This window comes from Platichthys flesus, chromosome 5 (genome assembly GCF_949316205.1).
Source record: "Platichthys flesus chromosome 5, fPlaFle2.1, whole genome shotgun sequence".
Taxonomy (NCBI): domain Eukaryota; kingdom Metazoa; phylum Chordata; class Actinopteri; order Pleuronectiformes; family Pleuronectidae; genus Platichthys; species Platichthys flesus.
Window position 1 is genome coordinate 20,898,949 of NC_084949.1, and position 144,179 is coordinate 21,043,127.

At 43.0% G+C, this 144,179-nt stretch overlaps 4 protein-coding genes across 6 annotated transcripts; 3 read left to right on the forward strand and 1 right to left on the reverse strand.

Moving 5' to 3' along the window:
* Positions 1-5,365: 5,365 nt before the first annotated feature.
* smad1 (SMAD family member 1) lies at positions 5,366-21,411 on the forward strand. Of its 2 annotated transcripts, none has more exons than XM_062388046.1 (7): positions 5,366-5,512; positions 12,708-13,296; positions 15,583-15,846; positions 15,947-16,063; positions 18,573-18,794; positions 18,945-19,201; positions 19,815-21,411. In XM_062388046.1, the coding sequence occupies exons 2-7, from the start codon at positions 12,897-12,899 to the stop codon at positions 19,956-19,958; spliced, it is 1,404 nt and encodes a 467-aa protein (XP_062244030.1). In that variant the 5' UTR covers positions 5,366-5,512; positions 12,708-12,896; the 3' UTR covers positions 19,959-21,411. The 2 variants fall into 2 exon arrangements, with proteins under 2 accessions (XP_062244030.1, XP_062244029.1); XM_062388045.1 differs by having other exon boundaries at positions 12,712-13,296.
* A 1,387-nt stretch (positions 21,412-22,798) lies between these two features.
* mmaa (metabolism of cobalamin associated A) lies at positions 22,799-29,454 on the forward strand. The gene is made up of 7 exons (XM_062387012.1): positions 22,799-22,865; positions 23,363-23,783; positions 24,270-24,392; positions 24,475-24,645; positions 25,022-25,107; positions 26,205-26,354; positions 28,267-29,454. The coding sequence occupies exons 2-7, from the start codon at positions 23,372-23,374 to the stop codon at positions 28,561-28,563; spliced, it is 1,239 nt and encodes a 412-aa protein (XP_062242996.1). The 5' UTR covers positions 22,799-22,865; positions 23,363-23,371; the 3' UTR covers positions 28,564-29,454.
* Positions 29,455-41,446: 11,992 nt separating this feature from the next.
* znf827 (zinc finger protein 827) lies at positions 41,447-107,202 on the reverse strand. Its single transcript, XM_062387014.1, has 14 exons — positions 106,678-107,202; positions 84,716-85,993; positions 82,212-82,384; positions 81,465-81,960; positions 73,986-74,264; positions 63,794-64,036; positions 60,255-60,309; positions 60,022-60,122; positions 55,529-55,666; positions 53,719-53,890; positions 52,522-52,688; positions 49,790-49,999; positions 48,952-49,129; positions 41,447-45,843 (listed from the first exon to the last, which is right to left on the reverse strand). Exons 1-14 carry the CDS (start codon positions 106,718-106,720, stop codon positions 44,826-44,828), a joined length of 4,551 nt encoding a protein of 1,516 aa, XP_062242998.1. The 5' UTR covers positions 106,721-107,202; the 3' UTR covers positions 41,447-44,825.
* Positions 107,203-120,179: 12,977 nt separating this feature from the next.
* lsm6 (LSM6 homolog, U6 small nuclear RNA and mRNA degradation associated) lies at positions 120,180-123,039 on the forward strand. Of its 2 annotated transcripts, none has more exons than XM_062387015.1 (4): positions 120,180-120,272; positions 120,700-120,806; positions 120,897-121,010; positions 122,858-123,039. In XM_062387015.1, exons 2-4 carry the CDS (start codon positions 120,713-120,715, stop codon positions 122,890-122,892), a joined length of 243 nt encoding a protein of 80 aa, XP_062242999.1. In that variant the 5' UTR covers positions 120,180-120,272; positions 120,700-120,712; the 3' UTR covers positions 122,893-123,039. The 2 variants fall into 2 exon arrangements, with proteins under 2 accessions (XP_062242999.1, XP_062243000.1); XM_062387016.1 differs by lacking the exon at positions 120,180-120,272 and adding an exon at positions 120,286-120,396.
* Positions 123,040-144,179: the final 21,140 nt, after the last annotated feature.

The window sequence follows — 144,179 nt, forward strand, 5'->3', positions numbered from 1 at the left end:
GTGGGTCCACTTCTAAAGATTCCCTCATGTCGCACCTCCATGTTTCTACAGTAGGGCAGAACAGACAAATCAAAGGCTCTTGAGAGGGTCTTCTGCATTTTTACCTAACCCCAAGGCCTCTGCAGATTCCCCTGCATGCTTGGACAGGGAGTGTTAGAGTATTCAGTTGGTTGCACTTTCATAGATGCCACTAAACCCTACACACTGAACCGCAGAAAAATGCAACCGCTCGCTTATCAGGTACCAGTGAGCCTTCGCTCAGCAGCTGAGCTCAGAGGAATCTTCAAACGTGCAACATGTCAAGCGCAGAATCATCAATCAAAGGGGAGTGGAGGCCAACCCTTTGCGAGGCGAGGCGGAATACTCTCGGGCAGTTCTGTTTCAGACTTCACTTGACTTACACGTCTTTGTGAAATGAGCGGGAACTCACAGAAACGCAGGTGGTACCTTCAAACAAAGTATGCGGCTGTAACTCAGGAGGTAGAGCTGGTTGTCTGCATGCCGAAGTGTCCTTGGGCCAGACACTGAACCCCACATTGCCCCTGATGGCTGTGCTGACTGTGTGTGAATTGTGAGAGATAAAGTGCAGCATATAGGAGCGCTGTATGAATGTGAGATGTACTATAAAGTCAGTGAAATGCTGTAAGAATACCGTCCCTTTAGCCTTTAGGGTACAAATACAGCCAATTTGGTGAATGTATGACAAAGCCTTTAACTGTCCACCTGTATACAGAGGAACAGGTGGCTGAGGTACAGGTGCAGCGCCATGTGTCCGCTCAGAGACGAGCGTCCGCAGTTGGTTGAAGTTCAGACCCGCATGCTTTGACTGACAGCTGTGCCGTTCAGGGTTAAATGTCTCGTCCAACAAGTGACTGTGACAGCTGCCTTCAGACAAGTCCCCTCTCCAACACTGGAAGACCCTCTACTCACTAAAACATGGGAGGGGGGGGAGCCAGGCAGACACTCTTTGCTGTGGGGGGTCAGAGTTGTGTTTGTGGAGGATGGGGCAATCAATCAAAAGTGTCAGATAAGGCTTGTGTCTGCAGAGTAACTTATGAATTTGCCGTCACTGCATGAACATAGATGTATAAAACGACAAAGCAGTGCGCTGTCAGGAGCTTCCGTAGCGGCTTCCTCTGATTGGTACATCCCCTGTCTCCGTGCGGTGGAGGTAGACGAGGTAGACCAACAAGCCCCCTGGAGACAGTATTCAAATATTACCACCCTGACATTATTTCTAGAAGAACTTGCTGAAAGCCGTGCCAAAAGAGCCGCCCGTTTGAAATGTGAGCCGCCACGGTGCACTGCCGCCGCGCCTCACATTGCTGCAAAAAACTTGATGGCCCTGCCAAGAGCCCTCGCCACGCAAAAGGCGAACTGCATGCGTGAAGGAGTGTCGCCTAAACACGCGTGTCAGTCATCGTCGGGTATTTCAACCCCGTGCTAATTCATGGAAGTCTCGTGGTGCTAATGTTGTAATCAATCCTAACCCACGAGTCCGCTCGGCCACAATCTGGTTAGAGACAGGCAACGCGCCAAGGTTTCTGAATGGCTCTGGCTCAGCGTTAGCCCTCATATCTGACTCTAATACTCGCTCATACCTGTATCTGTGTGCTCGGCGTGGCTCGGTGTCAGGCTCGGCCCAAACGTAGCAAACTCCGCTCACTGTGCCAGCATCTCTTTGGACTGAGCCAGTCCAGCAACCACCCCCCCCCCCCCCTTTTTCAATCTGTCTGTTGAGCTAAGCTGAGATAGGAATTCTTCCAAAATGTCAAACTATTTGTTCAGCACTATATTTGTTTGTACTGTATTACCTCCACTTACCTATGTTTACCTTTGTTATTACCTTTGTGTTTGTCGTTTGTCTGTGAGTTTGCGGGACGATGCAAAAACTACTGGACAAATTAGCACAAAACTTTGTGGAAGGATGCGGTATGGGTCAGAGAAGAACCCCTTATATTTAGCTGCAGAACCAGATTAGGTGTGTGTGTGTGTGTGTGTGTGGGTGGGGGGGGGGGGATAAAGGATCATTATCTTCTTGTTTGTTTGCCTCATTTGTATCATGTGTGCAGACTGCAGCAGAACCACACTGCACCTGGACGCCCCTCTGTTTGGATGAGTTGAATGAAAGCTAAAGTCTCACACATCCATATAATGCTTTTAGCTTTATTTTATACTGAACTACCGATATAGCAATATCAGAGGATTGTGATATCCATTACACCTCTCCATATCTTTTTATGGCTTTTGATCCACACTAACCTCCTTCAGCTTTCTTTCTTGTGAAGTAACTGTGTAATACTGATATACTGATAGTGAGTGTTGGGAAGGAGCTGACCCTCTGTCGGCCTTTTCTCTTCCCCATCAGTGGTCGGTGTCTTGCTGTGTGATGGCTCAACAATGGGGGGGGGGGGGGGGTTTCATCTGAGTGCATACACTTTCAGATCTTACTATCACAGAACAAAACTGATCTAAGGATGGGAAACAAAATAAACCTCTGATTCTGTCTGAGCAGAAAATATGTAATTTCTTACCAGGAAGTCATTATTCCATATGAGAGATATAGCCAGTATCAGTGTTTACTTTCTGTTTTCATTTCACTCTCATTTTCATTTTGATCAGATTATTTAGACTCAATATATTTGGAGCAAACTGGGACTTTTGTGTCTGCTGAGTGTCCAGGGCCGCTGGGCAGTTGTTTACTTCCTGCTCGGCTGGTGATCATAGATCAAATTTTAAAAACGATAATGTCAATGTGAATATTGATTGATTGATTGACTGATTTCACTTTTATGATGAGATATGATGCCATAAAGCCTGAGGAGCTCCTTCTCCACGGCAATACTGTTGTACTGTAAATGTTTGTGGTCTAATGAATGTGCAGCTGCCTATTATGTGCATGTGTGTGGGTGTGTCTGTGTCTGTGTATGTGTGTGTGTGTGTGTGTGAGTGTCAGAGAGGGGGGGGATCCTTACAACTAAAAAAATGTTGATCACCATCATCATCATCTTCACCCTCTCTCTCTCCCCCCCTCTCTCTTTCTTGCTCTCTCTCTTTCTCCTCGCTCTGTTTTGTCAGATTTATTCACGTGCAGCGCGCTCCCGCTTTGCTCAGACATTCTGTCGCCAGCGGCGTGACGTCACCTGCGCCGGGAGCCTCCTCCGCTCTGAACGGTTTCCCTCCGCCGGTCCTCAGGATAATCTAGTCCCCCTGCTCCGCGGCGACCCTGAACTTGACAGACGAACTTAAACACTGAAAACTCTTATTGTTAAATATGTAGGAATACTTCGGGTCAATAATTCTATAATTTGTCATCATATTTCTTTGATTAATTAGAGTATGGCTGAGGTAATGAACACTACTACTACTACTTCTACTACTACTATAACTACTACTACTACTACTACTACTACTAATAATAATATGATGATAATATTAATAATAATAATAATGCATGCCGTATAATAACGTTTTTGGTGCATGTCATTTTTTTTTTTTTATGCCTCGACAGGCAATTATGTGGCCGCTATTTTGATTTTGCAAAATAAAACAATTTCCGATCTCTTTTTCAAGGCATTATGGGGAAATAAATGCTTTTATGTCCTCTGAAATGTGAGGATATGATGTTTTTCTCTGTCCTACATTATAGTAAAGTAAACATATTTAGGTTTTGGACAGTTGACCGAAAAATAACCCTGATGATTGTCTAAACTCGTCCCAGTGGATTGTGGATCGGGATTGTGGGGTGAAAACAGGCATTTTTCATTATTTTTTTTTAAATAATTCATTGGTTGATTGATTGATCAGTAAAATAATAGGCTGATTACCTTTAAAGAAAATTATCATTAGTTGCAACCATGTTGCTTTTTTTTCTGCATCATCTTTTATTCTTGAAATCAGTTTGACTTTGACTCGATGCTCTGTGATCACGGTTTCTGTGACAGGGAATCCACCTCTTCATTCCTGCTCTGATCAGATATCACAAACTGTTCTGAACTCTTCCAACATGGACTGATTCAACTCACTTCTAAGGGAAACGACACTTCATGTCCTCTGCTGCCGCTGCACCGCCTCACTGCTATTTTCATGCGCTTTCATGCAATATTAATGAGATGATCTGAAGACCTGTTGGAAGTTGCACTCTTGACATTGCAAAAAATTAAACATCCACCAGATGAAAGCGCTGCATCAGTCCCCGTACTTCTACCTTGTTCTTGCAAATGTTTGTTCTCCTGACATAACATAAATAATTGTGCTTATCGTGTTACAATCAAAGCAGAGGGGGAACTGAGAGGCGGCAGTTCAGGCCTTCACTTCAGATAAACCTCCATCAGTTTAATTTACTGCAGAGCTACTGGCTTGCAGGTTGGAAGAGGAAGAGAGGATACATTTTGTGAGAACAGAGAGAGTAAGAATAAATTCATTTCTCTACAAGGGCCGATTTGTAGTTTATAGATAGGACTGCTTTCTAGTAATTTATGCTCCGTCCCCTTTAAAGGTGATTTTATTGTATTTGAAGAGGTCCTTGGTCTGAGCGAGTTTAATCAGATTATACAAAATATGAGATGTAGCATGTATCAACTGTTTGATGCATTTTGGTCACATATACCAGATCAAACTAGATTACTGAGCACTAATCATTTTGTATTCATTCAATTTCAATTTAATTTCCATATATGTACAACTCTGTTACTGGGCATATTAGTTTACATTGCTCATATTTAAAAAATATTGAATTTTAAGAAGTTTAAAAATTAGATTAGGAAAAACAACTGATACCTTATCTTATCTTATCGTGTATTAACTTATCGAATCTTATCTTGTTTTACTAAAGTTGACTTTAGTTGTATTTGATCAGGTACTATATGAGTGTCAGTTTAAAAACAGAAAAGAAACCTCTGATATCGTATGTTTATCGTACCTTCTTGTCTTATTTTGCCTCATATTTTCTTATTAAACTATAATTTCATAATTTGCCTTTGTGTTGTGTGGGAGCCTCTGAGGTGAATTTCTCTCTCTCTCTCTCTCTCTCTCTCTCTCTCTCTCTCTCTCGCTCTCTCTCTCTCTCTCTCAAATGAGCCCATTTTCACCCCCACTTCAATGAACAAGTTTGCAGCAACAAATTAAGACAGGAGAAAAACACTCTTTCCAAACTAACGAGATGTAAATAAAGAGCTGGCATCGTCCCCTCGCTTACATAAACCCCTCGCACAGGCTGGGTGAGGAAGATGCTGCATGTGTGAAAAGTAGGTCTTGTTATTGTCGGGGGAGGGCTGGCTGCAGCCCCCGCGGCGTGATACTGGCGCTCGGGCGTAGGGTGAGGCGGCTCCGCGACTCACTGACGCCAGGGAGCGAGAGACAGAGAGAGAGAGAGAAAGAGAGAGAGACGAAGGGAGAGCATAGAGGAGGACGGGTTCAGAGAGAGAGAGAGAGAAAGAGGGAGGGAGAGAGCTGCAGTGAAAGAAAGAAAAGAAAGAAGGAAGAAAGAAAGAAAGAAAGAAAGAAAGAAAAGGTACGTTAAACTTCTGTCTTTTAAATGTGCTAAATTTAAAGTTTCGCCGTGTGTGATTCCGCCAAGGGGGATACGCGTTTTGTACAGAAAAGTAGACCCCCCCCCCCCCCCCCAAACGTCTCCACAGCTTCAAACTTTTTCCTTTCTCTCCTTCTTTCCTCACGATGTCAAACTGTGGCTGTAACGTGTCAAACACATGTCTCTACAAGATGTGAACCAACTTGCGGAAACAACAGAGCTTTAAATCCAGAGCTGCCTTTACAATAACGCATGCTAGGTCACTGTAAATGTAGAATAAACTGCATCCACTGTTCTGGGATCAGCCCAAACCTCATTCAAATACAAGCTTTGTTGAGTTTCTTTGCAGGAAATACACATTCATCTGCTGTTTTTAAAGCCACAGTGTGAAGCTACAGGGTTGTACAGTGATTTCATTTGTGTTTATTGATGATTCAATGGTGATCAGATGTGAAAATAGCACAGCACAACCTCCTATGGCTCAATATGATGTATTCATGTGTTAAAATCAAAGAATATAGAATTGACAATGATGAAAGCAGCAAATCCTCTCGTTTCAGATGCAAGAAACACTATGTGTGATGCATTCCTGCTTGAACATGACTTAAATGCTTAAAGAAGTCATCTAATCTGTCAGTGATTAATCAATTAATCGACTTACCCTTTAATTTATTCACTTTATAAGATAGTAATAGTGGTAAACACATGGTTTTAGGTTGTAGCTTCAGGATACGGATGGGTGGGCTGTTTGTAACATACACTTTAAAATTATTTATTATTTCATACCACTAAATGAACTTACTGAATAACGAGGAGTATGTGTAGTGTAATACCCCATTAGCCCCCCCACATGCCATGCTTTCATATCTCCTTGTCCTCCTCACTTCTTCCTCTGGCGGCTGCACACTGGCAGCGCTTCAGACGACATGTGTCCCATGTGTGTTTTTAGTTATGTCAATGTGTTTATGAATGTGTGTGTCTAGCTGTGTGTAAGTGTTTATGTGTGAGAGGCTAGAAAGAGAGAAGGAGAGAGAGTGAGAGAGAGAGAGGGAGAGAGAGATCTCCTGACGTTATTGAAGATGACATATCAGATTACCCAAAGGACAGGAATTTGTCCTTGTCCGTGATTTACTTCCAATTGTTTTATCGTCCTGCATTTTCTCAAGGTATGCAGCTTCAAACCTGGTTAGGAAAAATGAGACAAATTGTGTTTTTATAGGTTTGAAATCCGGGGTGAAGGCTTTTAAATAAATGGAAAATGCAGATATATGACAGGCTTTATGAGCTTTGTTTTCTTTTTTTTTTAAACACACAAAACATTGCACGACAATTGTATATGGGTCATCTATCTATCTATCTGTCTGTCTATCTATCTATCTATCTATCTATCTATCTATCTATCTATCTATCTATCTATCTATCTATCTATCTATCTATCTATCTATCTATCTATCTATCTATCTATCTATCTATCTATCTATCTATCTATCTCTAACTCATCAGGCAACAAAAAACAACCGCTCGACTACAAGGTGTAAATATAGGTTAGCAGCATTCCTATGTCCTTAGAGTCAGTCACAACAGTAGTGAACAATGTCCTCCTGTGTGTCTGTGCCGTCACGACAACACAGCCGGCCATGTGTCGGGGTGAGGTGTCCACCCTAACACAACACTAACCCAACACTGAGTGCCGAGCGTGGTTGAGATAGCTGCTTGAGACCCCATGTGTTTGCTAGTTATGTCTACAGTCATGTGTGGACGAGTGTGACTGGTGCATGGAGAATCTGATCCCAGTTCAGCCCCCCCTACCCCCACCCCTCTCTCCATGTCTTTACCATACTGACCACTGAGTTTGTACCCACCTATGTGATAATGTCATTTTTTACCAGGGCCAGAGATGTGTATGTGTTTGTGAAGATGAGGGATTACAGTCAGTTTAAGGTCGGTGTCGTGTGTAGTCACTAATAGTAGCAACGTCTCATAACTGAGGTTATTTCAAGCTTTGCTCAGACAAAAGGGCAAAGGTCAACTTTATTTGACATCATAATCCTCACTTTTCTGACCATCCCTCAACAAGGCAAGACAGGGCAAAATAGTAATAAGTTCCATTTTACTATGAAGACACTTAATACCATTGGTTGGCGGAGACGTGATTATGCAAGTTGGTCATTTAGTTCAAATTAAAGTACAGTATTGCACTATAGTATAAATTGCTGACAGTTGTGACCTGTAGTCCAAACAATGTTTTGTCAAATTAGTCAAACTAAGGGGCTGGACAAATATTTCAGACCTTTTAACTCTCACTTCTGCCTCGTTAGTCATTTTTTTTTAACGGGTACAGTTTCCTGTACAGTAGCTGCTTGTGTCTGGACGCTTCAATAAGGCCTTGTCATGATTTGTATTTGTGAAAAAGCACACATTGCATCCTTGTAGTGTCACTATTCACTCGGTAATGACCCTTGAAGGCACTTACTCCAGAAGTGCTCAGTGAAGAGAGCAGATATATGAGTCTCTCTCCAAAACACTCTCCCTGTCTTAGATCTCAGGCTTTGCCGTCATTGCCCCCCCCCCCCCCCTCTCTCTCTCTCTGCACCATGCCCCCTTTCCTTCCCTCTCTTTCTCTCTCTTTATCTATCACTCTCCCTCTCTTCCTGCACTCCTCTGTTTATAGCCGGTGACTCCATTGAGCGGAGGCTAATGGAGGCCCGATCCAGGACCCTGCTGATAAATAATGTAGCTTCTTTATAATGCCCCGTCCCCAGGGAGGGTCCAGAGAGCATCATTACTGCCTCCTCATCCTACACAGCCCAGACCTAAATTGATTAACAGACACTGGAGCGGTGCAAAATGATCCATGGGGCTGGTGTAGTGGCTAACAGCTCGCACCAGGTGGGCCAAAGCCTCCGCCTGTCAGTGTCGCATGATCCCACTCTGTGCTACCATTAGCCCCAGTCTCTGCCTGATGGGCGAAACTGATGGCCATAACAAGCTACCACTAACGCAATAGAGACTCGGCTGAAGGGAATGTCAGAGGGTTTTATGGAGCTCTCGTGTAAATGATGGTGTGTGCAGGCATCTGTGTAACTGCCCGGGTTAGACGCAGGTGATTAGACACAACAACTGATGATTACATACAGATATTCAATATCCCCCCCCCCCCCCCCCCCACACCAAAAAAAACATGCTGATTGTATCTACAACATCTTATAATAAGTGAAGGGAATTTTGTACAAAATCTGCAGAAAATAAAACAATCATTTGGATAATTGACTAAAACTGAGTATCGTTGCTTTTGGACTGTCAGTTGAACTTTCCTTTTATGTAAAGCTCTTCGTAACATGCTTAAGTAAAGTGTTATATAAATCAGATTTATTATTATATTATTATAAAAGAACACATTTGAAAAGGCCAACAAAGCAAACAGTTTTTCACCTTGGGCTCTGGGAAGTTGTAAGGGGATTTTTGTTGGTTAGAAATTTATCCCCAAAAAAATTTTCTAGATTAATTTAGTTAAGTTTTTTAGTTGAGACTAAGTCACTAACCAAATCTTTCATTTTGGAGGGATTCACATCTGCAAATCAAAGCTTTGTTTATGGGATTGAGGACGAGGATTTCAAAGATCAAGTGCCAGAAAATACCTTCAGTCATAAATAATAGCACAAAAAAAATATGGCAACAGGAATGGATCAGCACAGGTGCAGTTGAAAGTCAGTTCACAGAAATAACTTTCAATTCCGTGAATTTTTCCTCGACGAATGTGGTGCATGCATGATTTTTTTTTTCAGAGAAATGAGCTAACATTGACTCAATATACCACAGGAAATCAGAAGTGAGAAAAATGTGTAAAGTGTAAAAGTGTGAGTCAGAATGTTTAATGATGAGCTTTTGTTTGATTGAATCTATTCAGCCTTACTTTTGACCGACAAGCATCAAAACAACGTCCATGGGAATCGTTTAGAAAGCTGGTCCCAAAACCCTGTTCATGTCTGACCAACATCCCATTCTATACACAGGTATAGGAACAGGGACGCACATTTTGACTGCCTCAACTCTAAACTAGCATTGTCCAAGGACGCAGCACAAAGCCACATCAGACCCTTTAAATAAGCATGTGGTCAGGACACCAGTCAGATAGCACTGACTGTCAGTATCCAAGTAATATGGTCTCCAGCTGCAGCTGAACGACAGGAGAGTACCGTGAACCCAACTTTCTGGAATCTTACATCTGAAACGGATTAAAGCGTCTTTGTGCGGCGAGGCCTGAACTCGTGCTGATAGTGCCGACTGTCAGTGAGAGGCCATCAAAGCCGCTCCGTGGCTGAGAGTGGATCAGAACGACTCCCTCAGTATGTGGGTGGTGACCCTGGAACAAATCTGGTGTTTTATTGTGATGCTCGGCATTCAGCTCTGAAGTACATGTTTTGCTTTGTGTGAGGTTGTGTTGAGTCACTTTTGCATCAGTTTATAGCGACGCCACTGTGTGGAAATGTTTCTCACTGGGTAATAAAGTCCGGACGACACTTGTGTTACTGTTTACACTGGGCCTATTACATGGAAAGATGTGCAGGCCCAATATCTGTACTGTGTTTTTATTCACTAGATGTTTGACATTAGACTTGATTGTTGGCAGCCTCACTCTATTGGTGTGTTTGTAGGCGTGTGTGTGTGTGTGTGTGTGTGTAGATTAAAAGTGTTACTTCCAGATGCTGCCACCTTCATCAGACATAGTTTGCAGTTTGTCTCGCTAGTCGTTTATCAAATCCACTTTTGGATCAATTCTGGAATATTTCTGACAAGGAGCTTTTGCTTTTGACACCAAATCCTCCACCCTGCACCTGATCTGATGTGACTCTGCTTTTCGGCTGCACAAAGCAGACCCTGTCAGTTTTAAAATAAAAATAAAAAGGAAAGCTTCAGTTTACATTATTGACTAGCTATTAACAAGTTGAACATACAAACCGTGACATTTATCCCCAATATGAAGTCATCACATCACGCAAGGAGCTAAAAGCTACCTTTGCCTTTGCTATGATGTCCTCCTGAGAGATGGTGATGAAGATGACTTATAAGTGTTGCCTTTATAACCATCCTTAATAAAGGATGAGTCTGAATGAAGGTTCAAGAAACATCACAGATGTTCAGACACTTCAATGACGGAACATTTCTGACCCATTCTCTTCCACAATGAAATGAATAATTTTCTGACTCACCCCACACCTGAGAAACTGCTACGCACAGCAAGAGGAAGTGATGTCACTGGAGATGACTGTTATGAATAAGTTACGTAGCCTGTTTCCTGTCTTTATATGTATTATGCTTGCACTTAATTTCAAGCACACAAACACACACACACACACACACACACACACACAAGCTGCTTTCAGACATGCACTGGACTTCCTGGAATATCTGCAGCAGAGTTAATACGTCACTTCCTGTCTCTGTCTGCTGCACCCAGCTGCTCCACCTCTCTCCTGAATAACGCAGAGGATGTGATGCTGCTGGGAACGCGTGTGTGCAGTAAACCTCCCTCCGTGTTGTGCATGTGTAAAAGGCAAAGTACAGGTAAACTCCTTAGCGAATTCTCCAGATTCTGCCCAGAGGTCATGTCTGAAAACGGCTGTAGACCCACCCTGTTCCACTCATATGTCACCTGAGCTCATATAGTAGTTCCGTAACAGTAGATCAGCTTCTCTTCTGATGAGCCAGTATGATTTGAGTGTCTAAGCTAAGTATAGTTGTAACTTGCAGCTTCCAGTCAGTGGGGTTGGGCGGTTGTAAGTGTCCACACACTCTTTGTATGCAGCACCTGTGCTCATCAAACTTCCCTGTGTGTCAGTATGATACACTCTACTGATACAGTCGCTGACAAAGATAGAAATCGCCATTCATCCCGTAATCTGAAAGGGCCAAGAATAACTGCAGAGCAGTCTTAATGATGTATTTGTTCCTGCTCATTGGAAATCCAATATACTGCAGGCTTTACTGTCAGAGAGTGATGCATCCTCACCCGTGAGTCATTACGGATAAAAGGTGGTGGATCTCTGACAAGCTGTTTATTCGATTCTGGGACTACATCTGGACATTTATGTGCGGCCAAACCTCAGCCATAACTTTGTTTTGTCTCCCTAATTGAATTAAGAAAAAAAAAACTTGAAAAGATGGTGGAACTGGAAGAGTTCCTGTTTAAAAGCTGGACTGCACCTCCTGGCTGCTGAATTGCTCCCGTGGGACCCAAGTGAATGGGCACATTTATCCTGGGCTCTATGTGCACTTCCGTTTTATCGTCCCACACTTTGCCAGATTCCTGCTCATTACCAGTGTTTGTTGGTTGGTGATGTTAAAGCTTCAGAGAACATCTGAAATCTGAAAGACCTTTTCTTATCTCATGTAAGCTTTGACTTACAGTCGGCATATCAAGTCAAACTTGATTTAATTCCTTAATCATTGTATAGAAAGTTTTATATCACAGCATTGAAGTGTATCTATTAAATAATTAAATAATAATAATAATAAAGAATTTGGGGTTCCACATATGATTGACATTTTTAAGAAGAAATATCAATGATTTGTATCTCAAATGCAATAATTTGGAAGATGTTAATTTGGACTCTCTCTTTTCTGACTTCATTAATCGAGGAAGGAAACAGAAGATTAATTGATAAAGAAATAGCAGCAGCAGCAGCAATGTAAAATTTCTTCAGCTGCTGGTTGATTTGAGCTTCCATTTATTTATTTGAACCCTCCAGCGAGTGAATCAGGCGTTAAACCTGCAGGTCTCCTAAGTTATGTCGGCTGCAGACTGGATGTGAAACCTCTTTGGTGTAAATGACCTATTGAGTGGTGGTAATGTGACAAGCCATATGGACAGGAAGCTATCTGCAGAATGTCTGCTTGGGACTGATGTTCACAGGAGGGCGTCTGTTGTGACTCCTCTGCCATTTTCCCAGAAGCCAGTGACTGACGTGGCCGTACCAGCTATAACCGCCTCATCACAGGCTTTTCCGGTGAGACATCAGAGCCGGTGGGGTAAAAGGAGAAGGGGTCGGTGTTCGCCACAGCTGCAGGGACTTTGTGAGAGAAAGGATGCAGCCAGTTGAGATGGTCTGCAGAGTTTCGAAGGAGATGTTTGCTCATAGACGTTAACTTACCTCTCCTTTTTCTTTTTTTTTTACAGAAAGTGGCTGTGAAGAGGATCTGATCGACGCCTTGGAAGTTGAGGATTATCTGAAACTGCACAAAAACAAAAGACTCAATTAAAGTAATATATCGTCCCTTGTCTTCTGAGACTGGACTGTCCCCCTTCACTGCTCACACTTCCTTTTGGACTGAAGGGAGGGAGGAGGAGGAGGGCGGCTTGTCCATCATGAATGTCACCTCGCTCTTCTCCTTCACTGGCCCAGCGGTCAAACAGCTGCTGGGTTGGAAGCAGGGAGACGAGGAAGAGAAGTGGGCAGAGAAGGCGGTGGAAGCACTGGTCAAGAAGCTGAAAAAGAAGAAAGGAGCCATGGAGGAGCTGGAGAGGGCCCTCAGCAGCCCCGGTCAGCCCAGTAACTGTGTGACAATCCCCCGCTCCCTGGACGGACGGCTGCAGGTTTCCCACAGGAAAGGTCTGCCGCATGTCATCTACTGCCGGGTGTGGCGCTGGCCCGACCTGCAGTCCCACCATGAGCTGAAGGCCCTGGAGTGCTGCGAGTACCCCTTCGGCTCCAAACAGAAAGACGTGTGCATCAACCCCTACCACTACAAACGAGTGGACAGTCCAGGTGACTTCTACATTACTGAAAAAAGAAGGGTTAAGCAGATCAGCCATGACAGAACGGATACATCTCAAATACAGATTCTATGACAATGTTAGTGTGATAATAGTTTATGCATGACCTCATGCTACCCTACATGAAAATAAGTACACATTAAGATATTCTCATTTTAAATGAGGTAATAAAGAGACTATTAAATCACAAATGTGTACCAGATGATTGAGGAATCAGATTCAGTATCAGGACAGTTGCAGGAGTTCAAGGATCATTCCATTGATAATCCAGATTTTCTTAAAAACGAGGCAGCAAATGAAAGGCAACCCACAAAAGTCCATTTTAAATTCTAATAAAAATAAATAACCGAGAGAAATCAATTCTGAAGAAAACCTCCAAAAGAGATTCAGAAAAAGATACTGACCCTTTCTGCCTTATTTCATTGCACAGCCTTTAATGCAAAGATGGTGGATCCTACAATTTGGGAGAAAGTGAGGATGAGCTGACGAGATAGAAACTGCTGATCAGAAGTGTGTAAAGGAACATATGTGTGTGTGTGTGTTCGTTCATCTGTGTGTGTGAAGCAGGAAATTCCATCTGGGGCAGAATGAGGGCTTTGTTTTGCCCCCCCCCCTTTTCACTTTTAGGCACACATGTACAGACACACACAGGCACACACACTCTCATACTTGCACCATATTACTAGAACAAGGACACACACACGCACACACATTCACACGCGGCTGCATGCACCGTTTCTCTCAGGATGGCTGGAACAGGAAGCCGGCCACCCACACACAATGGGAGGAAAAAGTCGCTGCCTGCCTCGCACACTTTTTGTTTTAGCAGCGGGTGGAAGACAGGGGGGGGGCTAAGGTGATTCAACCCAGAAGCACCTGTCTGTCCACGCTCCCCCTCTTCCCCTTCCCTTTCTTTCTTAATGCCACCCGCCGACGCACACCCACCCACACACACACACATCCTGTCAATCTCCTATCACCAGACACCACAGCTGTCCGCCTGCTCCACATATAACCTTTGCAATAAACTGCTTGGTTGATGCACGGGTCCCTTGCTGCACACATGGTCTACCTGCAGCAGAACTGACAGCGAGCGCGGGCCCCCCCCCAGTCTAACATTTCTGCACCAGCTTTATTTATCTGCGCAGGTATTTATAGAAACAAGTGGAGCGTATCTCTGTGGTTTGTACTGCACCTGAACAGACCTCACATCAGCCAGGATACTTAACCTGAGTGATGAATTCCTCGCCTCACAATTTATTTTCTGAGCAGAAACCGGAGCGTCTGGGCCAAATACTGCTGGCTCCAACTAACAGGCCGGAAGCTGACTTAAAAAAAAAAAAATGCAGGGACATCTGCGCTCAGAATGTCGAGTCATAAAAGTGTCAGAAATTTGTTTATGACGTTGGATTCGAATAACTAAAATCTTAATGAATTTTTTATGTGAAGGCTTTGCATTTGTCTGATTGTGCACAATTTCTAGTTTTTTTCCAGTGGGTCGTTATAGTAAAAGATTTGTATATTAATTTCTTCGGATTGATAATCAATTTAGGCAAAGCTAAAGATGTTAATCCACATAAAAAAGGTCTTTATACAACTAAGACATGGAGATTTTCCTTTAAAACAACATTATACAGCTTCAACATTAATTTGATCCACTAACTTGGAATAGGGAGACTTGTACTGCTTCCATTCCAGCTTCTCACCCTGAATGTGTGTTCTTTCTCTGTGTTGTAGTTTTAAATGTCAGAACCAGGCCCAGCAAGTTCAAGAATAGTGCTGAACTGCAAATCAGTCGAAAAGACTTTAAGAGAGGAGACGTTTAAAATATGAAGACTTCTTGGTGTATTTGTTACAGCGGCTGCTGTTCTGGTTCAGGAGGCTGAGGATCATGGGTAATATCTACTGTTAGAGATGTGTTTCAGTCAGGGGATTGGGACTTCACAGTCAGAGCAGCTCAACAGTTAGTGGACAACATAGCCTGCGGTGACCTCACATGCCCTGTGTGGTCAGAGAGACAGCTGGTTTACACAGCATGATGACTGACAAATTTAGATTCAGTATATAAACTGTGTATCACCCACATTAATCAGTCTCCTACAGGTTTATTTAGGTACTAGAACAGCTTTAAAAGCCCTCTGTGTCACATGGGTGTTTTGTTTACTTATGAGTCGATACATTTGTAAAGGATTTCTGAATGTAACCCTCCTACACACTGGAAATCATATTTCATATATCTTTTTTAAAATATTTTGTTTACGTCTGCCCTTCTCCTCAGTGCTGCCGCCTGTGTTGGTCCCGAGGAACAGCGAGTTCAACGCCAAGCATACGATGCTGCCACGCTTCCGCAATCCTCTCCAGCAGAATGAGCCGCACATGCCCCAGAATGCAACCTTCCCGGAGTCCTTTGTTCAGGCCAACACGATGACTTTCCCGCAATCGCCGGCTAACAGCTACCCAAACTCCCCGGGAAGCGGCAGCAGCAACACCTTCCCCCATTCACCATCCAGCTCCGACCCCGGCAGTCCGTTCCAGATGCCAGGTTAGATACAGCTGAAGATTATCCACTCATCTTCCTCGTCCTCTGTAGTGAAGCTCAACAGAAGCTAATTGTACTTTGTTCTGCCCTCTTCTCGATGCAGAGACTCCGCCTCCGGCCTACATGCCCCCAGAGGAGCAGATGACTCAGGACTGTCCCCAGCCTATGGACACCAACCTCTTGGCTCCGACCTTGCCTGTAGAGAGTAACAACCGGCCAGGTAACTATGGGAGTTACTATCTCTCTCTTGCTCTCTGACTCTCTCTCTCAATCTCACACTAACACAAACACATACCCATCCTTGTGTTCACACATCCCAGACATAAAACTGTCTGCACCTGCTTGCCTTGATCTGCAGGTGCAAATATTTCTGGGAAGTCTGGTTGTTTAAAAAAGAATAATCATATGAGGTCAGACTCCAAATACAAAAAAAAAAGAGAGAGAACCCTTCTGTGGGTTGTTAGGGCCACATTCTGATTAGACCTGAACATCGTGTGGAAAAGGATCTGTTTCGTTTACAGTGAGGCTTTGTCTGCGGGTGGAAAGCTCAAAGATTCAGCCAATGAAGCTCGGCCTCAGAGCGGTTTTATGAGACCCATAAAAAGCCAGAGCTTATGTCACCTCTGCTGGTGGTAATGACTCGAAACTCGTTAACGATTAAGAGTCACTAATTACCTCCAACTTCCAGATCTGAAATGTGGTGCAATAATTGCAGCTATCACGACTTTGTGGTTTTACCTTTATGGCATTGGGCAGACACATCTGAGCACTGTGTTCATGAATTTGTAATAGACCATGCTATGCACATGTAATGGGATCCAGACTTTTGATTTGAGGGGAAATTCTGTTGTTTTATAGTTTTGGTCCTAATTTCTATTGGTAACAATAAGAACATACCGCCTTACTTTTATTGCTGAGTCCTGGGAAATTGTGATGGGGGAAGACAAGAGTAGACAGGTTCTAGATAAATCCCCAGGTCGGACAAACAAAGGCAAATGGGAAAAGTAGAACTATGGAATGTAAACATCCATCATACACCAACATTTTGTATTTTTTTCTGTTGTACCATACTTAGTGTACATTGCAGAGACAATCGTCCTTTCCGTAGAGGGAATGTTGCTGAAATTCCGAGTGCCTTCACTTTTGCTTTTACTCAAAGACTGTATGTAAAGATTGCTGCCATTTTGTCCCGAAGACATAGTTTGGAGCCAGAATCTGCGCAGTAGCGATCAGGAAAAGGAGCTGTTGTAGCGAGGTCTCACACTCAACCAATCACGAGTCAGTCCGAGCTGTCAATCAGGACGTTTCACTTCTTTTTAATAGTATTAAATAACTAATTAAAACCAAACTCACTGTGAAAAACATGACCGTGGACATACATCATTTTCATCAAGAGCTACATAAATAGAAAAATGTATTTGACGTGTACTTTGACTTACGAGTTTGGTCCATGTCCCATTCACGAACATAGAGGAGGCAACTAGCCACAAGGGGGCGATCAAGACGCTTTGGCTTCACTTCTTGGGAGCTGTCACAGGGTCTATGTCATGTTTTATGACAGTCTTCAGTTTTACCTTGATTTAGTTCAGTGGTTCCCACTTTCTGTTTGTTCTGCATTCCAATGCATGTGAATCAACAAAGTGATTGCAGTGCAACTTTAATTTTGTTTTTAAGCCTGGAAAGGTAAATATACACTGTTTTAATGTTGTGTTTAATTTTGTGTTACATTTATATTTATACTGTGGTAATTATTTTGGGACCTCTTGTTTGGATCCTTCATGTTGGAACCATCTGACTGAAATACTCAGGCTTTGTTGTTGACTTGTTTACAATATGTCTGATCGTACTGTCTCATGTTTGTTGCGTTGTCAGGCCGTGTGGCAGCAGTGTCCCCGAGCACAATATTATAGTACATAAAAACAAAACAAAAAAAGACAACGGACAAAAGGCAAATAAAAGTATAACTTTTAATTGCGGAAGTTGATTTGAAAGCCGGACATTTGCCTGAACCTTTGTATTCCACACCTGACATACAAAGTGTACTCTCTTTTTATCCTAATGCTCTGGAGGCCCAGAGTTTCAGCACATGGTGACAACAGTAGCGGGAAGAGCTGTTGAAAGGTTTGCTCGAAGTGGGAGTACGTGGAGTTTTTAAGTTCTTTTCCACAAGCTGCATCCTGTACAGAGGAGTTCTAACGCAGTCCAGTGCTGGGAAGAGAATAGACAAAACACACCTGCTCGCCAGTACCGAGCCTCAGAGGAAGTTTGGGAGCAGTATGTGCTTAGATAAACATGATTTATCCCCCTTCTCTGTCAGAGAGGGTGAGGCCAGCTGGCACTGGCTCACCCCGAGATACCAGGCACAGAGAGCATGGCCAGGCCCGTTCTATCGACTGTCAGCCTGCTCAATAAAAGCTGGCATTCACACCACAGACAGTCTGCATGCTTTAGGATGCATCTGCATTGATTTTGGTCAGCGTAAATGTACGCCAGTGTAGCCAGTGAGTTCTATCCGTTTATTCAAATTATTGTTACGGGCTACAGGGGATGATTTGGAGGAAACAACAATATGTAAGATTTACAGCCGAGCCTCTACTGGGATCAGAGGATCCTGGCGGCTCGTCTGCACAGAGGAGTCTTAAAAGCACATTAAATGTGTCTGCATGTGTCTCTGCATGTACAATGTACTCAGCTCATTCTTTTGACCTGTCAATGTGTTTCCTGTGCAGATGTGCAGCCCGTGGCCTACGAGGAGCCCAAGCACTGGTGCTCCATTGTTTACTACGAGCTCAACAATCGCGTCGGGGAGGCGTTCCAGGCTTCCTCCACCAGCGTGCTGGTCGACGGCTTCACAGATCCCTCCAACAACTGCAACCGATTCTGTCTCGGCTTGCTGTCCAACGTCAACCGCAACTCCACCATCGAGAACACCCGGCGGCACATCGGCAAAGGTGCAGTATGCAAACCCCAGCAATGACGAGACATTACCGACGAGACAAACAGTGTATTGATTTCTAGAATGAACACAATGGTGTTTAGGAGACTTTGAATTTGTAGATGACAGCAACACCAACGCGTTGTCCTCTCCTGCTTCCTCTCAGGTGTCCATCTATATTACGTCGGTGGGGAGGTGTACGCAGAATGTCTGAGCGACAGCAGTATCTTCGTCCAGAGTCGTAACTGTAATTTCCACCACGGCTTCCATCCCACGACCGTGTGTAAGATCCCCAGCGGCTGTAGCCTGAAGATTTTCAATAACCAGGAGTTTGCCGAGCTGCTGGCCCAGTCCGTCAACCACGGCTTCGAGGCCGTTTATGAGCTCACGAAGATGTGCACCATTCGCATGAGCTTCGTGAAGGTAAGCGGCTCAGACAAGGAGAGAAAGTATCAAATGTTTATGTCAATATTCAGTTTAATATATAGTGCTAATTATCAATTGAGATTTATAGTTGTGCAGATTTTTATAGTCAGAAGTATTTGCTTGAGGTGTCAATTCTTTATGAAACAAAAGATTCCTTGAGTTTTTTTCCTAGTTTATTTGACTTATTAAACACAGAGGAAAAGATTAAATTCAATACATTAACATAAAAGTAGTTTTATTATAAGTAGCATTCATGGTGCAAACAATAATAATTAACTTTTACTCTCCTGCTGTAAAATGTGTTTTCTCCTCATTACTTTCTTTTGAATAAAAATGTATAACACAGTTAAGTGTAGTGAGCAGTCTATTATAAAAACTTAATATTCAATGCACACGTGCAACTTCTTCATTTTTTTTCCAAGTGGAAGATTGTGTGTCACCAGCAAAAGAGGAAAAACTGTTTCAAATAATCCGATCTTTTATTTTGGTGTTATCATCCCCACATTCACACTTGAAAGTCCAAATAATGTGAAATGGGAGTTTATTTAAAACATGAGAATGAGTTGTGTCCCCCCCCCCATCCTAAACATTGTGTCTCCATGATTTCCAGGGCTGGGGAGCAGAGTACCACCGGCAGGACGTGACCAGCACCCCCTGCTGGATTGAGATTCACCTGCACGGCCCCCTGCAGTGGTTGGACAAGGTTCTAACCCAGATGGGCTCCCCCCACAACGACATATCCTCCGTCTCCTAGGCCCCACTGTCCTCGGCCCTGTGGCTGTCTGCACCCCAGCATTTTTGTCAAAGTAGCAAGAAAAGGGGCTAGCTGGTCCCAGACTGGTTTGTTTTTCAGTCATCAAGCGATAGAGACTGAAACACAGGCTGATCTGGGACCTGCCAAGTTGGACGGGTTGTTAAATGGGTTGGTTTGTTCTCTACTTGAAGGACGTCTGAATTGGGCACATTTACAGACTGGGAGAGTAAAGTGAGCGCGATGCAACTGGAAGATACTTGATCTTTGTGACCAACTGTAATAATTAGACCATCACACTCATCATGGCGCAGGTATCGTCCCCGATTCTTGCTCCCAATCGCTCTTTTTGATTGCTCTATTATTCTGAATCATAACTAGTCTGCATCTAAATATTCCCCTCGGAGAAATAAAACTAAAAACAGATACATGTGTGTAGTTTAAATATATATGGGACATTCCAGGTCACCAAAATTTGCAGTGGGCTGTTATTTCCTGTCTGACTGCAACGAGGATGACGGGAAATGTACTCACTACATGTAAAAAGTTTGCAGGGACTTGGAGGACGAGCAGTATGACAAACAAATTTAAATCATCTCCAGAAACAAGAATGCTGTTTCCTAAAAGTCTCCTCACATAAAACAAATGAAATCCCGAATCACAAACCATGTAAAATAGTAGGAGGGCAAATTTTAAAGGGAGCTTGAGAGTTCAGGGTGGGGTTTAGTGTGGGGCGTGGCACTCAAAGGGCATTTCAGACCTAAATGGCTCACGTTTAAATGTTGCTCATCTTGTGTTATACTCGTGTTTCAAATGAATTCTAAGGAATAAAAAGAAAAGTGTTTAGATATATTCACTATTAGAATATGTGCCGTGCAGTCTGGTTTGGCAAAGCATAGTTTGGTTAGTGCAGTGTTACACATTTAAGGCTGGTAGCTGAACATCACACGAGGCAGAGGTTAGTTTGTCCTTTGCTGTTCGCTCTGCAGCAAATTCACGATGTGTCAAAAATGGAGTCACATTGAGGACATAAATATTTCAGTGGCCGTGCTTCATTCTCTTATTACATTGACTGAGCAGAACTTGTTTAATGACTGTTATGGGAAAATGTTGAGCATTCAAATTTTTATTGTTGGCCGAGAGGAGGGTTGTTGGTTACTGATGTCCCAATATCATTTTGTTTTTTTTATATATAGAAATGGCAGATTTTTGCCATTCAATTCTTTTGTGCTTTCCGCAAAATCCTCTTTGCTATTCAACTGTTATACTCTTAACATTCTTTTTGTATTTTTGAACATGTCTCCTGTTGTTTTTGTGTGTGCACTTTTTTTGTTTTGATTTGTTTTGTTTTTCCTCTTTATGTGTTTGCTCAGTAAAGCTCCCAGAAAAGCAGTTTTATTCCATGAATATCAAGTCTCTACTGGAAGAATCAATAAATTTGTTTCTCTATTTGCAACACATGTGTGTCTCTTGTATGAACACTTTGTCGGGGCATTTCTTTCTGTCTCTTATATCACAGGCCACACATGCTTAGGAAATGCACCATGGTATTGTCAGGAAAACATCCACCACTGTGTGTGTGTGTGTGTGTGTGTATGGGAGATGAGCTTAAATTAGGGATGCACAACAATTACAAGTGCATCTGAAAACCAACTGTAGTCTCGTTAAGCATGATTGCATTTCCAGTCAATTTCATGAAAGCGGATTCTGACAGGACTGGAACATCTAGAGCAATCCTCCAGGAAGCTTCCCTAGAAATCACTGACTGAAAGTATGCGTGTGTGTGTGTGTGTTCCTGCTGGAGCTTCATTCGACTGTACATGTGGGTGGTATGGTTGCATGGTGGTTAGCGCTGCTGCCTCCCAAGAGTTTGCATGTTTCTCCCAAATTCCACAGACAAACAAGTCAGATGGAGAATGTGAAAGTCTATGTGTGTCAGTCTGACCTGCACGTCTGAGGCCTGTGATTCATCCAGGGTGTCTCCTTATAACCAGTCTGTTGTAGGATAGGATTATCTAACCTGTTAACAATCACCAGATTGAGAAATAAATACAAATTATTACTACTGCGTTTAATAACATGGAAATGTCTTATTCCAAACTCAAAGTTAAATGTGTTGATCATTGTCTAAACTTTAAAACACTCTTATGAGGGGATAAAATCGGGCTCACAAGTAAATTTATTAATGTATGTTTTAAGACCTACACATATTTGTTTTATAGAATTGTTGAAACACATATATCATGTTAAAATCTAGGATAATTTGTTTATATTAAAAACAGTCTGAAAGTTGAAGCTTTTATGCAAATTCCTTGATTCTGGTATTTGTCCTGTTCTACAGGTTTGCCCACTGATTTATAACCTGTCCAGTATTATTCTACGGGCTCATAAACATTATATTCTAAATAATTAAAACCTTTCAGATTATCATGAGCCTTAGTTCTATTATTATTGAGATAGTGGGACTGAAATGTTTCCCCGTACTGTTTTAGAAAGTTTAGCCGAGTTAGTTATTTATCAGTAATATAGACAATATAAACAATAATATAGACAAGTTATATAAACACTGAAGCACTAATAAACGGCAGTTTTTATAAAATAAACTTTATTATTATATTTGGCTCAGGTCAAAGAATCTTTCAGATGAACCTCTGCTGCCCCCTGCTGGTTCAACCTGTCAACTGTCACCTTTAGATTCTCGTTTGATTCAATTAGTACTTTTAACAAAATCTCTTTTACACTTTCACTTCTGCCAAATTTTATTTGACACATTTAAACTTGATTAACATCGTTAAGATACATTTGTGATTCAAATGGAGCGGAACTATTTGTCGGGGGGCTGTGTCGTACGTCAGCGGAACCGGAAGAGAATGAATGGAACACCCGCTGCTGTGGTGCAACTGATTCGAGGTCAGCGTGAATTCCTGTTATGTGTCGTTTGTTTGTTGTTTAAATCTTTTATAACTTTTTATATTTTCACTCTAACTGTATTTATATTTACTCTATGAGCCCATGTTGCGTTCACGTGTCGTCAAAATGACGCTTAGTGGAAAATAAGCGTTTTGTAATAAACAGCTCAGACTTTAATTTGAGGTTAGAAGGTTACTTAAGAGTCTAAATCATTCTGTTCAGGTTTAATTCTCAGTCTTCACCGTAGGTCGTTTATCTGAGCTTCAAGACATCGAAGCTTATCTTACAAATAATGATGACAACCTTTGTTTACATTTGAAAACACAGTTCCAAGCTGCTGCACAAGTTAAACATGAAGAATTGACTGCAACACAACATACAGCATTAGACAACATTGGAGCAAGATAATAACAGAGTTAAGAAAATGATTAAAAACATTATAAAATTATGAGAATAGTCTGTATGGCTCATTTCTGATCTCCCTCTGTTCCTCCTAGTCCCCCCACATGTTCCACAAAATGGAGCGGTCTGGTCTCTCCCTCCTCCGCCATATCCTCTCCTCCTCCTCCTCCACCTCCTCCACCAGGACGTGCTGCCTCCACCAGAGGGTCCTCACAGCCTCCCTCCCCTGTCACCGCAGCCCCGTCTCGGTTCCCAGCTCCCAGCACCGCAGGCACGCGAGCACCGCCCTCAGCCAGCACATACAGGAGCTGAGCGGCCCCGAGCAGAGACTGCTGACCAAACTATATGAGGGACTGATCGGAGGACAGCGGGCGTCTCTGGCCGAGTGCATCACTCTGGTGGAGACGCGGCATCCCAGGAAGAGAGAGCTGGCGCAGGTGCTGCTTCAGAGGGTGCTGGCCTACAGGACGCAGCAGGAGGCTGGGAACGGAGGGAAGCCTGTGGCCTTCAGAGTAGGTGTGTGTGTGTAGCCCGGGTTTTCTGCACAAGGATTTCAAGTGAAGACAAGATTAAAGGACAGTGTTTCATTCTGATGAGACGCTGGTCGGTGGACTGACATCCTGTCCTGTTAGTCCACAAAAGATGCACACTTTCCCTTTTCTCTTTGCTGAGCCATTGCTGGATAACATAAAACACAGAATTGCCATTTACTTGAAAGTGGCTCCAGTTTGCTGCATTTTAAAATCATCAGGAAGTTGGCCTGGTTATTAAGCTTTAACATGTGTGGTTTCAAATAGAAGTTCTTACTCCTCTAAGGGACATTTTAGGTTTATAGTCTTCAAGCATATCAGAGACGTGTTTTAACCCTTTTTGAACAGCCACATATATGTGCCAAATGAGAGCAGTTTTACTCGTATTCTTTGGAAAACCAAACATTGTCTTTTCATTTGTGGTTAAACTTGTCTTGACCACAGCATGTTTGTCTCTATCCTGATGTCTCAGGTCTGTCGGGTCCTCCTGGGGCGGGGAAGTCCTCCTTCATCGAGGTGGTGGGGAAGATGTTGACAGAACGTGGACACAAAGTATCAGTGCTGGCGGTGGACCCGTCCTCCTGCACTACAGGAGGTATCCTCCCACACACACACACACACACACATCATGATCATATGATTCAGAGGAAAAGTTGCCTGAGTGCCTCTTGTTGCAGGGTCTCTGTTGGGGGACAAGACTCGTATGACTGAACTGTCCAGAGACATGAACGCCTTCATCAGGCCGTCCCCGACCTCGGGAACACTGGGTGGAGTCACCAGAACCACCAACGAGGCCGTGGTTCTGTGTGAAGGAGCAGGATATGACCTCGTCCTGGTGGAGACAGTAGGTAAGACGCTGGGTTTATCTGGTGTATCTCAAAGTCGAGTCAAGCTGAAAATTAGATGTCTCTTACAAACATCAACCTTGTATCTGAGTCTTCCAGTCAAAATCAGGGACCTAATTAGCTGCTTAAAGAATGTGGACAAGTTTTGGAATCAGGAAATATGAGTGAAGTAAAGTATTTATAGTAAGTCTGGGATTTGTTGCAGCTCTCAGTTGTTTCCCATCTTGGTGCCACAGAGACAGTTTGGTGGTTACTAAGTGTTGAGGTCTGCTGTGCAGTCGTTGATCCGTTATCTTGTGTGATTTTATTTCTGTCGATATCAGCTTTACGTTTTGTTGTGATGCTGTCCACAGTTAGAATTCCCGGTGTGTGTTTCCAGGTGTGGGCCAGTCAGAGTTTGCAGTGGCCGACATGGTCGACATGTTTGTGCTGCTGATTCCACCAGCAGGGGGCGACGAACTCCAGGTGAGTGAACAACATCCACAGCAGCCACTTCATCGTCTGCGGCCGATCATGAAGTCAAAGAGGTTTTGTGTGGTTTTGGTTGAATGATGTTCACTGTGTATCAAGTTTTACAAGCGACATCATTTGTCACAGTTTTATGAAAATTTGCTCCGTACTATTATTGGTCTGCAGTATGTTGAGGCTCTGATCATGTGACTATAACATTAGAGTCATGGATTATCTCTTCATTCTTATTCCACAGATTCAACGAAATTAATGATAAATATGATTAATTACAAGTACAAGATTAATTGTGTGAATATTAATGTAAATAGATGATCTAATCTACATATTTAATCACCGTGCTGCATTGATACATTCTCACATTTAAGTTATTAAGGAGAAACTGGTAACTGTTTCCATGTTTAATGTAAAGATAAGCATGTTGACGACAACTATATGCTAATCAATTTATTAATTAGATAAATGAATTGCTCAATTAGCCTCAGCCATTAGGATTAATATTATGGTGATTAAGCTCCTCGAGTGGCATTTGTTTTAATTAGTGTAATTATATCTAACATGAATCTAAAAACAATGTTATGCGAATGGTAAGTAGAATATTTTCACATATCCTGCAGAAGATTAAGACTCTGTGACTCAGACGTTCAGTTTCATTGAGGTACAGTGTGACGTGTGTCAGTGAGATAATGACATGTCCTCTAAAGCTTGATACAGAAACCTGAGCTAAACAGGTGGAAACATCAGTGAGGGATGAACAGAGAGAGACACAATGACTTCTTATTGGCTTCTTCTACTAACCCTGCAGCAATAACACAAACAAACAAGCAGAACTCCATCCATCACGTTGTGCAGAGATCCCTCCGTGGATGAAGTATCCCGACATCAGATTTATTATTTATTAAAGATGCTTTCAGACATGCACTGACCTCCGGATAATCTCCTGAAAATTAGAGGGGCTGTAGAATGTAAATCAGAGTCAGAGGCTCCAGACACTATGTGTTCTTCTGGATTTCATGTCTGTGTGTTTTTTTGCGTTGATGTTTAGTGTTGATAATTTGATTACTGCCCTCGCTGACGTCAAAGTCTCTTTCCAGGGCATCAAGAGGGGCATCATCGAGAGGGCCGACTTGGTGGTGGTGACGAAGTCGGATGGAGACCTGGTGGTGCCGGCCAGGAGGATCCAGACTGAATACACCAGCGCTCTCAAGCTGCTCAGGAGGCAGTCCAGATCCTGGAACCCAAAGGTTAGTGTGGAAGAGAATGGCTGTGTGTCTGTCTGTGTGTGTGTCTGTCTGTGTGTCTGTAACTGACAGTGTAGTGAGGGAGAAGGCCGCCGGCAGAATGATAAGGCCTAAAGAAGAAAAAAGAGATAACTGGCAAGTGTTCAACACTGAACCCACTGTGCAGCCACAGCTGCCGTGTGAACCCAACAAGCCGTCCCACTGAGAGGTCAGCTGACCCGAGAGAGGGTGGGGGGGGATGATGATGATGGTCATGATGTCATAGCATCATGGCTGCAGTGTCTCCCTCCTCCCTGTGTGTCTCAGTTCACCTGCCCACCCTCGTCCCATTGTTTTCCCAGCCCGATGCAGCATCTGCCCCCTGAGCAGGCTGTTCACGCCTCACCCCCACCCTCCCTCACCCCCACCCCTGACCACTGCTGCTCTGAATACTCGGCTGCTGTGTCAGGACAATAGCTCATTTTAAACCTGCACGTTCATATACAAGCTGAGAAGCTGCTCTCACAGCCTCTGTCGCTCTTTACTCTTTCCTTCCTTCCTTCCCCTTGATTCAGTCTCTTGATTTTTTTCACCTTCAGCAGTTCTGCTTTTGTTAGGGTTAGGGTTAGTCATACACTGTCACACTGCATGAAGACATGTTTGATCATATCTATAAAAACTACTAACAGTTAGGACTGCAACTAATATTTCATATTATCGATAACTTGTTGAACACAGTCTGAATTGATTGATTTATTACATTAATTAATAGATTCATAAAATGTCTGAAACCTGGGGAAGAAACCTGTTTTCTGTGACATTTTACTCGATTCAAATCAGATCTCAAGACTTTTTCTTGTTCTTCAACAATATTTGCTCCTTTATTCTTGTCGTCTTCTCTGTAACTCTAACACATTTGTAGCTTGTTGACGTGACTTTACACTTGTTTTTCTGTAGCGACTACTGGTTTGGATCCTTTAGGGAGTTTAGCAAAGTGTCAGAGTCGATGCTTTAGAGCTTGACCTCTGTCTTAGAAGTCCCCCACTGTAATGAAAGTGTAGTACTAGGTTATATTTCCAGATGACCAAAAACATATATATTTTTTACTATTGTTTCTGTAAAACCATAAAATTATAATGCACCACAAACAAAATTCTCAACACGCATCTTCAATCCACAACAGATAAAACCAGAACTATGAGCATGACTGGACAACAGTAGGTTTATTTCTTTAATTCAAGCCATTACAGAGGATAAATGGTGAACATAACATTTTGTTGGTCTCACATTGGATTTCCTGTTCTTCCATCAGACTCCGATCCAGTTCTTGTAAAATGATTAACTTGATGATGTAATTAGAAGACTCCTAATTGGCTGTTGATCACAGACCTCTGATATGTACCAGCCTGTCACTTTCAGCTTTTCAAATTGCCAGTTGATGTCAAATTATCTCCTGATGATTCATGTAATGTCATTACACAGTCTGAAGAGAATCTGTGAGGTTTGTCTGACGTTAACACTAAAGTCTCATTTTGTTTATATTCTCTAACACGAGGGTCATTTTGATAGAAGACGTTTAGCGGGTCCTTGTTTCTGCATCACTTCTGTGTCAGCTTTCTTATTATAACATTAAAAGCAATAACTTAAATTTAAATACATTTTTAGCAGTACATTTGTCCAAAATTTCACACTTTTAACCAAAACACAAACGTTTTGCAAATTATTTTTTTGTGTAAGTTGTTTTTCAATGTTGTGTTTCTATGCGACACGTTGCTGAAAATCCAAGACGGATAGAAAGACGAGTCGCTGTTTCTTTGGCGACCTCCTCAGGCTGAGCAGTTGATGAGTGAGAATTACAGCCTGGTTGTTCGAAAAGAAAACGATTTAAATTCACATATGAATCCAACACCCTTCCTTCCCCCCACCCCCTCCTCAGGTGGTGCGCGCCTCCTCTTACACCGGTGAGGGCATCCCGGAGCTGTGGGCCACGATAGAGTCGTACAGGGACGCCATGTTAGCCGGCGGTGAGCTGCAGGGCCGAAGGAAGGCCCAGCAGAAGGTTTGGATGTGGAGTCTGATCCAGGAGAACGTCCTCTGCCATTTCCGAAACCACCCCAGTGTCAGGGAGGCTCTGCCCCACCTGGAGGCGGAGGTCACCAAAGGAGCCATCTCTCCAGGCCTGGCTGCTGACCTGCTCCTGAAAGCCTTCTCCTCTTCTTCATCTTCATCGTAAACACTGGGACTGGATGGACGTCATGGTTCATCAGGGTCACACAGTTCCAAAAAGAAACCACCAGGACAAAAAGGAATATGTGACCTTGACCATAATACCTGAAAATACCTGAGGCAGAAGTCACCTGTTCCACAGACTCAGTTTCAGCTCGCCTTAATCCAAATCAGCAGAGGCCGGGCTGAGCAGACACTTGTCATGCCTCACCTCCAGCTTCAAGACATTTGGAGATCGGAGAGAACCATTCAAAATTGCATATGTGAGAGACAATTTAAAGAAATACTCCGACTGTCTTCTTGGATAAGAACATTACAACCTTCAAGAAGAGGTTAAATATGTACACACACTTGGAGGATTCTAGAGGAAAACTTGGAAAACAATGCACAATACTGATCACTTGTAAGAACAGTGTCTTTAGAGGGAGGAGATGTGTCGCGAGAGAATGATCTGTGATAAGTTATTGACACACTTTCCCACAGATTGATTATTATTACACAGGTTTTAAAACTCAAAAACACAAGTGCTTATGAGAGGACACGGTTCAGAACAGTGGGATTTGTACAATCACTTCTCTCTCTTGTTGAAATGCTGTGGAAATGGTTCTAATAATGAAGATGTTTTCTTATTCACTATATTTGGAGTATTGGAGTGGAATTCTATATTAAAGAGAGTGATGTGAATCTTACAGAAGTGAATAAGATGGAACCTGAGCTCTGATTTCTTTCTCCATGTATTTTTTCTTGATATGAAAAAGAAGGGACTGAATAATGCCGCCTCTTCGAATATTACTCCAGCAGTTTGTCCGAGGTGTAAACACGTTGTCTGTGCTCTGGAGCACCAATGTCGGTGCTTGGTTTCCCTGAATGAATCTGCTGCTCACTTGCTTCTAATTCAGGCAGGACACACTTTCATATTTTTTTGAATTTCCCTCATAAAGCACTGCACTGCTCAACTCCACCAGAGGATAAAAGAGAAGTCACACACTCATAACTTCACTTCAGCTCCTTTTATTAGTTTTAAACAGACACACAGCTTTATTCAGGCTGAAGAGATGGACCTGGGTAGTAGCATTGACTTGTATCATCTATTTAACAGGTATTGTCCACACAAACTTCAACATAACAAGTTCTTAATGTCAGGATCAATACCCCTGTAAAAAAACAATTTCTTCTAAAACCAATTTTAAATTAAACAAAGCCTCTTTTTGTACCATGCTGTAAACAGGTTTAATTCTGCTCTAAAGTCGGCCTTTTTAACATGGGAGTCAATGGGACTTTCTGTTTCTTGGAGCCACCCAGTGAACTGCAGCTTTTTACACTTCCGTATCGCCCTCATTGCTCAGCCCAGGATGTTGCCCCTTGGGAAGGATGCTGCTGCTGCGCCAGCTCAAGCTCCCACTGCTCCCACTGCGGGCTGCACTGGGGAGCGGGGGCTCTTGCAGCCAGGCTTTGGCCCACCTGACCCTGGTTCAAAACTACATGGTTGCAAGATTGTATCTTCGTCTCCAGTAGCCATATTTCTACAGAGGTAATGGATAGCTAAAAATCTGGGTGAAGGAGGGAGGAGGGGTGAAGGGGGCACTCACACAGGTCAATCTGAGGAGGGCTGTTTTAGACATGGTAAAAAGGTGCTGTTTTAAATGATCCTTGTGGTATTTCGGCCAAAATATGTTACAGACATTTCATTAAGAACCCAAGGAACCATATCAACTGTGGTAGAATGGGCATAATATGTCCCCTTTAAGTCAATTTATCTCAAATATTTACATTAATTTAACTCTAATATTTAGGTAAATTTGACTCAATTTTTCAAATTAGTTATTACAGCGTTATTACAACATCGTCTCCTTTGTCGATGAATGAACCTTCGCCATTTACATGGTTTGAGGAAATGTCCCAATTCTGAGAGAGAGAGAGAGAGAGAGACGTCACCTTTGAGAGACATAAAGATTCCTTTTTATACACAAAAAAAATCAGATTGGTTCAGCTCTGGTTAAAAAGGTGGTTTTAAGCCAACATTTAAGAAGTGAGTCTGCTTAGTTAAAATTAAGTGAATATCGGAAAAAATCCCAAACAACAGTTTAATGTGTTAAAAGTTATCAACAGACAATGTTGTGCCATTTTATAAATTGCAGAATATAGAGTTAGTTAAAATTGAATGTAGTAAGTGTCTAAAACTCAAAATATACATGTTTTCATTTTGCTCTAACTTTCTTTAGCCACTAGAGGTCTCCCTAATTCCACTCAGCCCTGGTTTCAATATCCTAATGACTGGGCCCTCAGTGCCAATCAGTCTCCCCCTCCGTACTGCCCCCCCCCCCCGCCTCCTGCCCTCCATCCATTCTTCATTGAGGTTGCCCTGGGTGCCAGGTCAGTTGGAGGTGAGGAGATCAGTGGCTGCCTCTCTCCTGGAGCTCAGGCTGTACTGTAGTGCTCCTCGCCCTCGGTGCCAAACCCTGCTCCTCGCCTAATTCTCAGTCGTCGCTGAAAAGCACAAAGGAGTGAATCTACAGTACAGTACAGGACGTGTGTGTGTGTGTGGGGGGGGGGGGGGGGGGGGCGGGCTGATTGTGTGGCTCTATGGCTTTCAGCCTCTTAAAAACAGCCAATATTCAAGCGAGGGGGGGGGAGAAATGAATGTGAATTTAAAACTAATCCACGTTTATCCTCGCTCTGTCTGCTTAGGAAAAACTTAGCCTAAGCCCCCCCCCCTCAAAACTGCTGGACGGGCTCCCAGGTCGCCGCTCGTTTGCTCCTGCCTGCGAACAAGAGGAAGAATGCCCCTTGAATGCAGATGGATTCATTAGGTCTGAGTAACACCCGTCTCCTCCATCATGCTGACACCAACGCATACACACTGTAACTGCCCGGGCTTTGCAGACTGGAACAGTGAGTTTTGCAGCTCTGGACGCTCTCCACACACACACACATATGCATTTATACACACACACACACACACGCATATACACACACGCATATACATACACACAGTCGTCTCCAGTGTAAACAACACCATGCGGTTTTCACTAAGGAAGATTAACTCGGATGCCGCTGGATCGTGTTCGGCCATTTTAGCCCAAACACTGAGCCCGTCCACATGTGTTTGGCATTTCGCTGGATCTGTCGAATGTAAGCAGAGGACAGAGACTGGCTCTTTGATGAGGTTTATTTTATGTTCAATGGAGGAGCCTGCACTGACAGTCATTCTTTGTGTCAGCAGTCTGAATGCTTTCCTGGCTCAGGACAAAGAGAAACCGGTGCCCTCACGCTGGTGTAATTGCCGTCTCAAGAAACTCAGCTTCCCCAACCCCCCCCCCCCCCCACACACCTCCTTCAAAAACCTCAGAAGTCAACGCTGAACAATGGAGCCGCTATAAAAGTCGGTAAACAAAACCGACGTATCGTGGCCCCGGCTCTGCTTCTCGTTCTGTCTGGGCTGGAGTTGGGTTTGTCTTCTGGTCAGATCAGAGTGTGAGGGAAGGCTGACACACGGAGGGAAATGTCAGACGGGCCCTCCCACCAGGCGGCCGGGGGGGCTTTGTGTGTACTGCATGTGTTGCAGTGTGACAACCGGTCATGGGCTGCTGAGCCACAAAGCCTCACCAACCCCCCCCCCGTCCCCGTCCCTGCCATGTGTGCTCTGCTCCTCACATACCAACACACTCACATACATTAACAGGACTCCTGTTCTTCTTACACATCTTGTACACACACACACACACACACAGACACACACAAGCACAGCGCCTGCCTTGTTGCCCGCCCAGCCGCTCCCCCTCGGCTGGCTGCACTGCTGTCTCTCTGTAGTGACAGATGAGTGTGTGTGAGGAGCGTTTCCTCCAGGCTCACTTTCAAGACGCCTGCAAACGACACAAGGAGCCACACACTAATGGGGTTGGAGAGCGGCAGCAAAGAGTGTGTGTCTGTGTGTGAATGCTGCATGTAACACCCCCCCACTCATTACGCTGCTCTGATGGGTCACCGTGCAGCCTCTCTATGGAAGACCCTTATGGCGACATGTCTTATTATATCAGCGGCTGGAGATGGATGTTATCACCGGGCTGCAGTGTGCGTGCTCTCTCGCCGGTCGAGCGACGAGTCGTGGTTGGTATTCGACGTGCGTCTCATGGCGTGGGTTAATTCTATTTAACCTGGTGAAGTCTGCTGGATGGTACGGTCAGGACGCCCCAGGGGACCAGTATGTACCTCTGCTTTATTACCCACCTGAGGAGACTCGCTCTCCCGCACAGGCACACACCACTATGTTTGCTGTGTGTAATGTACTGGGCAGCCTGTGGGCCAGGCCTCCATCTGCAGGAAAGCGCGAATAGAGCCTTGGCGCCAGTAATTGGACTTTAGAACTGATTGGGCAACGTGATTGACCTCCAGTAATGGATTTGAGTGAATAATTATTTGTAGTTATGGTTGGAAGATGATATCAGGGAGAGAGAGACCAATCCCACCAGTGTGACTCACCCCTGCCGCCAGAGCAGAGCGCTGCCAGCACTCAATTAATGAAATCCAGCTGCTCAGACTCCCCACGTGTAGTGGCTGATCAGAAACACACACAGGGGTCTGGTCAGAAGAAGGGTTATCTTCATCCAACCTTTCCCTTTTGCCCAACTGGCAGCCGGTGGCCCATCACAATAGTGATTATAAAATCTTCTCCACTCCAGGTACAGGACATTAAGGTTGATAATGTCTCCATTATTTTTTAACTGCCTGTGGCACTGCTCGCCACAGCCCACGGCCGCCATGTTAATGAGACCTCTCAAGATGGCAGGCAGCGCCTCCTCAGGACACAAAATGCAATCACTCTTAATCCGGCACTTTAATTGCTGGCCAAGCTCGCCTAAGTGAATTCAGCTGTTCCATCTCTGCAGGCGAGCGGCTGCACCTCGAGGACGCTCCAGTGTTCCACTCGCTGGGAGAAGCTCCACTTCAGAACAAAGGGGAGATGATGCCAGTTGGTGTGTGCTGTGCAAACTGAGGCGTCATTTCTCTGGTTTGAGGTTTTTCTGACAGATGCTGAGGGAAACACGAGCCAGATTTCCTCTTCTCATCCTCCGCTGCCTTTTACGCATAATTCCGAGCTCTCTTCAAGGACTTAATATGCAGAGAGTTCAGCAGCCACCTTCCCCACTTTGCTCTCTTTTATCTCCCTCTCTTTGCTCCTTGATTGACCCACTTGCTCCCACATCATTATCCTCACAGCTCTCCTCAATTTCTCTTTCCTCTCTTCTTCTCCTCACTCTCCTGCTTTCATCCTCCCACCAGTCCTCCTGTCACATGTCCCTGTCCCCCTCCCCTCCGCCTCCGTGTGACCCCTCATTGCCCTGTTGCCAGTCTCTATTATTTCCTGCTGCCCAGTGGCCTGGTCAAGCTGGTGCTCTGGGGCTCCAGGCAGCCCGAGTTATGACAGGTAACACTGGGCCACACACTCTCTATGGTAACATGTGGAGGTCAGCTTGTCATACCTGTCCACGGCTCCGCTGTGCACACACACGTGCGCGCACACACAAATGCCATGATTTGCAGTGTATGGATAAGTGCCAGGCGGCCCCCACCATAACCTCGGCTTCAGAAAAAGTGAGTGATGAGGCGCAGTGGAGTAGAACCACACCTTTCCCCATTCTGCTCCTTTGTGCACACAAAACAATGACTTTTTTTCCAGAGGTCTTTCATGATGTGTTGCCTTCACAGCTTTGGCAACCGGGAGAAATGCTGTAGCTGTTCCTGTTTAGCACCGAGAAGCAGGATTTAAGTGGATAGTGGCTGTTAACTACAGCTAGTCCCCTCTCTCTCCTGGCATGGCCTGCTCCCTGTGTTAATGACCACTCACAGTTGCTGCCCTGAGGGGACTGTGGGACAGAGTCAGCCAGCATCAGACCCTCAGCACCTCCAAGACCATCTGCTCACTCAAGAGAAAATATGTTCCGCATGTTATTTCTCTTTCGCGTCCATTGTTTTTGGCTCGTGAGAGGAGAGGAAGTTAGTTTCTCTTTCATAATTTTTTAATGGGATGGGATTGCTTGGGCCCTGGATCCAACCGTGGTTCCCACATGCATCTCCTGCTTGTGATGTCTCTTTCCTATCCAGCCGCCCTCTATCAACTAACCAATAGCCACGTTGAGTAAGGTTCAGAGGCAGTAATGAGAACAGTGGTCCTCTACCTGACCGAACAAGCTCTACCCACCCTGGACAAGATGGTGGCGCCCCAGCAGTCGATCAGCAGTTTTTGTTACCGTGGCATGTTCCTGGCTCCTCGTCTGTTCCAGGGCGATGCCCCACATTACCGGGCCTGTGAGGGCCAAGGGGCCGGCATGGGTTTGTCACGCCAGGTTGACATTTCGGGGAACCTTGCCAGGACACCACGGCACATTTCGTCCTCCCGGACAAGTGGTGTGGGAGCGAACGTGTCAACTCGGGCAGATGGGCAGACGTCAGTGCCAACCTCACTGGACCGTACCGGACCGCTGGCCTGGCGACTGTCTGCCGGCCAGCCAGACATAGCACTATCTGGCACGTGGTGGAGGGGCATGTGTCTCCCTCTAGCAGCCGGTTTCAGGAACATGTGTGTCTTTCAAATACGTTTTTTGTAACATAAGAATCTAAGAACTGATTTGATAGTGTGGACAAGCATAAAAAGAAGTAATTTAAACAGACGTGCAAATGTAAAACAGACTTGAGCTTGAACCAAACCACTGTCAGTTTATTTTGAAGCAACTTGTTTGCACTGAGATCTTTTAATAAACAATTCTTTAGACAGAAAATAATTTTACAGGAATATTCTACTGGTGAGATAAGTTTACCAACACAGTTTAACACAAAACATCACAAATAATAGTGTATATTGTAGAACAGTGTGTAGAAAATAAATATAAAATACAACTTAATTGACCCTGAAGGCAAAAGACAAAAACAAGATACAGACAGGCACTGACAAATATCCACAGAACAGTAAAAGGCTGTTTAGTCCTCATCAGTTATAATCTAAAAAACTTTACTTCAATAATACGCACAACATCCGTGGATTTGCAAATACAAGGCAGACGTTGCCTAAATTCCATCTTTTAATCAAGTATTTGATTTGATTCAAGTTTAGGCTTCAGTGAACTGATTTTTTTTCTTATTTTGGCAGGAATTCACTGTTTTCAAACATTAAGAATAAAATCTAAAAGTTACATTTGCTTGTACATCATAAAGCGACACTTCAGCTTGATTACATGAGAGTGTGTGTTTGCTCTATTTCCCTGTGTCTGCTGTAATCATCTGTAAAGCTGATGTACGACTGGGACAATTTAATCTCTCACTTCAGGAGTAACTAGGAAGCAAAACAAGCACAAAAGAACAGGCTACAGTTTCAGTCAAATTAAACATGCTCAGGGATGATTTGCGAGTTTATTTATAAACATGTTTGTACGTGTGCATATATTTCATGCAATTCCATTATCTGCAGCAGCATCCACCTGCGCTGGTGCAGGGATGCAGGGCCCGGGTTTCACTGCAGAGCTCAGCCGGGCCTGCTACCAGGGAGGGCCATTAATCTTCGCTAAATCAAATAAATCAAGTGCACTTTAGAAAAGAGCTGTCAGTGTAATTGTTGTGATAGCCATTCCCCTGCTACTCCAGGGGGAGCGCTATTGAAAATCGTGCCAGGGAATGCACGCTCACCGGCCGTCCAAAAGGAAAAAAAAAACACAAGGGCTTTGAGGAAGGATGTAGCGGAGGAGGCCGTCCTCTGAATGAGGGATGAGATTGAAGTTTTCGGCCATTTTTTTTTGCCATTTTGAGTCCATCACAGCGAGACGCTCGGACAAGGCCTCTGCAGCCCAGTGGGCTTCTTCTCTCTGTTTGATCTAATCCGATGTTCAATGTGACCAGAACAGCCCCGACGCTGTGCTCTGTGGCCGCCGCTGCCGTTTAAATGATTTTGCCAAAGAGAGAGAGAGAGCCACGGTGGTGCTGGAGCATCAGAACCTAATCTCCAGCTCCACCCTGTGCAGACAGAGCACAGTTTGGTATTTACATTTAAAAGAATGCGGAGCCCTTTCAAGGAAACCATATTGGTGGCGAGCGGGGATGAGACAGAGGAGATAATGGGGATGGAAAGAGCAGCATGTGAAAAGGCTGCGCTGCCCTCGGCTTCCCTTTCAACCAATGAGGGTTAAATGACTATCTGGGCACCTTGGCAACCATTCCTGTGCTGCTGCTTCCTTCTCTAATTCGACTGTGAACCGGCTGAACAGGGCTGCCTTCATCCGTCAGACATGCCTTTGGTTTTCTGTCAAAAACAACCAATCTGCTCCCACGGACCCTTGAAGTGTGTGTGTGTGTGTGTGTGTGTGTTGATCTCACTGGAGCAATTTGCAGTTCTCCTGTTTCGGGCAGAGTCATTTTTTATTCCACACTTTGTCACAAATATCCTCTGCTACAACTTTATTACAAATATTTCTCTCACGTGTCTGTAAAGGTTCCAGCAGATGGTGCCAAACTGTGTGTGTTTGTGTACATAAGTGGGCGTTGGTGTCTTTAAGTGCTCGTGCCCCCCCCCCCCGTCACTCACCTTAGCATCCGCCATCGAGAAGGACAAAAGGGTTCCAGATAAAAGACGACACTGTATCTAGAGGAGGTCTCAGCAGTGCACAGCGGTTGTTTGTGCAGCTGAAAGGTCAGGGTGGTAGGAGACCTGCATCCTTCCTATTTATAATAATAGTTAAAAATCTAAATTCAACCACAACCTGTTTCTGTCGAGGACACGGCGTACAAAGAGAAACCATCCGACGCAAACAAACCAGGAAGGAGGAGAGGAACCGAAGTAACAGGAAAAGGTTGTGAGAGAAAGAGGAGAAGGACGTGGATGGATGCGATCTCTGTTAATTTGTTTGACCCACTCTCTTGACAAATGAGAATGGATGGCGGGATTCCTGCTGCCCCTGATTGGAAGATGGATGAGTGTGCAGCTATGGCTTTAATTGATTGAAGACAGGAATTCAGTTAGGGATAATTGAATCATGGAAATCATTAAAAGCTCAAGTGCACGAGATAATTAAGGGGAGCTAACCAGGTTGTAATCAACCCTCGGCACAAATCATCTTTAGGATACAGAGTAAAAGGAGCTTATTATCCTGCAGGACTTAAGGTGTCGGGACAGGCGCTGTGGAACTCCCTCACATTTAGTGAAGCTCCTTTTTCATTTCTTTTTTGTGAGTGACTCACATGTTTATTAATAAATGGCGGCTCCGTCTGAATAATTCTGTTTAATAATTGGTTTCCAGGTCAGTTTTCCCTGCCGCGGATCCACAGGGTCGGCTGGGGGTCACTGTTCTACTCCATTACTCCGTCCACGGGAAGGAGGAGGCTGATTAGTTTGGACTTGACCTTGGAGGAAATCTCCTCACTTCAAACCTCTGCAGATCCCGACACACAGAAATCCTTGTTGTGTGTTGTCACGTCGGACTGATCGCCAGAGATTTCACGCGTGAGACGCTCGGCGATGTCTCGAGGTCTGTAACCCGTGTCTGTCCCCGAGAGCCATGGTAACAGGGGAGTCTTACTGGCTGGCTTGTGTCCGATCTATTTCAAAGACACCATCGTCCTTAAGTCGAGCCGCTCTTCCTCTGAACCGCTACCCTCCCCCTCCTCTCGTCCATAATGTGTTTGTCATCCAGTTTGGAGTGGCCAAGCTCTGGCTTTATATTTGCGGGTGCAGCCAGCAGGGGGGTATGATCTGTCCCCCCCCCTGCTGATTCAGACGGCCCTAAGTCTGCATATGCCGGGCACAGAGACTTGTGGGTAATCCCCCCCCCCCCCCCCCCACTTCCCTTCCCCAAAAAACACCCCCCACGGTGCTTCCTGAATCAGATTGCTGCTGACCCCCACCGAGTGATGTCTCACCCTAGAGAACGGGGAAGTGGCACAGCGGGGGGGCGGGCAGGCAGTGATGCTATGCCCCCCGGGCCTGGCACCAAACATGCATGTAAATACATGTCCCGCCATGCGTGTCCAGCCCAACTTGGAGTGGCGAGTGACACGCCACACGGGCCCGTGGAACTGCTGTTCCCCGAGGCGCACCTCAGCCCTGACGTCTTTGTTTCTGCCTCGTGCTTTGCCTCTGCTGACCTCTACAGCTTTTGGGGGCTGAATAAACATGAAATCTCACAGTTACCGATCCATTTCGGGGCCTTTTTTAGTTTTTTTCCGAGGATGAAAAGATTTAGAAATCAGCCAGCAGCCCTCAGCGGAGTGTAATTCTCCATTTTAGCCCGGGCCTCATCCCGTCCCAAATCGATTCCAGAGGTGATTCTCTTCCTTCATTTTCTCCCTCCTGTGAACCACTGGTCCTGCTCCACAGCCCGTACCCAACGGCCGTCTATGGCAGGACTCTGTGTGTTTGTGTTCTCTGTTGGAGCAAATAAATAGGAGATCTGTCTCCACTTAACCGAGGCTGGGCTCCCTCACAGGCTAAAAACCTTGAAGGTGCAGGGGCGGAGGGGCGTTGGGGCGGCAAGAGGAGCAGGAGGAGGAGGAGGAGTCCTGGAAGTACCAATGCTGAGTGAAGTGAGTGAAGGGGAAAATGACGAGGCAGAGAAGAATGAGGAGGTAAAGAGGAGATGATGAAAGAGGAGCAGAGAGCGAGGGTGAGACTCTGTGTGATGGAGAGATGAACATGGAGCTGGACAGGGAAGAGATCCAGAGCGAGGTGGATGTAGTGAGCAGCACAGAGAGAAGCAGAGAGGAGGAGAGAGGGAGGCCAGGCAGCTGGGAGCTCCCACAGACACGCACTTCTGTCTAAGCAGCTTTCCTCTCAGGGCAGGGTCACGGCAGGTCACGGTGGGATTACACTTTTGGCAAACAAGAGGGAGCTCCTCTCTCACAAAGCCGTGCACGACTCCCCCATGACTCTCAGCAGCTGTAATAAAGCCAAGGCAGCCTGAACCTACAAACAAAAAGCTAACACGCTATCGATCGACAGCGGCCAACTTTGGTGAGGTGGTGTCGAAAGGTCGACATTGTGCAGACAGCTCGGGCCGGGGTGAAGGGCTATTATTGGGATGAGGGAAAACTCCGGCGTTTGGTCTTATCACAGAAATTCCCTCACTCAGTCGACGATATCACCAAACCACCGAGCTGTTATTGTTCTGCTCGGCTAACGAAGAAAAACAGCCCTGTACAGTGTGATATTCCAATCACAAAATCCAAATGAGCTTTTTTCTATCCTTTCAATCAATAGCCGTCCCCTGCAGTGCCTGCATGTCTCCTCACTTCCTAATCAACACTTCCACTCGCAGGGAGGTCAGCTGAGCCGGCGCGCTGGGCCCCGAGCGCTGCTTTGAACTTAATTAAGCAGCTTTAAACACAGCCGAAAAGATTCATTAATACACAGGCGAGATGAGCAGCGAGATGAAAACACACACGGCCCCTCAACAGGAGCGATCGGGCTTGGGATGGCTGCTGAACCCGCCCGGGTCAACCTGGAGGTCCTGCAACTTCTGCCAAATCCTTTACATTTCATAAGGCTCCTTTGAAACTGCCTTTTTATTTGTTTTCCTGCTCTAACCCAGACAAACCCTGCAAATGAGACGCCGTGTGCGAGGCGATGTAAAACCGGAAAAATAACTCGTGAGAACAATGCAAAAAAAAAAAGAAAACGAGTGAAATAGAAAGAGAGGTAAAGATGGAGGCGCTGATGCTGCTGGAAGGCTGCGGCGAGCCACCTGGGTGCTGTGAGGCAGGGCCTGTTAAAGGAGAGCTCCAGACCAAGGTGTTCTATAGCTCGGGGGCTAACGGTGATAAATGAGTCCCTTAATGTCAGCAAACACTTTATCTCTGCTTCATCTGTTTTCATTAGGCAGAGCAAACCTTTGGCTGGGCGAGAACGTGCTGTAACTTTCATTACTACGACCCAGAGAGGAGAGCGAGAGAGAGAGACCTCCCATAAAAACACCAGCTAGACGCCATGACAGATCCTGTTCCTTATTATTATGATGGCTCGCCAGCGCTATGAATTAGACGCTGCCACGTCCCTCAAAGCTGATCAGTGCTTCTGTTTAACTCGTGTCACCGTCTCCCTGCTGAACGACGTCTGCTCTCAAACTGATTTTCTCCGCCGTTATTTTTATGTCTTCTCTCGTTATCGACTTGTTTTTGACTTTTCGTTCCCTTTGAGTGTTTTTTTTACGAGATGTTTATGGAGGAATTCAGGTTTGTTTTATTGTCGTCTTCTCTGTCATGTCCTTTTTCAGCAGATGGAGTATTCAATGATTTGCAGAACATTTTTCTTTTCTTCTGAGCCCTTTAATGACTTTTCACTGTTTCTTATAACCATAAAACTGTTGTTCACTACGTGTTACATCAAAAACCTTCCTGTCTGAAACAAAATTAAGCAAAATTTATAGTATCCAATAATGAACCTTTAGTAGATTGTTTTATCCAACTACTCTTCTCCAATAATTAAGTTGGGGCTGCCAAATTCATTTCTCTCTTAATATCGTATTAGGAAACTCTGCTTAAGAATGAATTGTGTGATAACTGGGCTGTTTCTCTCCGTTAGAGCTACAACTGATTTTCTTCCCAACACTGAATTAAATCTGTGAAATGTAAAAAGTCTTGTCCGGACAATCCAAAGGACATTTAACTGATATAAAATAATATAGAAGAGCTCTGTCCTGTGTAGCAGCAGAAAGGAAACATGTTCATACTTGAGTGGCTGGAATTTTGTGGTGTTCTTCAATTTTCTAATATTTAATCAACAAATTGGTTAATTTATTGGGTTATTTTTGAATGAGGCATTGAGCATCTTACAATAATGACACTTACATATCTAACACAGTGAAGCTGTGACACAGTTTGAACCAAAATAACAAAGAGAAAGGAGACAACAGACATGAAATCTGATGTAAGCTTTACTTTCAAATCCTGTTACATTTAGATCTGGCAAGTTGAACATAAAATAATGCCAAACATAAAAAAACAAAACAAATACAAAACAAAAAAAAAGTACAAATGTTCTATTTACCAGTTATCGTCACAACCCTGTACAGCCTTAACAATGGAGTAATAAAAAAAAGCTTTATACAGCACATACACATCTTTACCGAGTGCCAAAAGAAAAGAGAGTTGAGCCTTTTCTAATCATAAAACACAGCCGACATAAAAGCTAACTGATTGTAGGACAGTGCAGGCTGATGCTAACTAAATGCAACCGAGGGAGTTAGTTTTAAACACAGTTAAGTGCTGAAGAACAAGAGCGAGGGCAATGTCATGCATACTCTGAAGTGCCGAAAAGGTAGTCAAGCTTCGAAAACAAAAAGTCTCTGTGCTGCACACGATCGGGCAAAATAAACAGAATAAGTGCTTAAAAGAATACTGTTATTTTTTTTTTTATTTAAACGGATAAGAGCCGTGTTACCTTTTTAAACATTACACTCGAACCCGGGGGACATAAAGAAGTGCAGCCATTCATGATTATATTAAAAGGCAGACATTTTTAAAAAGGTGTCAAGAGTGGAACACATTCTCGTTTTTTCTCTTCAGCTTCTTTCTTCTCGTGGACCCTGACAATTAGTTTGACTTATTCTCAGAAGTCTCAGGTGGTTTCCTTCCACCAAGTGGCACTAGAGTATAAAAGATAACATAGATAGTACAAGGAGAGAGTGTGTGTTTGTGTGTGTGTGTGTGTTGGAGGGATGCTCCTTTCACTCCAGAGACAGCATGCCAGGCATTGACTGAGCAAAAAGGGACAATCAAACAGTGTAAAGAGGGAGACAATCGAAGACATCGCTCCGGAGCAGGACGTGACGGATTCAATCCTAACATCACATCCTGCAGCGACTTACATTTTGGTCTTGACAAGTCATGTTTTCTGTCCAATCAACATTTTTCTGACAAGATTTAAGTAGAAAAATAAAAATAAAAGCAACAATGAGTCATTGTAACAAAACACATGAGCAAAACAGACCCAAAAAGAGAGAGGAAATGACAGAGAAAAGAAACAATCCCTTTACAATAAGGGATTTTGGCTTGAAGACAACTTGGAACAGAAGCACGATTGATGACGGGTAAAGCTTTTCAAAAAAATAAAACGCTTGTACTACGCTGCCCCACCTCACAAAACACACTCTTCTTGTTGAGCATTAAATGGATAAATACATATTCTCATAATCAAAAAGTGCAGCACTGTGCAAAATTGGCGATCACAATTTAGCCTGGGACTTTTGAGTTCCCAGGGAGAGCTTAACCTCCACTGTCTAATTCATGCAATTTGTATTAATTTACTTTCTCCGGTTTTCACGGAGGCTATGGAGCCCCCCCCCCCTCACACTCCTCAGGGTCAGCTGAGAAAAAGATAAAAACCAGCTTTGCAAACGACATCTTTCTGCTGAGACTCAGAATATAGAATAAAATGTATCCTTAAATCAAGATAAATTGGACTTTGTTGATGGAAGCGACTGTGTAAAATGCTCAATTCCTTATTCTCCGAAGTAAGAAGTCATTTACAGATTAAAATGTTTTTTCCTCGGCTGACTTTAAGGGAGGGGGGGCTCTGTACGGAGGCAGAGAAATGTCTACATGTGAAACTAAGGGATGTTTTGATTGAGTCATTTCCAGCGATGACTGTCTACTTCACATTATGGTGACGTGGTGGATCTAAGTTTGCACTTAAAAAAGAAAAAAAAAAGGAAAATAAAAGATTTAAGTGCTTTTGGCTTGAAGTGTAGCTACAGTAAGTGCAATAAAAACTCAAAAGGTCGACAGGAGGGAGGGTATCGAGCAGTACCGTGTCAGCCAGACTAACGGAAGCCGTCTAATGCGGCACTTGTGAACGGCTTCGCTTCAGCGTCGCACCTGCAGGAGCTTCTTCTTTCTCTCATCCCGATAGGTGCACTATGGATGTTAGTAGAAAACGTTTTATTATGATGTAAAAGGCTCAGTAAAAAAATGTAAAAATGACAAAAACCAAAGAAAAGGACACAGAAGGCCACCAAACACACCGACACCCCCGCCTTGACCCGCACAGAGGACGTCCCTGCTCACACTTCTGCGTCGCTTCTTTATCCATGTACATAAACCAAAATACATTCATTCAAGTCATTTTGGAACAGATTTTTTTTCTATTTTTTTGTACACAAAAAATTACAAAAAGCTCAAAAAAGCACCATTGAATCGGCCTGTGGTGACCGTGGCTGTGGGCAGCTCGCTGACCCATGCCGGCCACCACCACAAAACAGTTATCTCATATATCTCTTCTAAGTACAGGTGCGTGAGACACAGTTCTGCATAAGAACCTGCGCTGAAATCCACTCGGTCTCAGAAGAACATTATGGTGTATTCATCGTCTGAGGGATTTAACATTTATATTAAGTCAAATTTTTAGAAATAAAAATGTTTCTTTGCGCTGTTGGGTCATTTTGAATATATTCATTAACAGATTTGAATACTAACATAATCACAGCTTATTTTCTGTTCTATTAGCTTAGACCAAAAAAATGATTAAATGAGCTTGTAACCATTGAAAATAAGAAATGTTCTGAGACAGAAGTGATATCAGGCAGCAGCTATGCATAATATGGTTTCACCATTATACAAAAGACCAACAGAAATCAAATAGATGGGAGGGGCTACAAAACTTTGTACAAGATTGATAAATAAGGTAAGTGCGTGGTTTGAGGCGTTGCTTTGGAAACGTGCCTTTTCCAATGCGAGCATGCCGTTTCATTGGTTCGGTCGCACCGCTAACACTTCAGGATATCTCGACTTTAGCTTCCTAATGACGTCAAAGCTAGTTGGAACACAGAAACAGGCATGCTATTTCGATGCATAATAGCAATAGACAAAAATGCACTAAAAATGTAGCACTCGCAAGTTTTGTTTCGTCTTTTTATCTCATCAAACGACTAAAGAAAAAAGATCTATAAAACTGAGATATGTAAGTTTCCTTAGATAATGCAACTGGGTCCAGGTCATTCAGACTTTTCAAAGCAGAAAACAAAAAGGTAATAGAGAGTAGTAGCTGAAGTAGTAATAATTCAATTGATAGAACTGATAAGAAAAGCAGCTTTTTGATATAAATGCATTTTTAGCATGTACAGCCTTATTATCTTATAAATGTTTTTTTTCTCTTTTCTTTAATAAGTTTGTCTGGTCCAGCTTATTCTGCTGGTCTGATTGGAAAAGATGTTGCTCCCGATGCAGTGGTCTAGTGTCACGCCACCGTCCGAGGAGTGAGGGAACGAGCGAGGAGAGGAGAGGAGGAGTTGGGCGAGGTCAAACAGTCTTGGCCCTCTCCATCAGTCCCAGGTAGGCCAGGAAGGAGTGTTTGTGGGAGGTGGGTGAGGGGGGAGAGCGGGAGGGGGAGGCCGAGCTGGAGGAGAAGAGGAGAGGAGTTGTGGCGGGCCGCGATCTGGAGTGGAGGTGCGAGTGGAATGTGAAGCGGCTGTTGTGGGTGAACAGGGTGGTGAGGGGGATCAGGTGCGCCCGGTCCCAGTTCCTGTACTGCTCGAACACGTGGCGGGAGGAGGGGAGGAAGAGGGAGGGGCTGATGCTGCTCGAGCTGCTGGGGTTTCTCATGGCGTTGTTGCCGTTGGTGTTGACCAAGCGGTGCAGAGGACCTTTGGCGTCCAGGTGTTTGGATCTGCCCAGTGTGAATGACAGGGCAACGGACTGGAGCGCCTGGGACGCCGTTAGACTCATGAGGGGGCTGTTACTCCCACTCCCTCCGCTGCTTCCTCCCCCTCCGCCGAACAGGAATTTCTCGTGACTCTTCTGCAACGACGAGCCCCCCGGCGATGTTCCCTCGAAAGGCAGCTCCTCCTCTCCTGCCTCCTCGTCTTCTTCCTCCTCTCCTCCTAAGCCTTCGTCCAGTCCCCCCGCTCCTCCACTCTGGTGTTTCTTGAGGTGGCGGCTGAAGACAAAAGGGTGAGTCGTGGTGAAAGGGCACTCTTGGCAGCCGAAAGTCTGGCGCGGCGCGTGCTTCAGCTTCTTGTGCAGGTTGAGGTTGTCCTTGCGCTTGCAGCTGTAGGAGCAGCGGTCACAGTGGAAGGGCCGCTCGCCCGTGTGCACACGCACATGCTCGATCAGCTTATTGGCCGTCTTGGACAAGTAGCCACACTGCTCACACTTGTAGTGGTTGCCCAGGCGGTGCCCGCGCATGTGGGCCTCCAATGAAGACTGGTCGGGCCACAGTCCCTGGCAGATGCGGCAGCGGTACTCCATCTTACAGTGCGTCTTAAGGTGGCACTCCATGGCCGCTGGACGATTGGTGGAGTAGATGCAGAAAGGGCACCTGGGTAATGCAACGAAAGGGAAGCAGGGAGGGAGTGGTGGTGGGGGGGGGGGGGGGTGGACACAACACACACAGAAGCAAAAGACAGTTGTTGGCATAGTGTACGTTTCACAACCACCTAACACGACTTGAAATTGAATAACACAAAATGGTGAAAAGGAGGAGGACAGAAAAAGGAAAAGTGTGTATAATGTACAGTTCTGTGTGCTCATGGTGGTATGTGTGGCAGTTTAATGATGGCAGACTTGAGGTGATCAGCTGTATGTGTATATACGTGTGTGTGGGAGGAAGAGGAGGAGGGTTGACAGGCTGGAGAAAGGATCGGAGCAGAAGGACATGAAGGGAAATGAAGGAATGGAGTGGCACTTACATTTAAATAGCACCTTTCATCTGCTCTGGGCCCCAAAGCGCTTCACAAACCCTGCAGAACAGAATCACCTCAGAAAAACCTCGAAAAATGGTCAAGGCCCTCTCTCCCTCTCTACACACTCCTACATATATAAAAACACTTCACATTGCTCAAGTGTATACACGCCAGACTGGGACAAAACATCTTGTTCTGGACTTGAGGTCGGGAAATTTGAGTCAATTTCCTGTTAACGTCCATTAACTTTTACACTTTGGCTAGACCTGCCTGTTGTTTTCAGTAAATATACATGTGGCTTACATAAATTAAAAGACTGTAAAACCAGCCCTATGCAGAATTAAACAATACAGCAGAGACATTGGGTTAAGGCAGATTCCAGATAAAGTTAAATACAAAGAATATCAAAAGGACTCTCTCTCTCTTTCTCCTCTGTAGAATGAAAATAATCTAAAATAGCCACAACCTGTTTATCTCCCTTTTAAAATGCTGCCTTAAAGAAATCAATCTGGCTTCAAAAACATTCACAGCAGACAGAAGAGACATTTAAAACTGTTACAAACCCTCCTTTACATTTATTTATTCACTCACACACTACAGCTAGAAGCGAGTCCTCAAATGAATGACTAATAGAAGCTGTGTGAATATCTTTGGGGCTTCGACTGGGCTTCTTGTGTGTTTGCGTCTCTGCTATCTACAGCATTTGTGTATTAAATAGAAGTGTAACTTTGCTGCATTCCTGGTTTACGCTCAGTGAAATGCTACCGTTTCCACACATATTACAAACATCCTAACTCCACCGATGACCGCACAGAAAAAAGATGTGGAACACAGATCTTTGGTTATGACGAGATGAGGCGATAATCATAATGACATTCGATGGGTCTGCAGATGTACGGATTGGAGTTATGAGAACTCAAACCAAAAAAAGGAAATGGTTGGTGTTACCCCGAAATTAATCTTTACGAAAATGCTCTACATGTGCGATTCTTTCTTTAACCTTTTAGGGAAAATGTGTTCATGTATTTTTTTTTATCCAAAACTCCCCCCTGAATGTGTGAGAATACATTATTGTTATTGGACTAGGAACATGATCGGTGTGTGTTGTGGGTGTTGAGGTCAACAGATGGGCTTTACGTTCGCTTTACAGGCCTGAAATGGGACATTAACGTGTCACAGTACAACAAAGGCTCCTGGGGGACTGGAGATGGAGATGGAGAGGGAAGCATGGGAGAGGACAAGAGCTAAAAAAAAACTGTCAGTATTGGAAAAATTAGACTGCATTAAGTTATAGAATAATATTACCTTGGTTAATATGCAGGTCCATGTGTGTCTGTTGTTTATCACTTTTCTTAAAATTGATAGATGGAGCTTCCAACGGAATAGCTCATGGATCTTAATAAAGAAAAAAAAATCCTCATGTATCATCTACTTCTTCAATGTGTGCAATATCATTCAGTTGTGTGTATTCATTTTCTTTTCTTTCTTTACTTCTTGTTACTATTTCTTAACTTTAGATTAGGAAACCACAGCATTCGAACTGACATGTGCTGGAAACAATGTAATTTATATAGTTCTGCTGTGCACTTGTCTTGTGTTTGGTCTGAAGAGTGAATCATCAACCACAAATAAGTCGCTGAGATAACCTGAGAGCTATGAGAACTGTCTAAATTTAAGAAACCTGCGAAGATAAAGTGTTTCTGTTATCGTTTTGTCTGCGTTTGATGAAAATCTATCTGAATTTAAATGTGGTTTCATAAAGGGACTATTGGTTCCTCCCCGAGTGGCAGTCTGTTTCTATATGGAGAGGCCTTTATCCAGTCCATTTGGAAAATGTATTGAAAAGATTCTCCCTTTGAGTCTTTTTCAAAAGATGGATTCTGTGCATTAGATGTCTGAGGCTTGAAAGCCTGCATTAGTTTTGTTGTATTTACGTTTGGATCGACTTGTGTCTGAGTCCAGTCTATGATGTTACAAATGTAAATCATCTGACATTTGAGTTTAGAGACTGTCTGCAGTCGCTTCCAAATGATTGTTTTCTTCATGTGCCAACACATTTTACATAATACACAGTAGAATATACAGAGGATCTGTATTCGGGGGAAAAACGACTTTCTGAAATGCAGGTTCCATCAGATATTTTTTCTTTGGCATGGTTGTTAGCTGTGGGCAGTGGAACAACAGACCCTGAGGGGAAGCCAATTTCCATCTCCTTTCCACTCTCCCTTATGTTCAGAGCCGCCACTGCAGGCCCACAGACTACTGTCTAATAAGTTACACTTGCCAAGAGACAAGAGAGAGACAAGAGCACGACTACAGCTTGTATCACTTCATTTGCTGGCTGCAGATAATGAACATTAAAGGGAGGTTAACTGATTCAGGAGGTAATGAGAATAATCTTCAAATAGACCATGTTTCTGTGTTTCTACCTTATTAAGGAGCTTAGTTTACCAGCATCAAAAAATAAGTTCTTGTTAAAAAGAATAATGATAAAATCAGGTTATTTTAAATTTAAATGGTGCATTTAGGAGAATGCCTGAAACTGCTACATATAACTTTTCTCTTTTATTGAAATGAATACAAATTTAAATATTCTGGGATATCATACTTCTATTGTTGCTCTATGAACGTGCACTTGCTGTACTTGTGTGTTTTTGAGTGCGGTGAGTTGAACGGGTGAAGGGTGAGGGAGGGGGGAGGGATGGGCGGAGTTAGGAACCTCTGTCTGTACTTGCTTTCCTTACTTGAGCCCTCCGGAGGGGACGGTGTGGCACTTCTTGTGCTCCAGCAGCTGCTCGGGCGTCTTGAGGAACTTGTGGCAGACGTCGCACTCGAACATCCGCGTGATGAGGTGGATCTGGAGGTGCCGCTCGTACATGCCGCGCGTCTTGCACACAAAGTTGCAGAAGACGCACTCAAAGCCTGGAGACAGCAGCAGGAGGATAAGAGGGTGAGTTAAGACAGAGTCAGTTTTTTTTTAGGGTTTGTTATTTTCTTAAGCAGAGTCTGTTTAAACTTAAGACTCGGCAAGACTGATTGTTATTATACATCTGTAGTCTTCCCGGCCGACTCTGGATAACCCCGAGACCATTTTATCAAGCCGCTCTCAGACATGCACTGAACTCCGGATAATCTCCTGAAATGTTCTGGGGTGCCAGTATGTGCGTGTGAGTTGCTCCGGAGTTATCCACAGTTTATTCTGCCAGGCCCTTGATAAAAACTTTGGAGAGGGCACGTTGATCGACAGATGCAAAACTGTGTATGTCAGAATGAAAAACAGGTGTCAGACGTGATAAAACCGAGCCTGCTCCTATTGACAAGTACATTAGTCTTCCTGAGTAAAAATTGGTGGAGTGCCTCTATAATTGAACAAGAAACAATTATTCAAAACACGCAATTATGATAATGAACTCGCCATGTAACGTTCATTTACAATGTTCTGCAGTTCTTCATAATGAATTGGTATATTTTGTAGTGAGTGAACATGTTAGTTTTCGCCTGACCCCCTATCTTTGTATTATTACCCAGTACAGCTAAGTTTTGTGGAGCTTTAAAATTATAAAGTGAAAAATGGTTTCTTGCCTTTGTCAGACTTGTCCTCAGTTCCTGATCCCGAGTGGCTTCCGGAGCTGGACTGGCTGCCGGTGGAGGAGGGCGGGGCCAGCAGACTCTTGAGTTCTTCGTTACCGTGGGCGAGGTCTCCACCTTCCGAACTGTTGAGTGAATCGCTGAGGGCCGAGAGGGACGAGGAAGTGCTCTTGGTCTCACTGAGGGGACTTCTTGAATTTAAACCTGGAGACAAAAGGACAGAAAGGTAGAAATCTTTTTTTATTATAATGGAAATACAATGTTATGGGAAAAATGAATCAGTTCCACAGCTTTAGGATAACCCAGGAGAAAGATATTTTAAAAACACCTGCAGAAATCTGTTTCAAGATCCTCATCGTTATGTGCACCACACATTGACATTCACACAAACAGAACAGAAGCAGGCAGCCTCGACAGTCATGTGCTCTGTCTGAGACCCTGCTGCCAGTCCAATCAACATGCAGTGTGCTTTTATTGATCCCCTTTTTCTAAGTCTGCAATTCACTGGGAAGAGAGGGAATTAGAAGGGGAGGGGGGCGAGCAAGAGGGGTGAGAAGTGCGGGTCATGGCCGAAGGAGCTAAGATGGCGGGAGCATCTCGGGGCACAGCTCAACAAAGGGCATTCACTCAGGAGGGAGTGAAAGGAGGGAGAAAAGGCTACATGGATCCTGAAATGGTTGACCTATCTTTTTAAAATACACACACACAGACACAGACACACACACAAACACGGCTGAGTCTAAAAAATACAGGATTGCATGCATGCTATGCTCAAGATTTTGGATGCAAGGGATTGTTCAGAGGGAGAAGACATGATTAACTGGCTTCAATCAAATCTAAATATACCAGGGTCATTCGCGGCACAGTCTTAGCTGCAGCCTGAATACAGTATTCAACCAGCTTGAGGAAGCTTTTATCTCCACTGCTGCAGTATTTAGCATCTACTTGCCTTTTCTTACTTTATCTAAAAGGTTAATGCCACAGAATGTAAGCAAAAGCGGGGGGGGGGGGGGGGACTGAACCAGTGGGCCTCGACCTTGAAATATACCTTAACTAAAAAGACAGCACGGCAGCATTCACGATATAGGAATGAAAAGGAAGAAGCAGAAGTCTCGTCTTCCCGAGAATCCAGGAGAAGATATTAAGGAATACAATCACATAATCCACCATCTTCTCCCCCCACTGAGAAGGGCACCCAACCAACCCTCACTCCCCGAGCAGACTCCGCACTTCACAGGGGGTCCGCTTGAACCGCAACACCTGCTGAGCTCTGCCATCTCTCGCCTGGGCGTGTCCACGCATTTGACCAGATAACCAGGCTTTTACAGTCTGTCAGGGTTACCTCTAAATGGTGCTGTGTCCACCTGACCCTCTTAAGGTCAGACTCTTTAACAAACAGGGCTGGGCTTTAACAAATCAAAATCCTCACATGCAGAAAATAAAATGCATGTTTGCAAAACAAATTAAGGTGACTGAGAGATGCTCTTGTGTGTTTGCTAGTGGTGTCCATCTTGTGCGAGACTGAGATAAATGCCAAGCCTGGCTGAGAGACTTAAAAGATGGCCACAGTGGCATCGTAAACCCAGATTGTCTCCAAAGGACCCAAGGCCTATTGATTTTTCTCCCCCTCAGGCACGATAAGGGCCAACCTTCTCAGATAAACAAGGCCACTGTGGCCTCTGAAAGACCCCTCAGCTGTCTGCGCCGGACAATCCCACCCACCCACACATCCACCAACATGTGCACACATACAGTGAGGAACAGCAAAAGAACAAAACGTCAGCAATAAACCAGACAAAGCTGTTTAGACAAAAACACTCATATCGACCAACAGAGGTTCAGACCGGCAGCTTTAAAAGTCCAGAGAAGGTCGAGTGGAGGAGGAGGCTTGTTTGTGAAACCCAATTCTGCTGTGCGTCTTTCCCTGTGTCCTCTGAACTGATACTGAACTGTGTGTTTATCAAGAGTAAATTACTCTTACATGGTTATGTCTCTACTTAACAGCTTCCTTGCTGATATACTTTCATATCAAGTATTTGAACAGTGAACATATATTATTATAAATTAATCTCCAAATCCTTTACTTTCCCCTCAAAGGTCTTTGTGCCCTACATTTTGCCTCCAAAGGCCTGAGTCTGTAAAATCATCATAAAAACTGCAGTGTAACTTCAAACCCTTAAAGCTGAAAACCAGCTTTTAACCTCCATCATTGTTTAAATTTACACAACGATTGAGTGCAGGGCTAAAACAATAGAAAAATGTGTCACTGTCCTAATAATGCAGTGTATTTCTATTCTGAGCAGCGAACAAGGGCCACAATGTGCAAGCTACCACCTACTCAATAATGTGAGAGTCATTTAACTCACAGGAAATAATTTTTCTGGGGTTTGAATGTATTTGAGAAACCTGCAACATTACACTACAGATAAAATGAGAAGTGGATTAACTGATTTTATTATTTAAGGTTATTATTAATAGTCAGCTCCTCAGTAGTGAAGAGGATGATACTTTTCTTTGTGATATGTAATAAGGAAGATGTCACCTTGGGCTTGAAGAAATAGCGACTGGCATTTTTCAGGTTGTTTTACAGAAAAAGCAGCTCATTGATTCACTGAAAAAATATGATGTAGAATAACTGGATCTTCCTTTCACTGACAGGATTGATTGACTATTGATGCTGTCACTCAGAACCAGGGGGCTGCCAATCATTATTGAAAAATGTGTACCTGCATGTCCAGTACTAATGTGGCTCTTCATGTCATTCTCTTCCATGCAGACGTAGTCACAGACGCTGCAGCAGAGTGAGAACATCCACTGCTCCTTGTCCACATGGAGCGACATGTGGCTGACAAACTGGGCGTTCAGCTCCGTCTGGAAACCACACACATGGCAGCTGGACAGAAAACAGAGAGGAAAAAGGAAGGAGGATGGTGAGAATGAGACGGGGGCCAGTCAGCTTTAGTGTGACATTATGTTTGCATTAATTATAAAAATGGTTCAGAGCTGATTCGCATCTTTTAAACTGATAGTCAAATGAAATATTACAGTTTTCCTGTGGAGATATTTTTGGGGAAATACATTTGCAATAGTGTCAAGATGTAGATTAGAGGCCTGGTCGTACTCTCTCCATAGAATAGTATATAGAGTGTATGGTATATGAAGCTACAGCCAAGAAGCTGTCAAAGTCAAAGAGACTGTTTGCCTGGGTGTGATCAAAATTAAAAATGAAGTCAACAACAACATCTTAAAGTCACAATGGAGACATCACTGTGAAGTTTACAATAGAGCTGGGTGACATGGCCAAAGACTTTATCAAAATCAAAAAATGAATTACCATAGTAAATGTCAATTTTGTTATTTATTTTAAGTTTAAAGATTGATTTTTGCTCCCGAGTGATGCATTTTACAAATATGAGGTAGATCATTAAAAACAATTAGGAGATTCATATAACCCAGACTTAGTTTCAATGCAATCAATTGTCACAAGAGATAATGTTTAATCAATGAGATTTATAGCTGCGTTTACAGGCAGGTATTTTCCCCACTTTTTCAACCTTACAACTGAGCACGGTTAAATGTTTCTCTAATTTTTAATAGTTATGCTAAATAAGCCAACTGTCTCCTGACAGATTCAAATTGAACAAACAGATAATGAGTGGGATATTGAATCAGCTCTGGGCCAATAAGCACATTTCCCAGAATGTATTTTATGTCCAAATAACTGGCTCACAACAATAGAAAATAGACAAATAAAACAGAGCAGTTGTGGAAAAATTAAATGAAGAAATATATCAGGACTTATTGGACATCAAACAGCAGATACAGATTGATCCAAAATGCTGTGATCAGGCTCCAGTGTCATCTCCAGTCGTGCTTTGAGACAGTGCAGAGGTCAGAGTGGTGTTTTGCTCTGTTCTTACTACCTGTAGTAGTAGGGGCAGTTCTTGCGTTCAGCAGAGTCGGCTGTGACGGCGCTGACGATCTGCTCAGCGTCTGTGTTGACCAGCTTGACAGAGTGGATGGTCAGGTGCTGATTGAGGTTAGCCCTGCACTTGGCGGCGTAAGGACACAGGTGACACTTGTACTTCCTCTCTTCTGCAACACAACAGACACAGGACCCTGGGTTAGTGTAAACATTACCTGAGATGATATTTCATTAAGTTGCCCTCAGCCACCAAGCCTTTAAATCAAGCTTAAACCTAATTACTTAATGCCTAACACTGCCTCACCTTCCCCTGACCCCAGATGCAACTCTGATCCCGGGAAGAGGAAGACAAAATCAACTTTCCAGAGTCACAAGATGGTAATAACTCGAGACGTGTTTGAACATAATTTCACCTGATTTCGGAGCAATATCCTACAAATAAATCTAGAAATCTCTGTCTGACTTGCTGTCTTTCTGTCTATCCTTCGATTTTCTCAACAAGCGCTTATCCAATCGACTTCAAACATGGTGGCTCTATTTCTAATGATCCCTGGAGATGCAGAGACCAACCAGAACCCTAATCCCTAAATCAGGCACGTCACATAATCACATTGATGATGGGGTAGCATCACAAAATGCTGCTTTGTGCTATTTGTTTAACACCACACACCAAAAGGTACATTTTGAATGGTTTAATGGTGACTGCTCCAACTATAAATGTAGAAATCTCTCTCTGTGTATCCTTTGATTTTCTCAAACAGTTCTCATCATATTGACTTAGAGGTTGACTGAGAAGTGGCGGCTGTGTTAAGATGCCACGCACCAACAGGCACATTTTGAGCAGCTTAAAATGCAAATAGCACTAAACAAAAAAAAAATTGAAATGCACAAACACAATCTTCCATTTTTATCCCAAAACAAATCAACATAATAACACATCTTCTTAATTCCCCATCAAACACACACACATATACACACACACACACACACAAACACCCCATTTGCCCCAAGGACATGGAGCCAGGCAACCTTTATGTCGCCGGGGAAACCAAAAAGACCATCACACTGACATATGCCCCTGCTTCTGCTCTCTGTGGTGTGGCCAAGCTGTTCACAGCCAACACGCTCAGATGGTGTGTGTGTGTATCGTGTGGTGTGTGCACGCAAAATGGGAGAGCATGTCCAATTGTGTGGGGGCATTTTGAACACGAGTCTCCATTTGTGCACTTAGTGATTTGGTCTGCTTCTACCAACTAGGCTGCATTAATTTCTAATCCATCATTAATTTGCTTCAGATAAAATGGTATTCATTAATTTCTCTTCCTAATAAGGAACGAGAGAGGGATTACAGAAGACAGTAATGGGGTAGAATGGATCAATTGGGACCAAAGACAACATAAGTTTGGGAACCCGGTGTAATAATCAGGACTCGGGAGAGTGTAAAGCTTCATCCTGAGGAGGTCTCCCATGTCTGAGAGGGACCAAATTGTAGCTGCGTTAGAAGTTATGTTTGTGTGTGTATGTGTATGTGTACGTGTGTGTGTGTGTGTGATTCTCTGGGAGACATCCTTCTATCAGGGTAATTAGAAGGGCAGTTTTCCCAGTGAGCCTAATCATGGCAGTAATCTCTTTAAAGTAAGGGTAATCTGGTCTAGTCAACCTTATTTACTTATCGTGGCCAACAGCAGCGAGCACATGCTCACACACAACATCTATGCCCTCACAAAAACATGCAAATGAATGGCCAGCGCACGGCAGCGGTGTGCATATAAGCTAATGATGGTGTGGGTGTGTGTGTGTGTGTTTACCTGTGTGTAGAGACAGATGTCGAGAAAGAGTCTGCTGTCGTCCAAACACCTTGCCACAGACCGGACAGGGAAAGAGCTGTTCATTTAGTCTCCACTGAGCGATCCCGTTCCCTGGCTCACCATCATCCTTTTCTGAATCTGGAAACACACACACACACGCAAGCACACACACAGACGCAAGCACACACACACACACACACACACACAAAATACATACTTATCAGTCACTGCTGACACAGTCATCCATTAAAGCATCTGCAGGTGGAAGGAAGGCTGTGAAGTCAAGCTGCTATAAAATAAAGTAACCCAAGTTCAATATGTATTGATGTTGAAACCGTAACACACTGCTGTGGTATGTTCTCACGTACTGACCGACATTAATGTGTAAATTTAAAGTAGTGCATTTTAAAAAGTAGACAGAGACATAGAACAGAGGAAGATAATAAAGGTAACAAAGGTCTGAACCAACTGTGATTACAGTTTATGGTCTGTGTATTAACCACTGGGCCACAGGAACGCCCTCATTTCATCCACCCGTAATGAGATTAATCATCAGTTAAACAGCTCAAGTGATACAATCTTTAATTCTTGTTTTCTTCACTCATGTTTCCTAAAGGAATATATATAAAAAAAAAGAGAGTAATTTAACATTGTGAGAAATGTACAGATTAGGTCTCTGGAAGAAGATTAATAGAACTGTACTTAGTGTCCTATAAAATGATGCCACAGCCTAGGGCACATGTCGTCAAGCAGATAATGACATTAATATTGGAATATTGGTATGAATGTAAACTGCCTCTGTAAAAGTGTTGTCTTCTAAAAGATGCTTGTTGGCACCGGAGTTCAGCTGCAATAAATCTCCAGATTTGTTTCATCAACGTGATTGGCTCCTTCAAACTTTACAAATTGCCTCGCTTTTTACTTCAACTAAAAGATCTTAATTTGTTTTTTTACTCTTACAAAACACAAGATTCTCCATTAACTTTTCTTTACCGTCGCCATAGAGCGACCTGACATGTATAACCAGCCGAAGGGCATGTTCATCTCACTATTTCACTATTTTCTTTCATTGCAGAGAGAGAGAAAAACCAGCCATAAGAGTTTTTGTACATTTGAGTTGCTGTTTTTGTATTTATGAATTGTCCTGTGGGCCGTTTGTGCCTCGAAGGCCAGAAGTTCTCCACCCCTGCTCTAAAGCCTGCAGCATATGTGCGCTGCTGTAGCTCTTCTCATTCACCTCCTTTTCCTTCACCATCCTACAGTCAAAGGAAGACTGCGAGTGAGAGTATTTTCAAATGATAGACACTGAAGAATTGAAGTTCCTGCTTTTAATTAAACCCCAGGATATGAATACAAGGTAGAGTATTTCACGTGAGAAAAAAGAATGCAGTACATTTGTCATTGTGCTGTACAACTTGTTCAGATGGAGGCAGGATTTTCACTTATTGTTTAAATTGTTCAGAGAACACACTACACAGACCCTGGTCGAAACATTTGTTGATTCAAGGCATTAAAAAACAGGAGACAAACCTCCGTCAGCTACACAGTTTTATTTTCAATCTACAAAAAAGAATGAAAGAACTCTGCTGCTGTATTAAATCTTAATATTTTTGGGACAGTCAAGGAAAATTCAACCCTATAATTATCTAATTGTTCTACTATATAATGAACAATATTAAGTATTTTTGTTAGTAGATGAATGTGGACTAACCATAAATAAGGTATCTTTCTTATTTGATCATTGAGGTGAGTTAGGGCTGTGCTATGTGACAAACTGTATCATGTGAAACTTCTATTTCTTAAAATGATTCTGGCAAAATACACCTCCATTTGAAAGATTAATGATTACATGTTATTTTCATAGTCTTTTGTAGGAACCAGAGAAATATTAATGATAGGAGGCAACTGTGGTAGATCAGTCTTAACTCTGCTAAAATAATCGGTTGCTTAATTAGTGGGGAGAAAAAATAAATCGCAGACCTTTTTGTTTGTTTTATTATCCCATCTTTTAAATAGATTACCGAGCAAAAATGTTGAATATTCACCAACTGGGCTTCTCTGATGTAAGAATTTCCTGCCTCTGTTAAACATCATTGGATACTGAGTTTCTATGCGCTGTTTTCTGATGTTTCATGCACAAAGAAACAAATCAATTAAGAAAGGAAAAAATCTATCACCAATTAAATGAACACCGGATATAAGCGTGAGTTGCTGCACGAGTTTTAACCATTCTGCTGCAACCTAATCAGTTGTCATGTGAGTCCTGTCTGCAGCAGAGCTGTGACGCACCACTGTAACAGGGGTTAGTGAGGGCATGTGTAAGTGTGTGTTTGTGTGATGGTAAAGGCACGCAAATAGGCCAGAGTACATCAGCACATGTCTTTAAACTAAATAAGTAATCAGCAGAGGCAATGTGTGTGTTTGTGGCTCCGTCTAAGTGGCAAATGTGTCATAACGTGAGCCGTGTCAACAAACTTGAGTTCCTCCGACCTCGGTCAACCTGCGGGGCATGAACTTCCTGACCTGCTGCATTAGCAGGGATCTGCCGTGACAGTGGCCTAGTATCCGACTATGACCGGCCATTCACACTGTGTTTATTCCATAATCATTGCCTGTGCGCAGCTTATTCTGAGAACCCGAGACCTTACACGGCTTGGATTCTCAGAATAAGCCATAAAAGCATTAACTTGCCCTGATTCACATATGAGAGACTGGGGGACGGCTTGGTCGCGAAAGGTGACAAGAAGCCAAACGGCTGGGACTCGAGGCCACGACCTGGCAAACACACTGATGATTAAGCCAATTAGGGTTTGGTGTGGGCCTCGGAGTGGGTAATGGCTTAATTAGTGTTATTAGAGCTGGAGAGAGAGGGCCACAAACAAGAAATGAAGAATAGATATAAACCCCGGGCTGGAGGGAGAAGATGGTAAAACTCCTCTCGTCACAAGCTCTTACTCGCTTTTTCTGTCTCTCTCAATTAAATGGAAGTGCTCACACTTTTCAATATTAGCCCAACATAGTAGTTGCTGGGCAAATGCTACATTTGCCACAATAAGACCAGATTATTTCAGAAGATTCTTCTATAATTATACATACATAAACATAGCAATTTAGTCTTGACATTTTCAAGGCCTTTTACACAAATTGTTTTAAATGTGAAATAATAAATAACTTTGGACAAACCTTTGGATAATGGGTCCAAAATGTGTCACAGTAAATTTCTCTGGCTTTATCTTATTAACTAATGTGGACTAATGTACAGAAAATCTGTTCAATTAAGTCTGTTGCAACTAGAAATGCTGTTTACCAGCATCTGGGACATGGAAAAGGTCAAACAAGACAACAGAGACATGCTGAGGAAAAGAGGAGGTGTGGCTGGATGCATATGAGGGAGAGACAGGAATAGAACTGTACAACAGTAAAAGAAAAAGAAGCAGAGGCTTGATCTGAAGCTTAAACACACACGGGAAAAGGGAGGTGGGCTGGGCGAATTAACTTTCAGGACACTCTTGACACCCAGAAGCCAATCAGATTTTCATTAACTGGCAGAGGGACAGGCAAAGCTGGCACAAGCTAATTAACCTCCGGATCTCTCCCTGCCAAAGGAACATGGAGGAAGTTCTGGAATGGCAGCGACGGGGGGAGGAGGGAGAGACAGGGGATGCCCTGGGCAGAGGCCTTCAGGTTGGGGAAATGCTTGAGAGTGCAGATAGGCCGGGTGGAGCTCTTAATATGAAACAGGTGGGGGGGAAGGTTTACCGGAGATGAGGGTGAGACCGTGTAAAGTTGGGGGTGGTTAGTTGTGGCCGTTTACAACAATGTCTTTATTTGTAGTTCGCCCAGCTACAAAGCTTCTGTGTGAGCGGGTGAGATTTAGCGTGTTGAGAGTGTGCAGGGAGGGAGGGTCTGTTAAAGCATGCCCACGTGTGTGCGTACATAATGAGCATCACTGCATTATAATCAGTTGTTTCTCAGAGCTACAGTGAGACAAAACAGGGATGTTTTGTCTTTGAAGCAGAAGGGTTGATGGTTGTTAGTTAATTATTCCCTGGTTGCTGCAGAAGACTTTGGAACATTAATACAACATAAGCAAATCCACTGAAACATCACTTAAATGCCATCTACTTTCATTATAGATTAGTCTGCTTATTGTTTCTAAATTAGTCGCCATCATCAAATATTTTTGAAATGTGTCCGTATATATATTATTTTCCTTATCGCAGATTATAAGAACATATCATATTTTTTCTAAAAATACACTAAAGATTAACCTGCTAAAACGTATGCACAGTATATCAAAGAATACATTTTCTGTAGACCAGCTAATCTATTTATCAACGATTCAGTGCACCTCTAAAAGACTCAATACGAGCAAAGTAAGGCCCCTCCATCTCTTGCCTTGTACTCTCTTGTTCATGTATCCCTGCTGCCACCCTGGTTCCCACCCCTGCGTGTGTGTGTGTGTTCTTTTCAGTGTTTTACATGTGTCTTACCATGGAATACTGCCCTGGTCGAGGAGCTGGCCTCTGCGGGAGAAGAGCTCTTAGAGCGCAGGTTAAAGGGTGATTGTCTGAAGCACTCATCCAAGAACGGACTGAAACACAGAGACATGATAATATTAACACATACAGTAGTTTATTAGAAAAATAAAAAAAGTAACTGATTATTAAAGTGACAATATAAAATAAGATAGAGAGAAATGACACATGGAGTTTAACTGACTCACCTGCTTATTCCCACCATGTTATTGTCTCTGTGGTTGTTGGCTTTGCTGACTTTTTCTGAAAAAATTAAAGATTGCCTCATCAGCTTTACAATAATGATTAGTTACACTTTCTCATAACCAATTAATCATTATATTGTTTTGCAAACCCAACATATGAAGTCATTATGTAGTTTTCATGATTAATCAAGTCACATAAAAAAAACTCAACCATCTCCATGACTCTGCAAAGCTTCTGTTCGCTGCTAAAGACTAAGATGTTGATAGCTGAAAAAAGCTTAGAAATGGAAAACTAAATGTTCATGCTGAATATATAACAAGTCCTAAATGTCTGTTGGTAAGTTCCCAAAAACCTTCCTACCAGTAGGCCAATATCTGAGATGAATACCAAGACAATGTATGTGGCTGATTTCTGCATCTCTTTAAGTTAGCCCGGCCAGTAAAGCACAGGTTTGCTAAGCCAGCAGGGGTGCGCTGGCCATCTGGAGTGGTGGGAGTCTCTCCAGTAGGTCTGCCGACCTGTGGGCTGAAAAGTTCGCCCAACAACACTTTCAAAGTACGAAAAACATTTTTAAGACCCTGCATTTGACTCCGCAGATGGCACACGTGTGTCTGTGGCTGGTGACGCTCTTGAATGTCAGCAAGGAAACAAAACTATTAGAAACACCTAATCTAACACAGCATGACCAGTGACTGTGGTGTCTTAAAATACTACATAACTTTATCAGCAATATGATGAAGTTTATAAGCTTGAAAAAGTATTGTACTTGGTTCGATTGTATTATACAGGTTTACCCTTTAAAGCTAGGGTTGGTAATCCTGGAAAAGATAGTACAAAAAAGCTACACTTTGAAAACATGCAACCGAAACATCCCTTTCCCTTCCAACAGCCATTTTATTTTAATAACGGTCCTGCAAGGGCCACACACATCTGCTTTTTCGCCTATTTTTTGATTACCTTATTTATTAATGGCTATCAGGACGTGAAGAGGATTTCAACAAAAAAGACAAGTGTTTCAGAAACAACCCAACCATTAAGAGGAATGAATAAAATGTGTCCGGGCATAGTGATTATTAAACTGACTTCCCGGCCTATTTTTCTTACACATCAGCTTGATTGTAACCGTCTGGGCTGTTTATTGCTGTTTTCTCCTACTTGTTAAAAATGGCTCGGGTTTTCCAGACATTGCAACATGCTGTTCAGATTAATCACATTAAAGTGAACATTATTCTGTGATCAATCAGTCACTTGCTAAGGTGAATCACATCCAACCTGAACATTTCATCATTTTTTTAATAATTTCTCCCAACATTCGTGGAGACGCTCTTTATTTCAGGTTAGCTTGGGAGCCTCCACCATAAAATGCTGCAGTAAATCAAGCAAATAAACATTAAATATATTTTGGCCATTTACTGGTTAATAATTTGAATTTGGGGTCCTACTAGAATAGGTTTACATGCCGCAGTGTTCAAAATACACATTATTTGTCTCTTACTATATACTGGTCCAGCGCCTCCATTCTTTTTTTTAACCAACTGTCTGAAACGCTCCATTTTAAATCTTGGACAGCTTCCAAGAAGCTGGGTTTGCTCTGATTGGTCATTTGGCCCACTCTTTTGTGATTGGTCAACCGCTTAGAGTGACCGTCGAAAACCCCAACCCCCTTTACCCAGCGGCGTCCTTATCAACTGTAAACACCGCTGAAGCCACAGTAACAATGGTGTTGGTTCTCTCGTACCATTTCAAACCAAACGAGCCAGTATGCGGACATGTGTATGTTATTTGGTGACGTAGAATAAAAAGGCAAACATTCGATTTGAGGTAGTTCAGGAACAGTGTTTCTGTGGGAGGGAAGGACTGAAGCCAAAAGTGTTGATTGCTTGTGTTTTCCAGAATTCTTTGATATTTTTTAGGTTTACAATGCGGGCAGTGTTCACACCTGTCTTCCTGGCACCTCAGATCACACCTGTCTTAGGTCACAGCCACACATTAAGCCGAGGTTGAATTATCCATTAGCGCACAAGGAAAGTGTGGAAATGGAGCTTGTGTTGCATGCGCCTGTAATGACACGTATGTAAATGGGAAAGGGAGAAGTCTACCTCTGTGTGCCAGTGATGGCAGCTGCTAACGCCAAGCAAGTTAGCTGAGCTCCAGACAAAACAGCAGACTGTCTGTTACATATCGGACATTTCTGGTCGCTCACAGTGGTGGAGTCTTAAATAAAAATTATTTTAAGAGGTTTCGAAATGGCTAGTGAAGTGAGAACTGTAAAAACAGCCACTACTTCTAATAGTTGGCCAGCTAATGTTAGTGCAGCCCATTAGATTTCAGTATTCAGATATAAAGAGCACTAAACAAAATGCCAGAGAATGAAGCTATGTGTGAGTTTCAAGGCAATGTAATGAAGTGAATTTCAAAGCTGCAACCATCTCAGTGTTCAGAGCGACCTTGCCACTGATGTGTCTCTGAGGTCCTACTGCTCTGGGTAATTCATATTGATTGCTCATTGTGTGACAGCAGCCTACTCTGTTCCAGCCCCCCCCCCCACCCTCACATTCAGAACCAGTTCTAAGGGGGCAGTTGTCGCTGTTGCCAGGCTGGCGATGCCCTGGCCTCTCCCTGGGTGGGCATATTGTGTAACCCCAGTGCCCTCTCTACCTTTCTTATCCTCTGCCCCCTCGCTACAACCCACCAAACCACCCCCCTGCCCTGAACACCCCACTCCGTCACACTGCTCGCCAAGGACAGAGGTCTCTTTCCACGTTGCCATGGAGATGCCGCACGGGAGAAATGTAAAGGGAGGAAGGAGGGGAAGTGCAGGGGGAGAGCGTGTGCAGCCAAGTGTGCTTGAGCCGGCATGTCTGAAAACGAGTCAAGGGAGAGAGAGAGAGAGGGAGAGAGAATGAGAGAAAGGAGGAGAAGGTGGAGGGGAGTGGGGGGCATTTGTGCAGACACCACTCCCCAAGGGGCCGTGTGCGAGTGTGTGCGAGTGTGTGGGAACGAAAGACTGTCAATGTGTGAATCTGTGAATATGTACAGGAGCAAGAGGAGGAAAAAGAGATTTAACATGAGCTTGTTTCTCTATATTGCATTTTAGCAAAGCAATCAGAGGCTGGACATAGCTGGGGTCACAACCCACGACCCGGCACACACTTGTTCACACACACACAAATACATATCTGGGCATTTTATCCGGGGGCTCTGATGGATACTCCTCAAAGCTCTCTCTTAATCTAGCAATACAAACAGCTGTCTGCTGCCTCAGTATCACTTTCAGGGCCATACAGGTAAAAAGCAGGATGTCATTTCATGTCATATATCCTTGACTTTACTACAGAGCCACAAGAGGACGGAAATGGAAACATGTAGGTTTTATAGTCCAGCATCACAACCTGTCCAAGGTTTACACTGCGGTGCTGCAGGGGAAAAGATGACATGTTGCTGTGCATGGATGTGTGTGTGTGTGTGTGTGTGTGTGTGTGTCTGTGTGCTCAGAGAACAGTATGTGCCCGACAGTGATATGAGTGTTGTAGGGACATACCTGACAATTTGAACAGTAGTTCTGAGGCCATTTTGACCGATATGTCCTGGGAGAAGAGATCTTTCTGGGGACGGGCCAACGTCTCAGGGAGGTTACTCATTGGCTCACTCTTCTCACATGCCTCTAAAGTGCTGAAGGCCAGCAGGTGAGAGACAGGTGGGGTGAGTTCTGCTGGGGGCGGGTCCACCTCCATGGGCTCCACCTTTACTTTCACCCTCTGGTACTGGGAATCTTTGTTGTTTTCTGCAGAATGTGATTGAAAAAGAGAATAATCGCTGGTTAGAGTCTGATCAGAAGTTCCACCAATACACAGATGAGGTTAGTGTGAACATTTCAAATGCACAGCCCTGTGTTCACTATTTCAACTTGAGCTTGTGTGCACTACAATGTATACTGATGCTTAAATCAACAAATTTACAGCAAACTATTTGTTTTTACCCGTTTAATATTGCACATTATTTCCCCCTGTATAGAGAAACAAAAACATGTCTTCTCCAGCTTTAAACTGTGCTGTACTCCCTAAAATATTCAACACAAAGCGACAGCAAAGCGTGATCCCTATACATAAAATATGTATCGCTAAATTTGCATTTTCTCAGCTGTATGAAATACAGGCACCAGAATCATGCTAATTCTTTTGAATGTAAACTTATGGTTCATCTAATCCTGAACAAGTCAAATTTTATTCATACAGGCCAAAGTCTAAAATACACATTTGCTGCAAATGGCTTTAAAGAAAATATAAGCTTATGATCTTGCTGCACAGGGAACGTTGGCATTCACAGCAGTTCAGCATCAAACTTCATCAGAGCCATCTCTAGTGAAGAAACACTGGTGTTGACTCTTGTTTTTATTTTCTCTACGTAGTCGGGAGCGGGTAGCGGTGGTAATAATGGTCACTTGCCAAGGGCTTAAGCCTTCGTTGTGTTAGGGTTAAGACAAGAGGTTAAAATACACCCTCCTGGCACCACTACTTCCTCATCCTCTCATGTCTGACTCACTATTACAAAGTGGAATTACGAGACGAAGCTGGCAGAGGCTAGTTGGTTAGCATTCAAGAGGGGGAATTGGTGTCACTGGAAAGAGCCCCTTGCAAGTAAAAGGATGACGTTTGATCAAAATTCCATCCTTACATCCTTGATCTGGATTTCTCAAACAGGATAGACAGAAGTGCAGCAGATCAAGGGAGTAAATAAATCATCTTTATCACTCAAGTGTTAAAAGCAAATTCAGTATACATGTTTAAAGAAGTTTTATCAATGGAATTAAACCTAAAAAAGGGAAATCCAAATTACAGCCAACACATGAGTGCCTCTAAAGCCGAGCTGAGCCGGTTAGCATCTAGCTGTGTGATTATTAGGGCAAGAGGGCATTGGGAGGTCACACAGTCGCATGGGAAACGCTCCAGCAGCTCATGTAGGTCACTTGAGCAAACAGAAATGATGCTAACAACAACACTTTACATGTTAACTAAGCAGCCATCGATCTATGTTTATGATAAGTGGAGTTGTTGGATGTGTAGCGCAGTGTTGCATCCCGTGTAGGTTTTTTTTCCAGCACTGATAAATAACGGTCTGAAAAGACTTGAAAACATCTGTTGACTTACTTCGCACAAAAGTTCAAAAGGTGAGCGGGCTAAAAATAGTTGAGAGGCAGATTGCATCGGTAAGGAATGTCCCGAGCTGATCTCCTGAATCAAACACTTTCATCTCTATATGAAAATCATACACAGGACTAAGGGCCTCCGTGAAAAAATACTGGAAAGTATAAAAAAAGAAAAACTATGACGCAGGCTATATTTTTTTAATACAGTGAACGACTGAACTGTCAGGTACTGGTCTTCTAATAGTCTCTAATGGCTAAATGTAGAAGTTTTAAATAAGGGGGTACTTTAGGCTGTGATGTGGGAAAAATAAATAAATCAGATTGTTGAAAGAAAAACAACTTGGTTGGGACATCCTTAAGCATCTCAAGGTAGCTGATCTTTGACTGGAGTGATGGCAGGAGGTAGTGTCTCTGTGGTGACAAGCGGGGGCAAGACAAAGCAGTGCAGTTGATACAGTGCTGCTGACATGGCGACTCAGCACGATTATGGGATATATGAATTTGGCAGGGCATCGGGGGCAGTAGGAGGGACAGGGGGGAGGTTGAAAGAGCTGTAGAAGCGAGAGAGAGAGAGAGAGAGAGAGATACAAGACAGTAACCCTGCGCTAACCCCGCCGCCCCTCCCCTCGCATTCTCCACTCCTTTGCTCTAAGAAGTCTAGTGTGAAACACTGAGACGGAACTTCAAGTACATCATGGGCACATGTGAACATGCAGTAGCTACTTCAGCATGAGTGTGCCATGTTTATGTGGATGCATTAAAGAGTAAACCCCCCCACCCCATCCTCCTCCCCTAGGTGCAGGTGGCTGGTCTGTTGGTAGGAGCCAGCATGTGGGGACACTGACAACCATCAGCCCCACTAATCCCTTAATCAGGTGGCCAGAGTTGGCCAAGAGTAACCTAGAAGAGGCTGATGGAGGGGCAGAGGAGAGGAGAGTGGGAGGAGGGCGGAGGGGTAGGGGGCACCGCGCTGTAAGGGTCAACCAAGGGACACGCAAGCTTCGATCACTGGATCACCACCCTGAAGACAGAGGATGAGTGGACTGCTGAGCTGCAAAAAAAACAGTGCCACATGCAAAAACACATGCACTTACTACAGAGGACACTTTAGGTACTTTGAGCTTGCAGTGCAGGGATAGATGCGTACGTCCCAAATAGCCATTAGGGTGAGATCACATGAGGCAGAGAGAAACTGTTTAATCGTAAACACACAGCTCCATATTAAAAGTATCACATCGCAGAGGGCCAGATCAAAAGTCGACTTGTCACAAAACAATAAATGATAACATGGCCTTACTCTCACGCTCATACTAGATATGGCTTTTTGTTCGAGGTCATGACCTTATGTTCTGAAGGAACAAAAAGCAGCCTCAATCTGTCTGAATCCAGCTTGTGTGTGTCTGTATGTGTGTGTGTGTGTGTGTGTGTGTGTGTGTGTGTGTGTGTAAGTCAATGACTGTATGGGTGACATAAAAGCTCCACAAAAGTGAGGCTAAAACATCCCCCTGGAGCTGAATGCCCCCTCCATCTTTGCGGAAAGGACATAGTTAAAGTATACTGCAAATACATTTTCCTGAAATTGAGTTTCTGTCATTTTGAGGTTTGATTTTAATTAGTTATTTGATTCTGTAAAAACCAAGTGAGACGACATCTGAGAATGACAAACCATTGGATGGGCAGAAGTATTGGCAGGACCTTGATAGCCTGAATGCACCTCCTGATAACTGTTAAAATATGTACCTAGAGCAAAATGTAGCACCTGTATCTTGTAAATGTCGGGGGAGAGTGAGAACACAGTACCTGAGAACATGCTCAACTAACCAACTGTTGTTATGCGTTAGATAGTTTCTTATTTTCAGGGTTTTCTTCTGTAAGGCAACAAAACTACTTGGTTAAGTTGCTAAAAGCCCATGAGATCCAGCTCATGATTGTAAGGAGAAATATAAATACATTTACTTTCAGCATAACAAATCACATTGCAATATTTGACATGTTCTTGTCCTGGCTGCGACCACAGTACATTACTTCACAGTTTTTTGCTCAACTTTTGTACATTGGGGGGAGGTGTAAATACGTCATCTATTTATATATACAGTCACTGGTCTGTGCGGCATTCATTGTCATTTCCTCTGGTGCAGAAGCCTCTTCAACGGTGCACCAGCTGCCATTAGGCCACTGAATCAGGTCAGGAGGAATGTGTGTTTGTGTGTGTATAAAAGAGCCTGTGCCCTTTCTCAATAAATATCACATGTTTCTTTCGTGTCAGTCTTGCTCCAATTCCTCCAACAAAGATTCTCAAGAAAGTGAGGAGGTTAAACTGCAGACTATGAAGTTATGCATGTTTTGAGACAAATGCCATAGTACCACTCAAAAATGAAAAATTGAGGTTTATATTATGATGTTAAAAAAAACAACAGAGTTAGGGATAGGAGCCATTTCCACAATAATATTTGGGAAATATTGAAAACCAGAGAGACAACCATACCATTATAAAAATGTTTTAATTTTTTATTTTACATTTTAACAATGCTGCCTAGATTTAGTGAAGTATAAATCTTGCAGCAGATTGCAAGTCTTCAGCAGAGTTCAGCTGCCTGTTCTATTGTCTGAGAATATGAACATTGTCCAATCTAACTAGCAGAACTAATACTTATCTTACCAATGTCACTTACAATTTCAACACCCACAATAGTCTCCTTTGACCATCTGGGGTGTATTGTTCTATTTAAATCCAATTTTTAAAACTTCTAGTGTAAAACTCCTCTTGGCCTTATTCCATATTTTCCCAAAGGTTCAGCAGTGAATTGTTTCAACCTTCTGTTAATTTAAGAGCAGGTGTGACGATTAAATACACATGCACACATCTTTGTTCTCCTGGCAGTCGGCGTCGCTATTGTGGTAAATAAACTGTGAACTTATGGCTTTAGTTGGGTTTTGCTTTATGCTTAAGGTTCACGTCACTGCTTAAACAAATGCTTGTGGATCCCATTTCTATAGCACAGCATGAGCGTCAGTAATAATAACAAATGTTAGATCCGTTTGGATTAACTGGGTTAAATCTTTTGACCAAATTTGACCCTTAACTGAATACGGTAAATAGTTTCAAACGAAAGCTCCTTTGAGCTCCATTAGGTATGTAATGGCAACCATGTTGCACACCTTTACTAGATTTGCTAATGTGAGCTTTTTGCAGAGTTTCTCTAAATGCACTACTCATAACTTCAGATGCAACACTACTCCAGTTCTGTGTCAAACGAAACTGACTGGGTTTCTCGCAATGTTCCATTTTTAGTGATCAGTTTCACAACCTCAAGTGTCTACTTGAATCTGTGTGGATGTGTCGCTGAGAATATACAGTAGGAATTTTGCATTTTTGGATTGATTTGCAACTACACTACAGACAAAAAGCCACATACATTTGTAATTTAATGCATGCTACGTCAATATGTTGCTCTGGTTTGAGGCATCGACCGCACAGGAGCAAAAACTTGGGCAGACAGGTAGTGAGGGAGGCTGACGGAGGGAGAGGCAAAGAGGAAGGGTAAAGAGAAGAAAAAAAAAAGTCAAACAGTGCCAGAAAAAGAACACCCGAGGGAAAGAGAGGAAAGAAGAAAGCGGGATGAGAGTGATGACCTGGAGGAGGACAGAAGGATGAGGAATGGCTAGAGCCTAAATGACAACCTCTCCACCTCCTGTTATCCTAGTCTACCCTTCTCACTGCTCTGTTATTCTACATCTCTGTCCCAGCCCCCATCTTCTCTCTCTCACTCCCTCCCTCTCTCGCTCTCTCACAATCTCTCTATACTCCTGCTCTCTAGTCGACCTGCTCAGACAGGGGTGAAGAGTTCAGGCGCTTCAAAGGCTGCAGTGTTGAGACTGCATGTCATGTGGGAGCCACAGCAGCCTTGCCTGCAGACTTCACAGACAGCTGCTGCTACAATTGATCCTCGACCAGCTTGCTCTCAGTAGTTCAGCCTTCCAACGGTTGCAAACTGCAGCTACATCCGACTTCAGAGTGACGCGCTTGATAAACAGCCCATAAGGAGCCAGATATGGCCCTTATAAAGCAGTCCTAAACAAAACACACTTGGCACAAGCCAGGGCAGATCCAAGGCTACAAAAACTGTATCATATAAGGTCAGGGACAAAAGACAGCAAGTGATTCTGTCAACCATCCCTCATATATAAATTTAAGAAAAAAAGCACCCAGGAAACAAACATATATAGTAAGAGGGTGATAACAGAATCAATTCTGCATTTCTGTAAATAGAACCATAGGCTGTGATGAAGATCCAGTGAGACAGAATATGGAGGTAGGGAGGGTGGGAGTAAGAGAGGTCAGCGAGCGGCCACACTGAGGGGGCACGGTGAGGACACTCTCAGAGCTGTGTAGAGCTTAACATAAAGTAAGACTGTACAGTAATACCAGTGTTGTGAATTAGAATAATGAACAGCTTGGACAGTATGCAGCGATAAGCCATTCTGGGTAAATAGTGAATCATAGTGAATGTAACATGACAATTGAATGTAACATGACAATTGAACATCCCATTCTGTTACAAAACTTAAGGGAAAAGGCTATATATATATAAATTTACAACTATTATTTCAGGGCTTTCTTTATTAGGTTGTTTTTAAGTATTATCTCATGGAAGTCAAGGTAAGCTAAACAGATCATTCTAAAACAAAGATTAATATAACAAGTTCTGTAGAACACAACCATTTCTACCACCAACCATATGTTCCTTACCTTCAACCCAGCTTACTGTTATGGTACAAAAGCAGGAGTAGTAGAGAAACAGCATGTAAGCAAAAACTATTGAAAGGCAGGATGCTGTTGTTTGGTGATAACTGGCTGTTTGAAATTAGTTGGAACATGTTGCTTTTGATGAACCATCATTGGGATAAAAAGGTTTTGTGGGAATAGAGTAGGTTTAAAACAACTCTGAAACCACTTTCCCATTCAATAGGGACCGTGCAATTGCATTCAGTAATAATACTGAATAATGAAAATACAATAAGTGGACAAAAGTATAAAAACATTTTTTAAAGAAGAATACCAACATCAATAAGCTGTACCAGTCATCCTAAACTGGTTTTGAACCTAATTAAATCCTTGCACTTCTGTTGACTGAATCCTGAAGGCAGTAGGCGGTGTTAACTGTATAATCTACCTGTAGCCACCTCAGAGCCTGCATGAACCATGATTCATTGTGGTTATCTTGAGGAAATCGTGCATGGCTTAACAGGCTGCTGTTGCAAAACGAAAGAAATCCAGCTGCAGCACAGTGTCGCTGTACATCCTGCCACTTTATCTGTTGTGGTTTACTGATGATTTAATGCGTATTATCATCAGTTTGAAGCAGAATTAGGACAACAATTAAACCTTTAGTTGGATTTTGAAGTTAAGTTATAAGGGAAAATATAATCACATTTTGCTTTGCCACACTGATATAAACAAAACAGTTATATTACCACCATATAATACATCAATTAATAAAACGATAAAGATCCTCTATCACAAGATATGATAATCCATACCAGGAACAAAGCATGAGCTAAGATCAAACCTACATTTGAATGGCATTCAGAAATGTTGCTCTGCTTCTGTGTAAGTAGGTTGTTGTTTTTTGTGACATCAAGATAAAGATCCTCATAAGCTAAAAATGTGTAATTGTTGATTTGGTTCCAGGTCATTCCGGCTCCTCAGTAGTCGAAATAGTTTGATACAACTTTTATTATCTACAATGAGAAAGGAGGGGGCCCGTAAAATGTCCTCAGAGATGGAAGGCCTGTTCCCTTAGAAATGAGTAACGAGTTAAACAAGTAAGAAGTGTGATTTCACACCTATAGCGAGGGTGGTTGGATGGTGAGTGGGTGGCGCGGCTGTTACCCACACGATGCCAGTCTGCCAGGGCACCACCTAGGGCCCTACACCTCCCCTCCCCCCTCCCTTCCTGTGACGCCATGTTCCCCTTGCCCTGCAACACCAGTGCCCATCTGCTAGGACACGTTAGCCGCTGGCGCCAGGGACTATTTAGCCTGGCGTAATTAGCCCCCAGACACCAGCAGCCTGGTTTTAAACAGATGTGGGGGAGGTAGCATTAGCAAGGCGACTCTACACGACCAACCAATGTTTGATAAGGAAGAGAGGAGAGGGAGGGAGACGCAAAGAAGAAGAAGTGACCTAGTTAAAGGGATGATGCAACTCATGTTACAGCACAATGGGCAGTAATGATGACAACCCCACTTGCTCCGACTGTCCGATGCCATGGTCGGGGAAAAATGAGCAGCAGAAATGTAATTAGGTTGTGTCCATGTGCTGTACTGACAAGCAAGAATGACGAAATACACTGTGGAGTGATGTTTTTAACAAAGAAAATGCATGGGCTGCACTCCTGTATGATTTCCCTATTTAAGCATCCTTCCTGGGTTATTGTATTCTGGGTCTGACCTTTAACAAGAGACGGAGTGAGGTTACAGTCTAGGTGCCCTTGAACCTCATGACCGTAATCACACGTGACCGTAACGGCACTGACCTTTCCCTGGCTCTCCCTCCTTTCCTCCTCACCATCTTTTTCTCCTTCCCTTCCCCCCAGGGTCATTTGAGGGTCCAGACTCTTGTCAAGGCTGTCACTCTAGACAGCCCTCTCCATCTACCGCCCCCGTTGTTGCCATGGCAATTGACGGCACTGCGCTCCAAGGACTGTGTGAGGGGGCAGAGGGAGCCAGCGGATGGATGAACGCTGCAGCATCTTTCCCTAACCTAGGTCAACCTTGCAGAGTTAGTGTAAGTGATGGGAGGGGATAAATGCTGGCCATGCTGCTTGAGGACCAAATGAACTGGCAGGGTAATGTTAGTGCACGGATGGGAAATGGCGGAAAAAAAAGTGCAAGACTGAAGTATGAGAGTGATGAAACAAAGAAAATAGGTAGAGGTAGTACGGCAGAGGAATTAAGCACTGCCCACATCATTCTCTCAATTCCTCTTTTCTACAGAGGCCAATGTCTTGTTTTTTTGTGGTGTTCTAAAGTAGTAATCATGTCAGTTTTGTCTTCGTCAGACACACACACACACAGGGAAACGTGACCTGGGGGCAGGCAGTGGAGCAGCACACGTGTAGTACCACAGCGCTCACAGCTAGCATGAGTCACTCTGAACACCAGTCGACCCAGAGAGAACAATGGCAAACGGTGTGTGAGGTGTCTGTGAGGCACGCACGCACACACACAAACGCACACACACACTGGCACAGAATGAAGAGCTGAGGATAGAGCAACACCCCCTGCGCCACCAGCAGACTCTCACTTGTGGTTTAAATATGGCAGATGCATAGTGTCTTATTATAAATTGTATTTCTGCACAATTCTAGCGTAGTAACTGTCTAAACTAAAATCTCTATTTCATAAGTTCCCAAAATATTAAAAATATTTGAAGTGTTTTTATATTAATAGATATACCAGGAAAAACCTTTTTCCATAAAATCCAGCTCTTTTTGGGCATAGCGATGCACACACAGAAAATGTCATTCTTGATAGAGATACACTTCAGCAGCCCACAGTGGACCAACAGCGGTGTGTCCATAACATACTTGAACTACACCTGGCACTCAATAGTGGTTTTGATTGTAGGCTAAAATACACAGTAGCTTTAAACTTTATGTAGCAGTGACACAAAGTGTTTTGGAATTGTAAAGCAATAGTTGCGATCTACATAATGCACGCCCAATATGCTACGAATTTAAATATGAAGCTGGAGTCAGAGCCTGGGGACTTTAACCAGCATTCTAGTTGAGCTCAATCTAGGAGCAGCACAAGACTAAACCGTGATGCACAAGATGATGTCAGAGTGGTCCGAACAGGTTGAGACACGGTGCGAGTCAAAAATCGTCATGCAGCTACAGTATTTTATCTGCCAGTTGTCCATCTTGTTTTGTGAAGGAACTTAAGAGAAAACAACGACCAAAAAAAACACCCTTCTTTCTCTAAAGTTGAAATAACTTGATGCAGACAAGGGTAGAGAGAAAATGAAGGGTCAAGACAAGTGACACAAATATCATCACAGGAGTTACCAAGTCTTTGCAGCCATCTAGAGCAGAGGGTAAATCTATTCCACCATATTTGTTTTTTCCTACACAGGTACACTTTGCTCACCTTTTAGAAGCCCCCAATTTTAGCTTGGTTAGGTAGACCAAGGTAGAAAACAACACAACCCCTTTCATGGCAGTCTGGGACATAACCTTTGGCCTATAGCCAACCTCCCAAGCTAGTACTGGCCTATCTGAAACTCATAACAGCCAACCAACACATATCAAATAACAGGGCAAGCATGGCCCACTCTTTACAAGAAATATTTCTGTATGATGACATTTTTTACACATTCTAGTATGTATGCGAACGGTTTCTCAAGAACTAAGGAAATAAAAACACAAACAATTTCAAGAGAAAGAGAGAAACTATTTTTTCTTTTGCTCTATTTAAATGAATTTAAGAATTATGTAGACATATGTCTGGACCTACAAGGCTAATTTGTATTTCCCCTTTATAGCCGAAATATTATGAATCCACAGATAAGTAGGCAGCCTACCTGAAAGCTTCATCAGCAGCTCAGAGGCCACCTTGATGTTGATATCCTGGCTCAGCAAGCTGTTTTTAGCCATTGGGCTTCCTTCCCTTGGTTTCAGCAGCCCTGGGCGTTCTATGACTGTTGCAACCCCGGTCAATCCATCCTGGCAAAAAGACGCAGGGAAGCTTGGCTGGACCTGGCTCTTGGACCGGGAGGACGGTCTGGGGCTCAGCGCTTCTTCTACCTTGGGCTCTTCCTTCAGGTGGAATGGAGACTTGAGCGTCTCCCTCTGGTTGGCTGCTGCATTGGGAAAGACGTAAAAGAAAGAAATGAAATGAAAGAATGATTTGAAGAGAAAGGATTGGAGGGAGGGCAGGAGAAGAAAATCACTGAAACAAGGTTAAGCTGAAATGTGTGTAAGTTTATGTCCGCAATGACAAGAGCCTATGTGGAGGATTTTAATTGTTTCTCTGTGTTATAATACTACTGCTCCTTCAAATTCTTAGTATATATAAATGTATTATTGTGGTAACTGAAAGAACAACATTAACATCTTAACTTTAATGCCAAGAGTCAGCATAATATCAGTGAAAATAAAATTATGCATGATACATGAAAACATGTATTTAATGGAACAAAGTAAGCCACTGTGGGTTTTCATAGCCACTCTCTGCAACCGATGCAACTGTGGCCCAATGCAGGTTGCAGCCGAATTGCCGGCCTTCTCTCTGATTCTTTAGGGCGACAAATTCCCAAGTCCTCTTTTTTTATTTGTGTCCTTTACACTGGGTTTCTCCCCATTCCCTTCATTGCACTCTATTCTTCCTTTCTTTTCTCTGACATCTTCCAAATCCTTTTCAGACAGAAGGACATGAAATTATTCCAGCACACCTCTTGGACGCACTAGCAATTACCTGAAGCCTTATCTGCCATCTCTACAGTGTGTAGCCTGGGTTAGGGAGTGAACTGTCACATGTATCCCCCTGCTCACCAGCCATCTTCAAGAGAAACTGGGCCACATCTAATCCGCCTTAAATGAATAATTAATAATTAGACATGGAGCAACTTCCGATAGCCGCCAAGAAAAGAACAGCAGGGCAAGCGCGTGTCTTTGTGTCTCTCAGCACGTTCCACTACACCCTGTTCTAAAATTATGGTTTACACAGGCTATAGCTTAATAGTGAAAATTGTAAATGGTACAATAAAGAGTTAAATAATTCAGGTTTTATGACAATTTTGATTATTATCTTCTTTTGAAGAATGGACATAGAGAAGAAGGGTTTTTGTGTGTATGTGTGTATGTGTGTGTGTAAAATCCCAAATGTTATCCCATGTGAGATAAAGATGCAACCGTATCTGCAGGAGTGGGTCGTTTGCTAACCACAAGGTCGGCGGTTCGATCCCAAGCATCTTCAGTCTGCATTCCGAAGTGTCCATGGTGTGTATGAATTGTGTGTGATAGAAAGTGTTGTGCATAGAAGCGCTGTGTAAATGTGTAGAAGCTTTGTGTAAATATGAGAATGAGACTGTAAAGCACTTTGAATGGTCGACAAGACTGTAAAAGTGCTGTATAAATACAATCTATATGCCATAAAATAATAATAATAATATTTGCACTTCTTGGCAAATTTTCCTCAAATCAAATTAAATTATCATGTCATTTAAAATGTAGTGGTCATGCTGATCATCTGAAATATGAACATTCCAATCTGTGCACCAATCCAACAGACACCACAGGCGGGGAGGCTCTAAAGAGCTTGGCCGTTATAACTAGTTCATAATAAAAAAAGCTCAAAAACTAATTTAATCGAAATAAAACTAATATAATTTGACTGTGGCGCCAACACACACATCTTCTGACACAACTTTTGACACTTGAAACAATTTGTACCCTCTAGCATGTACCCTATGTCTTACACACTAACACAGACACACAGGGCATGGATATGAGAGGCTATCACTCTTGGGCGGACTGCTGTCCAGTCTCCTCTTGCCCCAGCAGAGAACTACTCGGCTCCTCACCCCGACGTCTCACCTAACATCTCTAGCCGCCACAGGCCTGCCACCCCCTGCTCGCATCATCAATCTGTGCCGACTCTGGCCCCTCTGATTAATGATGATCTATGCCGGAGGGATAGAGGCCTCAGGGACAGGGGATACAGGGCACGAAAAGGGGACAGGTGCTTGTGTTTTGACCACCCATGCGGTGCCATGATGCCGCAGTGCCACACCATGGCAGGTCGGGGCTGTAGTTCAAGAGGGGGAGAAGGAAGCGGATGAGAGGTGACGAGGAGGAGGGGGGTGGACGAGCGGGCAGTGACCTTCAAGTTCAGGGGCAGTGGCGCAGGGTCGCACACGGCACCAGCTGGAAATGTCACACCGTCAGATGTCAGCGGGCAGGCTAAGTATAACCTGGTCAGCACCTGGAAGGACGTCCTCTAATTAGAAGCGTGTTGGGCCATGTCGGATCAGACAGGGACAGCACACTTGGTCACCGTCTTACAAACACACATAAAAACACACTGCCCACACAGACACAAGCATATCCACTGACCAAGGCAAAATCCTCACTTTGTGTGGCCACAAACAACAGTTCACATGATGCATTCAAATCATACGCGAATCCTGGGCTGCGCCACTGATACATACGGACTCCTCACAGGTTCTCAGTTTCTTCTTCTTCTCTGTAGCCTCACGAGAACAAAAACAACCCCGGGCCGTGCACTCGCACACAAAGTCACAACACTCTGTGACCTTTTGGATTGTCGCTATAAATAGAGCGTATTTCCACTCAGAATCTATGTTACAGAGCTCAATGAATTATTTAGTAGGCTAATCCAATGGGCACGTTTTTTTTTTGTTTTTTATTTCTCCAAGCTGATGGCTCAATAACAAAAAGCAAGAGCACAGAATCAAGGGGGAAAGATCAGCCTACAATGCCAAGCTTATTCTTGAGTCTTGTTTCTGCCAGAATTTTACAATCACAACAGTATCCTGAGCATTCAGTCTCTGGCAGTTCATCTTGTGTAGTGAACACACATCTGAGGAGGAGATGGGCATCTCTGGGTGACTTGGCTTCGCTTCTCTGAGCTTCCTGCCTGTGCCGAGTACGTACCCAGGCCGATGTGTGCTTCTTGTTCATGATACTGTAAAGCCGCTTCCAGCTCAGGGTTGACGATGCTATCAGTTTGTCTCCATGTTACAACACCCTTCTGACATCTGCCACCAACGCTACTTCTATCAGCATTCTCTTCCCCCCGTTTCTCTCCCCTTCACCGCGCTTCTCTCTCGCGCCTCATCCGTCTCGCTGCCAGGTGCTTGTCCACTCCGCCTCACCTCTCACTCCGTGGCCAGGGCTGCCGTCAAATAACTTCATTAGCTTTCCACCTCTGTCACGCTGGCCTGCTCACCCTCTGACAATTGGCTGCTGTTTTCTCCCAGAGAAAAAAAAAATGCACAGGACTACGTGGGGCAGGTTGAGAACCCAACAATAGCCGACAGTGTGCTAGACACTGGACAATGATACTGATGGCTACAGTGGGGATGTATGTACCAGAGGTCACACATAAAAGGCCTGCCTGTGTCTGCTCATGCAGAGCTGGAGGGCGAGGGACATAAGATTACAGATTCAATCTAGATGTTCAAAAAGAGACAAAACTAAAGCATCTGCAGCCAAAGTACTCAGTGTCAACTTAGAGATGAAATTCAAGCCAATGTATCTCAAAATACGATGAAACTACGGTGTTTTCAAATACAGCAGCAAGTCAGATGAAGACATGATAATGGAGGGAAATACACATGTTCTCTTAAAAAGCTGTTTTTCCTTGTACAGTATTAAAATTCCACCAGTGCCTCATCTCGCTGCATCAAAGCATGGCATGCAAGATACTCTCCTAGGACAAAGATAAATAAGACAACTGCAGACGCATCATGACAGATGCAACACCTCCCACAACCCCCTGCATGCCAATTATTCACACCCAGCCAGGGTCAAGCTCGTTGTGCCTGTGTCACCGCAGCGGGGGGGGGTGGGTTGGCGTTTGGAGGGTGAGCAGTGCCCACTGTCATTATTAACTCAGGGTCCACTGGGCACAGGGTAGGGGCTGTGCATTTCAAAGTGTCTCGGTGGCTTTCATCTCTGAATCAAAATGTGGATCACACTGGATAGCTAACGGTTGTGTCAGCGTGCAAGGTTCAAAATCAAAGGGTATCAGTATAACGCACAGTGGAAAGCAGGGCAGCCCAAAAAATGATATGCTTATTATGTCAGAGGTCGGAAAGAGTTCAGTGGCTTTTTATGCCTGGGGATCTCCATGCAACTCCCTCTTTACCTCTTTTCCCCTCTCCCTCACTTGCTGTCACATTATCTGTATCTTTTTTTTTTTTCATCTTTCCCTCTCCGGCTTTTTGTACAACCCCCCTTCTTCTCCTCCTCATAGGCCTTGTGGGATTGAGGCACTGAGACAGCAGTGTAAAAGCAGGAGGGATGAGCTGCTCGTGTACACACTCAATCTGGGTTGGCAGGGAGGTCAAAAGAAATAGAGTCTAGAGGTCCCAGGAGGAACTTCCTCACCTCTCCCTCCCAGGCTGCTCTGTGGCATGGGTAAGTCTCGCCAAGATCTGAGGCCAGTTCTTACCAGCTTCATAACCCTCTGTCTTTAACTCCGCCCCACCCAACAAAGGGAAAACTTTATGATCAAAGCAGCTGCATTCATTAAAACCCATCATCATGCATTCAAGTTCAACATCCTCTCATCCTGTCTTTTTATATCCTCCCTCATTGTCCTTGAATGATGCCCTGACTAAGATGTCCGCCACTTGACACTGGACTGACATTGTGAGAAGCCATCTTGGCTCCTTTGGGAGTTGCCCGGGCTTGATTTTGCAGTCTGTGAGTGAAGTGCAACTGGCACCCAGGGGGCATCCATGTGGCGCATGGGCGTGCAAGATCGAGGGGGAGTTAACTAAGCCGGCCCAATCCCTGTGCATCCTGGCGGGGTCACAGAATGGCGCTGAGGGCGCTAATCATTTCAAATTATGAATTCCTTTTTAATTATGAATTATGCATACATTTTTAATTAATCTAATGTTCCCAGGGTTTTTTCCTCCCATCCTCACTCAAGATCTCAATCTAATTACACAGCATTAAGTGGAAGAGTGGCAGCCGTAGCCTGGACCCCGGCGCTGAACCTCAGTCAACCTTTTTCCATCAATCTTGCCGTTCTCCAGGTTTACACTCTGATATTTTGCAACATGGTGGAATGCATCTAAACACAGTTTGAACCTAGAAAACCTTCGAGCAGCATGTTTGTCAAGTTTGTTTCGTTAAAGAAATGCTGCATCATTATGATGTAAAGCTTAAAAAATATCCACGTCATATGACAACTTTTTTCATCACATAGCTGCAGAGACGTACTTTGACAACAAATCTGATAATAACTAGGTATCCTGAAGTAAGGAAATTAAATATATAGTTTAAACCAGAGTATTTATTGACAACTATGTAAATGCTTCATTTTAGGTCATGACTTGTGTAATGCTCATCGGTACTTGAGATGATTTTTTTATGTGCATTTTCTATTCTGCCTATGTCAATCATGGTGGTGGAAGCATTCATACACCGTTTCAGCCTAAGATGCACTTAAACTGATAAATACCAAAAATATCATCCCCTGTTGACCTCTGACAAAGCAACGTTTAGGAAGCATGAAGCCACTGAAGCCTACTGTTTTATAAGGATCAGAAGATTCCAAGGCCTCTCAGTCATTCATAGAATGATTGGAATTTTTTATTATGTTAAAAATGTCTCATCTTTGCTGCTTATTCCAAAACACACAAATAACATGTTTGTGTTCAAAGTGACATGTCACAAGACGGGTGACAATAAATCAGTCGATTGTGTTTTGGATGTTACTGGAATATTTCAAATTATTAAAGCCTTGCTATCTGCAAAACACACACACACACGCTGGTGCAAACACAGACCCACTATTTCTGAATATGATTCACTTTAACTGCTGAATACTACTTGGTCCATCTCTAACGTTTTGGGTTAGTATCTTGCTGTATCTTCCTGACAAACCAGTAAGTCCCTCATTGTTTCTCGTCTTTTTGCTCATCATTCTGACAGCGCATATAATTCAAGTCCTGCCCAACAGTACTTTATAATGCATCAGAGGATGTAGTGAACTATTTGTTCCCTCACTGTCTTTGTACAGACAATGGATTTTTAAATAAATGACAAGAGTTAAAGCACATGCAGAAATTGTTTGCATTAACTTTCATTTTAGTTTTGTGTGAAATGTACATGATTTTTCGTTTTTGCTGACCTTGACTTATTTTTTACCTTGGGCAGTTTACAACTGACCTTTTTACCAGCCAAGGTTATTCAGTTCACTTGAACTGATTAAATTTAAATGAAAAATGAGAGTGTTCTAAAACTTTTGTCTGCTATGTGCGTGTATGCACTTATGTAGGTGGCACTAGGAACACAATAGAAAAGAACAGTATATTCTTATATACATGTTACACTGATAAAGGGTCAACTTTCGTGTCTGTGCAAAGTTTCAATGCTGTTGTTGTAAACCCATCCACTAAATACCATGTTATTGTTTTAAAGAATACTTGCAGGCTCAATAAATAAAGCATATCCATTTAGGCATATTTACTTGTTGTAAGTGCACGACATCGGGTTCTTCGATGCTTCCGATTTAATAGAAAGATATAAAAAGTCTAAATATTGTTTAATTTCTTTTGATTCAATTCACTGTTTAAACGATAACACAAGTGGGATGTGGAATTGTTTCTTATGTTAACGTCCATGAAAAGTCTAAACATTTTATTATATTAACCACTGTCAGGACCTTAAACTGTCTGTTCACTACAGTTTTGAGCCAACTCCCAGACATTTTAGTCTCCAATTGTTTTAGAAAACCATTAAAAAACACCTCAGAGACAAACTTCAGCCTTGACCCAAGACGATAAACATAAAACTGTTTACACTTCTTAAGAATGTTATTTCTGGTGACAGCGATACAAAAAATCAAAACAAAACATAAGGCAAAGGCGAGACAACGTCAGATCAGCACAGATGTCTTCACAGACAAGTTTTGAAGACGTGAAAACTTATGATGAAAGCGCTACTGCACTGACTGGAGTTCCAAAGTCAAGTTGAGAAAAACGGTACAATAAACAAAACAATTAAGGGTTAGAAGAGTCAAGCTATCAGTGTGTCTGTGTAAGCGGTTTATCCATGATTTATTTATACTGTATTACTGGTAAAAAAATTAATTAAGTAATTTTTCAAAACTCAATTATTTTTTTATATTTGCTGATATCCTATAAACCAAAGGATTAACAAATGATAAATATAATAATAATAACAAACAATGATTAATCAATCATTAAAATAAAGCCTAAATACTGAGAGTGAAGTGAGAGTCGAATTTCACAATATGTAAATATAAATATTCTAATACGCATTATAAAATGAATGCTAACCTGATAGCTTCATAAGCAGGTCAGTTGCTGTCTTGGTGGAGATGTCAGGGCTGAAGAGGGAGGCCGTGGTTAGACCACTGGGACTTGATCTGACCCCGACTCCGACCCCAACTCCAGGTAGGTCCAGGGAGTTGGCACTACTGCTGGGACGTTCCCTGCAGATGCTAAAGGGGGAGAGCACGGACAGGTCTCTCTCTAGCGGCTCTTCCTTGATGTGGACATGATTGGAGGACACCTCGGCCGGAGGAGACGTCTGCTGCTGAGAGTCTGAGTGCACCGGGGATGCCTCCATGCCTCCCAGGTCCGCCGAGCCGCTGTCACCCATCAGGGAGCCCTCGCCCTCCGTGTCGGTGGTGAGCTCCTCTTTCACCTTGACATCTGTGCGGGGAAAGTGCTGGTGGCAGCGCATGTGAAGCTTCAGGCTGAAGTGACGGGAGGAGGTAAAAGGGCAAAGTTCGCACTGAAATGTTTCACCCCGGTCCTGGTGCTGATGTACCTGGAAAAACAGGTTTATGTGTAGAATCACTTCTTCTCTCTCTGTGCGATCAGTGAGATTATACAACAAATATGCAGCAGTGTTTAATTATGCCGGGGAGAGGACGTGTTCAAAGTTTAACGAATGCATGGATATCTTTTAATGTTAGCAATTATATTTCAAGAGTCATAATAAGGCCTGATTGAAGATGGTGTGTGTGGGTATGACAAGGGTTGCATGGTCACAAATGAAGAATATCAATGTGATCTCACCTTCATGTGGGACTTGAGATTGTCTTTGCGAGCACAGCGGAAGGGACACAGGGGACACTGGTGGCTTTTTAAGCCTGTGTGGATGACCATGTGTCTCTTCCAGTAGCTCTTGCGTTTGATGACCAGGCCACACACCGGACACTGGAACGGTTTTCCCCCATCCTCAGGAGAACCTTGAAGGCACCACAGGTCAACGTTACTATTTACAGACAGTCTCAAAGGCTTTTCCGTGGCTTTCAATTCAGAGTTGAGATGGAGACCTTAATTTCATTTGTCATTGTGCTACTTTTTAATTCTCAATTATTAATGTTTGTTTCATTGCTTTGGTGTTTTCTATACCTTCTCTTTGTTTTATGTACATTTATATATAATTCATATTTAAAGCCTGTTGAACATGGTGGTAGTTTTAAATGTGCTATATAAAAAGTGTTGACTTTGATGCCCTTTCAGAGCATTGAAAAATGTATTAAGTTGCAGAAATATACCTCCTTTACCTAAAAGAAATAAACATCACTTTAGTATTTACAGAAGTGGAAGAGACAAATCCCCAACACCTAATGGTGAAAACTATCAGGGGAAATGCCAGCTGGAAGCAATAGAACAATGGAAGTAAAAACTCAAGCATGTTTTAGTATCTCGATTATTGTTGTTGGCTTCATATCCGGCATCCATTACTGTTTAATTGGTCTTATTAGAAAGAGGCATGATTGCATTACAAATTCTGCAAGGGCCTGTCAGGATGGCTTCATAAGTATTCCAGCACCGTTCCTTGAAAAACATCTGGTAATCAGTGTTTGGTGAAATTACTGTGCTCAGCCATTCATTGACCTGAGGTGTAAAACCTCGAGACTGCCTATTTGCAACAATAAACTGCCATCTGCGGCCCAACCTCTCCAAGCACAGCAGATATCACAATGCAGAAATTACTTCTGCTTACACAAAGTCGAGGCATGTGGAGCAGAAATAAAGCCGGGGAGTGCAAATGTGTGTTTGAAACCTTTATCTTCGCACTTAAAATGCCTGTTTCCTATGTAATCAAAGCCATTCCTTGTATATGCAAAGAGCGGTGCAACACAGTTTTATAGTGGAATTGGCCAGGGTCAACAATAAAACAAGACACGACAGTCAATAATCAAGGTCACATTTTTCAGTCTGGCGACCAAACAACTACCTGCATTTTTACAGCGCGGGCCGACCTTGACAGCTCACAGGTTAGAGCAGACCCCCTTCTTAGCATGCACATCACAGCATATTACATCAACTACCTCATCTGTCTGAAGTCAATTTGATCCAGCCATTTTAGATTTGGCGGGGTTGCGACACAATCCCTCAAAAGTGCCCATCCATCTCTCTGAAAACATTCTGTTCTCCCTAAAGGCTACTTAGTTAGAGCCTGCACTTTGAAGCTTTCTCTCTCCCTGTACAAGACTTGCGTGCGCCCTTGTTTGGGTTATATGTCTGCATCTGCGTACACACTTAGAGAATATACTGCATGACCATTTGTGTGTAATGGAGAGAGCGAGCATAAGAGGGAGAGAGAGGGAGAGAGAACGTGTTTGTGTGTGCGTGTTTGTGTGAGTGTGCACACATCTGTATCCAGTCAGTGGAAAGTATGATGTGTTTGGCCTTAAGTCTGCTGTGCTGATCGGTGCAGAGGGCCATGGTGAGTGGGGGCTGAAGCCAGGAGGAGGCTGCCGAGATGGATATGGACTCCAGGGCTCCCCACTGTGCCGAGCACACACTGACGGCCCCCTTTTGGCAGCACGCACATCCGAGCACAAACGAGCTGGTATGGGAAGGCAGTGAGGTCTCAGTCGGAACCCCCCGTTGAGCCCACAGACCATTTCCCAGACTAGAAGGCCAGCCAGGGCTGTTTTCTTTCGGCTACGCTCTCTGCTCGGCTGACAGTTAAGCTGAAGTTACACTACTCGCTACTTCAGCGCCAGTGAGGTGAGAACAAAACTATTACAAACTGGAGAAAACATGCCATGGTAGTGTTCTCTCTGTGAAAGCATTTTGGTGACAAGTAAACCTGCTGCTCTCAAGACTGTGACAGCGAAGACACCTCATCTATTGGAGCTGCTACAATTGCACGATTAGTTGAAATGTATTGGAATTAACAGCATTGAGTAATATTTCATGATATCGATGGTGTTATGTCTCTGGTAAATGAAGAATTGGAATGATTATAAAATAGTGTTTCCTTGAATTTCGGGTAAATTTGCACAATTATTTAAAAAAAGAAAAGGTCATTTTGTTTTTCATAAGCTTACAGCCTGATTTAGTGTATAACACAAGGCAATCATTTATTGTGCTTAAGTGTTTGTAACTGTGCGTCACTAAAGAAACATTTTATCTGTGATTTTTGTTTCATATATAGGACAGCTGAGCTTGTCTCAAATTGTCTGTACTAGTCTGAGTACTATTATGATTAGTGTATTCATGTTACATAATAGTATGAAAATATGCATACATGTTATTCCTTTATTGTTCATTAAGATTACCTGCTTGGCTGCTGGGTTTTCCTCTGCCCTTTGGAGTCGAAGGCAACAGCAACTCTAGGCTCTGGGTAGGTGTAGATGGCGTGGGGGCCTTCTGGTTCTTGTCCAGAAGGGGCTTGACATCCTCTTGGAGGACTCCAGATGTCAACAAAGGGGAACCTTCCTTCTTCTCTGCTAGCAGGTTTCCCGCTGCCCTGGCTGCCACCTCTTTAAGCAAGGCAGCAGAGGAGGTCATTGACACAAGTGAGAGAAAAGAACTTGCTGAGCCTTGGTGGTCAGTAGCAGCACTTGCCGTCGACGAGGCTTGGCTTCGCTCACTGACTTTCTTGGAAAGTGCAGCGAGGGTCGAGCTAGCTGACTGTGGGCTGAACGGAGAGTTGAAGGCATCAAAGCGCACCACATCATCTCCTCGACCACCCCCTCCAAGGGCTGGCACTGCGGATGAGGCCGAGGTGGAGGAGGAGGAGGAAGTTGTTGACGAGGCGGCCACGGCATTTTTGTCTTGAAGTACAGCATTTGCTGCTGCTTTTAACTTCTGGATGGCAGAGTCCGGAGATAGGCTAGAGCTGCACGGTGTGGTGCAGCTGGCCGGCGGCCATTTATCTGCGACACCTGCCCATACAAAGCCACTGCCATTGCTAGGGGTGACCGAGTTAAAGGGGTCATGAGGCTCCTGCTTAATGTTGGTTACTGAGGGTGCCAAGGAGGCTGGTGAGGCTGAGCCACTGTTGTTATTGTTATTGGCCAGTTTTCGGGCAAGAGCACTTAACTGGTGGGCATGGTGGGAAGATGGGGAGAGGGTCAATGGTGGGGCAAGACCAATTGGAGGAGACTCCCCTCCAGCACCTCCCCTGGATGAGCGACTCAGGAGCTCCCCAGTGTCAAGATTCAGTGACCCGGCCTCTAGGAGGCGACGAAGGTTACTGCTGAGGGGTTTTCCCAGGGCACGAGATGCTGCTTCACCGTACAGTGATGATACCACAGAGGAGAGGGTGTCATGGGCCGAGAACGCACTTCCATCAAGTCCAAGAAGTTCTAAAGAGGCACGATGGACAGGTGTGGGACAACCCACCGAGCCCTCGCCTCCACAGGTATCGTGGTCCCCAGACCCAGTGCTGACTCCGGGTCCTTCATCAGGAGAAGAGCCCCTGGGTGGGAGGAGCTCATCCTGGGTGTCTCCATAGGATGACGACTCTGAACGCGAGTCAGAAGCATTCCCAAACCAGGCCTCCTCCTCCACAGGACTGCTGTCTGGCCCTCCTTCATCATTGCTGTCCACATCTGGAATAGGAAAAAAAAACATACAATTTAGAGCAAAGGCACAGAAATTAAAGATATGCAAGTATTAAAACAAAGATATCACAATGGTTCCCCTTGAGCATTTGGACTAGGCATTCGCTTTTCGCTAAGCAAAACTTGAGATATTATGAATAAGAGTTGTAAAAATCAAACACTTACTACAGAGAGTTAAGTAAAGGGCACAGTCACTGCCTCGGGCAAACTGTTAACAGCTTTTAACATTGAAAATTATTATTTACGATTCACTGTTATTATTTCCCATGCTTGCTCGTCTGATCTTTCAGGGCAATTAGTGATCTGTTCCATGTGAAAGCTTAGCTGGAGCTACTTTTTCGAACATTCCTTGCACATTTACCTGCTCAACTCAAGTCATACAAAAGCCATTTAAAGTATAAATACACACTTCAGTGCTCATGCGAGGTGACCACTAAATCGACCACCAGCACAAATTCACCCTCTCTCTTATATAATGGCAGCTTTCCACAAGGCTCATTCAGGATGTTTGCGTAATTCAGAATTTTCTGGCCTTTTTAAAAATCATATTTTTCCCACCCTTGGACTGGAAGAGTCTAGTAAAGAGGTTACCATGACAACAGGTCCTTCTGGGAGGCTAGACAGCAAAGATTAGGGTAATGGAGGTTACAGAACTAGATTAATATTCATGAGCCTGCAGATACCACCGGGGAGCCAATAAGGATAGGGTTAGGGTCACCGAGGGTCATTAATATACACTTCATGTATCAATATTCATAAGCAAAACATTACAGCTTGCCAGACAAGGGCGAACAAAGAAAAGTGAATATTCCTGATACATATTAACAAACCTCCATAAGAACATGTCAAAAGCACTAAGCCTGGGCAAAACAAAATGTCAAATTACTTTTTTCCTTTCTCCTCTTTGGGTTACTGTACACAATCTCACAAAGCATCTGTTAAAAAGTAGCTGGCAGAGATTTCTGAAAATACTAAGCACTCGCACAGTTGCAAAAACATGAGGCTGTGAAATAATTATTTATAATGTCTCACACACAAACATACGTCTTCACCCTCATAACCCTGACAGAGCATAGTGTGTCTTCTCTTACTGTTTACAGGAAAAGTCAAAACGGTTTCCAGGCAACTCCACCAGCAACCTGTTGGGATCATTAGAGTTGGCTGACGTCTGGCCAACATGGCTCACCATGGTCCACAAAAGGTGACCACATCACAACCCACTATGACCGTTACTCTCCTGCAGCAACAGATATCAAACTAGGTTCACATACTTCCCAACACCTTCTCATGCCCAACACAAACACTTTTCCATCTTAGATTTTACACTAAACAAAGTTCAAATGCCCCCCCAAAAAATGCAGCAGATTGTGTCCTAATATTAGTCTTATGGCATTTAAAACAGTCTAATCTATGTCTAATAGATAGCATATAGACACATAAAGCAGGATGAGTATACCCACCATGCATGACCCTTCTCATTCTCAATAATTTTCTAAAGGCGATGAAAACGTAAAAATATGCATACATTGTGAACCCAATTTCCATGCTCCTTGAAGCCATTTTACCACCTGAGAAGGGTTTACAGGAATGAAAGCGAGGGAGAGGCAGAAGGAGCCAATGAGTCATGCAGGGCAGGGCTTGACCCATTTCCATGTGACATACAAAAACAGCAAGAACTACTAATGGCTGTAATGTGGTGGAAAATCACTAGATTGCTGACCCAAGGTCTTGGCCTTGAGGCTGAATTCTCCTGCTTCCTAGGTTCACTCTTAAACCTGAGGGTTAGGTGCAGCCGGACGCTACACTACACCACGACAGTGGACTGCTGCACTCCACTACCAGGGTTTTTTGTGTCACAGGCAAGCCACCCCCTTGGGCGGAATGACATTTCCCAAGGTCATGGTCTCCGGCCCAAGCTCTAAGGGTGATTCGTCTGAGAGCTGTGCTTGTGACTTCTGCTGTATGCTGATTACACGCATGGGGACAAACATATGCATGTGCATACATGTTTATACTGCAAAAACCCTGCCAAGAATGTGATTTAAAGTACTCCCCCACTGCATGCATTTTCTGTTACACATTCAACTGCTTTTCCTCCGGTGCAGTGGCTGGCTCAGCGACAGTAACTGCAACCCCCCCCCCCCCCCCCCCACACACACACACACACACACAACCCCCGAGTGATGGAGGCATGAAGATCCGGGCCTAGGCGGCAAGCGTCTGCCACTGAAAGGGAACCATTTAGCGGTGTAATGGCGGGGATGACTTGCATGTTGAGACAAACAGCTGCAGGGTGCTCAGCAGTCTGGATCTGTTATCACTCACACACGGGTGATTCAGTGGTGCAGTGGCGGGGGATTCTCTCTCTGGTCCACAGAGATGTATAGTGCGACCAAATTATAAACAAAGACGGAGCCATAACAAGTCAAAATGTAGACTGAGGCGGCATAGAGAGGAGGCCAAAGGGCATCAAGACATGCCAGAGAACTTTGTCTTGAGCTTGACCAGACATGTAAACAGACCGGCCGAAAATATTTCGATGTAGCACCCCTGTAACTTACAGTGTTTGCAATTCTATTTGTTTTGTTAACGGGCCACAAAAACTAGACAGGCAGCTCACAGCCTGTAACTACAGCGAAAAACAGTTTGAGATTTCAGGTAGTGGACTTGTTCATTGTTCCACCATGTAGTGCTGTCAACAATCTCCATTTGTGAACTTGGCAGGATTATTTTGGACACAGCTTTTCTAGGTCAGAGAGGGGTGCATGCGTGTGTGTGTGTGTGTGCGCGCGCGCGCACACACACATACAAGCTCACTACAGGAGTCAGTGATATTTCAACTAACCTTGTCACACAGAATGATTGCTGGTAAAGGGAATAGTGTGAGTTAGAGAAAGTAGAGAAGGACAAGGGACTGGAGTAAAGGTAGATCAGGAGGTCACCCACCACATGACTTGTGTGATGCTACTGCCTAACAAATTCTCTTTCTCTCTCTCATATACACATACACACAGACGTACAGACAGAGACACACACAAAGCTACTCTGTGACTTAGCCAGGCATGAAAATTGGCCTTACTGACCCCAGGCCTGAACAGGGTACGGGGAGAGGAGATGTCAGGGCGAAGGAAGCGAGGGACAGATAGAGGGATGGTTAAGGGAGGGGTTGATTTGGCTCGGCAGGAAAGAAGAGGAAGCCATTAGCCGATTAAGGCTGGACCGGGGGTGCATCAATGCTGCGCCGATGTCAAAAAGGAGAGTCATGCCCATGAGCTAATATAGCAATGAAAGAGAGGGAGCAGGAAACAGAGAGCGGTAGTGCGGGTCAGGGAATCACTAAAATCGCAAAGATTGCTGACCACAAAGACATAAAAGACTAAAGCCATCACATCTACATCACCAAAATAATTAGCCTTACATCCTTTCCGGCTGGGGAGTAAGTGATAGCAGCATGTGTGTTTGGGGGTGGGTTAAGGAGGCAGGGCTGTGGTGCGGACATAGGAAGGAAGGCAGTGAGTATGGATGTAGTGAAGAAGGAACCGTGGCGGTAATTAAGTGTCCGGCTGGGCCCTGGCGGAGGTTGCCACGGCCGCGGGCTATGCTAATGAGCACGCCCGGCGGTCAGCGCTGCCTTATTAGCACTCGCTGGACAATATGGTGGGAGAGACGCTGAACGGGCGTGCTCACGTCTCTGCAAATGACTAACCTCCCAAGGAGTAAGGTAATTCCATTAATTGGGACACACCGGATCAGGGTCGCCTCCCTTCCTTTTTCCATAATCTGGCACTTGCTTGATCTCTTTCACACCAACATGCTCTCTTTTCCTCTTGAGCATTTGTCTCCCATCATGTCGTTCCCGCTTTCTCAAATACAAATGTCATAAAAAAATAAATAATTAAAGACAGATGCTCTAAATAAATCCAGCTGGATGTGTGGGAGCCAGCAGACACACTTCTCCCCTTCAGATGAAATGACGTGCCATCAATCTGTTAGATGCTGTTGTTCTTTTGCTGCAGCAACATGACTACAGCTCCAAAGTTTAGCCATCATATTTCCATTAGGAAGTTGATGAAACACGACAACCAACAAGGTAATGGACAAGACATGTGATTGCTGAGGCGATATGTCATACAATGGAGCATGTAACATGCGGGGAAGAAACACACCTTTCCATTAAATAAACTCAGTTATTTCAAGCTTTCATCAATTAAGATGGACTCTGAGTATCAGTACTTCCATATACAGTATATGAGTACTTGTATTGTATTTACTCAGTTATAAAATGGTTGTAAAAGCCTATACTATCAATGACTATTCTATGCATCTAGTTTTTTTTCATGTAACAGTGAGCTAAATCATTTAAATCCAATATTAAATATGTTGAAACCATGTGTTGGTCCGAGGTAATAAAAATCCTTGATGTATTGAAGGCTCATTTTACACAATCAAACATTACGAATCCACCCCTGTATTCCAACTCTAGATATATCTATTATCCTGTCCAACTTGTAGTCTGTGACAAAGACACAAACAGACCATCTTTTAGTTGGAATCCGAGGTGAGCCGATACTCTCAGTGGGGATCAGGGTTCAGGCAGCAGGGCTATATATAATGGCGGTTGAGTCGTATTGAAATGTAGTGCAAATTACCATCTGTGTATTTTCGGCCTTGGCCTCCGTGGTTTGTGGGTACTTTGGGCAGTGTGCCAGAGGTGAAACAGGAAGGAGAAGTGTTCTTGGAAGAGAATGAGACGACTGAGAGCCCCAGACCTCTGAAATTCCTCATTGCAGATGAAGTGCACTTTACCCCTGGTATATTTTTCTCTTCCATTTTTAGCTTCTCATGTAAAAAGAAAAAAATCTTGCTCATAACCTAAGATGTGTCATCAAAGCTATGGACCTAAACTACAGGAGGCAGAGACAAGGTATGTCTATTACATCTTCTCTACATAAACTGACACATTTCTAATGACGTTTTAGTCTCTTTATTGTCCTACTCTGACATAAATCAACCCGGACTTGAGGTTAGTGTGCCACTCACGTCTCTGAATATGTAGTGCATGTGCTTGTATTATGGTATTCCATTACTTGAAATTAATTTACTGTGTGCTTGTATGGTCTCACTGTATGCGACAGCTCAGCATGGGTGTTATAAATAATACTGTATTTAAAATGAGAGTAAAAGTTGGGACAGCGGTGAATATTGCCAGGGGCCGGCTGATTCTCAGGAATACACTGAGGATGTCTCAACAGCAAGCATGCAGTATTTTCAGAGTAATACAGTTATGGAGGCATATAAAGTAGAAGAAACATACAAAGTGAATAAATAATAATCCTTCATTTTAAATGCAAATTCACTCCACTGGATCAACAGACTTGTTTTCATAAAAGTCAAATTTGTTGCCAAATAGGACAGGATATGAATTAAATTCAGTCCCAGTGAGCTGTGCAGTTAATGTGGTTCCTGCAGTTGTGATTAAAATTTGGAGATTTTGCCAAATTTTCAACAGATAAAATCAACCGCGTACCGCGTAGGCAACATGATGCTGCAAATGCGTGAATATGGTGTGAGACCAGTAGAGGAAAGACTGAACAGCTCATCAGCTAGAAATATACATAATATAATGTCTATTAAAATGTTTTACTTTTACATTTCCCTACTTTCATCCATAGACTTAAACAGACCATCACACTAAATGTTGCAGATTATCATTCCAGGACTAATTTGCAGCTCAGGTGTGAAATTAAACATCATTTCCTCTATAATGACAGACCGGTGAGCAACAACTGGCCGATGTTCTCTGTCACTGACCCTAGATCAGATTGTTTGAAACATCCGTTTCACATTAGAATGTCAAAAAACAATCTCAGTCTGACAAAAGGCCATTTGGACAGAGTGGTCACTTTCTAGTCTAGTAAGGGTGTTTGTGTATTTAGTATTTATCTTTTTCAGAAGTGAATAGCAGATTGGAGGAGGCTCAGGGAGAACCTCCAGGTGAACCAGTTGATTGGCAGAGCTGAGATTAGTTGGCCAATTAACTCTGACTGGATTCAAGAGGCAGCGACAGGGCTGCCACAGTGAAGAGGGAGAGACGCATGAAGAAAGAGACACTGAGGGACGGAGCTGAGCCGTGGAGAGACTGCTGGCAAGTTTAAGTTGAGTTTTGAATTCAGGTTTGCTCCGTTACTTCAATAAAAAGAGGTTAAAAAGTGAACGGTTCGTCTCTTGCTGCTGTTGGGAGACCCCAGTGGCATCGGTCTAATGCCACAAGCAGAATGATGAAGAGTCCACTAGAATGTGTTTTCATACACCATCATACATCACAATTTCCTTTATAAGCTTGTAGTCAAACATAGAATAGCCTTCAGGTAATGTAAAAACATGAAAGGCCTTCTCTAGAGCCGGTGTTAGGGTTTGTCCATTGTGTACTACTCTAGAAGCATGGAGGGCAACATGGAGGATAACCTGCACTAATGTATATATAAAAATAATCTTTCTAAGGTAGCACAAACACAACCATTGTTAGTGTCAGGTGAGTCATAGTGATGAAAACATAATCTAATATTATATGAATATGATATTGTTTTTCTGCCAGTGGTTGATACTTTATTAGACACAAGGGACCTTTAAGGTCTTGTTTAAGGTACCACTACCAACAATCCTCCACTTCAACACTTTGCCTCATACCAACCAAGTGCGATAGACAAACTAGTTGAAAACCCTAAGGCCATAAGAATTGACAATGATCTGTCCAATTTAAAAAAGGCTTGGATCTAAGGGCTACATATATGTAAAGTCTTTAACCTCTAGTAGCCTCTTAGAGCATGTCTAAATTAATGCAGGTCCTGTTTCTCTCAGTTATGAATTTAAGATTAAAGTAATGCTGACTAGCACTTTTTGTGCCTATGAGTTTGTGTGTGTGTGTGGGGGGGTCATTGTGTCCGTAAAATGTGATGGAAATAAGAGTCCAAGAATATAGAGACTGCCTGTCTTTTTGTATTTACAGTATCAATTAAGAGTTGGCAGATTGTCAACCCTTGGCATCACAATCTTTAAGTGAACGATAAGGTAAGAATTAATAGATGAAGTGTGTTTTTACCTTGCATCTCTTCTGTTCTCAATCAGTATGTGTGTAATAATGTGAAGAAGTTCTTTCTTATCCTGTCTTTACAGTTTATTTCAGTTGTGAATGGAAGATGTATACACTGACTGCCAATCAGAGCGGTGACTGTGGCAGCTGCTGTGTATGGTGACATGAAGGACAACACCTTCATAATGATGAGCCCAAACATAGCCAACTGTTATCAAACCTGTCACTCGCCATCAGCAATCAGTCAATCAACTCAATATTAATCCATAAATAATATAGGAAAAACAGTTTTTGGTTAATCCAGTAATTCAACACCTGAAATGTCTAATATTGCATTTCATATTGACACAGTGTATTCAATATTGCTATACATATTGCTCTTTGGTTCACAAGAGTGGCCACAATCATCATGCTATCGCTCACTCGTACATGAAGGCAATGACTTTGAGCCTCTGAGACACCTAATCTCTGACCAGCAAATTACAATATAAGAAATCATAAAACCCTCGTACTTGTATTTCCTATCACTCTGGTTTGGACAGTAATTGGCCTGGGTCAACTGCTTACTGGCCCTGGGCCACTGAATAATATATGCTGTCACAATCTGCCAAAAGTTAGATTTAATTATGAAAGACTTACTCACTGCTTGCAGTGTTTTACGTAATGGTGATTCAATTGTTTTAATTTTTTTTTTATCTGCTTATCAATACTGGTAAACAATCCAGGTTTGACACTTTGAAAAGAAAATCTGTTGTAAAACATCTTCTCTTATCTCTTAAAGCAATTCTATACAGAACCCTCCATTGAGTGAATAAGACAACTTGCTCGATCATTTGACTGAAATTCCAGTCTGAAACCATGAATCATCATGCTACTACATATACTGCTTATACTACAAACTTGATAGCTATATCTTTTAAAGATTCAAAGAGTTTTTGTTTTTTAAGGAAATGTCAAAAGATCAAATACAAGAAAGTCTCCCACTCACTGGACATGATTTATTGGTCTGTTGGTAAAGGTGCAGGCTGAGATAATTTTACACAATGCTCATATATGTATTTGAAGATGACATTTTCATTTTCAAAGAGCAGTGTTTCCCCTGCATGCATTATGCCGCTGCTTAATCTCCATCCTAGGTGAAACACTGACGAGTTTTACGAAAATAACCCCAGATAGATGAGTAAGTTGGGGTCTTTAAAAGCAAGGTTTTAGAGAGAGGTTTTATTCCATCAGCATAAATCTCGTCGCAGCATTTAAAATTGCTGACCAGCCAAAAGATTTGGTTACATGGGTATGCAATGAGTTTCATTAGATTGTATCTACCCTAATTTCCATTACTTTAGTCTCCTTTTAGGTTATGTGATATGGGCTTTTTTAGGCTCTTAAATTACTTTATTATACCATTGCTTGTGAACTGAAGATACAACACAATATCGAATTTATAATTTGAGAAATCTCCATCTGATGTTCTTTCTCTCCGTCTCTTCTGATCGACTTCAAATTTGGTGACGGCATTTCTAAGAACCCCAGGAAGGGCAGTGTCGACTGTGAGGTGGGTTCAACTCTAACCCCATCTTCAGTGACATCACATTATGGTGATGGGTTAACAAAAGAGTGTTCATTTGTGAGTTTTTAGCTTTTACATTACATTACATTTCATTTAGCTGACGCTTTTATCCAAAGCGACTTACAATAAGTGCATTCAACCCCGAGGGTACATACCAAGGATGACAAGAATCAAGAAAGTACAATTTCTTCAAAAATAAAGCAAAAATACAAAGTGCTATAAGTAAGTGCCATTTAAGTGCTACTAAAGTGTTAGTTTCCAAAAGTTTTTTTTTTTTCTTATTCAACACTAAAACAAAACAAAACAGTTTAATAACGCAGCAATTTCTTTCTACATACCACACACAAACAGGCACATTTAGAACAGGCACAACTGTTACTAGTTCCACTATAAATGGAGAAATCTGTCTCTGTATGTTCTGAGTTTAACTTCTAACTTGGTTGGTGATTTGCTGAGGACTCTATGAGGTGAATACTTTGAGGTTTTTTTGGATGAGCCATAGTCGAGGCTCTTAGTTTATTTAAAAATAAACTTGGTGTGCAGCGTTTATTGGAAAACAGAACAAATTGTCACAAGACAATATTTTGTAACAATGCGACAAATTGACTGGCACATTTATGACCATCTAAAAACAGTTACTCACTGCTGAATGTAAATACAAACATGGTCTCTCGTTATTGTTGATAAAAGCCAGATGCCAAGTCATTGTGAAGCCAGCCAAAACACAATCCTTTCATTTTAGAAAAAGGCAGATGGGTAGTCAGGAGAATGCTGTAGAGGTGGTATGTTAACACTAAATGACAGACGAGAAGACTTATAGTAAAGTAATTACTGAAGTAATACTTTATGTTTACATTGATTTACAATGTAGACTTAAAAAATACAGCAGCTGATGTACATAATACATCTATCAACACATATACGAATAGCAAACACTTTAAGAAGTGAATGTGAGAAACTGAGTAATGTGAGAAAAACATTATTGTGTTTTGTAAATGTTCAGTTAATTAGTTAAATCCAGTTAAAGAAAAATAAATCATGGGCTCATTGATAAAAAGGTCAGATTGGCTGCGTAATATCACTTGACATTGCAGAACAATTTCAAACTGTGAAAAGAGCTAGTCATATCCATAAGGACCTCGCCCATTCTGTTTTATAATAGGCATGTGTGAGTTTTTTTTTTAAGATATTAGTTTCTTTTGTAAATCACTACCTATGCTAAAGGGTTTATCAATATTTTTTATAACTCAAACAAAAAAATGCAACTCAACTGGAAATGGTAACATAATAAGTCAAGGTGTTAGCTCTGAATTGGTTTTTATTTGCATGTTTCTATCTGCTTCTGAGGCTTTTCACAACCCTCAGCTTTTAAGCAGCTGAATTCAAACAAGTAGTAGAAAGCTTATATAGAGGACGCCTGAGGTCAAGTACAGCAAATATCGAAATACTGTATTGCAAAAATGTGGCTCAAAATGGGATAAAAAGTCAGTCAAGGGTAGGCAACTATAAAGTTAACACAATGTGTAAAGGGGCTTAAAGTATGTGGCAGGCAACCAACTGAAACTGCCTGTTACCTTGATTAAAAAAAAGTCTGAAAATTGAAATGTTACTCTGTTACATAATATGTAACATAAGGCGAATCATAATTTGTAGCCAAAAAAGGAAAAGTTAAAGAAAATATTTGTGACTTAAAACCCCCATATCTATATTTGGCAAAGATTTCATAAATAAAGCTTAATTACCATTTGGTTTGGAAAGTTACTAATCATAAGCCACTGGTAATGTTTTCTTCTAGCAGACAACGTGAACTAATTCAACTGAAACATGGACGTCGCACCAACATTCTCAAAAGACAGGCTACATTCTTTGAAGCAGGTTCAAAAAGAACAGGCCATCACCCTGCTGCGTAGCTCTCTAGCAGACAGAAGCTCCTCATAGAGGTGATTGTGGCTGTGGCAGAGAAGTGAGAAAGAGAGTGGGAGGGTGGAAGGTGGGTGTCTGTATAGTGCCCATGTATTGTTTGTAAATTACCCTACTGGCAAAAGCGGCACTTGGTTCTATAGCATCCAGTCCACCAAGGGACACAAAGCAAGGTCCATTGGGAGGTGGGCAGAGAATGAGAGGTAATTCTATATGTGCATGTATGTATTTGAGGGGACAGTGTGTTCGAGCGATGGAGGTAGTGTCTGCTCGAGACACTCGGAAAGGACAGCAGGGGAGAATGAGCCGGGGCGCGAGGAAGACGAAAGCGGGAGGGAATCTTGAGAATTGAAGAGGAGGTGATGGTGGTGCATGGAGAGAGAGTGTGTGAGAGTGTGTGTGTGTGTGTGTGTGTGTGTGTGTGGGGGGGGGGGGGGGGGTGTACCTTTTTTATGGTGGTATTGGTTTGACGGCTGTTTGGCAGAGGCGCCCAAGGCAGTGCCTGCTTGGATTTTAGCCTGTCACTTAGGACAGGGACACTAATCAGGATTGGTCCCGGTCTCTACCCAAGGAAAGGGGGAGCACTTTCAAGCCATTATTGAAAAAAAAGGAAAGAGAGGGAGCTAGAGAGGGAGAAGAATTGCTGTGGCACAGCAGGAAATGCTAACCACTAACCTCATTTACATGCAGGTCCAGGGAGAATGGGGGGAGAGCTTATTCCGTTTCCAATCTCCATGTTAAATGCTGGCCAGGGCAGCTGATGGGAAGGAGAGGCATTGTTCGCCCCATGCTGCTCTTTCCCTCTCTGCTATATCAATACCTGCCTCGCTTTCTTCAAGATTTAAAAAGAGACATTCCCTCAATAATTTCAAACTGAAATCTATATGAACCATATATGCGATGTATGTGACTGTTTACTTTGTGCATACAGTGGTTTGCAACCAACCCTCAAAGGTCTATTTGTTCCGTCATAACCAGGTTGTGACCTGAGGCTGCCGCATTCAAAGCCATCCTTCACCCACTGAGTCTGTTCTGTGGCATAATGATTGCTATGACAACCATCACTTAAAGCCACGGGTAGGTGGAGGAGAGATGTCAGCTTCTCGTCTACTCTTCTGATGATCTCATTTCTGGCTGGCAGGTATAACAAGGTCAAACCACTGAAACTGGAAAAGTGGCTGCTTGCAACATGCAAATGACAGAACCGAGTTTCCAAACAATTACACTGCCCTGTCCAAATCGACATGGGGGCTAAAGCTCTGAGAACCAAAAGGTGGGGGGTGAAAAAAAAATCAGGGGAGTCAGAGAGAATGAGATGTAGAGGGAGGGATGTCTGTCTTTGGCCAGCTATGAGCACAAAGTCTAGCTGTGCGTGCCAAATGAGGTTTTTAAACGTTTTTTTCAGGGAGGATTTGTGCTAATCTAGAAAACCTTCTGGAGGAAGTGCAAATACATCTGCCACTGACCACTCCTCTATAGAGTATGAGGGATTAATGACATGGCAATCTGAACCAACATGGCCCCCATTCAAAACACTGGCGGGAGAGGGAAAACATACATGCAATAATCAGCTGAGTCTGAGCTAATTTGACCAGCTTCATTCATTTCTACTAATGGTTATGGTTCTTACAGGTAAAATAAGCTACAGGGATCCTCACACAAAATATCCAGTGATTAGCAAACCTAATTAGTATCACAAGGGCAAAATCTACTGACCACATTTCCAATTACCCTTGGTAAACATTAAAAGGATGAAAATCTGAGTCATATTGTTCTTTTAATGCTACAACCACAATGTACAAATAGGGAGGCCTCGTGAATTAGTCAATCAGAATCATAAATAACCTCACACCCCACTGACAATGGCTTTCTCAGAGATGACATCACATCAATGATTTTAACTTCTCCGGATTTTTGTCCGGCAGCCAAACACTTCCACTCGCCTTTTAGAGGTGATATATTGTTTCCCTAGAGAGCTGTCACTGCCTTATGGTCCTACTATCCTCTGTCTGTAACAGCCCCCCTCCTTCTCTTTACTTTTAATCTCCCTATAAAACTGATCCGACGTCCCAGAAATCTGCAGACACACAGCTGTTGGCCTGGCTAGTTAAAGACATTAGCCGGTCCCTTGCTCTTGACCGCCTAAATGTGCAATGTGGAAACACTTCCGCACCAAGAGAGTGAGAGGTTAGCTTGACTAGTGCTTTGAGGCTAACTAGAGCACGGCTTTGCTTGAGAGATGAAGTCTGTGAGCATGTGTAAGAGGCCTCCTGCCCTCCTCTACCCACATAGGAAGTGAGGTCATCTCATAGCACTGTGCTGTGTAGAGTGCATTCAGCGAGGGCCACAAAGATCGACGTGTTGGCCAGGAGCCATTTTAAGCCCTCTAGCTAAATATGCTTACACTGATGGCCTAGTCTGATTTACTGTGTTCCATGTTACAGTATAACGTCCTAAAACAAGATTTTTATAGGGATGGTCAAAATGCAGAGTCCATGGCCAAAATAAATTCAATTTAGATGCCACCTTGTGCTAAAAACGTCCAAGTTTCATTTACATTACATTACATTACATTACATGTCATTTAGCTGACGCTTTTGTCCAAAGCGACTTACATTTTTAGAACACTCAGCATTTCTGAGGGGCCATTTTAGAGGTTCAGTATCTTGCCAAGGACACTTAGGCATGCAAATGGGAAAGAGTGGGATTCGAACCGGCAGCCTCCTTGTTGCAGAACACCCGCTCTATCCCCTAGGCCATGCTCTCCCTATTTACAGATGTACCACACCAATTTCTTGACAGCCCGCAGCCAAACATCTTTCTTCTAAGTCAATTGAGGAAGTTCTTTATCTCTCTACAATGTAATTTTAGTGTCTTTCTAGGAGTGAAACGTGAGATAGAGTCCAGCAATAAATCACATCCCTGTTTAGAGCGGGCGTCTGGCACGACTGGCCGGCTTCAGCTCCCCAGACCATCACCACCACCTCCTCCACCGCCACCGCCTCCTCCTCCTCCTCCTCCTCCTCCTCCTCTCCTCTCCTCTCCTCTCATGCTCTCCATCCCTCATGCCTGTTAAAGGCTTGTCCTGCAGGGCCTGGATGCACTTGTATGGTACAACAACAGAGAAACCGCCCAAAGCTCTTAACAGCTCTTCCTCTTTACTTCCTCCCTCCCTCCATCTCCACTGCTACCACCACCAGCTCCTCTCTCCCTCTCCACTCTGCTCTGTCTTTCCCAGCTGCACCGGCGAGCTGTTCCGTATGAACTGCTGCCAGCTGAAAGCCTGCTACTCCTGTGAGATTGCTATTACTCAGTGCAAGCAGGGCTCTGTGTAGCCAAAGGGCTGCTCTCCGAGCTGTAGATCTCCATGTTGTGACTTGTCAACACGGGAAAAATCGTTACCAAGGCTGAGGCACTTCCATTCCACACAGAGAGGGTTCTGATTGAGACCAGGCAGACAGGCAGGTACTGTACTGTGGTGTGGTGGAGGTATCTGCTGTTAGCTGACTTTGTGCTGCAGAGGATTCTCTGCTAAGGGAGGGCACTTTGAAATCATTAGATAAACACACATCTAAAAGAAAGAAAAAAGACACAGTTTCGCATTGAATTTCCGCTGAAGATATTGATATTGAATTAAGCAATTTGTAATCAGACACAAAACAAGATGAATCAGAAGTTCTCCTCTGTGACTTAACATTTTAAAATGTGACCTTTTCAGGGGGTTTTAAGTCACAATTTGATCTAAACTGAAGTGTAGAGAATCAGAGTGTATTTTTAAAGGATCCCACTGGAAAACTAATAAATCAAAGACAGTTTTTTTATGTTCTGCAGAAAGTACTTGTGATGAATTAGGTTGGCTGTGCCACAGGCGGTAGAGCAGGTTGTCCACTAATATGAGGATCAGTGATTCGACTCCCAGGTCATGCCAGCAGTGTGAGGATGGAATCTATGACTGGTAGCTAGATATGTATTGCATGTATAGCAAGTGATGTAGGAAAGTAAAGGTGAATACTGGGAACAGATGAATACCTTCCTAAAACAATAAATATTTAACAGAGCATTTTAAATAAAAGCGGTAGAACTACAACTAGATCTTCCTGGCACATTTGTTGTTTTACCACAAAAAAAGTTAAAAGGTTTAAAAACATTGGTTAAGTCACTTTAGAGTTCTGACACACAACTTGTCTCTTGCAGGCACATAAGAAAACATATAAAATCTATTTTTTACTTGACATCAAGGCTGTCTAGTTTCAAAGTGGAATTTTTGGAAGGCATGTGGAAGAAAATGTACTTGAATTGCTGGACAAGATTAGTCATAAACAAAACAAAAACCTAAGTCTTCACATGAGGTGTCGCTCATTCATGGCCAAAAACCACAGTTGAGGTCGCCAAGGTCTGGACCTATTTCATTGTAGAAACAGGAGCATATGCACTAGTTTTACACTCACTACCACAATTATCCATTAAATGTTATATTCACGAATGGATATAAAACACTAATATGCAACCATCACACACAGCGATGGCTATTTATCACCCCAGTAATATCTCAATCATTAAACATCAGATGGTGGTTTAATGTATAGAATTCATATTGTAACATACTTTACAAAGTACTTTTCAATTCAGGATCAAATGAAAAGGTCCGTAACAGGGAAGTAACACTCAAATGTAAATATAAAAGAATAATAAAATTCATCATTGTTCCATATTCACACCAATAAACACTGACATTTGTTATTATGGCTATGCTCAAATGTGCAGCAGGAGGTGGCTTAAACACCACAGGGAGAAAGACTTAAACCAGTTAATCTGAGACGAGTTAGTCGGTTTGATACAGCTATCTGATGAGACAATTTTCACTGACTTGAGTTCAACATTGTGGAGATGTTTTTTTCTGATCCACTACTTGTTGCCCAGGGTTAAATTACTATGAATTCACAGTGCACCTAGACAGGGGATTTTAATAATAAGTGATGGTCTGCAACCTTGTGTTCAAGATTAAACTAGCTAATCACCAAACTGACAAGCATACTTTAGTTAACAGTCATCAATCAACACAATAAAAATACTTCCCTTGTGAAGTTAACACTTTTGAATTAATGTCTTGCATGTGCATAGCAAGTACTATAACTAGCCCGACAAATACATCCTACTGTACATCCTATGAAAGCATCTCTATTTGTCAAATAAGAAACATCAAGTCTGTCAGTGAGGAGAATTTGATGGACTGCAGGAAGGACAATGAAAAGAAGGTGTCTAGTGATGTGACTGTGTTCAACAGGTACAAATTGAAAAGTGTGACACAAACTAACCAAAGGTGGATGTGATATTGTGAAATGGAGACATTTTCTTACATAAAAGCATCTGCACTGGTATTCGTAAATTACATATTTCATGCATTTGCATTTCAAATAGAGCATAGAACAGAGAGGTACACAAATTTAAATGAATTCATTCAATGGAAATGAGAATGAAGAGATTTTGAGAAGATATTTGACATGGGTGGCAGGCTGATACAGTGGTTAGCACTGTTATCTCATCAAGGCCGCTGGTTTGAATCCCTGTCTGTCTAGACTTTGCAGGCTCTCCCTGTGTTGGGTATGCTGGCTTCCTCCTTAAGTCCAAAGACTGTTAGGTTAAGATAAAATACAACTCGGGATGGTTAATTGAAGACTGTAAATTGACAGTAGGTGAGCGTAGATGGCGGTTTATCTCTGTATATTGGACCTACGCCTATTGGTATAACACGTTATTCTAAGGTAACATACAGACCCACAACAAGTTGACTCTTCTTTTTCTCTCCTCATTTATTTTGTCAATGTATAAGGCCAGAAACAAATCACTGCCATGACAATAAACCACCTTGCTGCCTGTGTGCCTGGCCAATCATATTAAGTATTAAACAAAGTTAACTTTTGTGTGGAATATTTTTCCACACCCCAAGGGATAGCTACTTCTGTGACCAACTCTGTGTTTATTCACACCAGTCTCAGTTTTTTTTCTGTCAAACCCAAAAGGCTGAGTCCCGTCTGTCCTCTGAATATGAATGTTCATTTGAAGCTGGTATCTATGCTCTCTGTGACGGTGTACTATAAGCGAGGTATTCACCACCTTTCTCCTGCCCTTTAATTCATTTCTAAGTTAAAGCCTGTGTATCATTATTCGCTTGAGCTCCACTCGCCTGACACTGCCAGAGCACCCAAGCCACATCAACTTGAAGGGGGGACGTGGCGTGGTGGTGAGGTGAGGGATTCTTGGCAGAAATTCCCCACAAATTTAATGCCAAGAGCGAAATTGAAACCTCCTCTCATTTTCCTTTCCCCTTCATCCAATGTTTTCAAGCCCCAGCCCCACCAAGGTCATTATAATCATAGCAAGTGGAAGAGAGCCAGTGACCCACCATTACAGTAAGGTAGCGAGCCACCCAGTCAGTCAGCTATTGGCTGATGAAGAGGAGCAGATTTCTGTCTAGAAATGTTTCAGATCCCTCCATTTCAAATGTAGATGTTTCCACAAGAGGAGGGAGCAGAACACAGCAGCTCGTCCCAATGCACTTATGGTCTGTGCTCTTTATGATATGGACTCTCCCTCTGTCTTTATTTTTAACATATACTCAATGTAAGGTTACTCATCCACTTTCATTAGAGAAAAGTTACTGGGTCTTGTTACATCTAACGATATCTATAATACGCATGTTGTGGCTGAGTATTGGGTAAAAGTATACTTAATATTTAAGCCTGACCTAGTGTAATTTCGGGAATACAAAGTCACATACAAATTCTAGAACTTTCAAGTACTTTAACAAACCCCAACTTTTAATAGTGTTTAATAGGGAAGCAAATTTACACAAACAATAACTCACTGCAAGGTCATAAAGAATGGCAGTTTTCATCGGGCCACCAAAGGTCATGTTTACTTGTCAAAGTGAAGGCGCCATACTGTACTGTGACCTCCATAGCCGCCTTATGTACCCAAAGACACACAAACAGACACGTAAACACACACACACAAAGGGTTACGTGTCCACTTTCACATGTGCTTGTCTCGCACACACCCTTAAAGAATAGTCTCATTTCACAAGCTGTTCCACAGACAATAGGACAGTTCACACTGGGCTACACAACCCATATATCTGGGTCTGTGCTAAGATAAAGCACCTCCCGTATTAAAGCCAGTGTATTAGCTTGGCCTTTTTCACCACAGATGAAGAGATTTGAAGCTCGATATTGTGCTTGTTGGCTGGCACACCACCAGGGTGTTGTTGGCTGAATAATGAAAACACACAGACTGACAGCGAATGGCATTAGGTGACACTTCCATTCTTGAGTGGGAAGATCCAAAACAAGGCGCAAAAAGGCTTCTGACAAATTCATACTTTTTTTTGACAGTTTGTTGAGTGAGGAGGAAACAACTCCTGAATCAGAAAAGGCTTTCATTTAAACCCAGGAACACAGGCACAGCAGCGCTCCAGTACAGTGCCTGCATAAGAGTGCATGATTTCAGATACGTGGGTGAAAAGTATTTTTGTTGCACCCCATTTACGAAGCGACTTAATTGAAAGGTTGACACAGGCTTACTTTGATATTCATGTCCAAAAAGAAAAGAAAATATTGGACTTCATGTGAGACACTACACAACTGTATAATAATGAAGCCATGCCAAACACAGCTGTCACCCCTAAGCCGTGGATCTTTTGAAAAATCAGTTATCCCAATCTGAACGCCTTCGCAAACACAACTTTGTGCATTTTCATTGTCAGATCTTACATTTGTCAAGTCCCCCACTTTTATAATAATGGGGAGGAAATCATCCAAGTGTGCCCTTAAATATGTTTGTCATTATTATGCAGAGCTTGTCTTAAAAGATAATCCTAGTCATGGAAATTAATCTCCAGGGTACAGTTGGAGGTTGTAATGGATAATCAATTGTTATTTCCCTAGGTAGGCAACTAGGTGCTAAAACATGTTTATATCTGCACACAGAAAAAGAAAAAAACTGCTTGTTGGGTTGACTGGACATGTTGATGATAGAAGACAACTTATGTATAGGGAGATATTGTACTCTGAACTTTATTTACAATCTAACTCTATACAAGAAGATGCTGGGAATAGTTTTGAAGAGTATCTCAAATAGAGTGGTTGAACCTCACTAACAAAGAGGAAATCCAAGAGAACGCAACTTGTTTCTAGTACTGACATAAAATGCAAATACAAGAATTTCATGATTTTGCTACACACTAAATCCATCTAACACACCGATTTTGGTAAATAATGAGGAAAACACACTGTGTACAAGTGTCCTGCAGACGTAGAGTGTAAGTGAAAGGGCTGCAATGAGTTATACTCGGTTATATTATCATGACCCTGCTCTGTGCAGTCCAACCATGTGGCTTACATATTCTTTATGCAGCATATCAGTGAGGACTCGCTGTCCAAACATGCCCCTGTGTCTCTCGCTCGCTCACACACACAGAGATACAGTCACTCACTGCACCTCCTGTCACCCAGTCTCCACCTCTATGCCTCCCAGCCAACCGCTGCAATTTCCCAAGTTCAACCCTAGGTCAAAACCGATCAGTCGATCAGAGCATATTAGCACCGGAAAAATATAAAATGTGAAAAAGCCCATTTGTGTATATTGTGCAGCGCTACAGGAATTCCTATGATGCAAATTTGTGTCAGAGATGTTGAAAGACTGGTGACATGTGCCAAAGTTCACCCATTCCCCTAAAAAACCCTTGGACGTCCGAATGAAACTAGACGTCGGCGGACCGAGCGAGAAGACCCAAGTCGCAGCATCTTCTGAAATAACTCTGAGCAGCTGGCACGGTCTGACATTTAAGAAACGGAGAGGAGAAGTGTCACAAGATAAATGCATCAAGCCGCCGTTGATTGAAAAGATGAATCACCCTGATTATTCATCACATTTGCATAGCAGAGTGACAAACTGAGATGTTTGTTCACGCATGTAAAGAGCAATCGATGATCGAGTGCGAAAAAGAAACATGTGAATCTTGGATGATTCCTTTTACTAACCAAAATCATTGCCCACTATCAAATCAGGCAATCCTCTAGCGGCGGGAGTGTGTCACTGCAGCTTTTCATGATCTGGACTGATAAAAGGCACAAATACGAACATCCAAGATCTGCAGGGTCAGAAACAAGGAAACGTGCAAAGACCCTCCGGCTAAAATGAACGTTATGGCAGGTTACCCGCTGAGGAACCACCGTGTTTGAGAGGCGCACATGTGTCGTTCCTCCGTTTCTAACCGCGTTATTGATCGTAGTCTGTCTGCAATGAATGGCTGCAAAGGGACGGGGGGGAAAAACCCTGAACTTCAGGTGACCGGCCATGGCTCTCACACAGCCTGCGTGCAGACTGGGAGGGGTAGAGAGGGAGAAAAGGGACATGGGCTTCGAGGGGGAGAAGGGTTAGCGAGAAACAAACAACTTCGACCCACACACACACTTTTGTTTTAAAGTCGACGACGACAACCAAGCACGGACGAATCCGGGTCCGGGGCAAGCGGACCAAAACTGCGAGGTGAAAGTTGGACGTTTAAACACACGGAGGAAATGGAAGTTCAGCTAGGTAGCGGCTGGATGCTAACTCGGAGCACCGGGGGTGACGGGCAGTCTGCCTCGTCTGATCCGACTGACCCTTCGTTTTATTGCGGCCAGACTCCCAGATCCTCCCCTTTCTAACCGAAAAGCGACCTAGCGGAGGCGAACCCCCCCCCCGTAACCGACAACCGCTGTTCTCCCTCTCTCGCACACACGCACAACCGACACATATGCCCCACTGACCGCAACCGTTTCCCCCTTTTTTTAAGCTGGAACCGGACCTCCGCCGGTTCGGCTCTTTTTCCTAATAAAGCCACGTATCGTTTATCCACGCACTGCCCAAGCTAACGTTGCCCGTCGCCAACAACATGGCTGCCTCGCTCGGACCTAAAAAAAAAAGAAAAGAAGAAGAAGGGGAGAAATAACCTCCGCCGAGTCTTTTGTCTGCTTCACCTCTTTAACCCGAAAACTACTGCGCAAAAGACGCGAGGAGCCGTTAAAATGGCACCGAACGAGCGGGGCGACTTACGTGAAGGCAGGCGCTTGGGTTGCTCCTGCTTCCTCCTTGGCATTTTCCCCCGTTTTTAATCACATTCTCGTCCTTGTGTGGGGATAAGAAGAAAGAAGGTTTCTCCCATTGAGACCGGAGGCGCCCGTGATGGCAGGGACTCGGTCGTGCACCTGGCTTTGCTCGGTTTAAAGTGTATTGTTGGGGGGGAACACGGGCGGAGGAGGCGCCGCTGTTGTTGTTGCCGTGTCTTGACTATGGCTGCTCTCGGTGCAAGTGTGTGTCTGCGAGCCCCTAACTAACACTAATGCAGGGATCAAAGGGCAGCAACAGCAGAGCACACACACTCTGTGACGCGCGCTCACTAACACACTCACACACACACACACATTTACACTAACTCTCTTTCTCACACACACTCTATTGCGTGCACGCACACAACCGAGGAGCTCGCCCCCGAGAGCAGCGCACGGACAAGGTGCCCCCGAGCTTTCAGGGTGTTCTGCCGGAGAGAAAAATGAATTTAGCAGAGAGGGTGTAATTCCGCACGGAGACCGGACTGATGGAGCCGAGCGACGCGATTTAATTCAACTTCCCCATCACTGAGGGTAATTTATGCGAGGGATGCAAGTCTCAGCGGTGACCACACGCACAAAGCACAGGAATGCACAACGTGAATTTTAGCCCCACAAACACAAACACATCATGTATTTTAGCAGCTCAGCTCCTGTGTTTAGGTTTCATGGAAAATATTTAATTATCCTCAAAAACTGCAGTGTGGTGGAAATTAAAAGGTGGAAAATAAAAAATATGATTTATTATTGACTGGTACAGAACTGTTAGACATTCAACATATTCCCCTGAATGGATGGATGGATAGATAGATAGATAGATAGATAGGTAAATAGATGTCTTGCACAATCAGGTCTCCAGTGTTTACTTACAACATATTGCACAATCCCACCCTGGTGGTTACAGTATCTCTTTATGTTTAATTTGTGTATCCTATTTTTATATTTGTTTTGTATATTTATACCTGCACAAATACACCACAGAGAATTCCTTGTATGTGTAAACCTGCTTGGCAATAAAACCCAATTCTGATTCTAGATAGAACGATGGATGATAGGTATGTATGTAAGGTTGAATGATGAATAAGATTCATTGTTTTACTTCATTTTAATTCCAGTACTTAGTTTGAATTGGAGTATTCATATATTAGTTTTAATAATATCATAGCACATCCAATTCCTTTGTGTATTTATGAAGCGTTAGATAGATAGATAGTTAAGTCTTAAATTATTGCAACATACCAGTTGATAAGGACTTATTAACCATACAAAAGTTGAATGAAGGCACAATTAATATCAACAAAAGAGAATCACATATGTTTGATACATTATTATACATCTCCATTTGGTTAATTTTCATCACCAACCCCCCCCCCCCCCCCTCCTTTCTAGCACACAGGCTTTATCCATGTTAAGCCACTAATTTAAAAACTGCCTGCTGAGTTATACCTATTTGTCTATTAAAAGAATGGTGCAGAAATTATGTGTGGGAACCAGTATTTTTAGTACGCTGGGGGCTAATAACAGGTGTCAGTGTCAGAAAAGTGTCCAGAGACTATATCCAACCCAATGTAGTCATCTCCTCATCAAAGTTGAAGGAGCAGAACTGGCCGGAGCTGAGTCCTCCTCCTTCTCAGCTGGGTGTTGGGGCTTTTTCACAGCGCAGGCTGTCCCCCACTCCCTGCTGTTGGACTCCTCCAGGCTGCGTTCTGTTGGCCCGCCGCGTTCTTTCACACCTCGGCCCGTGTGTGAGGAGAGCTGTGTCTTCATCCCTCCATCCTTCCATCCTCCATCCTCCATCCTCCATCCTCCGTCCTCCTCCTGCCATGCCTTCCACCCACCCCCAGCGGAGGCGCAGGAGGCTCGTTACCGTGGCAATTAGTGAAAAGCCCAAATTAGCGCTCTTGGCTGTCCACAGGTGACAAAGACACTTTGCATTTCTGCTAATTAGGAAACAGAACAACATGATTAAATGGGGCCTATCAGGAGGAGAGTGGACAAACACGCTCCACAAATAGAAAGGAGTTATATATCATTGCATCTCCAGCATGAAATGATTAAGACATCCCATTAGGTCCTTCAGTTGAGGAGAGGGGGGTGTCGGCTGGTGATTTACATTACAATGTTTACTAGACTTGTGTGAGTGTGCTCATGTGTAGACAGCTGTGTATCTCACCTGCACCTGCATTTGGACTGGTGCTTTGACCTGAGCGCAGATAAGAGCAGAGTAGGTTATATCCTGCATATATATATATATGTTTGTTATTCTGTGCCGAAGACAGAAAAACTATAAACAAAGACCCTAAAAATCTGATTTTAATATAGATATTTCTGGTTCTTATCAGTTCTGATGTCTACAAAAAGGTATGCAGTGCTAACAAATCTTTTATGCTTTCACTAATGCATCATGTCTGGTTACAGCTTAATGAAATCCTAAATAAGTTTATCTGTTCGGTGGGTTTCCAGATCTATTAGATAGTTATACTTACACATTTTGAATTAACAACCCAAATGTGCAGCTGAGATTCTCCTTTTGGTTTTTTCTTGTCAGGCTGGTCGATTTAGTCAGCGCTAAATCTTCCAGTCTTTGCTTATTACACCACATTAGCAGCATTTAGTGACAGTAAACTTCATGCAAAATGTCAAACTCAACTCAACAGGCAAACTTAATCCGGACATAAATCATCACAAACTTCCACGACATCCACAACACATCCACAGTGAATAAGCTCCAGTGGAGTTTCTCTCCGCGGTGCTGTTGTTCCCTGTTGAGTTTGATCACCGCGGGGAGGTCACAGCCTGTTCCCTGACCCCGACCATGCCAGGCAGCTGAGGTAATGCTGGCAACAGGACAGTCTGCTGATAGTCGCCATGGCAACACTGACATGACCTGAATCGGGGTCGAACCTAAAGGTCATTCCTCACTGCCCCAGGGATGAGGGCTCCAGCTATATCACCGGTGACAGTTCTCAAATTTCCCAGCTGGAACATACACTAATGCAGACAGGCTTTCACCGAGTAGCCCCAAGAATAGCACCACAATAAGTGCTGTGCAGCTGCAAGTGCTTTTTTTTTAACTAAGCCAAGAATGTACTCAGATCAATTAGAATTGTTTTGTTTCACTTCGCAATAACTGGTGCGGCCTCCCTGCTTGGAAAACAGCTCATATTGTCAGTCGGCATTATTACTACTTATTAAAATGGTTCCCCGTAGTGGCACAACTGTTAGCGGGGGCTAAATGAGTTTCAGGTGCTTCAGTGGAGAATGGAGCAGACTGCAGAGAAATGAGCTAACTTGCTTATCTGCCTTGGGGGCAAACTGAACATCCTCCAGTTTCCTCCTCCGTCTCTTTTTCTCCATCTTCCTCTATCCTCGCAGGCCCTGTCCTGTGCAGGCTACTGTCGGGTTGGACTGGCGTTAGGCTCGGCCAGTCAGATGTTGCCCTGGGGTAAACAGAAACATCTGTCCTCTGCCCAGCCGTGACTGTCGCTGAGTGATAAATCCTTGGACGGCTTGTGCCAGGGCTGTCCGCCGTGCCACCTGTCCCCCCCCCCCCCTTCCTATGCAATATCCCCAACCCAACCCCTAAACATACACACACTTCACCCTGTTTGCACTCGTCCGCCTTCATCCTGACAGTGTGACAGAAGCAGGTGGTTCACTCCCCTTTTGCCCTCTGGCCTTCTATGCACTCATCCCTGGTTGGCACATTTATGCAGGGAGCGAGAAGGGTTGTCGCCTACAGCAAACGCCAATGGAGAGCTCCCTGCACCAGGTTATTCAGCGGTGGTCGTAGGGAACTCAAAACGCTTACAGCAGTCATTTCCTTTAATCCTTAAGTCATTTCCTTTAACCACACATGTATGACGTCTGCTAATCAGTTATTTAAGTTTCACAAACTTAAATAAAAAACATGAGCAGGAGAGTTTCGAGGATGTGAGTTAACTGATTCTTACTGGTTTAAAGATTTTGACTGGCCCTCTTGTACATTCTGTCAGAGAGAGGCATGAACACAGCCTTACTGTTTTCCCTCATACCTCCTGTCCGACATGTCTTACTCTCCTGCTTCTGCTTCCTCTCTCTGCTCGACTTCTTTTACTAGTGACAGAGGCAGGTGGCCAACTTCCTGCCCTCTGACCTTCAACAGTTACCCGCAGTAAGGAGACAGTGCAAACACACACAAAGCCTCACACACATACACACATACACAGAGGAGGAGCCTAGGTTGCCCTGGGTGAACTGGGCCAGAGGTCTTGCAAAAGGCCCTGGAGGGAAGTGAAGGTCCTGAGACTCAGGGACAAGAGTTATTTTAGCTCGCAGTGCCAAACCTGACAAGCTGAGTGATCATCCCTGCAGTGCCAACGCTGCATGTCAGATTGAAAGAGACGCACAATGTATAACTTAGCTTGAGCCCTGTCTGACTAAAAACGGACTAAAGACTGAAAAGGAAGCAGCGACCAGTGACATTACCTATGCTAACACGGCTCTAATAAAAACAATGTGCCCTTTCATCAATTCAAGCAGGTTTCATATTGAACTACAGAATGTTTTTCACACAATGTCACAGAGCGCCACCACAGTAACACAATCACCTGCCTCTAATTCTATTGCAGGAGGTGGGTGAGCTAAAATAATTACAATAAGTGTTATGGACAGCTATTCATTTGTCTACCTCGCTGCCCTTGGCTGCTTGACTGTCTTTTTTTCTTTCGAATATTTTTGAATTTGTCTCGCAAAAGGCCAGAGTTAAATTTTTCCACAATTTAAATTCTATCCATACAGAGCACTTCAACATTTGAATATGTTTGGGTTTTGGGCTGTACTTTTCGGGCCTGTGTCTGTCTGTCTGTGTGTCTGTATGTTTGTTTTATGCCTCAGTGTTTGTGTGTGTGTGTGTGTGTGTGTGTGTGTGTGTGTGTGTGTGTGTGTGTGTATGTGTGTGTGTTTGTGTGCATGTGTGTCTGTCTGTCTGTGTGTGTGTGTGTAAGAGGGCCCCTGCTGATTAATGTCTCTTCATATTGTAATGGAGCGTGCTGAACATGTTCTGATATCTGTAATGTGCTACCAGCCTCAGCTTGATTTTATTGCCATGGTCTAATAGGATATCGCCACTATCACAATTTGGATTAACTTCCATATCACTGCTGCGACACCGAGTGAGGTTTTGTACGTGTGTTTGCTGCCTGCACACAAACGACAGTGAAGTGGGCACGTCTATCAGGGTGGGCTGCTCTGCTCGATTGATTTCACATGCAGTACCTCTTTCATAATGCACCTCCTCTATTCGTCACTACAATAGTTTTCATTATGAGCAGCTACAGCAGCTGCTTTTCCACGCATTGATTCCGTGTCGAGGTGGGAAAGGGGTTTTGACCCTGGGTAAAATAGGGCCCCTGCTGTCTGAATTCCTTTAAGGGGATCCTGCGCCGGGCAAAATGCTGTCTTTCTCTGACCGGTCTTATGTGATTGGCTTGCCTCTGAGGCGCACGCACACGCAGGTATAACGAATGCACATGAAAAGGTCTGGCAGCCTTTTGTACAAACATTTTTTGTCAGCGGGGAACTGTATGCAGAGGAGGCTGCCCTTGCTCTGTGAGTCCTTTGTCTCCCTACATCCCCAAGCTCCACCTCTCTCTCCGCCAGCCCTCCAATGGGAGAGCCTTCAGGTGTTGACCTTATCGGGTGGAGGTCAAAGCCAGGTCAGGGATCTGTTGCTAGGCTACCATCAGATAAGTGGCTGGGGTAGGCGGCAGCGGGTATCTCTGTCATTCAGGGCTTGTCATGTAATCTTGTTCATTTGCAGACAATTGTCGAGGACGTCAGAAAGGCTATCTGGCCCATACTGTTGTAATGAAACACATTAAAATATTAAAACCGGCCATGCTGAGAACTGGCAGCTCCACTTGGCACATGCCTTTTTTTTTTTTTTTACAGTCATGCCAACTGTCATGCAGTAACATGAACCCCTTAAATGCGCTTGTGTGGTTGGCTGTGCTGAAATCATTGTGGAGGGAAGGGTGGAATTTATTTGCATTTAAATGTTGTCCTACATCGGTTGATTTGAGTTTTGGTTTTAGAAAAATAAAGATATTTTAAAACGCTCAGATTACCACATTGTGATACCATGTCATAATCTAATTGTACTGCACTGTAACTAGAGGACAAGCTCTGTCTGTGTCCGTGTGCATGTTTATAGGTCATTACTGAATTATATAATATAAACATATACACTGGTTAAATGGGCTATTGTTCTGTTAGCTGACATTGAGTCATATTAATTAATTACTGTGGTAGACGATGAATAATTTATAAATCAGTAATTAACACTTCTACGTCGATAGGGAAAACAACTGCACGCTCTTATTTATCTGTATGTTGGTGTTTTCTTGCTAAAACTGTACACAAATAAACTGATGAATTCATTTATGGCTCATGACTCATTTAGGGGTACAGGTGGGAAGGAATCTTGTTGTTTTCTAACCTACAACCTGTAAATAGAGTACAAAGAGTGCTACAGCAGTCTGCTTGAAGAACGGGGGGAGTGAGGGAGGGAGGGAGGGAGGGAGGGAGAGAGAAAGGGAGAAAAAAAAAGAGAGAGATAGTTGTTGCATCTTCACACAAACATGGTCTGTTCTCCCACTCTGCCTTTCCACCACCTGGACCGAACTCTCTGGGAGGCTGCGCGGCGCCGTGATGAACGACACCAGAACAGGACAGTTTCTGTTCACACTGTGGGTCATGCAGAGTGAGACGGGTGGACACAGCGCCTGTGTCATATCACAGGTTCCTCCTCGGTGACACCTGCATTTTGTCAATGTCATCCGCTCAGCCGTTCAGGTTAACTGGCAGGTCTTGGAGGAGGTGGCCTTCGCAGGCCCGTGTGAGGAGCAGGACCTCAGACAGTCAGACATAAAGAAACCCAGATAAGGCACGTGGCAATTTATCCATGCCAGTCCTTGTACTGTAGCTCCAACATGGGATCTCGTCTGTTAGATTGGCGCATTGTGAAAAGAGGTTCTCAGTGTCTGGGCGCTTGCCAGCTGACATTCCATGGAGACAAATTGAGAGAGAGGCTCCGGCAGATTTATCGGGCCATTGGCTCGCCTCAGGAATTCTCTTGTAACATGGCACTCCTGTGAAAGGGATAAAGAAATTAGTGTAAAACAGCCCCCCACGCCCCCTCTCACAGCACCCGTTTGGATATCTAGTGCTCACTTACTACAACCCCCCCCTCCCCTCGACACACACATGCACTTTTTATATAAATGTGGACCGATACAAGATGGAAGGGTCTGAGCTTCGGTCCTCTGATTTCTATGAATATTCAAGAGGGCGGGCAAGAGAACGCTGCTGTATTCTGGCTGTTGAGTCACAGGTCCTCAGTGGCAGGAAGCACTGCTGGTCAAATGACAGAAAGAGAGAGTGAGAGTGAGACGTGGAGGGGAGAGAGAGGGGGAGAGAGATATGCGTGTGTGTGTGGGATTTGAAAGGAACTGCTCCTGGCTGTCTTGGATATTTATTCCTTTCTAAAGCAATGAGGTGTTTGGAGAAGGAGGCCAGCTATGTTCTCGCTGCTACAGTTAGAACAGGGAGCATTCTTATGCACTTACTCCACTATGGTCTGTTAAAGTGAGAACATGTCCTCACCCTGACCCGTTGTTAAACAATAGGGGAAATCTGATTGACTTTTCTTAAAACTGTCTGAAAACCAAGATTGTCAAAATACAAAGTGTGACCTTCTTTTAAAACACTAATAACACCATACATCATAAAATAATAAGGACATAATATTAATTACTTGTATGAGCATCACTGAAGGAAAATTGCATCCTGCTTTTGCATACAATAGATGCCTAATGCCACCCCCCATATCATCTGTCAGCATCTAGAGGTTATCTGCCAAGTTGATGAACAGAGAGATTGGCTATGAAACACAAGGTGTGACAGTATGGCAATATGTTATAGTATGCAGGCAGAGCTCATCAGGAAAGAGAGGACGAGGGGCTTTGTTCCAAATGTCACGATGCATATTTATGGGCGCACTGGAGTGGCTCCTTGTATAAGCACCATTCACCATCTATCAAGCAAAACCACTACAGTGTCTCTTTGACAACTTGGTACGGTGGTGTTGTGTGACAAAACTGAGTAATTTGCTCATGGCCTGAGCCAAATTTCCTTGTGAAATTGACATTTAGACAAAAAAGGTATGCTTAGGTTAAGAAAGTGTAATTATTAGTTTCTGTGCACATAATTATTCTAATGGCAGGGCGCTTCTAAGGACAAATCTATCCACATAAGCCACAATCTTGCCATATTGTTAAACATTGTTTATTGTAAGTAGTCTTCCCTATTTTGAGAAAAGGGACACTGGATTTAATATGCTTCCTCTGCTTGCCTCAGATTGAGGTATTAAAGGGAAGCGGAACAGGGAAAGGTGACATGGGAGGGTGTCAGACAGACAGAGAGACAGATACAGACGGAGCCCCTCAGCATAAGCTCCACTGAGCTCTCTTTCCACTAAGGACGTTCTCAGGAGAGTTGTGTGCTCGCTGGCTGGCTGTGCATGGGCCACACAGCACAGGACGGGCAGCCTGTCTGTCGGCAGAGCCTCTCCTTGGGGAGAGAACATGGCTCCAGGGCTGTAACTGATTTGAGATGGTCCCAACACTAACCCCTGGGGGACGCCGACCGGGCAGAATTGGTTCTCTGAACCTCTCTTTTTTGAGGCTGTTGCGAGCAGTGGAGCTCGCTGGCTGTGGAGAGTCAGAACAAGAGGGGGGCTTTCATCTCGACTGTGAGCAGCTCAGTGGATTTCCTCCAAATTACAGGGAGTGATTACATCCACACCCCCTTCCCTCAGCATGGGGGCCCCAGGCAAGCCAACCGCTGTCAACTGTCAGCGCTCACAACTGAGTCATTAAGTGGAAGATGTCATTGGCAAGGAAATAATAGGGAGCAGAACCCAAAGCACAGGGACACTTGTTGCGCTCCCCGTGTGGGTAATTCACCACAGCTTATACATTTTCATTCTTTAATGTGCAGTAACAGGTTATGACAAAGGAATTCAGAACTCATAAATGGGACATAGAGTGGATTTGAAGACCACATCACCTGTCTTGGAAAGCACCTTTGCTGCTGCGCAGTGACATGAGCAGAGGGCAGGGATGAAAAGAGTCACGAGAGCTTTGAACAAGTGAGCCATCTAAAACAACCCTCGTTGCTGCAAAGGCCACAGATCCAAGCATGAAGCCGTGCAGCTGAGGTCTCCTGGCCCCTTTTTGGTGAGAGAAAGGTTTCCCATCACTTCCAAGCCATTACCTCCATACAGTTAGGGATTACATAGAAGCAAGACCAGGGATACTCTGTCTACCAATCTGTTTTTTTATTTGAAAACTCCCCCAAGCTTTTCCATTATCTTCTCCATATCAAGCTTGACCTGAAGAGAAAACCTGGCTTCAGAAGGGTCAATGCAGTCTAGACTCTCCCCTCATCCTGCACCGCCGACCCCCACCTCCACCCCCAGCCTGCATATTGCTTTTGGATTCAAGAGGGATGCGCCTGCTCCTTCTTATTCCCTCTCACCTTGAGCCCCTTCCTCTTTTGGTCCAGTTCCCCATTTCCCACCTACAATAGCATCTCTCGTCCCCATAATCTGTCTATTTCACTAGCACGCCCCTGGGGGTTAAGGGGTCAGAAGATGGAGACAGGATTTGTCTCTCAATTGACAGCGCTACTGTTTCTGACAACTCTTTACCTGGAAGGTCAGAGCATTTTAGAAGGACAGTCCTTCACTGTTTGACCAGACATTGACAGTCTTGATTATTTTTATGTTTTAAATGTGTCAGAGAGGCAGACTGAACTAAGAGAGATGGAATTACAAATAATTTAACTGATTGCTGATATTGATAATTACAATATAATTGAAGTGTGTGTGCATAAAATATAAGGGATTACTATTCATTATTATGATACTACTAATAAAATGTATGTTAATGTTAATATTCATATTGCTTGTTCAATTTACTAAAACCTATCACTATGTACAATAGTGCGATCAAAATAAAATTAGTTATAAGTCGGACTATAAAATAAAGGACTATAGAATAATACTGAATACTTGAAAAGTGCTTATGGAAGCACGCAAAACCACAACACTTATTTTAATATATTTAATTAAATTTCTTTTTGGTTATATATAGTAATATAAGAGTAATGTCATTCACATCACACAAACTCATCTATTTGCTTATGAATATAAACCTTTTTAAAAAGTGAGGTGTTCAGAGGAAATAAAATGATATACAAGTATATACATAACCAGAAATAATGAAATGAAATGAAGAGTGACATTTTTACAGACCTTTGTCACATAATGTAAAAAAAGAAGATGTCTGTCAATAAATAAGATAAGAGCGAGACTGGAAGCTGAATATACTGATGTATGTGGTTCCTGTTCCAAAGAACGTGACATGCACACCTATGCACTTTAATTCCACATAATGTAAAGGCTGCACAATGCGTGGCCATCACTGAGGCTGTCGTAAAATAGGATGTGATGTTGGTAATTTGAGGCCACAGTGTCAATGTTTACAATTAACCCCCATTCCAGCTGAATCTTATCTATCGTCTGTGGATTTTCTGCAGGTTACAAGCAAAACATACTTATTCCCTTGGATACCATGGAAGCTCATTTGTTTGACACACATATTCTCTCAATGCCTGCCCTCCTACCAAGCCACATTATAAAACATCTGCATCAAATGCCAGTGAGGATATAACCTTGGTCGTAAGTTTAAATTTCATTTTAAGGGGAAACTTTATAACTTTATCATCACATTGTTATTAAATTATTAGTTTTATTATTTATAAAGTAGTCAAAGTATCGGTGGTTACATTTGGTGCAGTCAGGGACTGAGCTGCATAATTAGCGTGCCCCATTCCGAAGAGCAAGAAGACACTTTCAGTTACAACTAAGGCCGTGGACTATGATAAAAAAAAAAAAGGGCGAGGAAACATAAGTGTGCAGAGGTCACTTTTCAAGACCACAGAAATAAGCTGTGGATTATTTTTATATTTCCAAATTTTTTTTCAAAACAAGCAACAACGAAGGCAACAGGGGACAAGGGGGGAAAAAAACCTTCATTGAATATTCATTAACTGGTGCCTAGGTGTATACATGGCTCTTAACCACTCTTGTTTATGACTTAAGGACTTGTAGTACTGACCTTAGTTTAACACAGCAGCAGATACTAAATTAACCTCTAGCCTCCACAGGGCTAGCCGTGCCCTCCTAACAAGCAACCTGTCTAGACACACAAGAAGTACTTTATGATTCCACCTCTCACAATCCCTCTTTCTCTCGTCGTCTCTCTCCCTCTCTTCCCTGCAACCTCTCTGTCTCTGTTAACACGTACAGGCACATCCTCCCTCCCTCCCCCGATCCTCTTCTATCTTTCGCCTCACCATTTCATCCCGATTTCCCCCCTACACCATTTTTCATGTACCTCCCAAGCTGTGCAGTGTTTGGGTCATGCACCCAGCAACCAGAGTTTTGTCAGATGGAAGACTTTCTCTTATCCTTCACAACAGAGCAGAGCTGGGGCAGATAAAATAAAGAAAAGATCCAAATCCCTCTCGGACCTTTAGTTTTAGTTACACTCCTAAAAAATAAGACCCATGACAAAACTATGACGTTTGCTCTTATTTTAAGAGCCAATGTCCCTTTAAGAATATTATACCATGATGTGAATTTCATGGGAGACTTAAATATACAACTTAAGTTTAATAAGGGCACTGAACTCATTTTCAGGTGGGATACACACAGTACAATTCTGTGGAAATCTCCAATAGCAGCATTATAAAGCACTTATATTATAATTTATGTTTGAGTAGAGCCAACAGTACAAGAAATAAGAATTATTTTTTCTAAAATGCTTGTTATAAATCCCACAACCCGATGTGATGTATTCATTCACTTGTTTTATCCAACTGACTGCCAAGAAACCTCGAATATCCAATTAACTATGATATATGACAAAGGCAAGCATTGGATCCTCATATTTGGAAAATCAGCACCACCAAATATTTAGAAGTTCTGTTTAAAAAAGGGAAATTATTTATCAAAACATCCCATTGATTAATTGATGAATGGACTTATAGTTCAAGCTCTACAGGATTTATACAGTCTCCATCAAGATCCAGACATTATTCTCCTGCCATGTTGGCAGATCAGACCACGACCCAGAGCTCTGGTACTGGACTAAAGGTTTACTGTCCAGCATAGCAGCCAACTTCCATCATGACTTATGTTCACGACTGTGAGAGCTCGCACAGGTCCAAGGAGGCTGGACTGTAAAACCTCTGCATAGCACAGAATCTCAGGGACAAAATCCTCCCTGAGATTATGTGACACACACGTTGATCTGTGAAAGTCAGTGCATTCCAGAAATTGTTTTGATAACGACAAGGCAGTAAGCTTGTTTACGGCTTTAAGCCTGAACCCTGTTTGTCCCTTTTTTAACTATGTAAATCTTTAAAACTATGAGACTTATACGTATAAGCTTTTTTCTCTCTCCAAAAAAGTGAAATGTCATTCTCAGACAGGGAGACTTTATAGTAAATGGTAATTGAGAGTAAATAGTGCATCTGCACAGATTTGATGCTGTAGCGAGTTTTTAAAGCAGCAGGACAGTGGGTGTGAGTTGACTCAAAATAAACTACAAAGCCCATGTACATCTAAGTGAGTGTTACTATCCCATGGGAATGACGTGTGGTGCACTGAATATTTTTCTTCATTAAGTTTTTGATCAACAATGACAGAGATGAATGAGCTATTATGATTTTTAGTGGGATAAATTCTTTTAACATTTTATGCTCCACATATGTGCAAGATGCTCCAAGAGAGCTGCAGACTTTCCTGTTTAAAATGGTATTTAATCAAACAGTAACTAATTACTCACACAGCAACGCTACTTACAGCCTTTTATTTCTTGTTCTACATATATATTTTCATTCTGGATGTAGCTATTTTTAACATAATTCCTTATAAACTTAATAATCAAGTAACGTTTTGTATCATCTTATGTAGCTTTTACGGTTGGTCATCTATGTATATGAAAAGGACTTTCGTCTTACCTTTTCAAAAGACCTAGTGACAGGCAGAAAAATACAGACAATCACCAGATGAATAATGATTAGTTGAAGTTGACATTCAAGTTGACATGATCTTAGACTCTCATATTCAATTTTAGGTTGTTGTGTAGGTCCCAACTTTCCCATCTGTTTTTAAAGTGCTAAATAAAAACCTTTAACATGAGTACAGACAGAATACAGTCTGATTATAATACGCAGAGTGAGAATGTGTTTTAAATAAATCAAAGTATGTTTAACTTTATCAAACCTTCAGTGTGTAACTCACTGTCTGCTCTTCTCCCTCTGACGTCATGTCACAGTACTATTCAGACTCTTGTCCTTCCTCGGCTGCCGTACAGTGCTCGCCTCTGATTGGTTCACAGCTCCCACAATCATTTGGAAAAAGTCAGCCGGGTGAGTGAGATGAAGCTAAACACGATGCTACCGCTAACAACCGTGATAAAAACACACGTCACCGTATTCACTTAAGTTCGCGTAGATTCCACGAAAACACGCACAAAGTTACTACACGTGTGAGGTCTGACTACATCACACGTCAGCATTTTCAATTAAATAGATGGTAATTAGTGGGTTAGCTACAGTTCTCTAGCTAGCGGCTAACGCTACATGCACGCCAAATAGTATCTATCACAACGCTTGTGTTTTGTAAAACATCAACATTACTACACTCAGTACTCAGCGTTTATAAAACACACTTTGTTTAAGCAAATGCACGCTATCGATTACTGGTTAGTTAGTTAGTTAGTGACGTGGTGCGATGCTCGTTAGCTGGTGATGCTAATGCAGCAGCAGGCATCAACCTTTGTTTGTAAACCCACAGATCAAACGTCAAGATGAGTCTAAGGAAACAGACCCCGAGTGACTTCCTGAAGCAGATCATCGGCAGACCCGTGGTGGTCAAGCTCAACTCGGGGGTGGATTACAGAGGTGAGGCCGCGGACATGTCTCAGTCTGAACACTGTTCATGTTGAGTTCACTTTAAACACTTATACATTCATGTGTGTCTCTCACGTGCAGGTGTGCTGGCCTGTCTGGATGGTTACATGAACATCGCCATCGAGCAGACAGAGGAGTATGTCAACGGGCAGCTCAAGAACAAGTATGGAGACGCTTTTCTAAGAGGAAACAATGGTAAGTTCTATTTATATTAAGGTTTTTGTTGTCAAGACTTTTGAAAGTTGTGTTCAAGACTTTCCTTCCTTTGATATCTACGCACTTGTAGCATTTGTTCACACAGTTAAACACTACTGTCGCGCCATTAATATATAAATCTCAAAGTATTTCAAAAGGACTACAGTGATTTCAGAATCAGGTTTATTGGCCAAGTAAGTTTGCACAAACAGGGTAAAGTGGCTCTCAGTTGCTTACACAGAATACACATCACAAAACAAAACAATACCAACAGTGCGACGGTCTAAGAAAAGAAGTGCAGGTGTGCGTATTACAATTATCCAGTGAGGGTGAAATAAGTCAACATAATTAAATATAATTATAATATATATTATCAAACAGGCATTAACCTTATTCACATATTCCCTCACATGAGCAGCTTATTCATAAGTGATGATAGGTAAACCCCCCAAATTTGTTACTGCTATAATGAAATGTTTCTTTAAATGTGTTTCAGACGAATCAGGTAATTGAGGGCAGTAACCTGCCATGTGAGGTCTATAGAGGTTTAGTGGAAATTAAACACACAAGTAGGATTTTTGTTCTCAACAAGAAAAAAAGGGTGGAATTCACGTCATAAAAATATTGTCTGCGGATTCAGAGATCTGGAGAGTTATGTTTCCATCGGATCTGAAAGGATTGACTACTGTAAATTCCACTTTTAAAGAAATACTTACTAGTTCCCATGTCAAACATTATAGATTGTACGATTATTTTAAAATATCGCTCTTAAATAAATAAAATGATTTCTAATAAGTGTACTACTCTTGAACGTATTTAACTTAGCAGTGTTATCGATAACCAAACACTGTATATCTGCTCTGTTTGAGGACATTTTTATGCACAGATGTCCCAGAAAGTGTTCTGAATCAAATTCTCCTTATTGTTCCAGTTCACCAAAACAATGACTGGTGAAAATAAACAAAATAGATCTGACACCTGATGCATTAAGGGGCTTTTAATGATGTGGTGCTTTAACTTGTTTTGTCATTTGTACATTGAATAATAATTTAAATTGAACTGTTCCTCTAAATCCACTGACACAAGCCATGCACTGGAATATTTGTATATTGTGAGGAAACTCAAAGCAACAGACATTGGAAGATCTCTTGCTTTTTTAAACATTGGCTATTTAAGAATGAATGAACTATGAATGATCGCACTAGTCTTTAACTCAAGTGTGTAGCTTCATCCATCTGTCCAGATTTCCAGACTCGAGCTATATACTGGATCTATTGTATGAATCCCTCTTGACTGGGAGTCACGCTGGTCAGAGTGCTCAGTGTGTTAAACAGCAGCCATATATCTGAAATAAGAAGGGGGGGGGGGGGGCTGCAAACAGCACAGAGCATCAGACGTCAGCTGTAGAGAACATTCACAACCAACAACCATTTCCATGTGAATCCACAACTGTAGCAGACTTTGCAGTCAATAAATACAAGCATTTATAATAAAAACTAATTAAAACTTTTGGCTGAATGCAACTTTATTTAGTTTAGACAACATTCGATTGATGTTATTTTGGCTAATTAGTTTGAATGTTTTTGACATTTTACGGCTTTTCCACTTTCCCTTCTGGTTTTCCTGTTTTGAAATTTAAATTTTAGATCTTAATATTCTCAACCACTTGTCACTGAAATTAAATCACTCTGTTCCTCTAGAAAGCTCAGGCGTTTTCATTTGGTGCATGATCTCATCAATTGACAATAAAACACGAAATTACACTTCTGAAATTGGCTTCTGAGATGTTTTGTTGTTCAATAAAGCTGCAAATTTGAATCTCTCTCTCTTTCTCCCTCTCTCCACAGTTCTGTACATCAGCACCCAGAAGAGGAAAGTGTAGTGAAGACGATTTTGTGTCTTCATTTTTATTTGCCAGTATTTGATGCATGAGTGGACGAGTTCTTATGATTTTTTGATCTGTAAAGTCTGAAGTCCTAAAGAACGTTTGTTTTTGTAAAAGTGGAAGTTAATAAATCCTGAGTTTTGATCGATGTCTTATTTGTCAAATATTATATACACATTTGAAGTGTTGACATCAGTTGGATAAAATTATATAAACTAAATTCTCTTCTTTTCACAATGTGAACACAACAGTATCATTTCATCAAGCATAATTTTAAAGACTATTATGAGTTCATATTGTAATAACTTGTGATTTAATTCTAGAGTAACGTCCATCAGGCTTCTCTAGTGCCCGTGGGAGTGTATTAGGGGAAAAGGTCCTTTTTTTTCTTCCATCCATCTTTCTCTAAATCCCTCATAGTTTATCCCTGGAGCAGACAAAGACCAAATCTACCACTATTTTACCACAAGGCTTCAAAAGGATTAGAACTTAATATTGTCATTTTTTAAAGTGCTAATGTGCTCATTTTGTAATTGATCTTGATACAAGTGGCCTGCAGTATGTACACATCATTACAAGTCATATCATTATCTCATTGAATATGTGTGGTTCCGGATCAGTGGGTGGATATTTTTTCTTTAACATAAGATAAAGACGTTTTTCACCATTTCTGTTTCTCAGAAAATAATTCATGTTTTTTTGATGGAAAAAATGTTAAAGGAACTGGTATTTATGATGCAAATATAAATCTGGATCTAGTCAATTTTAATGTAGTTTTATAAGGGGACTGGTGGAGCCTTGATGGGGTTGTGCTCTATTCTGAGTGTAATTGTAGTTCAACATGAAAAATCAAACTTGAACACTTAATCTAACATTAATCTATACATACGTTTTACCTTGTCAAATTGAAAATGAGTAATGTTATTGAAAGTATTCCTACAACAACGCCCTGACGCCACTGGACAGATTTGTAATGATGGGCGTTTGCTTCAATCCAGTAATGTACCTGCATCTGAACTTTAATCAGTATCCAGTAGATAAATCCTTGAGCATGATATACGACCCATGTATACAAAATAACTTGTTGCTACAGCGCAACAATTGTGCACTCATTAAGATATGTACCTTTGCAAAGAAAACTGTTCACTCGCAGGCCATTCAGATATCCACTGCTGAAAGAGAAAAGCAGCGTGACTGCAGGACTAATCTATAAATGGTGCCACCTGCAGGTTTTGTCAGGCTGCATTAACACGTAAACGGATGTAACACATGAACTCCCACTGCCCTGTGCAGCACTCCTCTGTGTTTTAGTGCATTTGAACATCTCCGATCACACAGCTTACCTTTCTTTCTTTTGTTTGTCATCTGTAACTGGCACACAGATGCTCTTTGTCCCTGAGCCGGGCTAGGCCATCTCCCTTCGACGTGTTTACCCTGCGAGGCTGAACGCAGCTGCATATGCAAGGAATTGGAAGTTTATTCCATTTCGGCGTGGCCTATGATAATTTAGCAAATGAGTTCAAAAGTGGCCTCACCTCATTACACTAAGATAAGAACGCTATAAATATGTGATTCATTAGGCTCTTAATGAGAATGCTGTAGTGTGGAGGCAGTGAGGGGAATTCTTTTCCTTCCAAGGGTGGATTTTTTAGAGCCTTGTTTTCCGACCTGTACATGCGCACTCTGGCCCCTGGAAAGAGACAAAAGGCTGCCAAGGTCAGGCCCGACTTGAGAATGAAGGACACGTTATTGATCAAACTCTGCCGAGCTGCAGCTGTAGAGAGGGAATGTTTGGGGGGGGGGGGGAATTGAGCTGCAACGCAGACACGCACACACACACAGGCAGACATGGCCACTGAGTGATGTGTACACAGGAACGCATTGTACACAGAGCAACACACAAAGAATCATTATGGCACCTAGTGAGGGTTAGTACAGGCAAATATTTACCCACTGGAATCATAACCGAGCCGCCGGCTGTGTGGCCTCGCAGGGAACCCAATTAATACCATTCACACAAATGACCTAGTGGCAGACATCGTGCTATTGAACCATGTGATTTCTCTTTTCCAAAAACACTGAACTGATGGTTCCCATTTTGCATGTCCATGTGCGTGTCAACATGTGAGTATTGATCTCAGCCTCACATCCCCCAGGTCCGAGCCACATTGTTTCCCTTTTGGATCATTAAAGTAAGGAGCTCCATTAATGTGAAAAACCCACCTCTGTTCATTTCACATATAGTTTTAGCCTTTTCCCGCTTGTCTGGCTCTGGAGGCCACTGGTCCCCACTCACCCCCGTCGAAGCCAGACGGAGGACACTGCAGTGGCTCAGTGTTGACGTATGGAGGTGAGTGATGGAGGGGAGAGGACAAAGGAGGATAGAATAGGTGACAGCCTTGTTATGGAGGGAGAAAAGGAGAAAAAAGGAAGAGACTCAAGTCTTACAGCACCACCAGCTGCCAGAGCGGCAAAACTACAGTAGAGACATGGGAGGAAAGGGAGGGAAGGAGGAGGGGAGTATGACTTTGGCCCTGACTGATCACTGCAGCATGACTGTCTAGCCTTTTCACAAGGGATCAAAAGATGACAAGGACAACCTGAAAATCGGTGTTTTTCAGTGTTGGGCTGTGCAATGTTCTCATTTGGAGGACAAATTGCTGTCTTCCATGCAAATCTATTCAGCGTGGCTCTTTTCACATGAATGTATTTAACAGGGTTCAAACAGGAATCGGGAACATTCAGGTTATTTCTTTTTTCCTGGCTCGTTGTTTTTTCTTCTCGTTGCAGCACATGTACATGTTCAGAGGGATCAGTGAATCATAGATGCAACACACAGGGTTGGACATGTGAGGCATGTTGCAGTATAATGCAGCACAAAACTAGAATGGCACTCGGTTGTATGTATAATCAAGCCGCATCAAATTTCACATACTTATCAGTTTTTTTATATCAAGATCTATGAATTATTCCCTGGGAAAATGGTAAAAAATAAAACAAAGTGTTAAACAAAGTGAACAAGAAAATCCTGGATCCGACCTCTTGATCCAGATCCACGCTGAAACTCAATGAGTTCTCCCCTGACTCGTACTGCATCCCCAAAACCAACAACAAAATGGAAAGCGGTGAAAAAACTAACTCCGTGGCCGGGGTAACTACATCCTTAAAAAAGACCATTTGGTGAAGAGTTAAATAAAGATCGTGTTTATTCTAAGTAACAGTTTTGTTGTTTTTTCTTTGGCCCGTGTAAAGCGAGACCTTCCTCCTCACACTGTATCGGGATCCGCTCTGTCCTGCATGCGTGAACTTGACCGGGTTGAACCCCAGCCTGACAGCCCGTCACGTGGTCGGGATGTAAATGACGACCGTGACCTCCAACACTGCGGCGACGCTCTCGCATTCCACCGGCCTGGGTCACAGGTTCCGTTAGGTTAGCGCAGAATAAACAAATACCACAGAAACGCCTTAACAATGGTGGGGCTTATGTCGAAGACAGCTGCTCCTGGTTAATGAAGCGAATCTTTCCTCGTTTGTCTATAAATCCATTCATCCAGTTACATCCTGTCCCCTTAAAAAATATAATTCGGGGGGGGGAAATGAGTGTCCCTGAGCATGGCTGACATTTTGATCCAGAAGGTTCCCTGCTCCACTGTCGTCTTCCCCTAACCCTAAATCCAAGTTCAAGTTTGACGGTTGTTTTGATCCTAATTGAGTGTGAGGGCCCGTGCTGCTCCGTGACGCTGTGCAACCCCTAGGCTCTTTATTTAGCCTCGAGGAGAGTCAACCTTGGCCAGAAATGTGACCCCTGACCCTCTTATCTGGAAGAAGCTATTCCCATCAGGGACAGGGGCTTTTCGTGATTCATCTTGGCTCCGGATGGCAGCGTGATGCAGATAAGGTTAGGGGAGCGCGACTAGGTAGAGGGGCCAGAGAGCTGCACGGTTGCAGTCACGGAGCGTTTGCTGTGTGTGTGTTTGCGTGTGTTGCACAGGATCTGATAGTTTGAGCAGCGACAGACACCAGGCGGAGGAACTCTAGCACGGTTCAGTAACATGCTCCACGTGAGTCCTTGAACCTTGACACCCCAAAGAGTCTCCAGCTGTCACACAGCAGCAGGGTCGATTTTAGAAACACGTTCTCCTGAAATCTTACTGCACGGCAACCATATTGTATTATTGACCTGACCCCCTTATGCCACAGTGAGATGGATGGACGTGAATGCAAAGCACAGCATCCCTTTCCTTTTGGACAAAGAAAGAGTAGAGTTCAGAGTCTTGTCTTTCTGAACAAAGTGTTGCATCTTCAAATCACCTTCTGTTTTCCAAAATGTCAAAATATTTTTTTTTTCTTCAAATGCATTGAAGATAATTTGCTTCATATATTTAATCTGCTAGAAAAGGTTGTAATATAAGACACTTATTTTATTTATGATCTATAACAGAGCAGTAGACTTGAGTTCAATTGATGAAGAACAAGAAGCGATATGATTGAAAGCACTTACAGCTTCTAACTGGGCCTTGAGGTGAGACTGTTTTATTAAATACAGGTTTGTGTGTTGAAAATAACATTAAATTGAAACTAAACCCTTTCACAGACTTGGACAAAAAGACCAAAATGAATCAAATTGCTCACAAAAATGAAAATGAATGGCAGCAGAACTCCTACATCCCCTTTAATTGGAATAAGCCTTATAGCTCAGGCTCCACTATGTTTCTAAGCTACACATTGGGACTAGTTTCAGGTTTAAAGCTCAGTTTGTTAACGTACAGTGGCCGGAGAAATCCTACTACATTTAAAACCACTACATCCCCATATGTATCAGGATCTACAAATAAAATGCACACACTCGAAATCAGTTCCCTAAATGTGCCTTTTTTCATCAAGGTCCACAAACTGCTGAAACAACAAACCGACAGACAGGGGTGAAAACATAACCTCCTCGGTGCATGTAATGAATCCATGTAAAAGCCTCCAGAGGAGCAAGTCAGCTGACCTCGAGTTGAAAGAAACTCAAGCATTTGCATTTGAGAGCAGAGCTGTCCTTCACGTCACATGGATCTAATAGTAACTTATTAGTCCTATTTACTGAGATGTCTATGTCTCAACAAGCAGCTCTTAATACAGCTTTGGAAGGACATTTTTTTTTAAGTAATGCCATTTGACTGATCAGTATACAGAGACAGAAATGTCTTTCAATGAACTCGCCGTATGCTTGAGACTCGTCCTGGACGTGTTTCAATAAATGTAAAAACCTCATGCTGTTACAAACAGTGTGGCAAGTGTTTGGGATCAATGTTACGTCCGACTGTCCTCACTCCAAAAATACATTGATCTGACCTTTCCACCTTTGATTACTGAGAAGAAAATTTGTTTTTTTCAGGGAAGTGAAATCCTGTGACAAACACTTGATGAGCACATGAATGAGGTCATCAGTGCTTATGAGTAACACTTAGTGAGAATGACATCAAAGAGCCTTTCCCCCGTTGCCTTTGTGCTTACGAGTGGCTACCGCTCATCCTATCTGTCAGCCAAGTCTCACGACTATGCACATGAGATTTGCATGAAATACAAACTAGCCCTGCACTCAGGCAATTAGCCTCCATTACGCCGGCGTTCCGATTGCCAATTTGTCTGCCATGCAAGGTAATCCCACGTGCTGCTGGCACGCACCCAAAAGGGTAATAATGGTATTGCAAGAGCCTTTTGTTGTTGTTTCCTCTCACACTAACGGCCACAGGCGGCTGGCTGGTGTGTCACTAGATGAGATGTAGAGGAAGTGGAAATGTTTGCACGGCCGTCGGCAGCCAAGACATGAACCTTTGCCCTGGAGTGCTACAGTGCAGAGGCTTTTAGGCTGCAGTTGTTCAGGAAGTGGTCCAACTCGGTCCTGTAACATGACCCGTAAAGAGTGAGCACAAAGGGAAATATGGGTCCCCCCATTTCAAAGGTTTTAAGGAGAGCAAACAAAAGATTAAAGCTGATATCTTCAATATTTTTACCTCTGACAAAGAGATTATCTTTTGAGCCAGGCCCATTTGTTTGCTGGTTGGTTTTTGGTTGGTTTGACTGCAGGATTACACAAAAAACTGCTTAACAGGTTCCAACAGAGGCTGGTGGACACATGGAGCAGGATATTAATCATAACATGAGATAGATTGTTCTTTTGTTGTTGATGAAACAAATCAGATAATTTAGGGGACTGATATTACTGAGATCCAAATAGAAATCTGGATTTAGTGGATTTAAGATTGGTTTCTTAGGGGGTTAGGTATTTCAGCTGCTGTGCGCTAACAAATACAAGCACAGACCTGTTACTACTATCAGTTTGTAGCTGAGATCATCTGGATTCAGTCGAGTATCAACATGTTTATTGGTATAGTCAAAAGCTTTTGAACCATGTGCAAACACAAATCAGAGCGGGTGCAGAAACTTAAAGGGAGTGTTGGGCTTTGACGGGGGTGTGAGCTCTACTGAGGGCTACTCTAGTTATATCATCAATAGTTAGTTATCATCTGCCGAATGTGAAGCTCTCCTCAGCTCTACAAAGAGTTTTAGTTCAGACTGGACTTAATCCTTCTCCCAACACCAAGCCACTGACACAGTTAGCAGCTAATGATCCATATACTTGCTCTGGATCTGCTGCATGTAAATAAGAGGCCATTTGCTTCAACGTTGCTCCATTAACTTAACAGTCAGAGATAAACGGTGCTGTGTTTACAGTTTCTTTCCTCTGCCCCCCAGTGGACAAAAAAACTAAATCCCTCTAGGTTTTCTTTAAAATATTTAAAATATGTTGGGCACCATGGTCTTTATTGATGGGACAGAATTCCAGTGTGAACGTTGGGAGAGAGTCATGCAGCAGAGTGCCGGGTGGAAACAGAACGTGTAGCTGCTCAATCCTCAGTACACGGGCACCTGATCAACCAGGTGAGCTATCAGACCCACCATTCATCACAGGGTTACAGAATCATTCTGCTGAGTTATAACTCGGATCTTGTTTGTGTCAGTTAGACCTTTATTTCAGGTGGTGAGGATGAACAACAGAGTTTCTCCTAATGTAGTTAGAGGAGTTACAGTTGAACCGTAAAACATCTGTTACATCTAACCCATTGTGTGTGTTTCTGTACAATAGTATTGTTACGGACCTATAAGAAATGGCTCGTGAGGCCCGGAACACATCAAATAAAGAATCAGAAACAACTGTTGCCACTAAATAATAACAAATGTTTATTGGTTGAAACAAACAAATATTTAGAAAGGCAACAAACCAAAAGGGTTGGAGGTTCCCGGCCGAAACAAACAAAAGAGAGGGGAACACTGAGCCAGCCATCGGCCGTCGAAGTCAGTGTTCACCCCCGAACTAAGTCTGCCTAAATAACCCACTACCTAAATGAAAGAAAAAGGTTATCCGAAAACAGGACTACCGGGAACCCCCGAACCAACTACCAACATAACAAAAGCTCAAAAGGACTTCCGGCATGGGGGAAACCGGAGCCTCGGTCTCCTCACCCGTTCACCTGCATGGAAGAATAGAGAGCGAGAAAGAAATTCACAGCCTCCTTAAGTCAGCTCCAGCTGACGAGGTGATGAGTCTCACCTGAGGACTGGCTGCGTGGAGAGAGAGAGAAAGGTGGAGAGAGGCACAAACACACACACATTCTCACACAGAGCCCCACCTCCTGGCCACACGTAACAAGTATTATAACAAAAACAATTGATGTTAAAAGAATGTGGAAACAAAAATCATGTATAACTCGTGTGGCTCTAAACTTGCAATTTGATCTAATGGAACTTCTTTGCTCCAAGTTGCGTTGAAGACAGTCTGACTGAGAGTGCGTGTGTGCGTGTGTTTGTGTCAGTTTGTGTGTCCACAGTTATGGAGAGAGGCTCGGTGGTTCGACTCGCTGCACTTAGAGGGCCTGTGATATTGCTCAAGGGTAAAGCCAGACAGGAGAGTTATGACTTGAGCCCATCTCTGGCCATCAGGGAGGTCATAAGGAGGCTACAGACTCAACCGCACACACATACACACACACACAAATTTACCTAACACTCAGGAACACAGAGTGAGCTACCTAATCTATCACAAACAGCAACACACACACACACACACACACACTGGACGAGGGCCAGTATCAGAGTCAGGGCTCTGTCATAAACACAATTACAGCCTTTCAGTCTTGGGCCCGAGCTAAGTCTCTCCTCTGATTGTGTGTGTGTGTGTGTGTGTGTGTTTGTGTGTGTGTCTGTGTGAGAGAGAGGGGCTGTACTTGGACATTTGCGTCAAACATATTACGAGGCAGACGAGGGAGAGCACCTTTCACATCAAGATATGATTTCCATCACAGAACAGTGCAGCAACAAGAAGCCATTAAATTCAATGTGACACTCCTCAGGTTAGCCACCGATGCTTTTTACGTGAGAGTTTTTAATGACCGGCATGGAAAGTGGAGAGGAGATGCTCTCTGGCACACAAACACACACAAACACACACAGACACACACCCTCTTGCAGAAGGCGCCTGTAGAAATGGAGGGGAGACTTTTATAAGGAAGCCTCATATAAAGGAAGTGGGGCAGGAGGCATTTGACAGACGGCTAATGAAGCGAGGTGAAGTGAAGGGTCACAGCTTTTAACAAGACCACAAACTACAACTTGAAAAATATTCTTACATCATATTTGTTTGTCATCGTATTGTGGTGATATTGATGTTGTATCCACAACAGGAAACGCTTGCATGACCTTCAAATTGAACGTGTGCAGTTGTGTTTTGGTCATCTACAATTTATCTGGACCGCCAGTCCCTGCAGTGTGTGACTCTGACTTGTCTCTTGCAGTTATATCTAAGCCCCTTGCGCCCTCGTGTGGCAGACATCGGTGGTTGATCCCACTCTCAGCCAGCCACTCAGCCCTCTTGTTCCTTATTTTAATTGACCTGGATTTGTTCCTTTGCTTCGCTGTAATGAAAAAGCGAGAGGTGCCTCGAGACTGAGAAACCCTGTCAGCTTCGCCCTGCAGCAATTCCCTTAGCCCAAAACTGGGTCCCCTTTACAAGATCTACTGTTTGAAGCTGAGCAGAAATAAAAAATTTAAAAGACCTGGGTGCTTCAATGCCCCGCGATGAATAATTAAGAAATATGCATTTTCAGATAATGGAGAAGGGAATTTTAATACATCTGGATGTACATCCATTGAAGAAACACTTTTGCATATATTTGTGTGGCTCCTCTACATGAGTTTGCTTGTTTCTTTATTTCTCTGTGTAAAGAGAAGGTAAAATATTCATCTGGCATTTGGCACTGAGTTGGTGGAAATGTTTAACATAAAGAATGAGCTTGATCACTTAAAAAAAGAAAATAGAAACCTGTACAAATAGGACATGTGCTCATTTGGGTCGTGCACTGAAAGAATATGATTTCACAAAATGGACTGTTCATATACATATTGATGCCGTCTGTCTGCTGCTCACTCAGCTGCTGTGAGGCTCAGACTGTCAATACAAGGGAATCAATATCATACATCATGAAGAAGGTCAATCAATCGTCATTCAATTAAACATTTAAACAAGATTACATTTCTTTTGGAAAGATGATCAAAAATCGAACTTAATTGTAATTAGTAGATTAGACTGTGAAATAATATATATACTGTATATATAGTTCCTCTATGAATATATATAAATATATTATATGAATAAACCAAATACTGTGTATATGTGGGATTAATCACTATCAATTAATTACAAAGTTCTACTATTGACTTTCTTTCAGAAACAAATGTAATCTCATTAAAATGAGATTACATTTATTTCAAAAGTCAAACTTTGTAGTTATTGATTAGATGTGATGTGATATATTTACTGTATGAATGTATAATATGCTACACAAATAAAAAAGACTGTATATACCGTGTGTATATATATCTGTGAATAAACGTTCTGTGTTGAAGGATTATAGGTCAATGTGTATTTATGTGAAACTGCAGGCTGGACATCACCCAAAGCAAGTTTCCCCATTGGGACAATAAACAATATATTGTTATATCCAAACATAACCTAATCTATTAATTTCAAAGTTTGACTTTTGTTTTTCTTTCTGAAACCAAAACCTTGCAAATAACTGATCAGATTGTGATTTGATATATACGTGGTTCCTATATGAATATATAAGATACTTTATGACCAATATACTGCATTAAATCTATAAAAGTTTAGTCAGTCTCACCTGTCACCATCTGCATGTGACAGGATTATACAAAACGTCATAAAAATGAAATTTGAGGATGAGTTCTCCCTTGGTGCTCTTTGCCCCCCCCCCCCCCCATGTCATTACACAGAGCAGCTTACAGGTCCCTGTACGATGATGAATCATAGACCATGTTTGATTTAACACTTGATGAGTCATCACAGGTTTAACTCTTCACATTAAAGCCCGGTGACAACTTTATTGTCTCCATACTGGAAAAAGACTGAACGTGTTTTTTTTTGCTACAACAGAAACCTCTCGGTCTTCATAACTCATCTGCGGTGATGGCAGAGCAGGATTGAATCCTCTTTGCTGGGGGAAGAGGTGTGTGTGTGTATGTTTGTGTGTGTGTGTGTGTGTGTGTGTGTGTGTGTTTGTGTACTACGTGTTTGTGTGTGTGATTGAATGAATGTTCGTCCTATTTAAGTATCAGCAGCTTCTTGGACCAGGGGGAGGCAAGACTTCACAGCCATTAAATCAGGACAATGCTTTTTGTGTCACTGATGCTGGCGTGAGTTGCCCTGCTCCCCCCCCCCCCCCCTCCTCCTCCTCCTCTTCCTCCTCCTTCATCAGTCTCACATGCAGCCCCGGGCTCCAAAAATAAATGATGGCTTCCCAAGTGCATGGTCAAGGCCAGGCGAGTTGGCCAGGGCTGGGCCTCTTTCGAGATTGTGACTTCTTGTTGGTGTACCCTCTACTGGTAGATTGTGTTAACTACACCCACACTTCAGGAGTCAATATTAAAAAAGCACTGTTGAATACAACACAGTCAAAATTCTTCTACTTTATACCTGACAATTTCAGGATTTTGCTAACCCTAACCCTAACCCTAACCCTAACCCTAATTGCAACATTTACCCTAACCCTTCACAAATTGGGTTTTTCCCTTCCGATGGTCGTTGAAGCTCGGGGATGGTACCAATCGATCGGGCGTGCCCACATTAGTCTCTACGACCTGAATTATCCCTAACCCTAACCCTAGCCCCATCCCCGACCCCAACCCAAACGTTTAGTCTAACCATGGGAAATGGAAAAACTTGCCAAGGTAGTACAAACTCGTTCATGGTACCAATCGATCTGGCGTGCCATAGTCAATGATGTTTTTTTCTTCCTTATCGGTTCGTGTATTGGATTCCATTGTCAAAAGAATTAATGTTCTTGTGTCCCCTTGACTTTGAAACCTCACAAATGAACACTCAACTACTCATTGAAATGTCCTTGGGGATAAATAATTGATAGGTGAATGATGCAGGGGATTCAATTTACAGTCTGTGTCTCAGGTCCAAGTGGATGAAAAACACAGTTATCTGGTTCTTCCTCCGTCTCTTTCTTATGAGACTTAGACGACGGCGATCTGGACCTGAACAACAATTTAATAAACTTTAATAAACAAGTTGTGGAAGATGGTTTCCATCTCCTCTCCTTGTTCACTCTTGACGACAGGGAAATGGAAGTGAGGGCTCAGAGAAGCCAAAGTGGGCCAGTGAAAAGTTTTCCCAGTACTGACCTGACCTCAGGCTTTCCTGCTCTCTCTGGAAAATACTTTTCTCTTTATAAGTTAAAGAGAAAAGGAGCCATCTGTGTGTGACATATAGAGGCGGGAAAGTATATTTAAATTTTTCCAACCACCCACAGCTAAAACAGACATAAATTAATACTCGAACTGAAATGATCATGATTCTGGATTATTACATGAAGTCATTCTGTAATTGATGAATTGAAGTTCAGCTTCTCAAATCTGGAGAATTGCTGCTTTAAGCTCAATATATTACAAATGAATGTGTTTTGGTGAAGAACTATTGGTTTGAGACAGGGAGACATTTGAAGATGTGACCTGGGGCTCACTGTTTTATGACAAACTTTCCTATTCCATTTTATTTGTATAGCACTAAATCACTACGTACATGATCTGAAGGCACTTTACAAAGTAAGGTTAAAGACCAAACAACAATATGAAGACTGAACTGTTTCCTTGATGAGCAAATGCTGTGGAGAGAAATAAATAAATCTCCCTAACAGTTTAACTCATAAAAGGTTTGATCAAATTTCATGGCGGGTTCTTAATTGTTCACATATTCATATTATTCTGTCCACACATTACACAGTTATTCATGTTCGGAGGCAGCGTCGCCGTCGGCTGCTCAGACTCTGTGATAGTCTGATTCTAACAAGATGACTTACACTTGAATGCAAACATGGAAATGAAATATACAAAAGAGAAATATCACACTTGTGTCAGAATAAGAATTCATCCACAGGAAAATACGCACATGCACACACACAGACGCAGCCTCGTCTGCCCTCCATCAAACCTCAGCACACTGAAGAGGGGCTGCCGAGTAGATGAAGTGTCTCACAGGCAAGTTCTGTGGTCTGCTATTAATTTTAGATACTCCGAGGAGTCCATATATATCTTTTATCCCTCTAATTAGTTCTGCTGTCTCCAAGTTGGTCGGATCCATTTCACCCTCCAAGAGAGCGGCCGGTCAACTCGTTCATGGAACTCATCAAATATACACATGGCCTCTCTGGGGACTATTACGGCTTTAATACATATTCAATGTGTGAGTTATTGTTGTCAAAGGCAGACGCACTCAACTGCAGTTCAGAGAATTGAGAGCAATTTAACTCACATTTCTGAGCAGCCCTTATTGACACTGGCATCAAACATGAATATGAAACATGAATAATGGCGTACTTACATACAAATAAATGTTCATAGACAGACCAGTGCTGGGGGCCTAAGGCGTTTTAGCTCCAGTACTTTCTGTGAAACAATTCAGGACATGTGTTGCCTGTGAAATCAAATCAAAACATCTCAATAGATCATTTATTCATTTTAACAAAATTTAGACAAGTTTTATGGATGTTTTCCTTCTTCTTTCTGTTTTTTTTTCTGTGCGATACTTGTGGAAAATGGAGGGTGGCGCACCAGTGGGTGGACTGGGTGTCCACTAGGGGTCAGGATGACACAAAGCATCCAGCACCTGCTGTGTGGAGGAGAAACACCACCACACAGGATGTTTGAGCTTTGTGAATGATCCACACTGATAACGTAAAAGTGTTGATTAAAACTTAGTCATGTAAATGGAATAAAAAGCAATTATAAGAATTTTATAATTAAGTTTTTTGTTTATTATACGAGGAAAAAAAATACTTTGTAGAAATAAATGCTACATTAACAGAAACACGATAAAGACGTGGGGACAAAATAAATCTGTGACTTAATAGATTTGCTTAAATTCAACATATACAATAATCTAACTTTACAGGGTGGCATGGGTAATTTTTTACAACTGTATTAATACTCATCTATAAACAGATAAAATCTTAATTGTTGTTCATTACTCTTCATGTTCAGTGACATTACTATCAGAAAACACCATCAGCTGTTTTCTGTTGTTATGTATTCTGCTGTTTATTCTCCTTATGGATATGATCACACATTATTATATGCAGTAAAATATAGTTATTACTAAATATATTCCAAAATGTGTGTTATAAAAGTTTTTGTTGAAGGGGTAATAGTAAGTTGGTGTTAAAATAAGAAAATTTAGTTAAATGCTAAAGTCCAAACATTTAATCCATGTTTACAATTTAAAGTGGAAGCATTGTCGTTCAAGATTTGTTATATCTGTCATGTAAATATAATTTTTCTATGAATATCAATTTCATCTAAAGTGTATGTACACACTGAATCGACACTGGCCCGTTCCGAGGACGATCCTTCAGTGTACAAACTCTCTCTCTACTTGACAGTTCACACCTAAATATACTGTTATATAATTTTGTCCACATCAGACAGTAAAGCTGACTTTGGAAAATTATCAAAACCTAATCATAAAAAACTGCTCAGATTCATTAAGCACATACAGCGAGTTTTTGATGTTGTACTGAGATTAAATTACTGTCGGGAACACAGCGTCTCTAATTGTATCCTGCTCATTGTTGTTTTCATATGTGCATTAGAAAGTGATGGAAATTAAGAATTAGTTCATTCATAACAACAGGATATTTCTTTAGGTTATATATGTTTTTATAGGTGAATCGAGTATGTAAAACACTTATAAAAAGACAGAACAGGAAGAAAATATTAAACTTCATAAAGAATATGAAATAAAACAGATGTCAATTAAAGTAGAGCAACTGCAAGTTTTTTCTCAATGAGGAGCAAGTTTACTTCAGTTTACTTACAACTCAAAACAAATTGCACGAGTTTCAGCTGTGTTCCATTTGGACAACCCTCTGTTTGTGTGAGTGTTTACAGTGTGTGCGTGTGTTTTGAAATACGTGTGTTATGTATGCTATGTACAGTATAGGGTGCTAACACACAACGCAGCAGGAGCAGCTCCAACATGCTGGAGTCTTTAACAAGCTGTCAGGGGCCACAACATTGTTCTCGACCAACAGTTAACACAGAGCACTGAGCAGCTCCAGGAAGTGACACCCTTAGTGCCCTACACACACACACACACACACACACACACACACGCACACACACACACACACACACACACACACACACACACACACACACACAAACACACACAAACTGTCTGCACACACTCATGCTCACATTCTCACTTCTGGCCCCATACACACCACGGCAGCTAATAGGCGGTGTTGTGGCTTAATGGAAGTGCAGAGAGAGTTGTGCTGTTGAGGTAGATAGGGCCCTCTGGGCAGAAACACATTAACCTATTTGGAGGGCGTGAATTCTAGATGGTGTTATTAGCAGCGAGTCTGAGCACCTTCAGCCGAGCTGCGCCAGTACTCAGCGCCGAGTTTGTGTTTATGTGTCAGAGGGAGGAAGGAGGTGAGAGGAAGAGAGAGTAAATTCTCGTTGGAGTCGACTGTCTCGGACCAGAGTGAAGTTTTTTTTTTTTTTTCGCACACAATCCCCGTGGTGGGTGTGAATCAGCAGGCTGGAGGAAAACTTCCTTCACCACCAGTGTTATTAGACTTTTCGGCTGCGGCACCACAGGGCGACACAGAGCTGCGAAGCTGAGGCCGTGACGGAAGAGACAAAAAACACACAAGTTCAGTCATCGTGACAACAGGTTGAGCCGTCACACTTTCACCAAGCAATAAAATGGCTTTAATCTAATCACCACTGTTAAATACTCCATTTTGCACTAAATGCTTTGAAAAAAAAGGGGCAATTACACTTGTGCCATCCACCAATTCTATCCAATTAGCCAATTAAGGCTAATTACAATTTGAGCTGTGGCACAAGGGTTTTCATAATTAACCATCTATCAAATCTCCACCCTCCTTCTCTGCGGAAGACACCCAGGCAGCAGCAGCAGCAGCAGCGGAGGAGGAGGAGGTGGAGGAGGAGAGACGGAGCTTACTCCTGATCCTCTGGACCCCTCCGCCACCTTCCCCCAGGGGAGTGAAGCTTGGCTCCAGTTTACAACACACTGCCCTCATACCTGTAAATACATTTTAATTTGACCCCCTTTAACCAGGTACATGAATTAATCCATGCTTAATAATTGTGCTGTATAGCCTGGCTGTAGAGCACAGAGTGAACCTGACCACACATTATTATTGAGGTGACCACAGGGGCAGCAGGGGTCTCTAACCCGCGGTGCTCCTCTCCGCCGCACACAACACGCCAACCCCTATTGTGCTCGATCTACTTTTAGTTTGATTCTCCAGTTTCACAGTGTAAGTGAATTTCATGGAGTTGTACATTATTAAAGCAGCAGAAATTATTTATCTAATATTCATTATTTATATTTATACAAGGAGCTTGTCCGCAGGGAGCAGGTCTCATTTTCAGCCTCATATTTTGTAAACAGGCAGTCACAGAAGCGACAGTTCGTCTGATTTAAAGAGACAGGCCTGCTTACGGAGAGTGATGCCTACCTTGAATTCAAATGGAAAGGTTGATAAATTTTTGATATATTTTCTTTTTTTTTCATGTGGCATTTGCATTGACTCGCTCTCGGGCTTCTGCCGCCTTCAAATGGACAGCGGGGGCCGACAGGTGAGCTGGAGGTGGAAAGTGGAAAGAGAGACGCCATCTGCACGGCGGCCTCCGAACACGGTGACGACACCGGCTCGGGCAGAAAAAAGGATTCAATCAGCTTTCGCTCGAGAAAACAGATGTGACAGCAGCACCGCTTGCTCGATGCTGACCCCTAAAGAATTATTGATAAGAGATTAAGATGAATTTATCCAGATGTATTAAAGTATCAGCTTCAGTGAGTTCAATGAGCCCAACTTTCAATCTCCACGACTATCCCCAAAACCAACAGCCGCAGTCACAGCACCGGAAATTCCGGCAGGAGCAAAGTTCTCTACTCAGAACACGACCGAGCGCTAGAGGCCTTTAAAAGAAGAAGGAGAAGCAGTGTTCGGTTGGTCAGGGCTGTAACATTCGTCATGGGTCGTCTCATGTTCACTCCACGGAGACGACCAGACAACCGAGTGCGTGTTTGCCAGCCCGAGCGTTTCGGCGCCCACACCTCCACACCCTCCGCGCCCGGGTACCTTTAAGTATGAACAAAATCACTTCTCAAAGGGAATAATGTAGAACAACATCATGTCAACTTTGCGATATATTTATATATTTCCTTTGGGCTGGCATTAAATTTAAAGCAGTGTTTTAAAGTTGAGGAAAAGGGAATGCCACGTTCAAACCGAGACGAAACAAGAGACACGGGGAGCAGTTATGCAAATGAATGAAATAAATGTCAAAATGGCAGTGAAGAATTGATGAGGACAGAGAGCGCTTGTCTTGGTTGCGAGGGAAGTGGATGACTGAGCGGACAAGTGATGTTCATTTTCAAAGGAAAGTTTCACGCCGCTATCATGGCAGCCATTGTGACTCGCAGATAAATTTTAATGCCCCACTCTGACGATTCTGTGTCACTCTCCCTCTTCCTTTCTCTTTCTACCCATCCCTACCTCCTCCCCCCAGCTTGCTGCGATGACATCCGAACAGACACATGTGCATGTGGAGCGCCAGGACCCAGAAAGCCTGTGCACATGGAAAAGAAGGATGGGGGGGGGGGGAGTCTTTATAAAAGATTCATCACAAATGTCTCTAATCCACTACTGCATTGTCAAGGAGATGTTATAAAGCACACATTGTAAATGGATTCTTCCCTCACTGACTAAAGTCATTTCTGCAGAGGGATGGGGGAGTGGAGCCGGGGCGACAGGGGGCATCTTTGTGTGGCACTAGACAAGTACATAGTGTGAGCAGATGAGCAGCACTCTCTGGGACTGCATTACCACCTGTCCCCAGTGCGCTGCTGCCTGTGAGCCCGACTCTAATGTACAAGCTGGCCACATTCCCCTTGTCAAGGCCTTGACGTGCACGTCAGAAATTACCCAACCCGAAGTGACAGTCCCCTTTCTTCCCGTCTCTCCCCTCTCTGCAGCCGGGCCCCGCTTTCCAGCCGGCGAGAGGAGTGCTTTGAAAGCCACGGCTGCCACTGCCACTCCGCGGCGGCAGGCACTTTATTTATTCCTCACCGCAGGCAACGGGAGGTAAAACAATATGGATGGCACTGTGGAAGCTCATAATATTAGCTTTGGCTGTGGGCACTCGGCCATAAATATCGCACTGCCTCGTGGAGAATATGATTGGAGGCAGTTGAAGCATCAGGATTTTTGAGCAAAGGTCTGGGGGGGAAAAAATGGAGGATGGTGGTGGTGGTGGTGGTGGGGGTGTCACTACCTTTGCTTTCATCTCTTATCAAATCACCCTTCAGCTCCTCCATCCTCCCCGCGCAAAGTGACACAAGTCTCTCATGCTTTTAGTGGCACTTTGAAAGATAAGACCTCAGTGAAGCAAAGATAATCACTCTTTTCAACACTTCACTTCATCTGCCGACGCTCTTCACTCCTCCATTTCAGAGCCCTCTCAATCACATATGATGATATTAAGTATTACTTATTTATTTTCGGATGGAGAGGTGCAGAGGTTGGAGGGGAAAAAAGTAGGAAGAGACGAGAGAATGAAAGAATGAGCCCCCTTCCCGCAACAAACACACACACACACACACACACACACACACACACACACACACACACACACATATTTTGTAAATGTTTGATCTCTTACACTGTTTGACTTTTACATTAGTAAAAATTTGACATTATGTGATCTCTTTGTGTGTGAGTGTGCGTGTGTGTGTGTGTGTGTGTGTGTGTGTGTGTGTGTGTCAGAGAGAGATGTTGTGACGTCTCGTGTCTTCACTACATGTTTCTCTTGAGGACATACTGTATGACTTTTTGATTTAGTAAAAGCAGCTGATGAGAGGTGGACTGACATTTGAACACGTATGTGCACAACCACGCATACACGCACACATACAAGGCTGTGGCTCAGGAACTAGAGAGGGTTGTCCACTTACCAGAAGATCGGTGGTTTGATCCCCTCCAGTCACTGGATCAAAGTAATGGCCCTAGACGGCTGTGCATGGGACTGGAAAAGACAAATGTAAATGAAAACATAACCTTGGTGTTACACATACATGCACTTTAATAATGTTGGATAGATGGAATAATGATAATAATAATAACGCATGGGAGAAAAGGACAACAGCCATTGAATTAAAGTTGCAGTACACATGTCGAGAGATGAAGATGATAAGAAATGACAGTTAACATGTGCACATTTCACTCAACAGGGTTTAGAGGCTTCAGAACAAGAGAAGCACTTTCTACAATTCCTTCTGAGGAACCTTGAAGTGAACTCTCCACTAACCACAGAGTTTTTAAGAGTTTGAGCACATTTCCTGTGAAGTGAACCAATTACAACCTGGGTTCAATCTAGGAAGAAAGATACACCATTTTTTTATTTTGTGGGTTTAGGGCAAGCAGCAAATAAACCACAACCACAATCCCAATCCCAACCATAACCCTAATTTCTGGAAAATAACTAAATACATTTTAAATGTTTATGCTTTACAACTTTTGTGTCTTAAATGCTAAAGGTTATTTTAGTTTTTGTCTTGTAGCAAGTGTAGGTCCCATATTAGATTAGATTTCTTTATTCTCCAACTATTGAGACAAGTCTTATACATGAGTGCTGTTTATGTAAAAATCAAATTAAATATGCAACTGTGAATCCTTTCAGGAAATAATTTGCTGCTAATTACAGAGGCAACATGAGGGTGGGTGTTAAATAAACTTCCAATTAAACTGCTGAATATGTCACGGTTCTAAATCACAGACATAAGTAAAATTCTTCAAATATTGAGAAGGAAGTTTCCAAAATAAGAAAAATATTTATGTGGGTTTTAAAAAGAGTTTCTTAAAACAGGAAAAAAAATTCTGGAAATCCACAATTGTCACAAGTGTCTCAGAACGAATCAAACCTCCAGTGAAATAATGTGACAATGGCTCAGAGGGTGTTTACATATACTGATGGTATGGCACACTCTCAGAGTTGCACCTAATAATACACTCAATTCAACTCCTATAGGATGTCTAACCTGAGTGAAAGGCAGCTTCAGTTCATCATTTATATCTCAAACTTAATTCAACACAATCTGAATAATCATGACTCCCTTCCACACAAGTTTGCTTTCAGGGAACTTTGAAAAAGTACAAGTACCACATTCCGACGTGGTTGTTTGAGTTGAATCCAAAGTACAAGTAAACTAGAGAATGAGTATCAGCCTGTTCTCTTGTATCCACATCAGCACACAGACACCACTCACATCTGAGCCGGGTCACTTAGGACCCTCTGCCTCATCACTTTAACTAAGTTACACAATCCTCTGCTCCTCCGTCTTTTCATCCCCACTTTCCCTCCTCTCCTCTCGCCCTCCTGTGCTCGCAGCTGTGTGCGTCTGCGTCCCCAACTGCTGCGCAATTAAAGAGAGATGAGCAGGGCTGTTAGTTTATTAAAAAAGGAGCGAAAAAACATAATGTAGTTTGTGTGTCACCATCAATTTACTGCATGCTGAAACTTTAACGGAGACGTTGAATAATTCGAGCGGGGTGCAAAGGGGAAGGAGGGCAGCGACGGAGGGCGGGTGGTAGAGAAGAAATGAGGGGAGCATGGAAAAGAAGACGACAGGAGGAAGAGGAGGAGGAGGAGGTAGGGAGGGGGGAGGTAGAGAATATGACGTTGTTATTCATCTGACTCTTTGTCACAAGTTGGGAGTGAAAGATGCAAAACTTCAAGTGCACAGGGTCCCGTGGGTGAGATGGTGCAGTTCAAACAAAGTAAACAACTGTTTTACTCTGATGCACACTTTAGTCTTGCTGGAGGCTAAGTTGCCTTCCTGCTGCAGCTGGTGCTGTGGCACACTTTGCCGACAGGGGAGAGCGTGGAAACCGTTGCAAAGATCTCACAGTAAGATCTCACCAAGTGTGGCAGGCAGGAGACTCTGTCGTTATTTACATAAAACGAGCAGGTTGGCTTTCATGTATCGCTGCTCGAGGAGAAAGGGAGGCAGCATGAAGAGAGACTCATAAAGAGAGGAAATGGCACATTTGGGAAGAAGAGAGCAAAAAGTTTTCCCACTTTTTAACCCAAATTTAAAGAAATTACATAAATAACAGTTGGAGATGGATGAGGTGGAATTTCACAAACCTTATTTTTATTAATTTACTAAAAAGAGCTGATATTCTAAAATCTTTCAAGATATGCAAGATTCACTTCATGTCATTCAGACCATACGCAAAACAAGAAGTATAATTAAATGACATTGCATCCAGGTCAAAAATATAATTTAGAATGCTATGGTTTCCCACTCAAACAAATAAACTAGTAATAATCTAGTGATAATGATTAAGTCTTGAATCATATTCACACTCTTCACACTGCAATACTTTTGGATTCAAACTACCGACCCTCCGACTAGTGGAAGACCCGCTCTGACTCCTGAGCCACAGTCGACCCAACTAAGACTCTTGTGCTCAGATTATTTTGTTACAAAAACATGTAGCAGGTTCAAGGTTGCGTGATTAAAGTTCATTTTTATTATTAATAAATAATTATTATTTTTATTAAATTATTAATACATTTACATCATTTTAAGCAAGATGATGGATGCAATGTGCTTA

Excerpts from the sequence above, each read along its gene's own strand:
- znf827 (XM_062387014.1), bottom strand. The coding sequence starts at position 106,720 with ATGCCAAGGAGGAAGCAGGAGCAACCCAAGCGCCTGCCTTCAC. Across the intron at positions 64,037-73,985 it reads GCTGCTGATGAAGCTTTCAG|AAAACAACAAAGATTCCCAG; the intron begins GTAGGCTGCCTA and ends CACATTCTGCAG. Across the intron at positions 60,310-63,793 it reads ACTACTGTTCAAATTGTCAG|AAAAAGTCAGCAAAGCCAAC; the intron begins GTATGTCCCTAC and ends TAATTTTTTCAG.
- mmaa (XM_062387012.1), top strand. The coding sequence starts at position 23,372 with ATGTTCCACAAAATGGAGCGGTCTGGTCTCTCCCTCCTCCGCCATATC. Across the intron at positions 24,393-24,474 it reads GTCCTCCTGCACTACAGGAG|GGTCTCTGTTGGGGGACAAG; the intron begins GTATCCTCCCAC and ends CTCTTGTTGCAG. Across the intron at positions 24,646-25,021 it reads CGTCCTGGTGGAGACAGTAG|GTGTGGGCCAGTCAGAGTTT; the intron begins GTAAGACGCTGG and ends GTGTGTTTCCAG.
- smad1 (XM_062388046.1), top strand. The coding sequence starts at position 12,897 with ATGAATGTCACCTCGCTCTTCTCCTTCACTGGCCCAGCGGTCAAACAG. Across the intron at positions 15,847-15,946 it reads CAGTCCGTTCCAGATGCCAG|AGACTCCGCCTCCGGCCTAC; the intron begins GTTAGATACAGC and ends TTCTCGATGCAG. Across the intron at positions 18,795-18,944 it reads CCGGCGGCACATCGGCAAAG|GTGTCCATCTATATTACGTC; the intron begins GTGCAGTATGCA and ends GCTTCCTCTCAG.
- lsm6 (XM_062387015.1), top strand. The coding sequence starts at position 120,713 with ATGAGTCTAAGGAAACAGACCCCGAGTGACTTCCTGAAGCAGATCATC. Across the intron at positions 120,807-120,896 it reads CTCGGGGGTGGATTACAGAG|GTGTGCTGGCCTGTCTGGAT; the intron begins GTGAGGCCGCGG and ends TCTCACGTGCAG. Across the intron at positions 121,011-122,857 it reads TTTTCTAAGAGGAAACAATG|TTCTGTACATCAGCACCCAG; the intron begins GTAAGTTCTATT and ends CTCTCTCCACAG.